The sequence below is a fragment of the Mchenga conophoros genome, linkage group LG11 (assembly GCF_057382185.1).
Source record: "Mchenga conophoros isolate Kocher_MC1m ecotype Shallow Benthic linkage group LG11, M_conophoros_male_GT1.1, whole genome shotgun sequence".
Classification (NCBI taxonomy): domain Eukaryota; kingdom Metazoa; phylum Chordata; class Actinopteri; order Cichliformes; family Cichlidae; genus Mchenga; species Mchenga conophoros.
Genome location: NC_140536.1, coordinates 37,667,946 through 37,803,553, shown reverse-complemented (window position 1 = coordinate 37,803,553; position 135,608 = coordinate 37,667,946). Strand labels below are relative to the sequence as shown.

Here is a 135,608-nt window from a genome sequence, read left to right as displayed (position 1 = left end):
GCGTCAGGTTCTTTTGTAGTACATGCTGCACTGGCAAAAAAGTGCTGAGTTTCAGGTTTGGATTTTCTGATGACTCTCATCATGAGGAGAACGGCGAGGTCACTGGAAATTTTCTCAGCATCAGAAGATGACGCTGATACAGACCTCATCTCTGACATGTCAGAGGAATCCTTGGGTGAGCCTGAAACACTGGCAGAGCGTTTTTGTGGGGAAATGCTCCCAGACTTTGGTGTCTGATCAGTCACCTGATCAGGTGTCTGATACCTGAGCAAAAGTCAAAAGTGGCCTTGCTCTACAAGCCTTCAGTACATAAAACAATATAATAGGAAAATAAGGATACTAAGGATATTGATTTCATGACACCATCTGTCCTTATGGACTAACGTCTCTGAGGAACGTTTCCAGCATCTTACTGAATCTCAGGACTAAGAGAGCTCTGAATGCAAAAAGGGTCCAAGCCAATACTAGCAGGGCATCGCTAATCAAGGGTCCAGTCAATATATCTGCTCTGTGACAGCAGGTAATAAAGTAATGGAGCAATATTCAGCCTGCAGCTTCCTGTGGTTAGCTGTTTACTGACAAATATGGGTCACCAACAGGAAGCGTCAGCCACATGTAGGTTATAACCTTCTCTCTGAGTGGGCACTTTGCATGTGACGACAGCTGAAACAGTACACAGTGCAGACTTAATCACAACACTGCGACTCAACCACTTTGTTATGGAATCTGATTTAGAGCAGAGATTAGAAGCAGGAAATGCCTGCTGAGGTCGGTGTAAACCAGTGGAGGCAGGTTTACACCGACATTAACAGGTGTTAAGTGTTAAAGTTGACTTTAACATGAGTGCAGAGAGAAAATGTGATGTTCCAGCACTCCTTAGAAAGAGAGCGTGTGTGATTCAGTGAGTGATGGTGTTGAACGGGACTCTCAGTTACAGGTCAGTGGTTGATTTTGTCATCATACCATCAGATCTGCAGTTTCTTGGACACACGGGTGAAGAGAGAGAAGCTCAGCTGATCAGCACTTGGTGGTGACTTGAATCAGGTGCTTGGTACCCGACAGACCTGGCGTTTCTAAACATATATGTCCCGGGAGGGTCTTGCAGAGGCCTCTTCCACATGGTGGAAGCATGAGCTGCAGCCTCAACATGGACCAGTGTGGCCCAGGCAGCGGCTGAGAGGAAAATTCAGTAGGAGTTTGGACAGGACATGAAGCAAGACTTTTAGCTGGCCCTGAAATGATTCTAGCAAACTGTAACTTGATTTGAGAGGAGGTAGTGGCCACTCCCACTGCCACGCCTTCCACAGAGAACATCGAATCGAATCCGGGGAAGAGGAGAAGGACTCACCCATCACTGCAGGTGAGGTCATTGTAGTAGTTGTGACAGTGACGGAGCAAATCTCCACGGGGTGAGATGAAATGAGCTGTGGTTGGAGCGTCGCTGGTCTTTGTCTTAGAGACAGGAGGAGCTCTGTCATTTGTCTCTATCACTGGCATCCTGGTCGCTTAACTGACGTCTTCTAGGGATGTCCTACAGGGAGGAGGCTCCAGGGCAGAGCCAGGACACGCTGGAGAGATCTGGCTCTTTGCTTGGCTGATCACCCTGCTCTCCCTGCTGCTTAGACTGCAGATGGATGGAAAATTTCACTTCTTCATGCGAGTTGGAATATGGCCAGATTTCCTAACGCTTTGCAGCAGGTGCAAAGTCAACTTTTAGTGTTAAAAAGCTACAGTTGGGATTTACTAAAGAGGCACAGTGAGAGTTTTGAATCAGAAAGGAGCAGACAGGGCTCATTTTCACCGGACTTACTGAGGAGTTACAGAACACACAAGGTTGTGGGGAGAACCTTTAAATTAAGTTTTATTATTTTGATGGTGGCAGGAGTGTTCATTTATTTTGAAAGAACAAGGAGAACAGAGCAAATGTGAAGAAAAACAGTTTGTGATGATTACGATAAAAAGAGACAGCAGCAGGTATATTACAGGTGATAGTGGCGTTGGCCTCATTCTTCTTCGTTGGTCCTCAGTGACGTCTGGAGGCTGCAACAGAAGAAGAAGACAGCAGCAGACAGGTCGGTGCTGATAAACAGGCTCAAACTCCAAATCATGACAAGTGATGCAAACAGAGAAAACTTTGTGATGATTCAGATAAAAAGAGACTCGGTGTTCAGAGGAAGCATGACGGTCTGACAGAGAAAGCCATCTGTGACCGTTGCTGAGGCTTTTTCTCATCCTCAGCACCGACAGTGTTTGTGTAATTACTCTCACTGCCAGAAGGGGGAGACACAGCTCCAGCCTGCAGGGAGAAACACTGCAGCTCTGGATTTCCAACAAAGGAGTTTATAAATCAGAGTTTTAGTTAAATAAGTTAGCAAACAAATGTAAAAGAAGAAGCACTGCACTGAGTGTTTTATACCTGCGCAATACTGTGACTCACCTGAGCTGCCAGACATCTTCAGCTCTCTGCTGCTGACCTGCTAACAAGATTTCCTGAGCAGAAACAAGAAGAACAGTTTAATTTTCAATAAAAAATAAAAAATATTGTTGAAATGTTTGAAAGTATATTTTACAAGTGTGTTCGGCCATGATTTATCAGTGAAAAGTCCATTTTATTTTCCACTTTATTTTTATAGCATCAGATCACAGCAACAGTCAGCTCAAGACACTTTGAGGGTTAAAACTCTACAACATTAGGAAGTAGGAATGGGTGCAAGAGAACAACGAAGGAAGTAATAACTGAAGTTTGTTCTGAAAGATTGACCTGAGAGGGAGAGTCAAAACAAACACTGAGCGGTTCTTGTAGAGAACCACTTCTACTGTTCCTTAGAATTGTTAGTCTGCTTGTCCATCTATCACCGGTTAACAGTACGTTTAGTCACTGTGCTATCCTAGCCTGGAGGGTTGCGATCTCAGGGATAATAGTAGATCAGCATGGGGTTTTGAGGCTCGTTTTATTTATTTATTTTTTCCCCTTTTTTTTTTCCTCTCCCCCTCTTTCTTTTTGGGGGGGGGGGTTCCAGAGGTTGGGACATATTTTTTCTGCACCTGCATTTTGGTACCTGAATGGCAAGCTCGCAAAGTCATCTGCTCTTCGTTTTATAAGCTGGAATGTTAAAGGTATAAATAATCCGGTTAAACGCACAAGGGCTTTTACTCATTTAAAATCATTGAGATCCGATGTTGTATATCTGCAGGAAACACACCTCCGATCAAGTGAACAAATTCAACTAATTAAACTGTTTCTCTGCTTGTCTGCATTGCCACAAATTGTTCTATTTGGTGATGTATCATAGAACTGTACTATATAGTGTATGTACGTTTCTGTGTTTGCTAGTAACTACCATCAACCTAAGGTCTCAGCTAATTTATCTTTGCAGAGATGTTCATTTGATTGTAACAGCAGTAGGAAAGAGCAGTAACAAGAGTAGGACAGCTAAGCTAATTATGGCTAAACATTTGGAATTTAATGAAAGCAAAAATTGACCTTGCAAAGATGGATAGGTTTATTTAGAAAGTCAGCTATTTACATTTAGTGTTCGTCCCAAGTAGGAGATTTTGAATTGAGTCTAAATTGACCGCAAATTTACTTAACTTGTTAAAATCAACCAGGCTGTTACTGAAGCAGTCGAGGAATTACCTTTGAGGTCTCAGTCATAGGTAGTAATGCAAAATCTAACATTACACTAACCTTATATTTTTGTAAAAGGCAAAATGGACTTTTTTCCAGGGTGGGGGAGTGTTTCATGTCTGTAAGTTAAAATTGTTATTTTTGTTGTTTCCTGATTTCTAAGAATTGGGAGAACAATTACATGCTAACAAAATGATGCATTTTGGTTGCCCATGTTTGGTGTTGCTTTGGGCTTAGGGTGATCACTGACGATGACTTACACCTAAAAGAGCTCAAAATCAGAAAACGTTGCTCTAAAACATGTTGACATGGTAAATGAAAATGAACAATAATCAAAATTGATCATGCAAACTGAAAGACTACTTACTATGTTTCTCTTGTTACTTCATTAGCCTCAGTGTTCTCAGATCATTCTTTACATAAAAGCACCCAGTTGTCTTGCAAAGAATGTGTAGGATTAGTGCAATCACACACATTCGAAGATACTGGTAGTTATTGTTTCAAATGCCTATTTCATGACAACCAGGCTAAATTCATCTAAGGGAGTATGAAAGAGATTATCTGGATGCTGAAATGATTGTTAAAATACATTAGGCCAATAATAGTAGACCTGTGCTACATTTGTCCAGCTAGGCAACACATATTTCTGCATAAGAGATACATGAGACACCCTTTAAATAAGCAAATTTCATGTTTAAAACATGGAAATGCAGCCAAAATGGACCATACAATGGCCTCAGTGAACACATCAGCACATAAGTAGAGATGAGGAAACTCAATCACATTAGACATTAATATGACTATGAGTAAATTATATATATTATATATTCTGTTACATGGTTTAAATAATACAATGTGATAATCACACATGAGAACGCTGTTTCCAGTTATACAAATTTATTTTATTTCACTATTAAAGAAACCAATTATGTGAATAAAAGCTCACCACAAGAACATCTCCCAACCCAGTCTTACAAAGTTGCAGTTACAATAAAAAACTGTTGGTGAGCTAAAAAACAATCCTGGTGCTGATGCTTGTCATTGAACGTTTTGGACAGAGCTCTTGATTGAAATGCCTACCGTTGTGTGTAGGCATTTCGGTCCAGATGTTATGGAGTTCAGTTCAGCTAAGATGTATTTCTAAAGCACCGGATGGCAAAAATAGCCGCTTCTCGGCTGTTTATATTGTAAGGTAAAGACCATACAATATAAGAGAGAAAACCCCCCAACAATCAGATGATCCCCTGTGAGCAAACCCTTGATGACAGTGTCTGTGAAGGTTATCAGTCATCAAGGCCATAGTAGTCTAAGGAGCTTGGAAAGAAAAGCGCCTGGACTTCTTTAAGTTAAAGAAGTCCAGGCGCTTTTCTCCAAGCTCCTTAGACTTGGTGACGGTGGGAAAGAAAAACTCCCTTTTAACAGGAAGAAACTTTCGGCAGAACCAGGCTCAGTGAGGGGCGGCCATCTGCCTCGACCGGTTGGGGGGGGGGCACAGGTGTTATAACCCCTGACGCAGCATAGCTTCTAATTCTGAAAGATACGTAGATACCTTAAACCTGCACTCTATGCAGGACACCAAGCGATGACACGACTTGCAGTACTATAGGAGTCTATGCAGAAACAGTTTTCTCTCTTGAATCTCTGTAATTTTTTTGCTACTGAGTGTCTGGGTGCAGTCACTCATTTTGGGCCAATTAAATCAAATGAACTTCCATTGTCTAAGTTATAGCCCTATTGAACCTGCGTTAACCAGCTTTAATAGGGAGGGCCAAAGTCCTAGTTGTGCTAAATTTCCTCGAATTCTCCTCGGAGATTTTCGAGTAGCTTCCTTTGTTCTTGAAAGTTCTTTTCCATTTGTCTCATCGCTTCCCGTCCATTCCACATCTTTTTGGTAAGGTCACTAACCTTATTTTCTAAGGCCTTATTTTGTTGTTTGAGTATGTCAACTTGGACATCGTAGTTGTTTATCAGATCGTTATGTGCTTCCTGTGAAACTTTGGGAGTCTGAGCTTGGGTTTGCAACGCCATGTCTTCTGTTGTCAAGGCTTCCTGTGAATCATACAGATTTTTCTTGACCTCTTCAAGCTCTCTTTGCATTTCCTCAAATTCATGGCACAACAACTCCTTTTCTCTGTTGGTCACGTTAACATCATGTTGGGAGTCTTTCTCAGTGGCTTTGGAGATCCGTGATTCTCCTTTCGCACCCTCATCGTGTGGTTTCAGTTCTTTTTGAGAATCACCACTCCTTTTGGAAAGCTCCTGGAGGTCCTGTTCAAGAAGTTCGTTATGCCGCCTCAATATGTCAATTTCATGTGCAAAGCATTGGAGTTCCAGGGTCTGTCTGAGCTGTTCACTGTCCGTTGTTTTGTTTTCCTCATTCATGATCCTTTTTCTTTCTTCACTCTCTTGTAACTCTTTAAAGGCTGTGTTTGCCTGATGGAGCTCAGTTTTAACAGCCTGTATTTCCTGTTGCATGTCATCTTTTTCCTTTTCAAAGTCCCTTTTCAGCTCACACATGCGTTTTACCGTCACATCATTTTCCTCTCTTAAAGACTGGTTGTCCTTTTCCATGTCTCCCACTTTTATAACCAAGCCTGTCTTGCTGCTTTGCAACTCTCTGATTTCTGCCTCCATTTCCTGCATCACCTCTTTCTGTTGCTGGATCTCTTTGGTTTTGGAGCTGTTTAAATCCTTTAGAATTTGGTTCCAATATTCCAGCTCTTGAATTTTGAAGTGAATTGTTTCATTCTCTAGTTGCAGGTCTCTTTTCCTCTTGTTTTTAGAGAACCCACTTCGTTTGAAGAGAACTTCAATGTTTTTTTGGAGAATCTTGTTCTCATTTATGAGCTCTCTTTTTTGCTCCTTAAGGTCGGCGTTCTCGACTTTAAGGTCACGTATGGTAGAGTTTTGTTGTTTGAGAGTTTTATTCTCATTTTTCAGCTCTTTGATTTGCTGTTTAAGTTTTTCGTTCTCGGCTCTCATGTTGCATACAACAGGATTTGACAGACTCATATTTCAAATTGAAGTTGATGCTAAATCTCTGTACCAACTAAAAGATTTTTTAAAAATACCGTCAACTGTGTCAGAAACGCAAGTTTCCAGTAGTTTCCTGCCTAGTGAATTCTTCCACTCTCTTTGAAAGACTACCAAGAGTGAGAACCTCTCCCCTATTTATAGGTTTTCGTGTGCTGATGTCATAAAGAAGACCAGAGATCAAAGGGATTCTGGTGAAACGTCACTGTGTCTGGTCTGGGCAGTTCTGAATTGAATAATAACAAAATGACGGGGGGCGTGTCTGGTAGCCATGTGAAGACGTGTTGTACAGGGCTCCTCAATGCAGGGCCGGCCCGTGGCATAGGCCGTATAGGCAAATGCTAAGGGCGCCGTCCATCAGGGGGCGCCACGCCAGTGCCATAAATGTTGAAAAAAAAAAAAAGTTGGTACTATTATTTCTAAATACAAAAAATAATCCCACGTTAATTAAAATGCAAAGTAAAGCTTAGTTAATAGAAACATTATTTGTTACAACATTACGCCCCCCCTCCCCGTACAATGCGCCCCCTCCCTTCCCGTATCATGGTTCCTTTTGGACACAAGATGTCAAAACGGCCAAAACTGTCAGGTGGCCAGGGAAGAAAAAAGAGAGAAGAAGAGGAGGAGAAACGAGAAAAAGACAGAGGTAGGTAACGTTAGCCTACATGAAATTATTTGAATGTGATAGTAACCTAAATTTTTAGCATTAAGCTAATGTTACATGATTCGCTAATTGCTAATCAATAAATAGCTAGTTAACTGTTTTAACGTCAGTTAATATTGTGGAGGGGGCTAAATTGTTATGGAAAATAATAATGTAACGTTAGGTAATTACAGTACTCCCACCTTTCCCACCATTCCTCATTTGTATTCATCTTTTAAGCAGGTGTTTTTTGTTTACATTGTTATTGCCTTCTGGTTAGCTAACGTTTACCCTGCAGGTAATAGTCACTTTTCCACCCCTGTATATATTATAGTTGTAAGCCTAGTTGTTAAAGCGCACATCATTAATGTTAATTAAGCAATATCACATGAGAGGGAATGCTGTTTTTTAATATGAGCACTGCTGTGATTCGGTCAAAGATAATCATAACATAACATTCTCATATGATATTATACTGTTACTTTGCATTCTGCTATTCAGCATTTCACTGTAATGATGACAATAAATTGAATCTAATCTAATTTGCATATCAGTTAACATCATACATATATCTCTTTGGTTTTTCATTTATATTATATCATTTCATTTTATTCCTGGAATCATATGTTTTTATTATTAGACTTTAATACTCAGTGGTGTCACATACTCCTCTCTTCAGATGCACTGTTGAAGTTTCTAAATCCCACCCCTGGGCCATCTACCACATCTACCGCTGCTGCCTCCACTTCAGCAGCACAACCCACCAGTGATGCAGCATCAGCAGCACCAGCAGCACAACCCAGCCATGATGCAGCAGCATCAAGCGGTCTTCCTGCTGCACCAATAGACCCTGCTGACTGGCCTTCTGCTTTAACTGAAAAGGTACGAACAGAGTTAGTTCACAGAGGTCCATTTGTAATTGATAGTGACTTCACATTCCCGAAACAGAAAGACGGGCGAAGGTGTCAGCATGATTATTTTAACAGACTCTTAATCAATGGGGAAAAGGTGAGAAGAACCTGGCTTATGTATTCGAAAAAAGAGGATAGCTTGCACTGCTTCTGCTGCAAAATGTTTTCCAAGAGAGATTACAAACTGAGTAGGGAAGGTCTGAAGGACTGGAAAAATGCAAGCCACTTGCTCAAGGTCCATGAGGATAGCCAGGAGCATAATGCTCACATGGCAACATGGAAGGACTTGGAGGTCCGTTTTGCGAAAGGACTCACAATAGATAAACAAGAGATGGCACTTGCTGAGGCTGAGAGAAAAAGGTGGCGTGAAGTTCTACATCGTTTGGTGGCAATAATTCAGTCCTTAGCTGAAAGAAACATGGCTTTCAGGGGGTCCACAGACACATTAAATAAACCAGACAATGGCAATTTTCTGAAAGAAGTGGAGCTTATGGCCAAATTTGATCCAGTGATGAAGCAGCATGTCAGTAGAGTAGAAAGTGGAGCTGGCAGTCACATACGTTATCTGGGAAAAACAATCCAAAATGAACTGATTGACACCATCAGTTCAAGAATAATAAAATGCATTGTGGAAGATATCAAAGTATTTCTCCATCATTTTAGATTGCACACCTGATCTGAGTCATAAGGAACAGCTCTCTGTCATTGTTGCAGAGGAATCAACTCTCATCCTAAAACGGATAGAGGAGCTTAACATTCCTTTTGAAGACTGCAGAGGACAGTCCTATGACAATGGGGCCAACATGAAGGGAAAAAATAAAGGTGTTCAGGCAAGGTTGCTTCAGCTAAACTCAAGAGCTTTTTTGGTCCCATGTGGTGCCCACACTTTAAATCTGGTAGTAGCTGATGCTGCAAAAAGCTCACCAGATGCCCTTGGCTACTTTGGGCATTTAGCAAAATTATGTTGTGTGTTGTTTTTTGAATCACTGTCGTACCCAAATGGTTTGGTGAGCTGACAGAGTTGATACCACCGGCTCTGATACCAGCGGACTCTGATGGCCTCTCGTGAAACTTCACTCTCATTGAAAGTCAGTGTGAAGGTGCAGGGGAGCGTGGCAGTGGATCCTCTGACAGCACAAGTAGACCAGAGAGGATAGATCACAGTTTGACCCACAGCACCTAAAGACGAGCAAACAGCGATTAGAACGCAGTGACTCAGTTTAGTGATGGACGGTAAAGGGACTGACTCTTCTATAGCGCTTTATACAACATGCCACATTCACCCATTCACACAAACACTGCTTTCTATGCTTGTCAGTGCTTTCATACACCGATGGCTGCATCAGAGGCAACTTAGGGTTAGTATCTTGCCGAAGGATATTTGCCATGCAGACTGGGGCAGCCAGGGATCGTCAGTAAATACAGACTGCGGTGTGAAGCACTAAAACAAAGTTTCAGTTCAAACAACAAGATCTTTGAAAAGTTCAGACTTTTTGATGCAGAATGCAAAGGTAATGTCATCAGATCAACATCAGACACAACCATTCAAACTTCTTTACTGTTCAGATTTTCTTGAGAGAGAATTTTTGATCCATCTGAAACATTCAAGAGATTAAAAAACTCATTTAACTCAATCAAATCTGTTCATTAATAACAGTTTGATGGGAAAACAGAAGCTTTTTGGCCAAAATTATTCCAAACCAAAGTTTGAGAAGCAAATCAAATGATCATCATCATCACAGTCAGTCTTACCTGCCAGCAGGAACAGGAGCCCTCACAGACTGTTTTTGTCCCAAACTGCCATCCTTACGTTTTAATGAGCCGACTGAATGACGACTTCTTTAAACGTGTGGTCAGCAGTGCTGATGAAGACACTGGCTGACACACTGAGGTGGTGGGTTTAATGTCTCTGTGGTCAGTGTTTCACTTCCTTTGATTTTTCAATAAGTTCATTGTAACTGAAACATGTCGTGCAGCCTGGGTGAGGAGGAACTCACAGGTTTGAGTTTCACTGTTAGCTCCTCTGAAATGCACCACAGAGACGTCGTGTTGACGCAGAGACGACCAAATCCAAAAACATAAGGAGAGAAAAAATGATGTGCTGAAACATCGATTTACTGGAGTTAAAACTTTTAACTGTCCTGTTTTTGTTGTTTCTAAATAATAATTTAACTAAATAATTTCTGCTTGTTTTAGTGTTGATAAGTCTCGTGCTTCTTACTCAGGGTTACCGTCATTCTCGCTCTCAGGCTGACCAAGAACCTCCGTCTGAATAAGGGGAAGCTTCATCAGTGTATCTCATCAAAGAAAAGCCTTTCAGGTGATGTCAAAGAAACAACAAACACAATAAACCTCAAAAAATGTGGTTCTCATGTTTGCTGTGTTCAGACCTGTCTGTAAGGCGAATGAAGACACTCGACAATGAACGTAACCTGATTCTGATTTGATTAAATGTTAAGAGCATGAAGTTCTGAGCATGATGCTGCTTTAAGTGTTATGATTAATAATGAACGAGCAGCTGCAGATGAGATTCATGAGGACGTCTTCACAGTTTTTCAGCTCTCAGTCATGAAGAGGTGTGGACTGATCCTGCTGCTGCTCTCAGGTCTGTGAACTCATCTCAGTCGCCTCATTTACAGTTTGAATAAAACTTTTGATGTCAGAAAATCAAAGAAAGCACAAAGTGAACTGCTCCATAGGGATTATTTTAAAGGTGTCTGTAAACGAGCTTCAAGCAGTCACAGGAACACTCGTACAATCTCCAAAGACCTTTGTCATGTCAACTAAACTTCTAAAGGTTTCTTTGGGTCCAGTTAGAAGTTTGATTGACAGTTTAATGGTCGGTAGTTTGTAAGAGTTTGTATAAAGTGAAGTAAAAGAGTAAAGAAAGAAAGGAGGGAAGAGTCAGTGCATGAACGTGGCTGTTTGTGTGCACTGCTGAGAAAAACACGTCTTGATTTTATTTTCTGTGTAGAAATCTGACTGAAAGCCTGAAACGCTGCAAACCCGTCAGCTCGCTGAAAAAGATCCTGACTGCTTTTACCACGTCCGTGTGCACGTTAGAGCAGGGCGATATGACCAAAAATATTTATCATGATATTTCATTTTCTTATTGTTGCCTAACATTGTACCGGTATTACCGTGAACGGTATAATATGGCCCAGCCCTAGTGCACGTGTTGTTCAGCTTTGAGAGCCACTAACACGTCGTTTTCCTTCATTGTGCACACTGAAGAGGAAAAATCGTCCAAATACATGTGCAATAAGGCCAGAGTGAAAAACAAACTTAGCACTGTTAAAGCAGCTTTTTAAGCTGATGTGAGAGTTTCGCCCTGGAGCAGGAAACCAGTGTGTAGGTGTCCACAGGCACCGTAAAACAGCTTTTAACCAGTACACGAGTTACACATCCTTTGAAGGACACATATATTAACATATATTCACGTCTTTAAAGATGTCAACAAAAAGTTTGCGTTGTGGTAGCATGTAAAGAATTTATTCTCCTGATGACTAAAATAGTCGAGCTGAGGTGAGTCTGTGACCGCGCTGACTGACTCGTGTCCTCTCAGGTTACGTGATGGTCTGCCATCTTCAGTCTGATCAGTTAGTCAGACAGCTCCACCTGGTTGACCTGCAGAAGTCCTGGAACGATGCTCAGCAATACTGCAGAGATGAGTACATTGACCTCGCCATCGTTAACAGCTCAGCTCTCATCCAGGAAGCCCAGAAAAGGGCGGGGAGCACCGAGGCGTGGATTGGACTCTCCAAGAGCGGCTGGAAATGGTCTCGCCTCGGTCCAGTTCAGTCATCCTGGTTTAACATGTGGTCACCGGGACAGCCAGGGACCAATGAGTGTGTTACAATATCTAGTGATGGATCATGGTCCACAAGACCGTGCTCAGCTACTTATTACTTTGTCTGCTATGACGGTGAGTGTTTCAGACTTTGGTACCAGGGTTTGACAAACTGAACATTTTAGCTGCAGGTTTGAATCCGTCTGATCTTTTGTTTCAGCTGCGACTAACAAACGCATCCAGGTGAAGAACTTAATGACCTGGTCTGATGCTCAGTCTCACTGCAGACAGACGTACACAGACCTGAGCACCATCACCAACACGCAGGACAACAGCCAGGTCGCTTCTATGTTGTCAGATACTGCTGGTGCCTGGATTGGACTGTACAGAAACTGGACGTGGTCAAACTCGAGCACAGCCTCCAACCTGCCGTGGGGGCCCGGGCAGCCTGATAACAGCGTAAACTGTGCCACAATAGTCGGATCAACAGGCTCCTTCAACAGTCATAACTGTAGTGACCAACGCCCCTTCCTCTGCTCCAGAGGTGAGTCTGTCCTCTGTGTTTCTGCACAGTCTGGTCCTCCTGGGCTCATCCGGACACTCTTGGCACAGCACTGCCGATGCTTTGGGTGGCGCTGTCATTTAGTGTTTGCTCTGTCTGCGGTAGAGTATCACTTCCTGTTCCTGTTTCAACACAGGAACAGGAAGTAGTAGTTGAGTAGCTTATCTGCGTAGCAATTTAATTAAAAACCTTTAGATAACTTCTGTTTTCATAGTATAATCTTCACGTGCACCATGGCTACTTCACCTGTCCCTCCTGCACTTTCTTGCTCATTGTGTCAGATGTTTAGTTACTCCTTTAGCAGTAATGATATCTGTAACAAATGTAGCATATTTGCAGCTCTGGAGGCCAGGATTACTGAATTGGAGACTCGGCTTCGCACCCTTCATTCACCCATAGCTAGCCAGGCCCCTGTAGCTGGTGCAGCCGAAGATAGCGTAGGCCCCGCTAGCTGTTCCCCGGCAGACCCCAAGCAGCTGGGGAAAGAGGGCGGCTGGGTGACGGTGAGGAGGAAGCATAGTCCTAAACAGAAGCCCCAGGTACACCACCAACCCGTTCATGTGTCTAACCGTTTTTCCCCACTCGGCGACACACCCGCCGGGGGTCAAACTCTGGTAATTGGTGATTCTGTTCTCAGACATGTGAAGCTAGAGACACCGGCAGGGGCCAGAGCAGGCGACATTGAAGGAAATTTAAAACTGCTGGCTAAGGGTAAACGTAAATTCAGTAAGATCATAATTCACGTCGGCAGTAATGACACCCGGTTACGCCAATCAGAGGTCACTAAAATCAATATTGAATCGGTGTGCAACTTTGCCAAAACAATGTCGGACTCTGTAGTTTTCTCTGGTCCCCTCCCCAATCAGACCAGGAGTGACATGTTTAGCCGCATGTTCTCCTTAAATTGCTGGCTGTCTGAGTGGTGTCCCAGAAACGATGTGGGCTTCATAGATAATTGGCAAACCTTCTGGAGGAAACCTGGTCTTGTTAGGAGAGACGGCATCCATCCCACTTTGGATGGAGCAGCTCTCATTTCTAGAAATATGGACAAATTTATTAAACCCCCCAAAATATGACTATCCAGAGTTGGGACCAGGAAGCAGAGTTGCAGTCTTACACGCCTCTCTGCAGCTTCTCTCCTCCTGCTACCCCCCCAAAAACCCATCTCCATAGAGACTGTGTCAGCTCCCAAACAGACAAAAAACAAACTAAAACCAGAAACAAACAACTTAAACATAAACAATTACAAAGAAAGAACAATACAGTATCCACATCTGAACCAAAGAGTAACACAGTGAAATGTGGATTATTAAATATTAGGTCTCTCTCCTCCAAGTCTCTGTTAGTACATGACTTAATAATTGATCAACAAATCGATTTACTCTGCCTTACAGAAACCTGGTTGCAGCAGGATGATTATGTTAGTTTAAATGAATCAACACCCCCGAGTCATTCTAACTACCAGAAATCTCGAAGCACAGGCCGAGGGGGAGGTGTGCTGGGCTGGTTCTAGACAGGCATATATGAGGGGGCAGACAGAAATGTAAAGGGGGCACATGGTGGCAGCTGAGGCGAATGTGGGGTGCTCTGAATAACTGTTTTTGTCATGTAATTGGATTGCACTTTGTCAAACCTCTACCCTAAAACCTGACCAACTTGGGTGTCCCCCCTGAAGGCTCAGCTTCTGCAGGTCTAGATCTTAGTGTCACTGAGGCACACAAACCCCCTGACCACGTTAAGGTGGCAATCACTCAGGAGGAAAACTGAAAAACAAAATAAAAAATAATAAAATAAAATATTGCTCATCAGATTCTACCAACTAAAAACATGACATTTACCTTAATTAGATGCCCTATGTTAAATACATTTGAATCCAACCATAGTACTTCTCACTATTGCCAATATTAACAAAACTAAAAAGGGTAGGCCAAGTTATGAAAAAAGGGCACTTCTCCAACTCTTGAAAAATAGAAATAAAAAATACATTAAAATATCCATCCAGTTCTTTAAAACCAACAACATAAAATCTATCTTAATTTGATTGCCTAAGTAAAGTATCAAATCAATTTTATTTATATAGCACTTTTACATTATACATGCTTCCCTTAGGCAGCATCATTAGAAGACATAGCATACATTTACACTGCTATGCAGATGACACCCAGCTCTATCTGTGCATGAAGCCAGATAACACACACCAATGAGTTACACTGCAGGAATGTCTTAAAGACATAAAGACCTGGATGGCCGCTAACTTTCTGCTTCTTAATTCAGATCAAACTGAGGTTATTGTACTCGGCCCTGAAAAGCTTAGAAATATGGTATCTAATCAGATTCTTACTCTGGATGGCATTACCTTGGCCTCCAGTAACACTGTGAGGAACCTTGGAGTCATTTTTGACCAGGACATGTCCTTCAATGCACATATTAAACAAATATGTAAGACTGCGTTCTTCCATTTGCGCCCCTCCCTGAGCTCTGAGTTCTGCTGGAGGTTTCTTCCTGTTAAAAGGGAAAAAGTTTTTCCTTCTGACTGTCGCCAAAGTGCTTATTCATAGGGGGTCATTTGATTGCTTGGTTTTTTCTCTATATGTATTACTATAGGGTCTACCGCACAGTATAAAGCGCCTTGAGGCGACTGTTGTTGTGATTTAGTGATGTATAAATAAAATTGAATTGAATGGCCCTTTTCTTTCTCTGCAGATGTCAAACCTTCAGCCTCGAGGTCAGTGAAGGTTCAGCTGAGGGCGGGATCTGCAGACCTGAACGACCCCACAGTGCAAGAATCCATCCTGCAGCAGGTCAGAGGTCACACGGGCCCCGATACAAGGAACAGACCGCTATAACTACTGTGAAATGATAGAGAGCAGTGAGTCTGTGCAGGTTCAGGGACACGTGACAGCACACAGCTGCAGAGATACGGGGCTCGTTTAATGCAATCCCATCCATTTGTATTATTTAACCTTTTTAACTGGTAACTTGAAGAAGTCACTTAATTTCAGATTACTGTGAGGAGACGACGTGAACCAATGACAGGCAATGAGGCCTAATTCCAGACTTCAGTTTCATCCCCAGCCAGTTCATTTAGTTCATTTCCCCCAGAAACAGCACCAACAACGTTTTCTGCTCACTACAGAAACAACGGCTGATTAATGAGGAGCTTCTGTTAATGTGTGAAAACTGTGTTTCAGGTGAGGGAGAAGCTGGTGGAGCAAGGAGTCACTGAGGAGGTGAAGCTGAGGTGGAGGACGCAGCCTGATGGGAAGGTTTTCCACAGAGAGGAGGAGACAGCCGCTTACAGTGAGAAGGAAGACTGTGGGTCGGTTTAGTCTGAACGTTATTGGCTGATGTTCCTCAGATGATCTGCTGTGTAATTCAACTTATTTCCATCTCTGTACTCTGACTGCTGGACTGTAACAGCGTAGCTTTGCATGACTGACAGTTGGAAATCATCCTTCTTTATCCTAAGCTCAGATCAGACCCCACACACACACGCACACGCACACACACACGCACACACACGCACGCACACACAAAAACACAGAAACACGCACGCACACACGCACACACACGCACGCGCACACGCACACACACACACACGCACGCACACACGCACACACACACACACACACACACACACACTGTGGCTGAAAACCAGTAAAAGCAGCTGTCATATAACTGTGTGATGCTGCCACCTACAGTCTGCAGACTGAACTGCACTTGTAGCCTCCAGTCAGATTCCGGAGTGTTAGAACTTATCTTTGTGCCACTACTCTGAGCGCACGTAAACAGAGTTTTCAGGTGCAAGTGTTGTATTTTGAGGAGAAATTTATTTTGAGTGAACAAACTTCATTGCTGCGTGCAAAAAATGTATTTCAGTGTTTGCTATTATCTCCACACACACACACAACAGCAGCTCCTCTCGCTCAGTTTTTGCACTTATGCAAATATGTGACGTCTTGATGAATCGAGCAGATATTTGAAGTTTACACAGAAACATTCTCGCATGAAAATATCTTAAAAGTTTATTTTGTGACCCAGAAAGAGTAATATTTCAAACTCTGCCACTCTGTGTTCCTCCGCCACTGCCTCCTTTGAGTTTTGGATGAAATGCATTCTGGGATATTGCATTTTGTCATTTCGAGCTGATTGGAGACCAGAACAGCCAATCAGATATTTTTGCATCCAAGTCTGTGATTGGCTGGTTTTGTGGCACAAATATAACGGTGTAGAGAAAGAGTTGAGCGCGCACGGGCATAAACGTTGAGAGCGCGAGCAAGTGCAAAAACTGAGCGAGAGGGTGTGTGTGTGTGTGTGTGTGTGTGTGTGTGTGGATAACAGCAAACATTGAAATACATTTTTTGCACGCAGCAATGAAGTTTGTTCACTCAAATTCAGCTTTTCGTCACTCAAAATAAATTTCTCTTCAAAATGCAACACTTGCACCTGCAAACTTTGTTTCATGCGCTCAGAATAGTGACACAAAGATAACATCATAGAACTGATGGATCAAAGCAGCAAAACATTTTAACACACCGAGACTTGTTGGATTGTAGCTCTGAATATGAACTTGGACTTAAACCAACGTGTGGATGTTCAGCAGGATTGTCTCCATGAAAATCTGTCACATGTGAAGTATTACAAACAGAGCTTTATTATTAAGTACAGTGAGGCCGTGAACGGTGAGTCGAGGGTTCAGCATGCTGAAAAAAATCCAGACTCAAGGCTCAAAATGAAGCGTGTGGCTGTTTTACGTCACGCTGCAGCGCCTCCAGTTTGAGAAAAGTCCACTTTTATTGTTTTGTTGATCCGGTCAGATTGAGGGCGGCAACTCGGAGACTGTCGGAGGCGCTCGTCTCACCTTCTTCTTCTTCTTCTCTTTTACAGGACTTGATTTACACCGGGGTCATCGCTGTGCTGCTCTTCATCTCCTCCTGCATCTTCGCCGCAGACCGCGGCTCTTTGGTTCAGGCAACCGTTGCTGTGGTGAGAAAACGTCCTCGGACTCGCACTACCCTCCTTTCCTACCTCCTGAATCTTCCTTTTCCTTTTCTTCTATATCTCCTCCTTTCCTTTCCTTCCTGGCTGACAGTGTGTGTTATAGGGCTGCCACAAAGGATTATTTTGATAGTCGACTAGTCACCGATTATTTTTGCGATTAGTCGACTAATCAGATCATCATCCATTGGACGTACAGCTTATTGCACCAGCAGCATCTGCTCTTATATAACTATCATTAGCTTACAGCTTTAAGTGTTTCAGGTCTGTGCTAACTAAAAATAAAGACAAGATGATAGTTTATTAAATTTTAATGAAATCTGCAGATTGTTTTGGTGAAGTTTAATAAACTCCTTGCTATCTAAAATATAACAGGACACCGGAGTAAATTCTCCAGCATCTCACACTTCTGATGATCAGCTGTCTGCTTGACGTTTATTCAGCTGTGTAAAAACTATAACTTTAATCTCAGACAAACCGATTTACTCAGGAACAAATAAAATACTAAAAAAAGCCAAACAATAACATTTTAAGTTATCTAAGTGACTCATATATCATGTTTAACCTGAGTAGCGAAAGATGGCGGTGGGTTTGAAAACGATTTGCCGGGAGTCCGGTGTTCTCACGGCTCTAGTGAGCCTAGCCCCCGGCTAGCTATCAAGCTAGTGGGTAACAGACGTCTCCGAAAACGTCGGAGCGCTTTTGAAAATATGCGGTGTCCTGATAAACTGAGCAGATATTTGAGGTTTACACAGCTACATTCTCCATGAAAATATGTTAAACGTGTATTTTGTGACCCAGAAAGAATAATAAGAGTAATATTAAAACTAACTAGCTGCCGCCATTGTTGGAAACTGAGCTGGGCCGTGCTATGAATTCTGGGACACAGCTTCTTCTTCTTCGGCGTTTAACGGCAGCTGGCATCCTTGTACATGCAGTGCTGCCATCTTCTGTTTCAGTCCGTTATTACACTCTTAAATCCTGCTACTTATTCCTGCGTCTTTTGTGATCTTACAAAGCTTCAAACGACACGTCGACTATTAAATCAGTCGTCGACGATTTTGATAGTCGACTAATCGTGGCAGCCCTAGTGTGTTATCAGGTCACCTACAGCAGCGCTCTTCTTCTTCTCTGTCGTCCAGGTCTTTGGGTTCTTGGCGACTGTGGCGTTTTCCATCGACTTCGGCCTGATGGTGAAGAGCAAGGGGCTTCCCTTCCTAAACAAAGACAAGAAGCAGGAGCACACTAACGGCATCCAGACGCCGGCAGAGGAGGAAAGACTCAAAGCCAACGAGACAGTTTAAGCGTCTTTCTGCTCATACGCGTGAGGTCGCTCATTACTTTTCCCAATATTCCTCTAACATGATAGTGAAGGGGTGGAGCTTCCAATGCTGACCTCACGTCCATGTTTTTTTTCTTTTTAAATCCAGTTTGTAGTTCTTTTCCCAGCGCTGAGGGCGCTCTGTTCAGAAATCATCACCCTGTCGCTGTGCAGAGCGCCGAAAACGAGAGACACTAAAACCATCAAACCACTAAATCTTCTGCTGTAGTTTAGATTGTAGGATTTATTTTTACGCAGTTTGTGATAAACGCTTTGCTTTATCGTCCTGTTGTCATAGAAATAATCAGATGGACGAGAAGGAAAATCACAGAAGTGTTTTCGAAGGCGTCGGCACCTCCGATTGGTCCGAGTCTCTCCAGCAGAATCCTGATATTAAAATATATTCTCCTTACTTTTAATTTGAATGAAATGTTGCACACCAAGGAAAATATTCCTGATTGTTGAAGTACCGTCTGTGTCCCTGAACGCCTCACGATGCTCAGGTCGAGACTGAGAGCGTGCTAAAGTTGATTATTCATCAGCCTTACTTGTGTTGAAATGACTCGGAGTGTCCAGCAGGGGGAGACGTCTGCTCGTCAACCATCCAGGGGCTGTTTCATAAACGCTCGTTTAGTTGATGCAGACGAGTTAAAGTTCATTTCATGTTTTTTATCTGGACACTGTGGAAATGCGGTCCTTTGCCAAACGTGCCTTAGTCCTCCTTAAATTCTCCCTGTGGACCAGTCAGGTTTATCCATAGCCTGTATCTAAAAGATGGACCTAGCTGCTGTGACATCACCTGTTGGTTGGTGATGCACGCTTCTTTTTTTTTTTTTTTTTTTTTTTTTTTTGAACGCTTTCACATGAAACGAGCGACAGACTTTGTTTTCCTACCAGAGTGGTCGCCCCCTGCTGGACATTACAGAGCATTAGCTTTCAGGTCTTTTAATGTTTTGTGTCACTCTTGACATTTTAAAAGTGAAATTGTGCCTTTTTTTTAAAACATACTTTTTTACTTCCTGTCTGTGTTTGATATCTTTGATGCCGTGTGGACAAATATGAATATCGGGGGTAATTTAGCAAAATCAGCTCAGAGCTTTTAATGATCTCTTTTAATGCTTTTATTAACTGTTATCACTAATTATGGCCTTGATTTTGGGCTCAAGCTCATCAGATAAGGGAGAGGACTCTTAGTGACTCTTGGTGATTCTAATCGCTGACGTGTGAATGTGTTAAAATGTAACAATGAAAGGGTGAATATCAAAGTGTTTGTTTGAGGTTTTCTTCCGTCTTTGCTCTCTGCTGTTGGCGGCTGAAGCTGACGTAGCTGCAGGTGTGTGAGGGCGCCGTGGAGGGGAAGCCTCCGCAGCATCGTTAAAAAGAGTAACATTAGAGAACTTGAAAAGGATACTGCGTGCCTACAAATGATCTAAAATTGAAATGTAAGAGGAATGGAGCTCTTTGAGTGAGCAGGGATTCTCCTTTTCTTCCTGTTCCTGCAAGTTTTTCCTCCCGTCTGTCACTCGCTGATGGGTTTTCTCTCCAGTACTGTCGGGCACCTCTGTCGTTGTAAATGTGTCCGTGGTTCAGTAATCCGTCCCCCCACACACACCCACACACACACACTCAAACTTCACTAAAGTCACATCAAACTCTAAATTTTATGCCCAGAAAATGAAGCGGACTGCAGTTTAAAGGCAAACGCCATCTGTTTTTGTTTTTGTTTTTTTTACTACAAATGTAATATTTTTAAACGTTTAATTATAAAAAGTGTTTTTCTTTATTTCTGAGGTCTCATATTTTTTTCTTTTTTTTTGTTTTTTAAATTGTGTCCATTTCTCCAAAGTCTCAGGAAATAAAAAGTCACATTAACCATGAAAATGAAATCAGTGAGAAGTTTGAAATTCAGAAACATTTGAGAGCACATGAAGCAGCAGACTAATAAAGGACGGGTTTTTATACAAACTTTTCTACGTTTGTAAAAATGAAAAACACTCTGTGATGACGAGGACATTTGTTAGTAATCACAGTACACTGGACACTTCCGTGTGTGTCGAACAATCCAGAAATCTGAAATCATTTCTATTTGGGACCAAGTAAAGTTGATCTTCGAGACAGAGCCCGTTTGTTTTGTATATAAGTTTCTCTGATGTTTGTCAGCCTGTGTGTGAACGTACGGTTAGGATTTCACTGTCTGTAAGAAATTGCTGCAGTTTCTTTCTGTCAGGTGATAAAGAGATTTTCAATAAATACACGTGTTCGGTTTCTGTTTTCACCCACAAACATGAAAAACTTTGGACTGAAGGTGAGTTCTAGAAAAATCTGACCTCATGTTGAAACAGAAATGGTGTCAAAGCACCCACAGCTTCAGGAGCGTCTCTGAGGAACTCTTCATTAAAATACATCAAACTTATGTCCTAATAAATATATTCCTCGCAATGAGGGAGGAGCTTCAGAGAGGGCGTGGCCATCTGTGAGCCTGTGACCTCCAGTTGGTGGAAGGCTGAAGCACAGAGCAGTGTGACGGTTTTTATCACCACTGGAGCGGATTATTCTCAGTCTTCATTAGTTTTACTGAACGCTTGATAATATTAACGATTTGTGTCAGAATCAGGAGACTTTGTTTCCATTATACATCAAAGTGCAACATGCATAGTAAAACTACATTAATGAAAGAAAAAAGTACTGTGGCTGTGTGATCATGTGTGTATATGCAGATGACAATGAAATCAATAAAGGCTGACATCATCAGTAAGTAGAGAAATTTACATTACACATGCTTCCCTTAGGCAGTATCATCAGAAGACATAACGTCTTGATGCATCTCAATCATCCAGGTAAGTAAATCTCCAGAAGTTGATTCTGTTCATCTGGACGTAGCGTTTTGTGGGAGAAACGTTTCGTCATCATCAGGTGACGTCTTCAGTCTCAGCTGACTGCAGGTCTCAATCTTATAAACAGTTCATTTGCATAATGACTGAAACCAGCCCACTGAAGGAACAATGGGCTGGGAGGTCAGGTCCTTAATCATAATTATGCAAATTCTCATGACCATTGATCAACAACCACTGACCAAAACCCACTGATCAAAGACCATTGACCAACGGCCATGAGTACCATTCGCAGAGGCTGGAAGATCAAGGTGCACCCGGTGGAGGTGGGGTGCAGGGGCTTTGTTGCCAGTACAACAGCAAAGCTGCTTAGAGACTGGGATCAGAGGACAGGCGCAACGGCAGGCTATAAGAGAGCTAGCTAACACTGCTGAGAGGACCAGTCACTGGCTATGGTTAAAAAGGGCTGACATCACTCGGTCAGCTAACCACGAGAGAAAAGAAATTCTCCGCTCTTCTTCCCTTATCTGGGAGGCAGTGGGGAGGAAGAGCGTACAGCCGGATCCGGCGGGGAGGTGTGGGAAGCCAGATCGGGCGCCCCCCTTCCAGCTCTCCTCTCTGCTCTCTCCTATCTTGTCCCTTTTGTCTTACTTCTCTCGATCACCTTTTCTATCCCTTTGAAGAAGTGAGGCTCCATAAATGCTAAACAGGTGAGTATTATTTGTAATAATAATAGATAGAAAATAAACTGTAGGAAACTAAACAGAAGAAAGAAGGAGAGAAATAATAAGTTAACATAAACCACTGACACTCCAGGGCCTGACCAACCCTGGCAGGGCCTCCTTGGATGAGGGATTCTAGTGATAATGGCCGAAACACCCGATGAATCCAAGGTCCAGTGCTGATGATGTGTCCCAAATTTAAAATGATAATCTAGATCAGATCTCTAATCCCTAAACCTAACCAAGGAAGGAAAATGGCAGATTAGCCTGGGTAAAAGACCGGCAGTTGAGGCACACAACGATGCGTGCTGCTGGCAAAGTTTCTGGGCTTTCCTCCTCATAACAGCCGTCCCTCAAGAGTCTCTCCATCTAAACAAGCATTATCAGGGACTGTAACACCTAGTCCTCACTGAATCTCTGTCTCTCTTCCACAGCATGTCTTTATCCTGTCTTCCTTCTCTCACCCCAACCAATCACAGCAGATGGCCCCGCCCCTCCCTGACCATGGTTCTGCCGGAGGTTTCTTCCTGTTAAAAGGGAGTTTTTCCTTCCCACTGTTGCTAAAGCAGTGGGGATCGTATGCAATGTTGCCTGTAATTTTTCATGTGTCTGCGCAAACACACAAACACCCTGAGCGGTGCCTTGGACCACTGTGAGTAACATCAGACGTGTGCAGTTTAATTCTTCTGTTAAAGTATTTCTGTTAGAATACACTGGAACTTATGAATACCCCGTTTCATGAAAAATTCAAGTTATGAAGGCGCTGAACGGCGATATTTCTGCCCGTGTTACGGCAAAATGCCCGCGTAACGAAATCCGCTGGCTCTGATTGGCTGAGCCTCCAATGCCCACAATGTCTTCTGAATCACGTGACAACCCCTTGGCTTCCGTACTTGCGTTTCGCTGTTCCACTTGAACGATTTATTGTTGTTCTAGTTAGCAATTAGCCTACAGCCTATCGTTCAGCATCGCCTCACTCAGAACGCGCGATGGGTGCTTCGACCCTCGGGAACAAATCGGGGTTCCGCTGTAGCTCTAATTAAGTGCATTAGCCCACTTACAGTGAAAAGTGCAAACATCTTGTCCATGACCTGTGCAGTATATTAACACCAAATTGGAAGTGAAAATTACTTAAACCCCAATTTTGAAAACAATATTTTTTCATGCTCTGACTTGTATAACGAGTCTGTGTGAAGCTCCTGCTGTGGTCTGGGAGACAGTCCTGGAACTCTTTGTCTGCAAAATACACTATTTAATTACCAATGTTGGGCAAGTTATTTTGAAAAAGTAATTAATTATAGTTACTAGTTAATTCTTCAAAAAAGAGTTTTGCAAACAACAAAGTTGCAGCTGTTTACCTAAAAATGCAGCCGAGGCAGTTTTTATAACCATTTCAAACTATTTACAGAACAATCAGGTGTTCTGCATCAAATATGAGTCATGCAAATTATTTGTGTCCACTACAAAGGAGAAAATCACAGCCTGATCCCTGCAGGCCTGACAGCAGCAGGTGTAGCACTGCTCCTGCTTCCACCTGCGTTTACACTTTAATCTGCCTTTGGTGGCTTTTTGGCAGAACTGCGACATTCAGCAGCCGCCTCATTGTTCTGACACACAAACTAAAACTATCCACAAAACAACACATTAACTACACACTCCAAACACGCTAAACGTCACAAATCTCTCACATCTAAAACCTCGCTCTCTCTCACCACCGTCACTCCTCAAATGAATTGTTACGTATTGATTTCAATTTGAATGAAGGTTGGATTGTTTGTGCGCGGAGACTGCGTCAGCAGGTTTTGCATGCGCGCAGCTCAGAGGAAACATTTGTGTTTTCTCTGTTGTCTTTGTTAATGCAGGGTCTTCACCTTACAATATGAGCGCCTCGAGGCAACATTTGTTGTGATTTTGCGCTATGTAAATAAAGCTGAATTGAATCGCGTGACGTTGACGTAGAAAAGAAAGAAATATGTGCAACAAAAAAAACCTGTTGCATAAATCAAACATGGCAAAAGCCGGAGTGACGAAATTAGAAGAACGATTGCAGCCTGTTGGCAACCAACTGACAGCAATCACATCCTGACTCCCACATGTCACAACCCGGTGTTTCAGCTAACAGGGCGAGCTGAGGATCCAGCAGACATTCCCAGGAAAGCATCATCAGCGTTCACAGTCTGATGATGGAAAGAGTCGAGGAGGGTCCACGTATCACATGTAGGTTAAAAATAAGAGCACATCACACATGATAACAAACATGCACTTTTCAAGCTTTGTCCAATGAAAGATCAGAAAGCAGGTCAAACATCCAGGGTACCACAGATCCTTTCACAGACTGTTATACTGTGATGCTGATGTTCAGCGTGGTTTTTCACCAGAGCTCAACAGAAGCATCAAATCTGATGTTTACAGTGAAAAACAGCAGATTGGAGAGGGGGAGGTGAGAGGCACATCAGCAGCATTTTTCCACTGTTTGGTCATTTTGATGAAATGTTGCGACAAATAGGAAATTTCAATGTTTTCTATTAAGAGGTAAAAGAAAATGAGGTTCAGAGCTGATCGCAAAGAAATCAAACCCAGTGTGTCAGTCAGTGTCTTCATCAGCACTGCTGACCACACGTTTAAAGAAGTCGTCATTCAGTCGGCTCATTAAAACGTAAGGATGGCAGTTTGGGACAAAAACAGTCTGTGGGCTCCTGTTCCTGCTGGCAGGTAAGACGTGTTTAACATTTTTATGTGTCTTATTGTAGCTGCTTGTGTTTTCACGTCAAACCTTTCTTCCTGGCAGCCCGACTTCTTTACGTTTCGGAAACTTTGTTTTAGAGCTTCACACACAGCAGTCTGTATTTTCTGTCTGTGAACTGAGTCACTGTGTTCGGATCTCAGCTCTGTGTTTGCTCTTCTTTAGGTGCTGTGGGTCAAACTGTGATCTATCCTCTCAGGTCTACCTGTGATGTCAGAGGATCCACTGCCACCCTCCGCTGCACCTTCACACCTCTGAAGTCTTTCAAAGTGAATCAAACAGAAGTTCCACCAAAGATCGTCAGAGTCCTCTGGTGTCAGAACCACCGGTACTGCTACACTAACACTCCGTCTGTGTGTGACAGTGACTCAGCAAACATCGATCCTCGTTATCAATATCTGGGAGACAAGAAGACAAACTTTACAGATCAGAGATGTTCAGCAGAGAGACAACGCAAGCTTTCGCTTCAGGATGGAAGCTGATCATCGTGAAGGACGTTTTACTAACCAGACAGGAGTGACTGTCAGAGTTGATGGTGAGAGAAAAATGTCCTGGTTCTGACACAAATATTAATCTTTAATATTAACGACTGTTTATTAAAACTAATGAACACTTTGATTTTAGATTCGTCTAAAATGAGAATAATCAAAAAGTTGAGCAGAGGTGAAAACGTCACACTGCTCTGCACTTTCCACCAACTGGAGGTCACGTGGTTCAAAGATGGCCACGCCCTCTCAGACACTGACCCCTCCCTCCCTCTCATCCTGACTGCAGAGGACTCTGGGAGCTACACCTGTGCTCTGAAGACCAACATGGAGACTGTCTCTGAGCCGCACAGCCTGCAGGTGGAGGCAGAGGCAGGTTGGTGTGATCAGTTTCTCTCAGATTTTCTTCTCCGTCAAACAGCTGCATGATGTTAAAAGTTTAGGTGGTTAAAATTGAGTCTAACACAAGTGCAGCCTGTTATTGATCCGTTTGCAATCAGGGAGTCTTAAATCAAGCCCACAAAGGTCTGTCAGTGTGTTTGGAGGCACCGTTTCAGCTTCCTTTTGCTTCTTGCTTTAGTTTCAGCTGTGAGAAAACACCCAGTCTGTTTTTATTCAAACACATGGATATATTCTTATTTCTGTGACAGCTTTGATGTTGGTTAAAATGATTCAGTGTTTCTTTGCATTGCTGCGACTCATTAACAGTGTTGGGACTAACGCGTTATTAAGTAACGTTACAGTAACTACGTTATTATTGTGGTAACGAGCACGGTAACTAGTTATTATGCCAAAATCAGGAACGCGTTACTCGTTACTGGGATTTAGATAGGCTCGTTACTCGTTACTTCGTGTGGTGGCATCGCGGAGCTTCCACAGATTCAGTAACATTAGCAAGTGGTGGAGGCAGCAGGTGGAGGAGGGAGGAGAGACCCGAGGCGGCCGCCGGTCCGAGTGTCAGGTGAACTGAACTTCAGGTAAGAAGTTACGACCTGCAGTCCATCCGGGTCAGATATGAACCAAGTTTAGGTGGAGTTTATTTTCGTTATGCTGACTTTTTCGTACTGTGTAGTAGCTAGCATGACGGAGTTTCTATACAGCTGGGTGGTGCTATGTTACTGATGTTGAACTTTATTTTGTTCATAAGGTTAATTATTAGAGTGGGAAGTGGGAAACATCCCGTAAAAAACGGAATCGTCTCGTATTCAGAGAAATTATTATATTATGTAATATTACGCGCTACAATGAAAAAGACACAAAGCTGGAGTTATTCTGTCTTTGCTGCACAGCTGCCTCTTCTTCTTTCATCCTCTCCCCTCCCTCTCCTTTTGCTCTTTCAGTCATGAAACTGATCGATCTGATGTTGGCTGGAGCCACAGCTGTAAAGCTGCTGGTCATGATGTCGGTTGGATGTGTGGTGAGAGGGAAACATGAAGATGAAACCAGCAGATGTCCTTACTGAATCATCAGAGCTGTGATGGAGAAACAGGTTTACCTTTTAGGTGACATGAATGAGTTGAAGTTATGAACTGTTTCTGTGTGTCCTTCGTGGTCCACCATATCCCAGAATTCATAGCGCGGCCCAGCCAAATTTCAGTTTCCAACAATAGCGGCTGCTACTAAGTTTTAAAATTACTCTTATTAATCTTTCTGGGTCACAAAATAAACTTTTAGCATATTTCCAGGCGAGAAAGTAGCTTTGTAAACTTCAAATATCTGCTCGGTTTATCAAGACATCGCATATTTGCAAAAGTGCGCCGACGTTTTCGGAGACGTCTGTTACCCACCAGCTCGATAGCGAGCCGGGGGGTTCAATGGTCACTCCAGCCGGCGAGAGCAGCGGACTCCCGGCTTCATCGTTTTCTGTCGCTACTCAGGTTAAACATGATATTGAAGTCACTCGGAGAACTTTCCTTTTTTCTGTGTTTTATTTGTTCCGGAGTAAATCGTTTGGCTGAGATCAAAGTTATTAGATTATTAGATTAAATAAAACTTTATTAATCCATCAGGTTGGTTCCTCCGGGATTTTCACACAGCTGAATAAACGTCAAACAGAAAACTGATTAAACAGAAGTGTGAGACAGTCGAGAGTTTACTCCAGTGTCCTGTTATATTTTAGACAGCAAGGAGCAGACGGCCGAGTTTATTAAACTCCACCGAGACAGCGCTGACGCTAATCTGAAGGCTAGACCGTCCCATTTCACGGCCTCGCACTTCCGGCCTTCTCGGTCTTCGAAGGACCCGGCCCACGTAGACCGCGAAGGCCGGGTCCTCCGAAGGATGCGGCCGACGTTTTGGGACACAGCTTCTGTGTCTGAGCACATGTGACGGTGCAGAGCCGGGGAAGGCGGGGCTTGTTCCTTCCTAACCAGTAGGGGTGTTAAATAAACTCTTTGGGGTTTTATTTCATATTTATATTATTTATCTGTTATTATTGATTTACTTTAGCTCAACTCAGTGATTAACAGAATAATGAGGAATCACAATTAACAATAACAATGTTGTATTGCATTACTGAGTCATGTAAACTCACTGGGTTACAACATCATTGTGTTCTCTAGTACTTTGCAGGAACGTGAAACCAGGCTTCTACATGTCATTCAGCAAGTGGGAGAATATGGGTTGAACCTTTCTCCCCAAAAGTGCTCCTTTTCCCAAAGTTCAGTGCGATACTTGAGACACATTGTTTCTAGCAAAGTTGTAGAGACTGATCCCGAGAAGCTCAGAGCTCTCAGAACCTGGCCATGACCCCAGACACTCAGTGAGCTCAAGTCTTTTCTAGGCTTTGTAGGGTACTATCGACGGTTTGTGAAGGACTGGCCAAAACCTGTCAAACCCCTGAATGATTTCACCAAAGGCTAACCACCACAGAGGAAGGGCAGAAAGGTAACACCTGGCCCTAGTGGGTATTGAACCCTAAAGTGCTGCTTTCCAACTGTTTTTGAAGTAATCATAGATTTAATTGGAAAGTAAATCTTAAATGAAATTAAATCTCTGCTCCAGCACAGCTGGATTTCATTTCATTGATTTGCACATCATTGCTGATCATGTTGTTTACATTTTCACAATAACTGCTGAATCCAACTGTTACATTTGCAGTTTTAACAAACAGTGAGGAACTATTACTAAATATATGTGTTGGATATGTTTAAAATGACATTTTGAATGAAAGATATCCGCTGGTGTGTGAGCAGTTGAGCTTTTCCGCCCTTTCCAGAATTATAATGGTTACAGCTTCACTCAGATATCACTGAGGCGGTGACGCAGCCATGCAAACACAGTGATCGCATGCAAAACTCTGCTTCACATTCAAATGAAGACACAAACCTGAGACCTGATGCAGCAGACGTGTTCAAGGTTTGATGCTGTGAGAAAAGCTTTATTACACTTACAGACTAAAACTGCAGAAGAAAGTCAGAGAGGATGAATACATGAGCAATGTTTACTGTTTATGACCTCAGTCTGGCTTCATGGTTTCACAGCTCACTCACCATGTGGTGGTTGATGGAGGTCAGTTTGAGTTTGCTTCTCAGATGAATTTGAATAAGGCCGATTTTTGCATTAAGAAAATACTCCTGATATCTTTAAACAAATAAACCTGAATGAACACTTTCAGCCTACGTCTGGCTTTACATGATGTACGAAGCTTTTCTGAGAGAGGATTTAGGAGCAGATGTTTATTATGTGGATGATTTTAACTGTTTCCAGTTCAGCAGACTGGATGCTTCTCTTCCAAATAAAGATGATCATATTTCAGTCCTCACTGTGTTTTTGTTTATGCAAGAAAATGACCAGAGTGAGAGCAAACGAGGCTCCATTTAAACATGTAACTCAGTTACATGTGGAGATGTTAAAAAAACAATAATAAATTGGTTTAAATACATTTTATAATATTTATTATGAAGAGAGAGCTGAGTGTAAAAGCAGATGATGTCACTTCCTGGTGTGCAGACTAAACCGACCCACAGTCTTCCTTCTCACATATCCCAGAATTCATAGCGCGGCCCAGCCAAATTTCAGTTTCCAACAATAGCGGCTGCTACTAAGTTTTAAAATTACTCTTATTAATCTTTCTGGGTCACAAAATAAACTTTTAGCATATTTCCAGGCGAGAAAGTAGCTTTGTAAACTTCAAATATCTGCTCGGTTTATCAAGACATCGCATATTTGCAAAAGTGCGCCGACGTTTTCGGAGACGTCTGTTACCCACCAGCTCGATAGCAAGCCGGGGGGTTCAATGGTCACTCCAGCCGGCGAGAGCAGCGGACTCCCGGCTTCATCGTTTTCTGTCGCTACTCAGGTTAAACATGATATTGAAGTCACTCGGAGAACTTTCCTTTTTTCTGTGTTTTATTTGTTCCGGAGTAAATCGTTTGGCTGAGATCAAAGTTATTAGATTATTAGATTAAATAAAACTTTATTAATCCATCGGGTTGGTTCCTCCGGGATTTTCACACAGCTGAATAAACGTCAAACAGAAAACTGATTAAACAGAAGTGTGAGACAGTCGAGAGTTTACTCCAGTGTCCTGTTATATTTTAGACAGCAAGGAGCAGACGGCCGAGTTTATTAAACTCCACCGAGACAGCGCTGACGCTAATCTGAAGGCTAGACCGTCCCATTTCACGGCCTCGCACTTCCAGCCTTCTCGGTCTTCGAAGGACCCGGCCCACGTAGACCGCGAAGGCCGGGTCCTCCGAAGGATGCGGCCGACGTTTTGGGACACAGCTTCTGTGTCTGAGCACATGTGACGGTGCAGAGCCGGGGAAGGCGGGGCTTGTTCCTTCCTAACCAGTAGGGGTGTTAAATAAACTCTTTGGGGTTTTATTTCATATTTATATTATTTATCTGTTATTATTGATTTACTTTAGCTCAACTCAGTGATTAACAGAATAATGAGGAATCACAATTAACAATAACAATGTTGTATTGCATTACTGAGTCATGTAAACTCACTGGGTTACAACATCATTGTGTTCTCTAGTTCTTTGCAGGAACGTGAAACCAGGCTTCTACATGTCATTCAGCAAGTGGGAGAATATGGGTTGAACCTTTCTCCCCAAAAGTGCTCCTTTTCCCAAAGTTCAGTGCGATACTTGAGACACATTGTTTCTAGCAAAGTTGTAGAGACTGATCCCGAGAAGCTCAGAGCTCTCAGAACCTGGCCATGACCCCAGACACTCAGTGAGCTCAAGTCTTTTCTAGGCTTTGTAGGGTACTATCGACAGTTTGTGAAGGACTGGCCAAAACCTGTCAAACCCCTGAATGATTTCACCAAAGGCTAACCACCACAGAGGAAGGGCAGAAAGGTAACACCTGGCCCTAGTGGGTATTGAACCCTAAAGTGCTGCTTTCCAACTGTTTTTGAAGTAATCATAGATTTAATTGGAAAGTAAATCTTAAATGAAATTAAATCTCTGCTCCAGCACAGCTGGATTTCATTTCATTGATTTGCACATCATTGCTGTTCATGTTTGAAGGAAATTGCCTTCCCGGGTTTCCTCCGTGGCGTGAGCGATAAGCAGAGTTCTGTCCTTTCCTTCTAAGATTCCTAATTATTTAAAGTAACACTCAGGTATGCCATTCAGCTGGGTTAGTTACGACGTCGGGAGCAGCTTGGGAGAACAAGGAAACACAGACTGCTTCAGGTTGTCTTCCCAAATCGACTCAAAGGTTTATTTGATACACAGCAGTTTATATAGAGAAAAAAGGTTCGTGTGTCAGCTTTCCCAGTTCAAACCGGTACAGACTAAATAAGGAAACGTCTTCCTGCCTTGTGAACAAAGAAGTATCCTGTGTGTAGTTTATCAGCTCAGCTACAATTTATGATCATCCCAGCAAAATACACTCCTAGACATAAAATACAGAGTTCTTTCATTAGTGAATTCTGAAACAAACCACCTAGCCTTTAACGAGCCTTTTCCAGGAGATAAAGAAAAAGGGAGGATGGGAGTAAGGAAGTGGTCTCATCTCTGTGGTGTTTTCGACCTTGGGGTACCAGCTTGTGAGTCCTACACATTAATTCTTGGGTCACAGAGAAAGAGAAAAACAACTAGTAGTTGGGCCTTATTGAGTAACAGTTTTCCTGTATAAAACAATATCCTGTAAATGCTACTATGGTATCAAAATACCTAACAGTTCCCCTCTTTTATTATTTTTAAAAATAATAACTCAAATAGAAAGGAAAAATCACAAATGTAATAACATAATATAAAAAGCAAATCATAAAATGTAATAGTTCACAACCTAATGTTCAATATACACATCAGGAACATCATTGGTAACATCTGACACATAATCTGGGTCAATTTGTGCCAATTGCAAATACATTGAAGTAGCTGTACTAGTGGCTATACGGGTTATCATTGAACGTACACAGGGTACCACACAACAGACAATAATCATCAAAAACATGCTGCAACGGTTACAAAGGCTACAATTAGTTCCTTCCATCTTCCAAACGTGTCCTGTAGCCACTTATGTAGCCACTGACCGTGACCTGCATTGGCAATTAGTTCTATCTGCAATGCTTCAAGTTTATTCATAGCTTGTGTGAATGAACCGTTAGGAGCGGTATTATTGGGAATGAAAGTACAGCATACATCAACGGTTACTAGACCACAGGTACCGGTCCAATTAACAGGTAAAGCTAATCTAAGAGTATTATTGCACATCCAATAAGCATGTGGGATTGGTCTGGTCAGGCGCGTGACCATGTGTGATTTAACTAACTCCCCCCAGTCAGTATCATTTAAGACACCGTCTGGGGGAACAACGATCGATTCTCTGCTCGAACTTGAACTGTGTGTGTGTTCCTCCAGATATGATACAACTTCAGCCACAGAGACAGCTAGCCATGTCTCATTACAGCGTGCACCTGGGGAGTCAGAGAAGAATGTATAGTTATCCTTTGTATAATCTATGTGTGTGTCTGGGCCAGTTAACTTTAGTCTGCGCAGACATATCATACTAGTATTAAAATGGAGAGGGATCTGTCCTAAGGGCAGTGAGGGCTTTAACCTATTCTTAGGGCGTTTCATTGGGGCGCAGGTCCCTGCGGTGTCATTAGATAACTTCAATAATTCGCCTAATGGAGTCTCAGGGTTAGTTGGTGTGTGTGTGTGTCTAAGTAGGCAGTCGAGAGGGCTCAGAGTCAACTGTAAAGCGTCTTTAAAGAGAGCATTATTTCCGCCGATTTTCTCTAGTCCCTCAGTGAGGGGGAAACCGGATATGGGGTATCCTACTATTACCTGTTCTGGATCAGCCTTTGAACAGACATAACAGTTACTGTTTCCTAAATCACGAGCGGCTGTTCTGGCATTTTCATACCAGGCGTTAGCTCCTGTTCTAGAGGGCGCATAAGATGGTTTATTAGTGGCGTCTATGTTGCTATTTACTGATTTTAGGGAACGTGAGGAGTGCATTAAGTAGGTGTCTTGCAAAATGGAGCATGAGGTATAGTCAGCAAAATATGACCTGCAGAAATGTGAACATGGTTGCAGTTTACAATACAAAATAGCAAAGAGAAATCCTAAGGTTAATGCGATAGATGTGATAAATAACCTAAATATATAAGAAAGACAGTTCTTCAGTCGTCTTCTGGCCTGGTCCCAGGTTCGAGAGACACAGAATAAGCGTCGTGTGATGACAATGGGCATTTCATTTTCTCCATTATCAGGATGAAATGAGTCTGGCTTTATCAGGTTAGACATCATGTGGTACTTTTGGCTTTCTGTTCCTGCTGGATGTTTGAGTACCTTGTCGTTGTTCTTTCAGACGTTGTGTGTTAATCAGTGATTGCGTGTGTGCACTGGATCCGGGCGCTGGCTCGCCTGAGATGTCATCTACCCGTGTGTGTTTATTTGCTCTAGTTCCGGGCGCTGGCTCGCCGGAGATGTCGTCTGCTGGTTCTTCGTCACTGCCAGTAAAGCCTGGGGCTGGAACACGCGCGGCCTCCCAGAGTGTCCTTGGGTTTAGTGACTTCTCCAACATGCGTCTCCTTGTCTCCACTGGTGGAACTGTGGAGGGGAAAGGCTGAGAGAGACAAACTTTCTGATAGTTATTATTCAGTTTTTCTACCAGGTTGTGAACATCAGTGGACAATGCAATATACATCACCTTCTACTAGCGGTGCCCCTCTTGAAGCTGACCATGGTGTTGGAAATAGTCTTATTTCAAATGGAGATAATTTGGTTACTGCAGATTGAGTCATTCCAATCTCACAGAGGACTTGAGGAAGTAATTTGACCCAGGTCATTAAAGTTTTAGCACACTTTTGAATTACTTCTAATGTGAATGAAGATCCTCTATCACTGTTAATCTGGTGAGGTATTCCGAATCTGGGTATTATTTCATTGCTCAACTTTTGACAGACTACTTCTGCAGTTTCTTTTGAGGTTGGATAAGCTTCTACCCATTTACTAAATTGATCCACTATTACCAGTAAGTACTTGATGCTTCCTTGTGCTGGCATTTGTGTAAAATCAATTTGTAATGTATGAAATGGAAAATCTGGTTGTGGTAAATGCTGATGTTTCGCTTTTGAGCTACCTACATTAGTTCGCGCACATGTTAGACAGGTTGCTAATATGCTTTTTACTGCATGCAATGTTTTCTCAATTACAAATCTTGATTTTATTGCCCCTATTACCCCTCTTTGTCCGACATGACTCACACAGTGAAAATGTCGGGCAAGGACTGGCATCAGGGAATATGGGAGGGCAATCAAACCCTTAAGATTTTGTATAAGCCATCTCTGTCATCTAAGGTACAGTCATTATTCTCCCAATAGGTGTAATCACATGCAGAGGCTTGCTCTTGTATGAATTTTAAATCAACATTTGTTCCTAAATAGTCTGGGAGTTTAACAAGTGGCAGCTGTAGGGGCACAGATAATACTTCCTGCGGAGGTGGGAGCTGTGATGCAGCTGCAGCCTTGGCTGTCACGTCTGCTAAGGCATTACCTGTTGCTTCGTCTGTGTCAGCTGTACTGTGTCCTTTCGTTTTTACAACTGCAACGGCCGATGGCAGCTGTATAGCCTGAAAAAGTCTTTGAACAAAATCACAATTTAGCAATTTATTTTCCATCAGCAGATCTAAATCCTCTCTGTCTCCACAATGTGCCAAAGTCATGCACAACGCCAAATGTATAGCGGCTGTCTGCGCAAATCGTCACATGCTTATCCAAATGTAGCTCACAGGCGCGTATTAAAGCCATGAGCTCTGCTTTTTGTGCTGAGTGAAATGGTAATGAGTGAGCCTCTAGTATGATGTCAGGCAATGTCACCACTGAATAGCCACAAAGAAATGAGTTGTCATTCGGCCTTGAACAGGACCCGTCCACATAAACCGTGGCTGAGTCTGAGATAGGTGTTTGCTCTAAATCTGGACGTGGTGCTGTGGATTCCTGTATACGTGTCATGCAGTCATGAACGTCAAGCCTGTCTGAGCCATCCTGTCGGTCAGAAGAACACAGCATAGGATCAATAAATGTGCTGGCGAATCAGGTGTGCTGCTCGCTTTTATAGTGAGATTTGCATATGTTGTGTAGTTATGTTTGCTAGAATGGTCGTGACCTGGTGATTGGTGTATAGAATAGTGTCATGTGAGAGTGTGAGCTTCTCGCAGTCCCTTATCATGATAGAGCAAGCTGCTACTGCCCTCAGGCAGGCCGGCATTCCTGAACAATTCAGGCAGCACCTTTGAGTGGCGGAGGTCAGCACTCCCTTTAATGCATTGAAAGAGGCAGTCATTTCTGTGGATCACAGTATTCGAGGAGGCTTGTCGTTTTTTACAACAGTCACGCAGAATGTGGTCATGAAAAGAACAGTCTGGTATCCACTGTCTGCAATAGTTCACCATGCCTAAGAAGGACGACATGTCCTTCTGTGTAGTGGGACGAGGGACGGAGGTCACAGCTTTGACCCTGTCTGCAGTCATGGAACGTTTTCCGTGAGACAGTGTGAATCCCAAATATTGAACAGAAGTCTGACAGTACTGCATTTTCTTTGCAGATGCTTTGTGGCCAGTCTTTTGGAGGTGCTGGAGAAGCATGTGTGTAGCAGTTTGACACAGTTTTTTCACTTTCAGCACAGAGGAGGAGGTCATCCACATGTGGATCAGGGTGCAGCCCTGGAGGAGTGGAGCACCATTGAGAAAGCAGCAGAGCTGTCCATCATGCCTTGGGGCAAACGAGTCCAAGTGTACTGCTTATTTCTATGTGTGAATGCAAATAACGGCTGTGTGTCTTCATGAGAAAAAGGAGCGGAGCATAAATCCACCACGGTAAAGTGTGTATGCAATGCATGTCAATATGCTGTGAACATCTGAAACGAGAGGTGGCAGAGGAATGTTGACTGCATTAATTTGCCTTAAGTCTTGTATGAAACGCCATACGCCAGGTTTGTTAGGCTTTGGCACAGGATTGACAGGAGTGTGGGCTTTATTACTCCTGTAGTCAATAAATCTCCTATCATGACATCTAGGACTGCGGCTTTTTCCGTGGAAATGGGATGCTGCTTGACATATACTGCTTGTTGTGTTTTAATAGGTGTACGTGATAAAGTGTACAGTCAATAAATCCTATATCATTCTCACTTTTTGACCATAATGTCATATTCTGGTATTCAGCTGGCAATGTAACTGCAGAAATAGTACAGTCGATAGGGTAGGTTAGATCTATGTGACGACATGGTGTAGTTATATCATAACCTATGTCTGAGTTATGTGACAAAATCACTGTTTGACCTTCACTTGTGTGAACAGTTATCATGTTGTTGAACAGTGTGAGAGAAACAAAAGTGTGGCTCCCAGTCATGGGATTACCTGTTAGTGGCGTCTGTACACGTTTTTTTTTTGGCACAGTGTGTGACATAGAGTACCGGACAAAAAGGATGTTGAGTTCATTCTCTGCTGAGGGTCCAGCTGACACAGAGGATGTTCCTTCTCCATCATGTCGGTACATAGGGCAGAGAAAACATAAGCTGTTATCAGTGTCAGCAAACATTTCACCCTTTATGTTAAATGAAATACACAAATTCATTTTTGCTCTGGGTGTCTGCGGCTGCTGGAAAACTGAGCTAAATTTGCACCTCTAGCTTGTCCAACAGTGCATAAAGCGTTTTATGAATACTAGGATGGATTCATCAGGCTTCTGTTTACACATAGTTACTGCATTTAAGTCAATTTTGTCTCTGGACATTGTTAGCAGGAATTTCTTTAGATTCTTAAAGAAATCGGCGACTTTGTCATTATTTACCCTCCTTTTGTCCATAGCGGTAACATTTGATGTATCACGTCGCGGCATTCTATCATATATTTTCTACAGGACTTTTTAAGCAGACTACTTTTCTTATCACAAATGATATTCAACATTTCTACTGACCTGTTTTCTGGCGATAATCGTTCGGGATAAGGCTCCGAAAAGAAATTAGAATGCATTGAACTTCTTAAGTTGTAAACAAAGTCAGTCACATAAGCACTCCCGCATGTTCTGGATACGTGATCATGGACGTCTTCACCGATTCGTGGACGTAGGTTACACGTAACCGGAAATGGGAGTTATACTGAGCCGTTATTTGAGACTTTATTTTGTATTTTATTAATTTTTGGTTTTACAGGTACTTTAGATTTTTTATCGGACCTGTCTGTGGTCTTTGAATAATTCTGACCCATGTTCAGTGATTTCCAGAGGGGTTTACACGCTAGGAGGATTTATGTTAGTATTTTCGCTGCGGCACAGCTGAGGTCACTTTAAATTTATTGCTAGCAATTTTTGTTTGTGTGAGCAACTCTCACTTAGCGAGCAACTTCTCGCTTAACGAGCAACTTCTCGTAAAACAACAGGCAACTTCCTGTGTCTTTCTGCTTTTAATTTACTGCTTTTAACCCTTGTATGGTAATCGGGTCTGTGAGACCCGTTTTCAGTTTTCTTTCGTTTTTTTTTTTTTAACAAAATTAAATTTAATTATTTACTAGCTTTCTGTGAGTGAGCAACTTCTCACTTTTTAACGTACGTTTCAAGATAACAGGCAACTCCCTGTGTCACTCTTTGGTGAGCAACTTCTCACTTAACGAGAAGTATTTAAGACAACAGGCAACTTTCTGTGTCACTTTTTCTGAGTGAGCAACTTCTCACTTTTTAACGTACGTTTAATTAAACAATTAATTATTATTATTATTTTTTAAACAAAATTAAAATATTCAAGACAACAGGCAACTTCCTGTGTCCACCAACACCACACAAGGGTTAATTTACTTTATTCGGGGACTGAGGAAGTCAGTCAGTGTATCTCTCTGGATCACTAAGTGAAACTTCGTCAGCATATCCCGTTTTTTTATGGATCGATCACTGAGAGAGGTATAATATGGTCTCTATATAAATATGAAAGACGCATATTTACCTTCTGTCAGGAATCCCACTTCTGACACCAAAATTGAAGGAAATTGCCTTCCCGGGTTTCCTCCGTGGCGTGAGCGATAAGCAGAGTTCTGTCCTTTCCTTCTAAGATTCCTAATTATTTAAAGTAACACTCAGGTATGCCATTCAGCTGGGTTAGTTACGACGTCGGGAGCAGCTTGGGAGAACAAGGAAACACAGACTGCTTCAGGTTGTCTTCCCAAATCGACTCAAAGGTTTATTTGATACACAGCAGTTTATATAGAGAAAAAAGGTTCGTGTGTCAGCTTTCCCAGTTCAAACCGGTACAGACTAAATAAGGAAACGTCTTCCTGCCTTGTGAACAAAGAAGTATCCTGTGTGTAGTTTATCAGCTCAGCTACAATTTATGATCATCCCAGCAAAATACACTCCTAGACATAAAATACAGAGTTCTTTCATTAGTGAATTCTGAAACAAACCACCTAGCCTTTAACGAGCCTTTTCCAGGAGATAAAGAAAAAGGGAGGATGGGAGTAAGGAAGTGGTCTCATCTCTGTGGTGTTTTCGACCTTGGGGTACCAGCTTGTGAGTCCTACACATTAATTCTTGGGTCAGAGAGAAAGAGAAAAACAACTAGTAGTTGGGCCTTATTGAGTAACAGTTTTCCTGTATAAAACAATATCCTGTAAATGCTACTATGGTATCAAAATACCTAACAATGTTGTTTACATTTTCACAATAACTGCTGAATCCAACTGTTACATTTGCAGTTTTAACAAACAGTGAGGAACTATTACTAAATATATGTGTTGGATATGTTTAAAATGACATTTTGAATGAAAGATATCCGCTGGTGTGTGAGCAGTTGAGCTTTTCCGCCCTTTCCAGAATTATAATGGTTACAGCTTCACTCAGATATCACTGAGGCGGTGACGCAGCCATGCAAACACAGTGATCGCATGCAAAACTCTGCTTCACATTCAAATGAAGACACAAACCTGAGACCTGATGCAGCAGACATGTTCAAGGTTTGATGCTGTGAGAAAAGCTTTATTACACTTACAGACTAAAACTGCAGAAGAAAGTCAGAGAGGATGAATACATGAGCAATGTTTACTGTTTATGACCTCAGTCTGGCTTCATGGTTTCACAGCTCACTCACCATGTGGTGGTTGATGGAGGTCAGTTTGAGTTTGCTTCTCAGATGAATTTGAATAAGGCCGATTTTTGCATTAAGAAAATACTCCTGATATCTTTAAACAAATAAACCTGAATGAACACTTTCAGCCTACGTCTGGCTTTACATGATGTACGAAGCTTTTCTGAGAGAGGATTTAGGAGCAGATGTTTATTATGTGGATGATTTTAACTGTTTCCAGTTCAGCAGACTGGATGCTTCTCTTCCAAATAAAGATGATCATATTTCAGTCCTCACTGTGTTTTTGTTTATGCAAGAAAATGACCAGAGTGAGAGCAAACGAGGCTCCATTTAAACATGTAACTCAGTTACATGTGGAGATGTTAAAAAAACAATAATAAATTGGTTTAAATACATTTTATAATATTTATTATGAAGAGAGAGCTGAGTGTAAAAGCAGATGATGTCACTTCCTGGTGTGCAGACTAAACCGCCACAGTCTTCCTTCTCACTGTAAGCGGCTGTCTCCTCCTCTCTGTGGAAAACCTTCCCATCAGGCTGCGTCCTCCACCTCAGCTTCACCTCCTCAGTGACTCCTTGCTCCACCAGCTTCTCCCTCACCTGAAACACAGTTTTCACACATTAACAGAAGCTCCTCATTAATCAGTCACTGAGACTGATTATTGACAGTGTAGAGAGAAAGCGTTATAACCTGATAAAGACACAGTGACTGATTTCTAACCAGCACAGGATGATTGAATTTCATTCTTCCCCAGTGATGTATCTCATCAGCAAAGACACACAACTGTCAAACTTGTCTCCACTGATCTCAGTGACATGTTTAACAGTTGTGTATTTGGACATTTTCTTCCCGCTTGTTTGAAATACGACATGTTATCAAAGTCAGAAAGGTCGAGATCCTAAAAAGCCTGTGCCCCAGTTTGGCTGGAAAAGCAACGATGATGATGATTGGTCCACCATCACACAGTCCCCATCTCCTGATTGCAAAGTCAGAGGCAGGAGCTGGACGTCGCTGCCATCGGACCACTCCCAGCTGTTGCTCAAACCAATCCAGGCATATGACAAAGAGGGAATCAGCCATCTATTTCCATTCACTGAATAACTATCATACATGTCTGACGCCAGCAGAGTCACGATCTCCGTGTTGTTCACCACACTGTTGACGGTGCTCAGGTCTGTGTACCTGTCCCTGCAGTAGGACCGAGCGCCATGAAAGCTCCTCGAGTCCTGCACCAGGATGTAACGGCCAGCATCACCTGGAAGAGAAACGAGCAGACAGAGTCAGAGCACAGGCTGGAAATGTTCACCAACAACATTCGCCTTTTTTAAACTACAAACTGATATTTTTAAGAAATGCTGATCATGATATCTTTTCTTCGACTAAATGTGTTTTAGTTGTACATAATAATATAAATATATAAATATATCTATCTATCTGAGAGACTATTGTTCCTTCGTCGTGGTGCTTTAAGGTGCCGATGCCACTCACCGCTGTAACAGATGAAGTGCTTCTCTTCTGAACAGTCTCTGGTCGACCAGAATCCCAATGCAGATACCGTCACACACTTCCCCACACCAGGCTCGCCTGTGCCCCAGTTTGTGACGGTTGATTTACCTGTTCCAGTATAAAACCACTTCCAGGGTAACATTATACCACGGAGTCAGGTACTTCTGATTTGAGACCTTAGTTTTCACAGGAGCTACAGTATCCAGAGTCGTACGCAGTGAGGAGGTAAAATTATTAACAAGATAATCGACCTCTGTTGGGGCAGCATTCAGATAGCTGCTCTGCTCTATGTTGGTACAGGACATTGGAGATGATAACAGTGGGTGGATTATATTCTTAAACTTAGTTACAGCGCTTTCAGAAAGACATCTACTTTGATAAAGTCTACTCTCCTCTGCTGTGTAATCAATTATTGTAAATGTAAATGTTATCAGGAAATGATCAGACAGCAAAGGGTTTTCAGGAAACACTGTTAAATGTTCAGTTTCTATGCCATATGTTAAAACAAGATCTAGAGTGTGATTAAAGTGGTGGGTGGGTTCTTTTAGAGTTTGAGAGAAACCAATTGAGTCTAATAACAGATTAAATGCCATGTTGAGGCTGTCATTTTTTCTACATGGATGTTAAAATCACCCACAATAATTATTTTATCTGAGCTCAGAACTAAATTAGATATAAAGTCTGAGAAATCAGACAGAAACTCTGTGTAAGGCCCAGGTGGACGATAGATGATAACAAGTAAGACTGGTTTCTGAGTTTCACAGCTGGGGTGGACGAGGCGAAGCATCAGGCTTTCAAATGAATTAAAAGTCTGTCTGAGTCTTTGGTTGATTAATAGGCTGGTGTGAAAAATTGCTGCCACACCGATTGTGGGCATATAAATAATGTTTTATTGAACAACTGTGTTGAAAATGTGTTTTGTGAGGCTCAACCGGCTCCTTCATAGAAACTGCCCGGAGCCTAACCAGAGGCTGAGCTGGAGGCCTCAGCTACCTCTGAACCAGTGGGAGTTTTTAAGTCGGACCTGCCACGTCAGCTGGAAAATTGAGGTTTCTCAGTCATCCAGGTCATTGTATTCTAAGGAGTGGGCTTTAAGGTGTCTGGGAAGGGATCTCAAAAATCCTCAGAACTCTATATTGGAGACACCAAAAAGCCATTTCATAAAGGCATGGCACAACATAGAAGAGCCACCTTGGCGGGACAGGACTTGGCTCTCCATCTGCATCTAAAGGACAAAGGTCACTCTTTCAAGGACACTAATGTTCAAAATTTGGACTGAGAAGACAGATGGTTTGAAAGACAAGTGAAGAAGCCATCTATGTCCACAATGAACAACCCTCTTTGAACAGAGGCTTTCGACACCAACTGTCTGCCATCAATAAGCCAGTTTGGTGATCCTTGCTAGACACCTTAATGCCCGCTCACATCATGAACCATTTCAACTCAGGAAATCACATGATAGGGTGGGGCTAAGTTTCACAGTGAGCTCACCCGAAATCTTGGCTGATTGTGACCCACACCCGTTTTCACACCTTGGCCCGTTTGATTAGGTAGAGGATCAATAGCGGGTCCATGACCCCCTTAGGGGACACTCCCATAGAGCTTGAAAATCTGGCACTCACCACCAATTGACCTTAAAACTGAAGAAGCTTCTCGCATGAAACATCTTCAAGAAAATTAAAGAAGATCAGATGCTTTTCTTTCCAAGTTCTTTAGATTATTCAAGGAACATTGAAGTGGTCGGGCAGACGTCAGTTTGTTTGCATCTGTAATAACTTTGAATAAGTCATCTTCAGTTAAACGACTCTGAGCATCTTTAATCAAATGCACTGTAATGAACACTGGGCTGCTTTCTAAAAAACCACTTTTACAAAGTCTCTGATGGACGTGGGAGGAGGAGCGAGGATGACATTTATATCAGATGAAGAGTTCTGACTGTGTCACAGCTGCACAGACGTCTCATCGTGTCGGGTATGTTCTGCATATGTTTGGTTTATTTGATAATCTCACACATTCATTGTCTGGTATTCTAATAAACAAAATGATGATAATTGAAGGAAGACAACATTTTTAAAGTTGAACGTTTCTAATATTAAATATGTTTGATAGTTTTGTTTGAATGATTAGATTAGATAGAAATGGAGTGAATGACAGAGACAGCTGCCTCTTTGTTGATGCTGCTTTAAGTGTTATGATTAATAATGAACGAGCAGCTGCAGATGAGATTCATGAGGACGTCTTCACAGTTTTTCAGCTCTCAGTCATGAAGAGGTGTGGACTGATCCTGCTGCTGCTCTCAGGTCTGTGAACTCATCTCAGTCGCCTCATTTACAGTTTGAATAAAACTTTTGATGTCAGAAAATCAAAGAAAGCACAAAGTGAACTGCTCCATAGGGATTATTTTAAAGGTGTCTGTAAACGAGCTTCAAGCAGTCACAGGAACACTCGTACAATCTCCAAAGACCTTTGTCATGTCAACTAAACTTCTAAAGGTTTCTTTGGGTCCAGTTAGAAGTTTGATTGACAGTTTAATGGTCGGTAGTTTGTAAGAGTTTGTATAAAGTGAAGTAAAAGAGTAAAGAAAGAAAGGAGGGAAGAGTCAGTGCATGAACGTGGCTGTTTGTGTGCACTGCTGAGAAAAACACGTCTTGATTTTATTTTCTGTGTAGAAATCTGACTGAAAGCCTGAAACGCTGCAAACCCGTCAGCTCGCTGAAAAAGATCCTGACTGCTTTTACCACGTCCGTGTGCACGTTAGAGCAGGGCGATATGACCAAAAATATTTATCATGATATTTCATTTTCTTATTGTTGCCTAACATTGTACCGGTATTACCGTGAACGCTATAATATGGCCCAGCCCTAGTGCACGTGTTGTTCAGCTTTGAGCCTCGACCACTAACACGTCGTTTTCCTTCATTGTGCACACTGAAGAGGAAAAATCGTCCAAATACATGTGCAATAAGGCCAGAGTGAAAAACAAACTCTGCACTGTTAAAGCAGCTTTTTAAGCTGATGTGAGAGTTTCGCCCTGGAGCAGGAAACCAGTGTGTAGGTGTCCACAGGCACCGTAAAACAGCTTTTAACCAGTACACGAGTTACACATCCTTTGAAGGACACATATATTAACATATATTCACGTCTTTAAAGATGTCAACAAAAAGTTTGCGTTGTGGTAGCATGTAAAGAATTTATTCTCCTGATGACTAAAATAGTCGAGCTGAGGTGAGTCTGTGACCGCGCTGACTGACTCGTGTCCTCTCAGGTTACGTGATGGTCTGCCATCTTCAGTCTGATCAGTTAGTCAGACAGCTCCACCTGGTTGACCTGCAGAAGTCCTGGAACGATGCTCAGCAATACTGCAGAGATGAGTACATTGACCTCGCCATCGTTAACAGCTCAGCTCTCATCCAGGAAGCCCAGAAAAGGGCGGGGAGCACCGAGGCGTGGATTGGACTCTCCAAGAGCGGCTGGAAATGGTCTCGCCTCGGTCCAGTTCAGTCATCCTGGTTTAACATGTGGTCACCGGGACAGCCAGGGACCAATGAGTGTGTTACAATATCTAGTGATGGATCATGGTCCACAAGACCGTGCTCAGCTACTTATTACTTTGTCTGCTATGACGGTGAGTGTTTCAGACTTTGGTACCAGGGTTTGACAAACTGAACATTTTAGCTGCAGGTTTGAATCCGTCTGATCTTTTGTTTCAGCTGCGACTAACAAACACATCCAGGTGAAGAACTCAATGACCTGGTCTGATGCTCAGTCTTACTGCAGACAGACGTACACAGACCTGAAAACCATCACCAACACGCAGGACAACAGCCGGGTCGCTTCTATGTTGTCAGATACTGCTGGTGCCTGGATTGGACTGTACAGAAACTGGATGTGGTCAAACTCGAGCACAGCCTCCAACCTGCCGTGGGGGCCCGGGCAGCCTGATGACAGCGTAAACTGTGCCACAATAGTCGGATCAACAGGCTCCTTCAACAGTCATAACTGTGATGACCAACGCCCCTTCCTCTGCTCCAGAGGTGAGTCTGTCCTCTGTGTTTCTGCACAGTCTGGTCCTCCTGGGCTCATCCGGACACTCTTGGCACAGCACTGCCGATGCTTTGGGTGGCGCTGTCATTTAGTGTTTGCTCTGTCTGCGGTAGAGTATCACTTCCTGTTCCTGTTTCAACACAGGAACAGGAAGTAGTAGTTGAGTAGCTTATCTGCGTAGCAATTTAATTAAAAACCTTTAGATAACTTCTGTTTTCATAGTATAATCTTCACGTGCACCATGGCTACTTCACCTGTCCCTCCTGCACTTTCTTGCTCATTGTGTCAGATGTTTAGTTACTCCTTTAGCAGTAATGATATCTGTAACAAATGTAGCATATTTGCAGCTCTGGAGGCCAGGATTACTGAATTGGAGACTCGGCTTCGCACCCTTCATTCACCCATAGCTAGCCAGGCCCCTGTAGCTGGTGCAGCCGAAGATAGCGTAGGCCCCGCTAGCTGTTCCCCGGCAGACCCCAAGCAGCTGGGGAAAGAGGGCGGCTGGGTGACGGTGAGGAGGAAGCATAGTCCTAAACAGAAGCCCCAGGTACACCACCAACCCGTTCATGTGTCTAACCGTTTTTCCCCACTCGGCGACACACCCGCCGGGGGTCAAACTCTGGTAATTGGTGATTCTGTTCTCAGACATGTGAAGCTAGAGACACCGGCAGGGGCCAGAGCAGGCGACATTGAAGGAAATTTAAAACTGCTGGCTAAGGGTAAACGTAAATTCAGTAAGATCATAATTCACGTCGGCAGTAATGACACCCGGTTACGCCAATCAGAGGTCACTAAAATCAATATTGAATCGGTGTGCAACTTTGCCAAAACAATGTCGGACTCTGTAGTTTTCTCTGGTCCCCTCCCCAATCAGACCAGGAGTGACATGTTTAGCCGCATGTTCTCCTTAAATTGCTGGCTGTCTGAGTGGTGTCCCAGAAACGATGTGGGCTTCATAGATAATTGGCAAACCTTCTGGAGGAAACCTGGTCTTGTTAGGAGAGACGGCATCCATCCCACTTTGGATGGAGCAGCTCTCATTTCTAGAAATATGGACAAATTTATTAAACCCCCCAAAATATGACTATCCAGAGTTGGGACCAGGAAGCAGAGTTGCAGTCTTACACGCCTCTCTGCAGCTTCTCTCCTCCTGCTACCCCCCCAAAAACCCATCTCCATAGAGACTGTGTCAGCTCCCAAACAGACAAAAAACAAACTAAAACCAGAAACAAACAACTTAAACATAAACAATCACAAAGAAAGAACAATACAGTATCCACATCTGAACCAAAGAGTAACACAGTGAAATGTGGATTATTAAATATTAGGTCTCTCTCCTCCAAGTCTCTGTTAGTACATGACTTAATAATTGATCAACAAATCGATTTACTCTGCCTTACAGAAACCTGGTTGCAGCAGGATGATTATGTTAGTTTAAATGAATCAACACCCCCGAGTCATTCTAACTACCAGAAATCTCGAAGCACAGGCCGAGGGGGAGGTGTGCTGGGCTGGTTCTAGACAGGCATATATGAGGGGGCAGACAGAAATGTAAAGGGGGCACATGGTGGCAGCTGAGGCGAATGTGGGGTGCTCTGAATAACTGTTTTTGTCATGTAATTGGATTGCACTTTGTCAAACCTCTACCCTAAAACCTGACCAACTTGGGTGTCCCCCCTGAAGGCTCAGCTTCTGCAGGTCTAGATCTTAGTGTCACTGAGGCACACAAACCCCCTGACCACGTTAAGGTGGCAATCACTCAGGAGGAAAACTGAAAAACAAAATAAAAAATAATAAAATAAAATATTGCTCATCAGATTCTACCAACTAAAAACATGACATTTACCTTAATTAGATGCCCTATGTTAAATACATTTGAATCCAACCATAGTACTTCTCACTATTGCCAATATTAACAAAACTAAAAAGGGTAGGCCAAGTTATGAAAAAAGGGCACTTCTCCAACTCTTGAAAAATAGAAATAAAAAATACATTAAAATATCCATCCAGTTCTTTAAAACCAACAACATAAAATCTATCTTAATTTGATTGCCTAAGTAAAGTATCAAATCAATTTTATTTATATAGCACTTTTACATTATACATGCTTCCCTTAGGCAGCATCATTAGAAGACATAGCATACATTTACACTGCTATGCAGATGACACCCAGCTCTATCTGTGCATGAAGCCAGATAACACACACCAATGAGTTACACTGCAGGAATGTCTTAAAGACATAAAGACCTGGATGGCCGCTAACTTTCTGCTTCTTAATTCAGATCAAACTGAGGTTATTGTACTCGGCCCTGAAAAGCTTAGAAATATGGTATCTAAGCAGATTCTTACTCTGGATGGCATTACCTTGGCCTCCAGTAACACTGTGAGGAACCTTGGAGTCATTTTTGACCAGGACATGTCCTTCAATGCACATATTAAACAAATATGTAAGACTGCGTTCTTCCATTTGCGCCCCTCCCTGAGCTCTGAGTTCTGCTGGAGGTTTCTTCCTGTTAAAAGGGAAAAAGTTTTTCCTTCTGACTGTCGCCAAAGTGCTTATTCATAGGGGGTCATTTGATTGCTTGGTTTTTTCTCTATATGTATTACTATAGGGTCTACCGCACAGTATAAAGCGCCTTGAGGCGACTGTTGTTGTGATTTAGTGATGTATAAATAAAATTGAATTGAATTGAATGGCCCTTTTCTTTCTCTGCAGATGTCAAACCTTCAGCCTCGAGGTCAGTGAAGGTTCAGCTGAGGGCGGGATCTGCAGACCTGAACGACCCCACAGTGCAAGAATCCATCCTGCAGCAGGTCAGAGGTCACACGGGCCCCGATACAAGGAACAGACCGCTATAACTACTGTGAAATGATAGAGAGCAGTGAGTCTGTGCAGGTTCAGGGACACGTGACAGCACACAGCTGCAGAGATACGGGGCTCGTTTAATGCAATCCCATCCATTTGTATTATTTAACCTTTTTAACTGGTAACTTGAAGAAGTCACTTAATTTCAGATTACTGTGAGGAGACGACGTGAACCAATGACAGGCAATGAGGCCTAATTCCAGACTTCAGTTTCATCCCCAGCCAGTTCATTTAGTTCATTTCCCCCAGAAACAGCACCAACAACGTTTTCTGCTCACTACAGAAACAACGGCTGATTAATGAGGAGCTTCTGTTAATGTGTGAAAACTGTGTTTCAGGTGAGGGAGAAGCTGGTGGAGCAAGGAGTCACTGAGGAGGTGAAGCTGAGGTGGAGGACGCAGCCTGATGGGAAGGTTTTCCACAGAGAGGAGGAGACAGCCGCTTACTGTGAGAAGGAAGACTGTGGGTCGGTTTAGTCTGAACGTTATTGGCTGATGTTCCTCAGATGATCTGCTGTGTAATTCAACTGATTTCCATCTCTGTACTCTGACTGCTGGACTGTAACAGCGTAGCTTTGCATGACTGACAGTTGGAAATCATCCTTCTTTATCCTAAGCTCAGATCAGAGTGTCTGATGAGCTGTTTTATGCCTCTTTGTTTCTTCTGATTGGTGAAGCTAAAGTTTGCAGGTGAGCGGGTGGGCGGACCTTCTGTGTCTCAGATATAAATGTTCATGATATCCTGTCTCTACATATGAAAGTTCAAGAGGAGAAAAAGGTGAAACTGAGTGTTCAGAGCAGCCTGATGTCTGAGCTTTTTGACTTCATACTTTATAGTTCAAATGAGCACCCAGCAATATAACAGTAGATATGCCGTATATGTCAGTGAATCGCGCATTTATGCTCTCTATTATCATATTAAATATACATTTTTCTGTCTCAGAAATGTCTCTGCTGCTGTTTGATTCTGTAAACTACAGTCATGGCTCTGCATCCATCTTCATTGTAAACTCTATTCAATAAAGTCTATTGATATTTTATTGTCCTGTCAGAACTTTCAGTTGCTTCATTTTTATGCTCTTATTTTGAATTTGATGCAGTAACACACATCATAAAGGCTGAGACAACATGAAGTTTAATGCTAAACAATAAGAGTCTCACATACAGTGAAGCTGATTGGCGGGACAGCAGTCACATGACTGGCTATGAAATCCCAGACAGACAATCCAACAGTTTGTGAAACATCTGAATGTAAAATGCTGAAAACTTCTGCTGCTCATCTGTTCACAGAAAAATCTGTGAAAGCGACGAGACGGCTGTGTGACGGTGATTTTCAAAATAAATTCAGATCAAATATTTTCTGTTTTAAAACACAAAGTGTTTCACAGTCTGATAAAACTCCACATTAAGACCAGAGTACCTGTCCACACAGCGGTGCATTCACTGCTGCACACACACGCACACGCGCACGCACACGCGCACGCACACGCGCACGCACGCACATTAGAGGAACAAAAGCCAAAAACAACAGGAAACAGATTAAAGCTCATCTATAAAATGAGTTTCCAGCAGTCGCTGCCCTGACATGGACATGGCTGATGTGTTTACAGATTCTGCACTGTAACAAATGGCAGTGAAATTGACATATAAACCATGTAAAATCCCTACAGAAATGTATAGTAAACCCCAAAACACATTTTTTCTGTTTCAATCACATCGAATTTTTGTAAACTATTAAACAGAATGTTTTTGTTACATTTACAACATCAATGTGTGATTATAATCAAATTTATTTGTTAAAACTACAAATATTGGGAACAAAAACAGTGAAATACTTTAATATTCTAACAAAACAATTATGTTAATTTGACATGCAAATATTGTAAAAACTATAGTTTTAGTCAGTTGTTTTTAAAATACACGAATTATATGTAAGTCACTTTACAAGTTTATACTGTAGGCCTGTAACATGATTTCATGATTCATGAAATTATGCAAATTCAGGTATAGGGCTAATAAAAATGTATTCACAGAAAATATCATTGTGAACCTGAGAGGTTACTTCTCTATTTTTATGCTATACAAAAATATGCAATTATAATGACATTTTTTAATTATTCAGGCTATTTGCAGCCTATTGTACAGTAACCTATAAGAAATTATTATTATCGATATCTTAGGTAAAACTTCTGTTCAGTCGTAATCCTTATATTCTTTATGTTTCTTTTAATTGTAATGTGATACTTAGACTAGACTACTGTTTTTGGGTTAGGTCAGCAATGTATCATATCACAGGCTAAACAACCTAACAGTGCCTTCCATAGGATGTCTATGGTGCCTCCTCTCCACAGAGCTGTAGCTACTGTAGCCTGCACTGTTAGGAGTTGGGTTCTGCTTATATGGTGTTTTTGTCTGTATGTGTTTTTGGTGCCTCCCTTTTTGTATAGGTAGGCGGGGCAGTGAGTCACTGAACCTGGCACACCTGTTACTCATCAGCTGCATTCTTCAGAGGAGCTACCTGACAGAAGACTAGTGTCGGAGTATTGACGTTTTTGGAGAGTCTGTAATTCTGCCCCTGCCTGCTGGAGCCGTTGGATTATTTCTGGTGACTGTAAGAAGTTTTGTTTCCTCCCAAGGATTTCGCCTCGTCTGGAGGTTTTGGCAATAAACAGTACCAAGTAAGCTCTCTGTAAAGTCTACTTTAAGCTTTTCTCAGTTATCGGTTATCATTTTTTTAGATCGAGTGCACCTGTGTACCTGTGTGTGTTTCCATCACCTGCACGTCCTGGCTCCGCGTCCACATTCATACGCTATTGTACATACTTTGTCCTTGTAAAACCTCCCCATCACTGTAAATAAACTGTCTTCACCGCAACTCTGCCTCCGTGCGTTCTGTTCCCTGGGTCCGTCTGCATTTGCCATAACACTGAGTGCGCCTAATTTTGAATGCGCATCTGTAGCTCGTCTCTGATTGGATGAGGGCGGGAGGAGCGGGAGAAGAGCTGCTAGTTCACGGCTACAGCTAACGAACCAGCAGCGTGCACAGTCTGCAGAGTGGAGAGAGAACAGAAAACGTCGAGCTTTTACCAAGGACGTTTTTAGGACAAATCACAAATATGCGATCTGTGGTTCATCTGAAAGTTTGCACGGTAAGTTTAACATCTAGGCTACTTTTTTCGAGACCAAAACATCACTAGCACCAGTTGATATTTAGACTAATACTTGATAACTTAGCGCTAGCATGCTAGTTCAGCTGAAAAGCACTGGCAAACTTTTTAAATACTAAAAATGGTCACCTGCGTCTTTTGTAAAAAGATATTGGTCACATTAAGAGGCTGTGTACAGTGGTCCTTCATGTGGTGTTTCGACAGAAGAACGGAGACGGGCTTGGTTTATCATGGAACGTGTATTCAGCAATAGTTCGCCATCCAAAACATATCACAATACACTTCTCTTCTTCTATCCTTCTATCACTATTAGTCACAGAGCCCCCTACTGGTAACTGAGTATATGTTCATATTCAGTCCCCCTGTAAAGCAACCCTTCACCATCTTAGCAGTGTATGTAAACATAACATCTCTCCTCATTCTCACAGAATTCTACTACCTCAGTATTACTTACTTAGCATGGTAACATTACTATTTGCACATAACATTATCAGTAGTAAACTTTGCAACCAGACAGCATTTCAATACTGCTTGCTGAACCTATTTCACCTATAACACTACTGGGTGTTTGAACTATACCTGTGATCTTAACATACCCATCTTGTTATGGTGCCTAAATCGTCCTTTATAATGAATACTTGTACAGTTAAGGTTACTGTAGTAACTGAACAACCTTAAGTCACAAAACTTCACAAATAAATCATAGTAAATCAATCATCTATTATACTTGGACCTCAGAACTAGCAGTATGGAACTTAACATTAGCATCCAACAGCTCAAGCGTGTTATTTTCCCACTTTTTTTTTTAAACTCATTTCATTACATAATCCTTGGTCCAAGCTGGTAACTGTCTTGGTCTGTTAGGAACAGAAGGTCTTTTAGGAGTTTCTCTTGTGTTGTTTTCAACCTCTTCACCAGCCTGCAACGGCTCAGCATTCTCTGCGCGGCAGAGTGAGAGACGGGCTGCATTCCATCGCTTTCCATCACTCAAGATGAAGGTGCTCAGTCCAGTCTGTTGCTGCACTGGCAGTGGATCAGTGAACTGTCTCTCTCCCTTCCCCACTCGGAAAGGCTTACGTATCCGCACCCTGTCACCGACCACAAGCTGGGGAGGTTTTGCCCCCCTCTTAGCATCAGTGTAGCGTTTATTCCTACGTTGCTGGTGAAAGACTCTGGCCTGCATTGGTCATACTGTCCTGTGTCTTTGGGAAATGGCAGGACATTTAGCTTTGTTCTCATTGGTCTCCCTCTGAGAAGCTGAAACGGAGCTGCTCCAGTCGTTGCATGAGCTGTAGCACGGTAATTCTGTAGCATCTCTGTCACGGCGGGCTTCCACAGCTTCTGGGACACCTGTGCAGCCTGAACACAGTCCTTCAGTACTCTGTTGAATCTTTCAACACACCCGTTCGCTTGAGGGTGATACACACTTGTTCTAATGTGCTTGATGCCCCTTTCAAAGGCAGATGAAGTGAATTGTGGTCCATTATCTGTCGTAAGCTCACAAGGGTTTCCCTCCCGTGCAAAAACTGAAGACAAGAACCTAATAACAGTGTCTGTAGTAGCTGATGAAGTAAAGGCTACTTCTGGCCATTTGCTGAAGTAATCGACCAGCGTGATAGCAAACCTGCAGTCCTGCGACCCACGGTCAAAAGGTCCAACAATGTCAACGGCCACATGCTGAAAGGGACCATCTGGAAACGGAACCGGCTGTAGGGGAGCAGGAGCAGTTTTGGCCGTTTTGTCACACGATTGACAGACTGAGCACGATGACAGAATCACATGGACTTGAGTATCCATGCATGGCCACCAGTAAAGCTCTCTGAAGAGCTGCTTTGTGCGAACTATGCCCTGGTGACCTTCGTGTGCGAGGCATATCACCTTTTCTCGCAGGGACCTTGGGACCACCAGACGTGTCCCCCGGAAAACCAACGGTGATTCCACAGCAAGTTCATGTCGCAACAGGAAATACGGCTGCATCTCAGGTGGGAGAGACCTTTTCACCTTAGGCCAGCCTGAGCGGATAACCTGTCGCAGCAGAGAAGGGTCAGGGCAGTCCTCACATTCAGCTTTAAAATCCGTCAACGGTGTCGCTGTCAAGAGAGGAGAAACTTCAGCTATCTCCAAGAATTACTAATAATAGTTAGTAATTCTTAGTTAGTAATAATAGTTAGTAATAGTTACTAATAAAACACTTCCCTGAAATTTAAGCTCTTTCTTTTTTTTATACAATGATGTGTTCCCTGTTTGTGGGTTTAACAAACTTTAGAGCTTCATAGCCAGTCATTGTTAGTGCAAACCTTTCATTCTTTGGTTTAAACATGATGGACTTTAATCAAGCTATGCTGAACTCATAAGAGCTTTTAGCAGCCAAAACATTGTCCAGTTCATTTCGTAGTTCTGGGTAGGACGTGTATGTCCATGGTAGTTCCAGAAAAGGGCCGCATGTGTGTGCCACAGGTTGTCGTGCCAGTCCATCCACAGGCGTGAACAGTACCTCAACCTTGTCAACACAGATGACATCTGACCCAGTAAGAACCTGAACATCCTTCTGAGCCCTGTATCTTCAAGTCCTCTGATGTACTGGTGCAGAAATCTGAAGCTCTGCTTCTCTGCTTGAGTGGTGGGAGAGGCAGTAAGCAACTTCAAAAGCTTTCTCGTTGTTGGCTTTTTATCTTCATACATTAGTAGGACACGCACTGGAACGGTTTGCAGCCGAGTGTGAAGCAGCAGGAATGAGGATCAGCACCTCCAAATCTGAGGCCATGGTTCTCAGCCGGAAAAGGGTGGCGTGCCCACTCCGGGTCAGGGATGAGTTCCTGCCCCAAGTGGAGGAGTTCAAGTATCTCGGGGTCTTGTTCGCGAGTGATGGGAGAAGGGAGCCGGAGATCGACAGACGGATTGGGGCTGCAGCTGCAGTAATGCAGACGCTGCACCGGTCCGTCGTGGTGAAGAGGGAGCTGAGTGTAAAAGCGAAGCTCTCAATTTACCGGTCGATCTACGTCCCTACCCTCACCTATGGCCACGAGCTGTGGGTAGTGACCGAAAGAACGAGATCGCGGATACAAGCGGCAGAAATGAGCTTCCTCCGAAGGGTGGCTGGCCTCTCCCTTAGAGATAGGGTGAGAAGTTCGGCCATCTGGGAGGGGCTCAGAGTAGAGCCGCTGCTGCTCCACATCGAAAGGAGCCAGCTGAGGTGGTTCACGCATCTGACAAGGATGCCCCCTGGGCGCCTCCTGGGTGAGGTGTTCCAGGCATGTCCCACCGGGAGGAGGCCCCGGGGCAGACCCAGGACACGCTGGAGAGATTAAATCTCTTGGCTGGCCTGGGAACGCCTTGGTGTTCCCCCGGATAAGCTGGAGGAGGTGGCTGGGGAGAGGGAGGTCTGGGCCTCTTTGCTTAGGCTGCTGCCCCCGCGACCCGGCCTCGGATAAAGCGGATGAAGATGGATGGATAGACATTAGTAGGACATCTTGTGGGCTTTGAAAAGTGTCTTTTAGGAAGTGGCTTACAACTAAGGACATTTTCTCTGCGGCATATGCTGGTTTTTGGATTAATTGTTTGTGTGCGACTTTCAGAAGAAGGCCTTTTAAGTTCTCTTTGGTTGGAAGCACTGATACATCCAGGCGATCCATGAGATCCAGCACTTCATCCCTGTCTTCATCTGAAAGATCTTCTTTTAGTGCCCTTGTTATCAGATCCCTATCTGATTGACTTAGGTAAAAGAGAAGACTTTCAAACAGCAGATCATCTGATACGTGATTCTCACCGAAGATGAGTGCCACTGTGAAAACAGGAGCAAGGCAACAAGGGAAATATCCATGGTCTTGAAATCCCTTCAGTAAAATTCTACCCATGGATTTCCACTCTTCTTCCCAGGGCCGTGCAGAGAGGTTTAAAGGGGCGCGGGTGCTTAAAGCTAAAAAGGGGCACATTGAGCCAGGCTGAATAACAACAACACACATTCATCAAGAATCTAATATGGGCAACAAGGCAAAGCAAACGTAGCCGGTGTTTTACCTGATGGGTACAATGTTGCTGTTGAGGGGTTGCTGTGGATAGTGCTGGAGGGCAGGGCTGTGCTGATCTGAGACTGTAGACCAGGGGTGTCAAACTCAAATACACAGTGGGCCAAAATTCAAAACTGGAACAAAGTCGTGGGCTAACATTAATATTTATTGAAAAAAAAATCTTCCTCCAGATATAAGAATGAATATTTTCTTATGGACTCAAATAAGTTTTGCTGGAAACCTGAATATGGAACAAGCAAAGCTTAATACTAAACAATATATATATTAGCTGTATAATACCAGTAGGCCAGCTCTAATAGTGTCATGGTTGGCTGTGTGGCAGGCGGGCAAGCAGGAGTGGTGGATCCAAAATGCAGGACTCAGACACAGAAGTTCAACTTAAAGCGCAGCTTTATTGCTGGAAAACCTCTTACTAACTAAACTCACCAAAAGACAAACAAAAACGCTGGTGGACTAAAACACTGAAGCAGAAATACTGAACTGGAACTAGAGCTGGAAACAAAACACTGGTAACACGGAGGCAAAACACACACAGCTTGTTGAGGGTACGACGCAACACTGACTCAGAGAAACACAGGGACTAAATACACTGGGAAGTAACGAGGAGAATGAGACACAGAAGGAGGGCACAGCTGGGGGAAATTAGAACTGACGAGACAAGCAAAGCAGGACACATTCACATAAGACACGGACCTTCAAAGTAAAACAGGAAGTTTCACACAGAGACACGAACTTGACACAGTGGAGACAGCAACTAAGAACAACAGAGACATAAACCATAAGGCAGAGGACTCTAAGAACCGAGAGGCACAGAGGGGAACTCAAACATGCAGACACAGACTTACACAGAACAGAGGGGACACAGAGAAACATGAAGGGCAAGGGATCGAAACTAGAAACCATAGAAACTCACACCAAGTACAATAATACAAAAATCACAAAGAACTAAAACGCTGGGTCAGGAGACCCAGGACCCTGACAAATAGTAATTTGGTATGGCTTCGCGGGCCAAATGTAATTAGGCTGCGGGCCAAATTTGGCCCGCGGGCCAGAGTTTGACACCTATGCTGTAGACATTAAAAAGTCCACAGGAGAGATGGTAGCTGATTAAACAAGTGTCATGAGATAATAACTAAATGCAAAGATTGGTGACAGCGCTTGGAACCATAAGGCAATAAAAAACTGTGAGAAATAATTTAGGCTCTGCCTGTGAATCACTCTTTGCTTCTCTTCTTCCTTCCATCCCATCATCTCATATATCACTCTCCACTTGCTGTCCATCTGAGAACAAGGCACAACTTGTTATTGCAGTAAACTATAATCTAATTATCCACACCTAACAACTCTTGCACTTAATCTATAATAAAATGATGACAGAAAAATGTTATAGCCCTGCCTTTAGTAGCCTCACACAGCTCCTACTGTTTCCTCCTCATGTCCTTACCAGGCATGTCTGTGTAGCCCAGATGAGAAAAATCATATTTATTCTCTTTATATTAACTGTCTACATCAGCAAAATGTCATATTTCCTATGATCATTGAATGCACCTCACTCAGCGACCAATCAGAGCCTACCCAGGCCGCATTGACCCTGTCAGCCAGGAAGTGAGGTGAAGGTGCATGGTGCTCCCGGGTTTTTTCTCATCTCAGCAAGAGGAGTGGAGGCATCTGCTACTCAAACCGAGAAATCCACAGACAAAAGAGAGGAAAACTCAGGATTGAGAGGAAGGAAAACCAGCCTACTTACCTGCTGGAAGTCCGGAGTCGAGTGGCTGGATGAAGGAGAGAGGCAACGTCGGTAAGACGAGTGTTGTTCTGATGGAAAAAACTTGTAGAGACTTACCGTCGCGATCATGCTAATGCTAGCTCGGTGTCTCACAGGCTAACCACTCACCTTTCATCCGGAGAGCTGCTGCAATTCCAACGCCAGTGTGTGTTGGGCTTTTGTGAAACAGAGCAACGGTGAGCAACATGTTCTTAGCTGCTCTAAAGCTAAATTTTGTCAGTTCACTGTGAGTTTAAAGTAATCTAGAGGGTAATTTTTAGTGCATTTCTCTCTCACGAATAGGCCTATAGCGTGGAGAAATTAAGCACACTGCTTTAATGCCTCTGAACTGAACTCACATGTATATTTTGTTGCTTATTTGCACATAGTTCTGAATTTGTTATGGTGTATTGTATTTTGAGTGCCAATGGTTACTTACCATAAGTATTGTTTAATTAATGTTTACATGAATAGAGAAATATTTGAGCAACTTAGATGTTTAGTTCTCATATTTGATATGCTTGAAAATTGAATGTTGTACAACAGAACTGTGAGATTTGATAAGATTTAAGATGTTGATGCAATGAATATGAGGTGATGCAATATTTTGATTTTGTATTTTAACCTTAAACAATGCATCTGAAACAGACTGATTAGAATGTACATTTTATGACCTGGATTATAGGTCAGGTTTTTTGGAGAGGACGGAAAAGTCCAAGGACCAGGACGACCTTTGAAGTTGGCTATCGCCAGCTTAACTCTAAATTCTTAAAGGGCCCCAACGAGTACTTTTATTTTGTTGAGTGTGCACACTATTTATTTTATTTTATACTTTATCTGTACAAATTGGACAAATACCTGTTATACTTTGTAACAATACAAGAGTGGCTACTCAAAAGTTAACATTGTGTCCAGGTCATTATTGCTGCTCAATACTTTGGCTCCATACGAATTTGGTGTCTTCTGATTCTGGCCAGGGTCTTATTACGAGCCCAAGTAATTATTGCGCTGTAATTCACCTTTATACCTTAAAGTTGGTTACAGAAGTGGCGAGCCAGCCAGGAGCCAATTGATTTGAGCATCAATATTGAGGCAATGACCAGCATGGATTTCATACAAAAGTCTGGTGTCAAAATACCTAATGCGGTTGTTGTCACTGGGATAACACAGGTATCTGAGAAAGATGAACAGGTCATTGACTTTCTGAAACAGTATGGTAAAATCACAAGAGTCCTTTTTGTTGATGAATCACTGTCCAACTTCTACCAAAACCTGATCGTAGAATACTCTAGCAGTTCAACCTTAGAAGGTTTAGAACCTCGTTTACCATACACATACACAGCACAAGCTGATCCCAGCGTTGTCTATGAAATTAAAACACTCAGTAGCATGTACACTACCACGGTTGGGAGTAATGTTACAAAAACCTACTTGGTGGAACTCAAGGAACTAGCCAAGCTGAGTGGCAAAGACTACGGTGAGGTGCTGAAGGAGATGATGTGTCAGATTGGGGAGGATGTTGAAGCCATGCGACCTACCACTGAAGAACCTTCTCCCACGTATGTCGAGACCACTGTTGTATCTCCGCCCGCTTCTAAAGAGCGACAGTGTCACACCTCACATTCAGATGTTACACCAAGTGATACTGGTGCCACTGATGATGTTCCCCTCACTAATGGAAGGAGAGCAGCGTCCCTCTCAGTAAGTGACTTGAACCCACCTGACATTCAGAAGGTTGTGGTAGAGCATATCGTACGAAGGCAAGATGTTGTCCCACACATCCAGTCCCAGGTGAGACTCCGTTCCTTCTCCGGTAAGGTTCCCAGACCTAACAATGAAACTGATTATGACACATGGCGCACACAAATTGAACTGCTCCAAAATGATCCCAGCATGTCCCCCCTGCAAATATCCAGAAAGATCCATGAGAGCCTGCTCCCACCAGCAGCTGATATAGTTAAGAGTTTGCGGCCTGAGTCACCACCTGTGACTTATTTGCAGCTTCTAGATTCAGCCTTTGGCACTGTAGAAGATGGTGAGGAACTTTTCGCTCAATTCCTGAACACCCTTCAAGATCCAGGTGAGAAGTCATCCACTTACCTTCACCGGCTACAGCTAGCATTAAACAGAGCCACGAAGAGGGGGGGAGTCGCATGTGAAGAAGTGGACAAACATCTACTTAAACAGTTCTGCAGGGGATGTTGGGACAACGACCTACTCAGCGCCCTGCAACTTGAGCAAAAGAAGAGCAGCCCACCCCAATTCTCAGACCTGTTGTTAATGATTCGCTCTGAGGAAGATCGACAGCAAGCAAAAACTAACCGTATGAGAAAACACATTGGCACCACAAAGCAGAGAACTCAGTTACAGTTCCAGGGTGCACATGTTTGTGAACCAGAGGAGAAACATGGGAGTAGCATTGCTGCTATTGAGGATCTGCGAAAGCAGGTGGCGAGTCTGCAAAGTCAACTAACTACATTCATGTCACAGAAAAAAACAAAGTTTGCAAACAGCAAGGACCCTGCAGGGAAGCCGCAGAGTAAGATGTCAAAGCCACATGGTGTAGATGGACGTATGCAAAGACAGACTTCAAAGAGGCAAAGGGGCAGACCCAAGCCCTGGTATTGTTTCAACTGCGGTGAAGATGGACATATCGCTCCATGCTGTGTTGACCCCGCTAACCCCAACCTAGTAGCAGAAAAAAAGAAGCAGTTGGAGGAGAAACAACGCCAGTGGGAAGCGCGAGATTGTACAGATTCACCTTTAAACATCTAACAGTTCCTGTTGTGGGACAAACAGGAGCTGAGGAGAGTCAACAACGTCCCTCAGACGTAAACAATGGTGACAAAATCACAGCTGAGGTTAACAAAGTAAGTACCCCAGCAAAGACTGTCAAAGCACAAACATGTTCTGGCTTAAACCATTCAGAGCAGAACCAATCTTTCCAACTCCCTAAACAGTTGATTGGTACCAGAAGTACAGCTCAAGTGACTGTGAGAGGTGAAGAAGTCAACTGTCTTCTTGACTCAGGCTCCCAAGTTACCACTGTTCCTGAGTCATTTTACCAGCAGCACCTTTCAGAGCAAAAGATCAAGCCACTACATGACCTCTTAGAAGTGGAAGGTGCTAATGGCCAGCTAGTGCCTTACTTTGGCTATATAGAAATGACCATAACTTTTCCAAAGGACTTTATAGGTGTTCCAGTAGATGTAAACACACTTGCTTTAATCGTCCCTGACACTTCACAATCCCTCATGCTCATAGGCACAAACACCCTAGATGTACTGTTCGACATCTACTCAGAGACTGACTTAGCCAATCGTCAACCCCTCCCACATGGCTACAAAGTAGTCTTCAAAATCATTGAGTTGAGACGGAAGCAGACAAGTGACACCCATCAGGGGGTAGTGAAGCTACTTGGCAAGATGCCTCGAGTCATTCCAGCTGGTTCAACTGTAGTGGTGGAGGGAGTCGCCCTTGGCGAGGGCCTTCAGGATGAAAAATCAGTTGTAATTGAGTACCCATCATCGTCCCCCTTGCCCGGTGGCCTGCTACTTAAAGCCGGTCTGGTGGACTTTCCCCAGCGGCGGCCCCACAAGTTGCCAGTTGTTATAAGCAACGAGTCTGACCACGACATTGTCATCCCTGCCAAGTGTACTATTGCAGAGGTTAGTGCTTATCAGACCATCCTATTAAAGGAACACAACAAGACCAAACAGTCAGAACTATCCCAGAGAACTCCAGAGACTCCGTCTTTCCAAGAGCCCACCATAACCTTCAATTTTGGTGACTCCCCAGTTCCATTGGAATGGAAACAGCGCATCACTCAGCAGCTCAGCGGCATGCCTGAGGTGTTTGCACAGCACGACCTGGATTTTGGCCGGACGGACCAGGTGCGACATCATATAAAACTTTCGGATGGCACGCCTTTCAAACTACGTGCCCGGCCAATCCACCCACGGGACATTGAGGCTGTCCGGAAGCACATTCAGGAACTCCTTGATGCAGGAGTTATTAGAGAGTCAGAGTCCCCATTTGCGTCACCCATAGTGGTAGAACGGCCAAGTCCGGTTGTGCATCGATTATAGGCGTCTAAACCTTCAGACTATAAAAGATGCGTACAGCCTTCCGAAGCTAGAGGACACATTCTCAGCCCTCAATGGTTCACAGTGGTTCTCTGTTCTTGATCTAAAATCAGGGTACTACCAGATCGAGGTCGAAGAAGCAGACAAACCGAAGACGGCCTTTGTGTGCCCTCTCGGCTTCTGGGAGTTCAACAGAATGCCTCAGGGTGTAACGAACGCCCCCAGCACGTTCCAGCGGTTAATGGAGCGGTGCATGGGGGATATGCATTTGAAGGATGCATTGGTCTTTCTTGATGACGTGATAGTATTCTCCCGAACCCTTGAGGAACACGAAGAAAGACTCATGAAAGTGCTCACTCGTCTAAAAGAGTTTGGGTTAAAGCTGTCACCAGAGAAATGTGTCTTCTTCCAGACTTCAGTCCGTTATCTGGGACATGTGGTCTCCAGAAATGGAGTTCGGACTGACCCTGAGAAGATTTCGGCCCTTAAAACATGGCCTGTCCCACAGACCCTGCGAGAGTTAAAGTCGTTCCTTGGTTTTGCTGGGTATTATAGAAGGTTCGTTAAGGGGTATTCCAGCATTGTGAAACCTCTCCACAACTTAACTTCAGGGTACCCACCTAGCCACAAGAAATCAAAAGTAAACGCAAGACAAAGTGCACATCAGTACCATGACCCAAAAGACCCTTTCGGAGGTCGCTGGACGCCAGCTTGCCAGGAAGCCTTCGAGTCAGTCATCCAAAGTCTCACCACTGCCCCTGTACTTGCCTTCGCTGACCCCCAGAAACCCTATATACTGCACACCGACGCCAGTACCACCGGGCTTGGTGCTGTATTGTATCAGGAGCAAGAGGGACAACTTAGAGTCATAGGCTATGCAAGTAGAGGGCTGTCACGGAGCGAAAATCGCTATCCAGCGCACAAGTTGGAGTTTCTGGCGCTCAAGTGGTCAGTTACAGAAAAGTTCAGCGACTATCTCTACGGCAACCACTTCACTGTTGTAACGGATAGTAATCCGCTGACTTACATTCTGACTTCAGCAAAACTTGACGCAACTAGCTATAGGTGGCTAGCAGCACTGTCCACATTCTCTTTCAAACTCCTCTATCGTCCAGGGAAGCAGAATGGAGATGCGGATGGATTATCACGCAGACCACACGGAGGGCTAGCGGACGACCTGAAATCACAAAAAGAGATTGAACGCATACAACAGTTCACTCAAGATCACCTTTGTGATCCAGACAACATCAATGCTGTAAATCAGTCTGTGGTGAAAGCAATCTGTGAGAGGCAGTTCACCTACAGCGTCAGTCCTGACAATGAAAGAGAGGCAGATGCAGATTGTGTTGCCTTGGTGGAGGTGCTTGCTGTGTCTCCTAGTGCTGTACCTGATAGCTATGGGCAAGAGGAACAGTTTGGAGGTCTGCCAACCATTCCCCATCTAACTGAGGCAGAGCTGGCAGACGAGCAAAGAGCCGATCAGTGTATAAAGCATGTTATTTCTCAGATCGAATATGGGGACACACCACCTCCAACCGTGCGCACACAGCTCCCTGAGCTTCCACTGCTCCTCCGAGAGCTTAACCGTCTTGAGCTCCGCAACAATGTCTTGTACCGGCGACGCCAAGAGAGGTCCCAGAAAACCTACCAGCTTGTACTTCCAGCTGAGCTTCGCAACACAGTTCTCACCAGCCTGCATGACCATATGGGTCACATGGGAGTCGACCGTACACTGGACCTTGTAAGGTCAAGATTTTATTGGCCAAGGATGGCTTTGGACGTGGAAAGGAAAGTGAAGACGTGTGGCAGGTGCGTGCGGAGGAAGGCACGGCCTGAAAGAGCGGCCCCCTTGGTCAACATTAATACGACACGACCTCTTGAACTCTTGTGCATGGACTTCTTGTCCCTGGAAGCTGACAGGAGTGGAACCAAAGATATATTGGTGATCACGGACCACTTCACTAAATTTGCAGTTGCTATCCCAACACCTAATCAAAAGGCCCGCACAGTGGCAAGGTGTCTGTGGGAGAACTTTATGGTACACTATGGCATCCCAGAAAAATTGCATAGTGACCAGGGTCCAGATTTCGAGTCCCGCACAATCAAGGAGCTCTGTCAGGTGGCTGGTATCCACAAGGTGAGGACAACCCCATACCATCCTAGGGGCAATCCTGTGGAACGATTTAATCGTACCTTGCTTGATATGTTGGGAACTCTCCGTGATCAAGATAAGTCCTGTTGGCGTGACCATGTAAGACCCCTGGTCCGTGCTTATAACTGCACCAGGAATGAAGTGACTGGTTTCTCCCCGTACGAACTGATGTTCGGACGCCAACCTCGGTTGCCAGTTGACCTTGCATTCAACCTACCAGTGCAAGAGGAACAACACTCATCTCACTCTGAATATGTGCAAAAACTCAAGTCACGTCTCAAAGAAAGCTACAAGTTAGCTATGGACAAGGCTGCAAAGATGGCTCACAAGAACAAAATGAGGTTTGACAGACATGTAACTGCATCAGACTTGGAAGCTGGAGATCGGGTATTGGTCAGGAATGTCCGTATCCGGGGCAAACATAAGATTTCAGACAAGTGGGAACACACTGTGCATGTAGTGGTGAGAAGGGCAGGCAACCTCCCAGTATATACAGTTAAGCCTGAAAACAAAGATGGTCCCCTAAGAACACTACACCGGGATCTGTTGCTACCATGTGGCTACCTACCTGTGGAGGAAAGCAGTGAGCATGTACAGAAGCCAGTGTCACGCAGGCCAAGAACCCGTGCAAATCCAGCGCTAGAGGAAGAGAACTCCTCAGACGAAGAAGATGATTTGCTCATTCCTGTTTGGTTGAGTTCCCCTGTCCACACAGTGAGTGAGAGTCCTGTAAATGTTCCTGATATTGACAACCCACCTGTTTTGGACAGCCAATCTGATTTTGGCAACATACCTGATATGCCTAACAGTACTACAGATGATACTGAGTACTTATCTACCAATGGAGTCACACCGACCGAACAAGTGGATGAAATAACCTTAACTGAAACTGACTCATCTGTTGATGACCCAGACGTCCAAGAAAGGCAACTTCCATTTCAGGAGGCTGGCACCAGAGGTGCGAATTCTGAGGAGAGAGTGGAGGAGATAGTCCCAGTGGATACAAGGGAAAACATGGATACAAATGATTCTGTAAGGAGATCTGAGAGAAACCGTCGTCCGCCACGACGGCTTGACTATACGGAGCTAGGCAATCCTCTGATCACTGCAGCAAAATCATTCTTGCAAGGACTGTCTTCAGCTTGGGCCGATGTCATCAGTGATGGCGAAGAGCCTGTTTCGCCCTCTTCCTTGACCCGTCAAATAATCATCATTTAACTGTCTACCATGCACAGGGACGTGCATGAGTTCAGGAGGGGAGGGTGTAGCCCAGATGAGAAAAATCATATTTATTCTCTTTATATTAACTGTCTACATCAGCAAAATGTCATATTTCCTATGATCATTGAATGCACCTCACTCAGCGACCAATCAGAGCCTACCCAGGCCGCATTGACCCTGTCAGCCAGGAAGTGAGGTGAAGGTGCATGGTGCTCCCGGGTTTTTTCTCATCTCAGCAAGAGGAGTGGAGGCATCTGCTACTCAAACCGAGAAATCCACAGACAAAAGAGAGGAAAACTCAGGATTGAGAGGAAGGAAAACCAGCCTACTTACCTGCTGGAAGTCCGGAGTCGAGTGGCTGGATGAAGGAGAGAGGCAACGTCGGTAAGACGAGTGTTGTTCTGATGGAAAAAACTTGTAGAGACTTACCGTCGCGATCATGCTAATGCTAGCTCGGTGTCTCACAGGCTAACCACTCACCTTTCATCCGGAGAGCTGCTGCAATTCCAACGCCAGTGTGTGTTGGGCTTTTGTGAAACAGAGCAACGGTGAGCAACATGTTCTTAGCTGCTCTAAAGCTAAATTTTGTCAGTTCACTGTGAGTTTAAAGTAATCTAGAGGGTAATTTTTAGTGCATTTCTCTCTCACGAATAGGCCTATAGCGTGGAGAAATTAAGCACACTGCTTTAATGCCTCTGAACTGAACTCACATGTATATTTTGTTGCTTATTTGCACATAGTTCTGAATTTGTTATGGTGTATTGTATTTTGAGTGTCAATGGTTACTTACCATAAGTATTGTTTAATTAATGTTTACATGAATAGAGAAATATTTGAGCAACTTAGATGCTTAGTTCTCATATTTGATATGCTTGAAAATTGAATGTTGTACAACAGAACTGTGAGATTTGATAAGATTTAAGATGTTGATGCAATGAATATGAGGTGATGCAATATTTTGATTTTGTATTTTAACCTTAAACAATGCATCTGAAACAGACTGATTAGAATGTACATTTTATGACCTGGATTATAGGTCAGGTTTTTTGGAGAGGACGGAAAAGTCCAAGGACCAGGACGATATTCTGGTTGTGATAGATGGCGAGCCAACCACTTTGAGGACGATCTACCCCAAAGAAGATACACACCACACACTCATACATTCCAGTTACATTCACAAGGACCTTTGAAGTTGGCTATCGCCAGCTTAACTCTAAATTCTTAAAGGGCCCCAACGAGTACTTTTATTTTGTTGAGTGTGCACACTATTTATTTTATTTTATACTTTATCTGTACAAATTGGACAAATACCTGTTATACTTTGTAACAATACAAGAGTGGCTACTCAAAAGTTAACATTGTGTCCAGGTCATTATTGCTGCTCAATACTTTGGCTCCATACGAATTTGGTGTCTTCTGATTCTGGCCAGGGTCTTATTACGAGCTCAAGTAATTATTGCGCTGTAATTCACCTTTATACCTTAAAGTTGGTTACATCTGCACAATGTTATATCATGAGTAATATTTTTTTTAAAAAGCCATCTAAATAAAACACACACATGCACGCACACACAGGGACATTTTAGACCTTCTTCAGAATACTGTATATACTATGGGCATCACTGTGCTGATCCAGAATCCTTACATTATTATTTATTACTAGAGCTACAATAATAAAGCAATGAGGAGGGGGAAGTAATAAATATGAAATAATGTATTTATGATGATTCCATTTGTTTCAATATCCACTCTGTGCAGGGCAAAGCTCATTACATGTTTAAACTGTAGAGATACAATCATTTTACTGCTGTAAAATCCAACTTTTGTCTTATTTAAAATATAAATCTAATATAATCTGCTTCTTAATGTATGTTCTTTAAAATACAGTGTGTTTTTAATATATTATAATAATGCATAATTATGTGGACATGCATATTAGATCGTTTTTAGTGAAATATAATCCCTCCAGAAAGGCAGGAAAAGCCCGGAAACTTACTTTAAAACTAAATATGTTCCCTAAATATGTGACACAGCTGCAGACCCATGACAGCCTTACACAGGTAGCCAGCAGCTGTGACCAGCACTACCTGTGCAGTTAATAAAAGGACAGGTAATGTTTGTCGCGCTGTTGCACACACAGCACGCTCGTTTGTTTCAGTTCGTCCGTTGCAACAAGACAGCTTACCAACGTGTACGTAATAAGCTAATACTCCTGGGTGCTACACACTACAGTGTACGCTGTACACCTACTTACTGGTTTTGTCGCATCAGTCTGTGTCTCTGAGTTAACTTGTGTTTCTCCTACAGCTCCGGACCGCTAAAAATGCGCGTGCTCTTTGTGAGCTCGTTCCCGGCTCGTAACCAGCGCGTTCTGCCGTCAAGGGCGATCATTGGTTAAATGTGATCATGTGACTGATGCAAGCCAGATCCTTTTATTTAGCAAAACTGTGATTAATAGTTAAATATTATTGTTGAGGGGCACAGACAGGACTCCGCACGCACGCACACATTAAAATAATAATAATAATAATTTTTTTTTTAAAAGTTGCCTCAACAAAAGGGCACTTTGGGCACCCATCAGGAAAGGGGCGGGTGCTCAAGCCCCTCTAGCCCCCCCCTCTGCACGTGCCTGCTTCTTCCTGCCATTTAGGAGACAGTGATGGCACTCTGAACTCCTCTCCTTCAGCTGTGTTGTCCACAAACTCTGACCAAAATGGAGCATACACATCTCTTGATACGCCATCTGCATCAGCTCCTTTTTCATCGATGTAGGTGTATTTTAGAGGGTGTATGAGGAGTGGTGGATCTTTGAACTGGCTGATCATCTCCTCCAGAATAGTAACCCTGTGAAGTTTGATGGTAACACAGACAACATCATATGATCCTGCAGAGCTTATTGCTTCATTGCTTATAGATGTATCTGGACTACTGACTGCTGTGTTTGTTGGAGGAAGTGTAATGGATGTGATGACCAGATCATCTTCCTCAAACTGCAGGAATGGTTCATCTATTACAGTGTCATCAAGTTGACAAGGCAGAGGCTCTCCAAGGTAGGGTCCAATCATTACCTCAGATGTGTCTAATAATACATCTTCATCAGCATTCCTAGATTCTGATGATGAGATTACAGTGTGAGAAGCTTCTTCATCTCCTTGATGTGAGTCAGTCAGTTGTGTGACATTGTTTACTTGTGCTTTCCCTCTATCATAAACTTCTTCATCATTGGAAAATCTTCTTGTGCACAAGTAAAATCTCAACATTCCCATTTTAAGTGCTGAGTAGAGTTCTCCAACTGTGACATCTTCATCAAATACGGCCTCTTCCTGATAGTCTAATATGTCATGACTGAACACCTCCCATCTTCCAAATTTGCTTTTTCCACTTGGAAAGAAAAGATCTTTAGCATACTGTAATATGTCAGCTTTTCTGGAGTCTTTGGGCACATCAAAGGTCCTTGTTCCTCCTCCTCTGCGCTTTCTCACTTGCTTACCTTCATGGATCCACCCTAACTCAATTTTTCGAGTATTTTTGTCTTGTCCATGAAATCAATCACTGTGACATCAATCTGTAATAACAGAGATATTTATTACTATACAGAAGTACAAGGTATGCCTGCTGCCACACCACTTGAGGTACCTCACTAAAAAAAATGTATGTACATTTCACATGTGTTTTGATAATTATTTTAGTGGCAGCCATCAATATTTAGCATTTATTCTTTTCTTCTCTCTATGCCAGCAACATTAATCAGATTCTCTAACATGTCATTAATTGAAATATTACAGTATATACAACGCACACTTTTGAAAAAGTAAATTAGTATTCACGTGTCTTTCAGTTGCACAGTGCACAAAGGGTTGAACTCGTTTTTTTTTTATTGAAGCCAAATATCAATATAAACACAGTTTAATTCATTTGTTTTTAGATAAACAAGGAAACATTGTGCATCACATAATATAGTGATATATTTAAGAAACCTGGAATCTGCATACGGGTTTATTAGTAACATTTAATAACCGTGGTAATAACAACAACCCAGTTTTATACAGCGGGTTAATTTGTTTTACATTCTCGATTCCATATAGATCCACAACAATGCAGCCTACCGTTAAGTCCTTACGCAGTCAAAGCGAGAGAAGCGAAAACCACTGTGGTTGCTAACTTAGCAATATGTCATATTTTTAGACGCTGTAACTTCGTAAAAAGTGAGTTTTACAAATTTCCCCCTCAAGAGAGCACTTACGCGTTCTTGTAGCATTCGAAAGAGACAGTCCTCAGGTACACCACGATTCCGAAGAAATCTCAGAAGTGGGCTATCAGTGTTTGTGTCCATGTTGAAAGCAGCTTAACATTGAAAGTTAAGTGCCAGTTCTGAAGAGCGTGAGCTCTCCATGCCTACCATGGATTAGGGTTTCCGAACGCAACACGTTTTATGTTCTTACAATAAAAAAATGTTATTCTAATGGTATCTTTTTTTACGTTTGTACAATATATGATCACGTTCGTACAATATATTGTACGAACGTGATAATTATGTATATTGTAATAACGTGATATTATGTTGTTCAAACGTGAAAAGTATCTTGTTAGAACAATAAACTTTTCACGTTATAACGTGATATACTTCTATTTTCTTTTGCCTGGGTGGCAGCTCTACGCTTCCGTAGATTTTAGTGTCATGAACAACATCAGCTAATTGTTATTTACTAACTAATCTTAAATGACTGTTCAGTACAGAAATGAAGCCCAACAATCATGTTTTACAGTCCTGTGGTCTCAGCCTCAGATACTCATTTTTTCTCCTTCATTTCTGTCACACACTGCTGTATGAAACATTTCTCGCGGTTAGTATCATGGTTGCTAGGAAACCTGAACAGCGCAACGAAGGCTAGACCGTCCCATTTCACAACCTCTCACTTCCGCACTTCTCGTACTTATACTATGGTTGTGTCCAAATTCATGGGCTGCATCCTCCTGAGGCCGCATTTGTAGACCGATTACGTTACAGCGACGTGACGAAGGCTGTCCAAATTCGTAGACTCCTCCGAATGCAGCCGACAAATGCGTCTTCCTTTTCCCCGAATTTGAAGGATAGGTCGGGTGTGTCCTTCGTGGCCCACCATATCCCAGAATTCATAGCGCGGCCCAGCCAAACTCTAGTTTCCGGCAATGGAGGCCGCTTCTAAGTTTTAAAATTACTCATACTAATCTTTCTGGGTCACAAAATAAACCTTTAACATATTTTCAGGCGGGAAAGTAGCAGTGTAAACATCAACTATCTGCTCGGTGTATCAAGATATCACATATTTGCAAAAGTGCTTTGACGTTTTCAGAGACGTCTGTTACCCACCAGCTTGATAGCTAGCCGGAAGCTCGATGGTCACTGAAGCCGCCGAGAACGGCACAACTCCCGGCACATCATTTTCAGATCACCGCAGACTTTCGTTACTCGGGTTAAACGTGATATATAAGTCACTTAGACAACCTAAAAATGTTATTGTTGGGCTTTTTTCAGTGTTTTGTTTGTTCATGAGTAAATCGGTTTGGCTGAAATTAAAGTAATCAGATTAGATTAGATAAAATAAAACTTTATTAATCCCCCAGGTGGGTTCCTCCTTGGTTTTCACACAGCTGACTAAACGTCAAACAGAAAACTGATTAAACAGAAGTATGAGACAGTCGAGAATTTACCCCAGTGTCCTGTTATATTTTAGATAGCAAGGAGCAGACAGCCGAGTTTATTAAACTCCACCGAGACAGCGGCGACGCTAATCAGAAGGCTAGACCGTCCAATTTCCCCAGCCGTTTACTTCCGGCCTACCCGACCTTCTGAGGACCCGGCCCACGTAGACCGCGAAGGCCGGGTCCTCAGGAGGATGCAGCCCATGAATTTTGACACGACCTCTTCTTCTCACCTTCCGGTGTTACACTCTCTAGACTCCGGGCGGAACACACAAGTAAATGCAATTCCCATTGCTACATGTCTAAGGTTTATTTCTGGGACTTCGCACGACCCAGGATTCAAATCATGAATACATAATGGGCTTGGATTTACAACATTATGAATGAAATGTGCTCTATTTGGAAGCAGCCAGCCCCCCTCCCCTTTCGACAGGTTGTGTGAGACTTTAAATCATCAAACTATAAAGTATAAATGTTAAATTGTTATTGATCCCTTTACCCCGAGTCCTAAAGTGTATATTTATTTTCTTACTCTTCTTATATTTATTGTTTGCTTACTTGCACTGCTGTAACTGGAGCCTCGTCGTCTCGTCTCTCTATATGCTGGACTGTATGTATGTATGTAATAAAGTTTACTTTGACTTCAGCAGCAAGCAGGCGCACCGAGGGCTCTCGCGCTCACTTTTCGCGTATAGAATTTTGAAAAAACATCGGTGCAAATTATAAGTCTGTATCATGATGTTTGGTGTTTTTGTGTTTGTTGGTTTGTTTTTATTTTGTTTTATTTTGTGGGTTGGCAATTAGATGCTGCTCCAGCCAGCCAGTGAATCCCCCGCCGCCCCGCCCTCTCCTCCCAAGCAGCAGGTGCACCTCGCAAACGGAGGGCGCCCTTACTCCCAGCAAATGGCCGTAAGAACACCGATCGGTGTCTATGTCATCTCCAAAATGCGCTGGCATGATGTCAGGGCAGCATGAGTACGAGTAATTTTTTATTTTTTTTTGCCAATGCCCGTGATGCAACCGCCCGTGTCGCCCGTATCAAAAACCGCTACTGGACATACCCACACCAGTACCATCATCATCATCACCTCAATGCAACACCATCATCATAACCACGCATAACCACCTCCACCTTCACCATAGTCATCATTGTGCAAGATGGCGCCAGTGTGTACGGCAAGCCGTCTCCGCTCCTCCGAGTTCCTTTTGTTGTTAGCTGTTTTATTTTCCTTATGTTTTCTGGATGGAACCACATTAATTGTTTATGACCGTCAAACGCTGCTGGATCTCCGACCTCTGAAACATTTCCGACCTTTGAAACATCAACCAGCATATCCACTTTTGAAATTGGGAAGCGACATTCCGTCTCCCATAGACACGACTACTGGCATATATTGCCTGCCTTTTTTCCCCCCTGCCAAGAAACGGCCCAGACGACGGGGAAAACGGAGCGGCATCCGGATTCGCATCAAAACTTATTTGAAACTACATGGTGTAACCAACTACTACGCCATTTCGGATATCCTCCAACCCCTATCCTCTCTCCATGACCAGCACACCATCAGATTACTCCGCCATCGATGGATCCGACAACTCGGACAACTCGCTAATTCGGAACTACCAATCGTCCACCAACCCACTAGAAGCTGGATACGGGCGCGTGGTGGTGGCGTGAACCACAGCAACCTACGTCCGCTGAGGCGTGCTCCAAATAGCGATGAGATGACTACGATCAAGATGGCTGTGCTGAACATTAGATCGCTGGCGAACAAGTCTTTCGTTCTGAATGATTTTTTTCTTTCCTCCGAGCGAGACTTTCTATTCCTGACAGAAACCTGGATCCGACCTGGTGAGTCTGTCTCCCTATCGGAATTTCTTCCACCAGAATGTACTTTTGTCAGTACTCCTAGGACTTCGGGCAGAGGGGGAGGGCTAGTCACGGCTTTTAAAAACAAATTCCGTGTGCGACAGCTTCCCCCAGCCATATTTTCTAGCTTTGAGGTGCAGTTACTTGAGTTGAACTGCTCCTCCCCGATCCTCTGTGCGGTGGTATATCGCCCACCAAAAGTCAATAAGGATTTTATTCATGAGTTCGCTGACTTTTTAGGAAACCTCTTGGTTAATTATGACTGTACTCTCATTACTGGTGATTTCAATATTCATGTCTGTTGTGAGTTGGACCCACTGGTCAAGGACTTTCTTGCTCTTATAGACTCTTTTAACCTTACTCAGTGGGTCAGTAAACCAACCCATATTAAAGGCCACACGCTTGATTTGGTACTATCCTACGGTTTGGACATTTGCATTACGGACATTTATAATCCTGGGATATCGGACCATTTCCCGGTTTTGTTTAATGTCAATGTGTGCAATATGGAGCTGAAACGTGAGGGTCCTGTGCAAAATATACGCATGATTAACTCAGAGACTATTGCTCAGTTTTCTATGGCTCTGACCAACACTGCCTTCTGCGAAATTAACTGGGATACAGCTACACCGGTTAATGATCTCGCTAACTCCTTCATCGCCACCTGTACTTCTATTTTAGACACTGTGGCTCCCTTAAAGACCAAACGCCTTAAACCATTCCGTCAACCGTGGATGAATGACTATACTCGTACCCTCCGACGTGAATGCCGCCAAGCGGAGAGGAGATGGAAGAAAGACAAACTCCAGATCTCCTTTGACATTCGCCACAATTGTCCGAAGAAATATCAGAAGGCTGTTAAAACTGCAAAAGCCTCCTTCCTTTCGGAGATCATTGCGACTAATAGTCATAAGCCGCAGGTCCTTTTTGGCATTTTTAATTCGTTAATAAATCCACTCTCCACTCAGACCGAGACCTCCCAAGCTTTATGTGAAAAATTCCTAAACTATTTTTCAGATAAAACTATAGCACTAAGATCCACATATCTACCCATTGAGGACACATCTTTAACATCTGAACCCTCGTCGGTACTAGAACAGTTTGAATTTGTTTCCTTTCCGACCCTTAAGGAAATAATAGCTCAAACGAAAAATTCCAATTCCCGTCATGATGTGCTCCCTTCTCGCATTATCAAAAACGCCCTGAATATTGTAGGACCCTGGATTTTACTTATAATGAATTCATCACTACTATCAGGCTGCGTCCCTGCCGTGTTCAAACATGCAGTTATCCAACCTGTAATCAAGAAAAGTAATCTTGATCCTAATGTCCTCTCAAACTATAGGCCGGTATCGAAACTCCCTTTTATGGCTAAAGTCTTAGAGAAAATTGTTCTCAAGCAATTGCAATCTTTCTTAGAGGCAAATGGAATCAATGAAAAATTCCAATCTGGTTTTAAACCTCACCACAGTACCGAGACAGCTTTACTGAGAGTTTTTAACGATCTCCTCGTAACTGTTGATACAGGGCGCCCTGTGGTTTTAGTTCTTTTAGACTTGTCCTCTGCTTTTGATACGGTCGACCATGATATTCTCCTTTCAAGACTTGAACATGTAGTTGGCCTTAAAGGCAAAGTACTCTCATGGTTTAAATCATACCTATCCGAGCGGTTTTTCTCTGTCTCTATGGGAAATCACTCCTCTTCCCCCGCACCCCTTCGTTGCGGTGTTCCCCAGGGGTCTGTGTTAAGTCCCACGTTGTTCTCTCTCTATCTGTTACCCCTGGGAAAAATCTTTAGAAATCACAATATCTCTTTTCACTGCTATGCGGATGATATCCAAATCTATTTCCCTTTGGATTTGGATCTTCAATCCCCGCTATTGCCGTTGCTTAATTGCCTGTGTGACGTCAGAGACTGACTACTGCATAATTCGCTCACCCTCAATGAAAACAAAACAGAAATTATCGTCTTTGGTAGCCACATGCCGTTGAAACAGCTTTCGGAGACTTTAGGTTCCTATGCCAGCCACTTATCGCCCACTGTCAGAAATCTCGGAGTAATGCTGGACAGCTCCCTCAAATTAGATAAGCAAGTGGCTGCAGTGGTAAAAACCAGCTTCTACCAACTACGCCAAATTTCGAAGGCAATGCCTTACCTACGACATAAAGACCTTGAAAGGCTCATTCATGCTTTTATAACCTCTAGACTGGACTACTGTAATTCTCTTTACTTAGGCCTCCAACTCTCTCTTATTCAACGCCTACAATTAGTCCAGAATGCCGCAGCACGCCTTTTAAGCGGCACTAGAAGACAGGATCATATTACTCCCATTCTAGCTGACCTCCACTGGCTTCCTGTCAAATACCGTATTGTTTTTAAAATTCTTTTATATACTTTTAAAATCTTAAATAACTTGGCACCCAGTTATTTGATTGACCTTCTTAATCTATATATCCCTACAAGGGCACTCAGATCCTCTAATCAGGGGCTCCTAATGCAACCAATGTCTCGATTAAAGACGAAGGGGGATCGGGCCTTTGCTTTCGCTGCACCAAAACTCTGGAACAGCCTACCGGTTGATGTCCGTGCGTCGGAAACTATCCAATCTTTTAAATCTCGGTTAAAAACCCATCTGTTTAAGCTCGCTTTTCAAACTACTTAGCTTAATTTTCCCTGATTCATGTCTGTTCCTATATTATTATTTTATAATTTTATTCTTTGTTAACTGTTTTCTCCTGTTGTAAATTGCAAGTATGGTTCGTTTGTGAAGCACTTTGTTGTACTTGTGACTTTTAAATGTGCTATAGAAATAAAATTGAAATTGAAATTGAAATTGAAAGTCACAATTACAGTGGCTTGCAAAAGTATTCGGCCCCCTAGAACTTTCCCACATTTTGTCACATTACAGCCACAAACATGAATCAATGTTATTGGAATTCCACGTGAAAGACCAACACAAAGTGGTGCACACGTGATAAGTGGAACGAAAATCATACATGATTCCAAACATATTTTACAAATAAATAACTGCAAAGTGGGGTGTGCGTAATTATTCAGCCCCCTGAGTCAATACTTTGTAGAGCCACCTTTTGCTGCAGTTCCAGCTGCCAGTCTTTTAGGGTCTGTCTCTACCAGCTTTGCACATCTACAGACTGAAATCTTTGCCCATTCTTCTTTGCAAAACAGCTCCAGCTCAGTCAGATTAGATGGACAGCGTTTGTGAACAGCAGTTTTCAGATCTTGCCACAGATTCTCAATTGGATTTAGACAGGTCAGGGATAAAGTTATTGAGAAATTTAAAGCAGGCTTAGGCTACAAAAATATTTGCCAAGCCTTGAACATCCCACGGAGCACTGTTCAAGCCATCATTCAGAAATGGAAGGAGTATGGCACAACTGTAAACCTACCAAGACAAGGCCGTCCACCTAAACTCACAGGCCGAACAAGGAGAGCGCTGATCAGAAATGCAGCCAAGAGGCCCATGGTGACTCTGGACGAGCTGCAGAGATCTACAGCTCAGGTGGGGGAATCTGTCCATAGGACGACTACTAGTCGTGCACTGCACAAAGTTGGCCTTTATGGAAGAATGGCAAGAAGAAAGCCATTGTTAACAGAAAACCATAGGAAAAATAGACCTGAGTCCAAATTCAACATTCCAAGAGGTGGAGTGATCATCTGAACTTACCATTCACTGATTTAAATAAAACATCTCACACGTTCACTTTGACAGTGTTTTATACAAATAAGTGACAGTGATTGCAAACAGAGATTCATTGACTAAATGTCAGTTGTGGGATATGTTTTATTAATGACCTCGCTTTCAAAACTATAGATCAACATGTTTGATTTTTCACATGTAGGCCTGAACGTGGTTTATAATAGTTTTAATAATAGTGAGGGAGGAATACAGTATGTCTAGATTTGTGTAGTCTTTCAGGACTAAATGAGACAAGCAGCTGACAGTCAACATAAAAATGACAGGATGGGTACACAGTCACAGAAAGAAGTCTTGTAGATGAGCCAGAAGCTTGAAGACCTCACATTGACTCTAGAATACTTTGGTATACAGAGGACTTCATGGTCCAGTAAAAACAAAACCATCTCACACTGCCGGTGTTACAATCGGGTATTTATTGTCATTCAGCTGAAGATAAAACTGAGGGAATAGCACAGTTACACATTTTAATCTTTTAAATTAAAAACACATCAGCTAAACATGCAACTAGGCCTGGGAGAATTTGGACATCCACATCAATTTTGTAATTTTAGGGACCAAATGCATTGGGGTTTAATCATCAGCGATGATTACTAGCAGCTAGTCGAGTGTCTGAGCAGGTTTGAGGTTACACTGATGATATTCTGCCTCCATCAACATCTACTTGGTGAAAAGTATCAGTGGTCTAATGAAGCCGAGCCAAAGCCTAGTTCAGCTGGCACAATCTGAGAGAGGAGTCATAATCCCACACTCTGAACCCAGGGTAAAGAGGCTCTGTGAATTTGGTGAAGAAGGTGTGCAGGTGTGTCAGGGACCTTCCAGGTGAAACTCTGTAGAAGCACAGGATGCCCTCCTCCCAGTCCAGATACACCGCCACCCTGTGGCAGCCTGATGAAGGAACTGGGATGGCTATGCTTTTGATATCGTGATAAGCGGCATAGCCATGAGCTGAACTGTGCAGTCCCCAAGACTTCTCATTGTATCCTATTACGCAGCTGTTTCCAACACCTTTGCGACTGATGCCCTTGTAGGTCACACCGATGCCAGCCCAGTTTCCTTCCCACTCAACCTCCCAGTAACAGCGCCCAGTAAGGCCCTGCTGGAACAGGACTTGGGTCCAGTGGTCAAACCGGTCAGGGTGATCAGGGTATGGCTGCTCCTCCCTGCCTTGGCTGACTTTTCGGTTGCCATCAGATAGGACGAGGAGTTTATGAGCGGTGTTAGGATCCAGTGTCAGCTCACATGCATCTGGAGAAAGGTAATAGGAATTAAATATAATTTTTGAGACAGATTTGATAAATCACACACTAAGATCAAAGTTGGATCGACCAAAAAAGGTAACTTGTGTAGCTCTCATTTGCAGTGAGGGAAATAATTATTAGACCCCCCCTGCTGAATTTGTAAGTTTGCTCACTTACAAAGAAATAAACAATCTCTAATTTCTGTGTAGCTTCATTTTAATAGAGAGAAACAGAATATCAACTAAAAATCCAGAAAAACATAAAGAACACATAAAAGTTCTAAACTGATTTACGTGTCAGAGAGTGAAATAAGATCCTCGAGCAAATGTGACTTACTACTGGGTCGAGAAACTCTTGTAGTTGGTATTTGTGCCCCTACAACCAAGCCAGAATTCTGAATTGAGATTACAATCCATGGGTCACACAGATTTCAATCAGTCAATGAACCAGATACTTCTAATATATCAACACATTATGTATATGGAGCACACCAATTTCCTCCATTCCAACCTCTCCACCACCATGGGTGAGACCGAAGAGCTGCCAAAGAATGCCAGGGACAGGAATGCAGACCTACACAAGGCTGATGGGCTACAAGACCATCAGCAAGAAGCTTGGTGAGATGGTGATCACTGTTGGTGTGATTATTTAGAAAGGGAATAAATATAATATGACCATCAGTCAACCTTCGTCTGGAGGTCCATGCAGGATCCTGCCTCACAGTGTGAAAGGTGCTGGATTAGCCCAGAACTACACAGGACCTTGTTAACGATGGCAGGTAGGACCACATTCACCAAGAAGACCACTGCTATCACACTACGCCATACTGGATTGGACTCTGGCAGCACCTGCAAGGCCCCCCTGCTCAAGAAGTTACATGTACAGGCCTGTCTGTACATGTAACTACATGTTTGGCCTCAATTCGACCCGCCATGTTTGGAGGAAGAGATGCACCTGACACACACCCCTTGCTGGTAATATGGAAACAGATGAACTCTGAAACCGACAGCTGCAGGCTTATCTAAAGACCTTGGGATGACATTATGAAGTTTGTGGACACTTCTTTTGGTCTCGGGCTGAATTTTTTACACACCCAGTCCTGATGAAATTGGGAGCAGTTTGTAAATGATTTTCCTCAAAGTGGATTCAAACTAGAGATGGCACGATACCACTTTTTTATGTCCCATACCGATACAGATATCAAAAATTTGGATATTTGCCGATACTGATACAAATCCGATATAGCGTATTTTATAATCAATAAAAAAAATTTTTTTTAAATATCTTGCTGCATTTTGTATAAGTTCATAGTCAAGTTTAAAAAACTAAACCAAACTAAAGCTATTGTGTTATACCTGTATGCAAAAGATACACTGCACCCAAAATATTTCATAGATCAGCAATACTGATCAATCTAATAACCTTAAACCTGCACCATCCTCCCTATTCTGGTATTTTAAAGAGGACTTAGTGGAAATATTAAGCAACCTAACTATTAGGGTTGCAAACTCCTAGCAGAAAAAAAAAATAATAATAATAGGGAACCACCCCCAACGCTCTGCCTCATTATGCTTAACTGACGTAATCCACTTTAATTTATTAATGCACGTGTAAAAAAAAAAAAAAAAGCACAGAAATCAATAATTTTTCTACAATAACTAAATAGATTCAACATTCCCAAAGGAAAACATATTATAGCTTACTAGGTTATAAATTTAATTAATAGTTCCTATATACAGTAATGGACTTCCATACATTTTACATCAGATGAAAACTTCGGTTGTAAGATTTGGGTAATTATTTATTAAAAACTAGACATTTTAAATGAGAATAAGAAAGAAAAGTAGTACCTTAGTACCCCCCTTTTCCCTGTTAATGCCCTACCTGCCCCCCTGGCTAAACCATGCTAGATCCGCCCCTGCACAGTTACAGCTGTCAGCTGCATAGAAAAAGATCCTGGTGTAGAAAGTAATATTAAATAAATTCTAACAACAGCTTATCAAGCTCAAAGGTGCTGCTGTTGTTCAGCCGCTGGTTTCCTCTTTCAGGCGCAAAGTGGGCCAAAAACAAACAAGAGAGACGATCAGCTGATCATTGATCAGTTTCATGATTGAAGTAGAAACAGGAGAGGGAGGGGGAGAGGCAGTCGCTCCCAGCATTTGCTGGCAATGCTTTACAAACATTCAGAGATGAACTTACACACTTGCTTTACTTGTCTGGGATAACTTTCTCGGAGATGAAATGCCGTTTTGGTAGCGAGGCTCCAAATGCTCAACCAGACCGCCGAGAGGTCTGGCACGCCACAACCGCTCTATCACCTGGTGCATACTCCGACGTGCTACGGTTATGAGTTACGCCATGTCGCACGTTTTGTGAGGTGCTTTTGTGATATGGATCGGATTACATTTTTCTTTTCTCTCCGATATCCGATCCAGTGATTTAGGACAGTATCGGACCGATACGTAATATCAGATCGGTCCATCTCTAATTTAAACCACTTGAAGATCTTTTGAAATCTTTTGCCAAAATGCAAAAAAAGCTTTCTGGAGAAGGCTTCATAAAGTAATGAACAGCAGTACCTCAGTACTGTCAGAGGTTCCCATCATGCACAACTGGTTGTGGCAGATGGCCCCGCCCCTCCCAGAGAGCCTGGTTCCCCTTTCTTCCTGTTAAAAGGGAGTTTCCCTTTTAACAGGAAGATAGATGTGTTTGTGTTTCCTGCTTCACATCACACCTGCTCACACAACAACAAAACTTACATTTTGCCAGTCCAGATTTTAACCAGCATTCTGCATTGTGGTCCACTCTGTGGGGGGAACAGGGCACACATCAGTACAAACTAAATAATAATGTCCAGATAAGTTTAACAAAGCTTACGCTAAATATAATTCTAATATTTTGGCTCCTTTAATCAGTGAGTAATGAGTTCACTGTCCCCCTTGGCCTTTTGAGCTGTTTAGTGTGTGTTCCTCCCTCAGCAGGTGTGTTTCTTACTAGACTCTGTGGGATTTGGTAAATAATATTGTTTACTGTTTAAACTAGTGCTGTCAGCGTTAAAATGACATTAACGCCATAACTGCATTAATGCGACAAATCTCCGTTAACGCGTTAGTGCAGTTAGCTTGTTAATGCATTGACACCGTCCAGCCTCACGCTGACAGCACTAGCTTAAACATATAATGATGGTATTGGACATTTCCCAGTTAAACCAGCAGGCACTGTGCTTCCATTACAGGAGTTTCAACATTAGCGGTTTTGCTAAAATAAGAGGAAGTGCTGCTTCGGAAATTAGTTACCAGTTAAATAAAGCTCAAAATGTAACAAACTTCGTAACAGGGAAGGGCTTTAATCTCCCATTTAAGACATAAACATGTTTGTTTGGTTTGTTTTTACCTGAGTTTAATATTTTCACAGTGTTCTTCCTCCAGAGCTTCAGAGATGAGCTTCACTCCAGACTCACTGAGGTGATTGTATCTCAGGTCCAGCTCTCTCAGGTGGGATGGGTTGGACTTCACTGCTGAAGCCAAGAAACCACAGCCTTTCTCTGTGATGCTGCAGAATGACAGCCTGTGGAGCAACATCATTTAATATCATATTATTCAATTACCAAAGGTCAAAGTTCCTGATGAAGCAGTCAGTGTGAGCTAGTCTTGGTGATCCACCAACTTCAACTGTGAGGATAATCCACGGAGTCATAAAGGGATTGCTGTTAACTACCTAAACAAATTTAAGACTTACTATAAATCAAACTGGGCAAAGTGTCACATGTTGGCTGTGACATATGTATGTGACACAGGGAAAAGTGGCTATATTTACAAATTTCCTGTTTCCCAAAAAGGCCCAACAAGAGCACAGTTGCTGCATGTAAACAGAACACACCTGTTTAAACTTATTTTTGGTATCGAAGGTGTTCAATAAACCCCAAACATCCAACCAATTCAATCTGATAACTTTGCACTCTTCCCGAGCATGCCCTCTACTTCACTATTTTATCCGGTCGTTCAGTCTGACGTCACTAGCCGTGTCTGGACCTAAACTCCGCTGCAGGTCCATATATCAAACGATCACTATGGCATTACTGAGAGTTAAAAACTGTCTAAAGTCTTTCATCTTTAATAAAATGATCAGCGTTCTGCTCTACCAGGTGTAACAATTGAGTTTAACATCCAGGCATCCATGAAAACGGAATTTATGACATTTAACGGAGTTAGAAGTTAGCAGGGAGTTAGCTCGCTAGCTTCTATCTAAATACAATATAGCATGTCCTGACTGCGGGGTTTTGGAAACAAATTCAAACGTACAGCTCTGTTATCACTTCCAACATAAATGAAGACAGAAAACTAAACAGCAGTGACGTTTGTAGGGTTACTGAAGTTGGGCTAGCTGGTATATAATGATGTGCTACGTGATCGCTAGCGACACAGCTATGTTAGCATAATATAAACAAGCTAACTTTTTTTCCACTCGATAAAAGTTAACGTGAGTGTTCTCGGTGGTCAGGAACAAATGTAATCGCATGGCAGGATGCTGTAAAAGGACCAAACTTCAGCCAGGAGAACAACTGAGATAATCCATCCACAATACGAGGTTAGTCATTCATATACTGCTGCATGGGCTGGGCTGTAGTTACATCGTAAGGTTTTAAAAACTGAGCTTAAATGAATGATTAGCGGTAATAAAAGCCGAGGGAGGTCAACAGTGATCACTGACTGTTTTAGGAGCTTTTTGAGATCAAATAGAAGAAAATACATAACATTAAACATGTTAACAACACAAAAGCCATATTAAACGCAGACTACTTTAGGCCCGGAAGTAGGATTCGTCGCGTCATCACTGAACAACCGGATGGGCGTGCCTGCTGATTTGACGTGAATTCCTGAGGCCATAAAATACAAAAAGCCCAATAGGATGCCATTATGAAGCCCCTGTGTAGCGCTGTCCAAGGCTGGACATGTGCTGGACAGTCACGTAGGCCATCCTGTAACCACCAGTTACTAGTGAAAAATGGCTACTCCCTTACCAATTGCTGAGAGGCTGCTGGCAGTTACTAGCCCTCAAACAGGTGCTGCACTGAAAACCTCCTTGTGATGGCTTTGGTCACTAGCAGGTTGCATAGAAGACGCTGATTTGCCTGCAGGCACTTGTCATTTACTCTGTCTTATTTCACCTGGCAACTGTCAGCCAGTGTTGGTCAAGTTACTTGAAAAAAGTTATTAGTAAATAATTACTGATTACTTCTCCAAAATGTAATCCCATTACTTTACTGATTATTTATTTTTAAAAGTAATTAGTTGCTTAGCTACTTGTAAAAACATGATAAAAAACCTGAATATGTAATAAAGCAACAGATCTTTCAGCCCAATTAAATTTTTTCTGCATAATCCATCATATAAAATTGAATCAAATGTAAAAGTCTTTTTTGTTTTATTAGTTTTAATTTTTTAACTTTATGCATCACGCAAAAATTTAATTATATGCAACACTCTTTGACTGGAAGAAATTGTTTAACATTTAAACCTATTTTCTGCACATTCCAGCATATAAAATAAAATAATGCTTTGTGTTTACACTCAGTCTTTCAAATAGATGCAAGTAAAACAGAGCATAAAATAAATAAAATCAAAGACTCAGCGGCTCTTAAATCTATTGTCACCTGTTTAGCAGGAGTGGGGCGGGTGGAGGTTTGCCCACTCAGATTTGAAGTTTAATTTTTCGCTGTAGAAAGAAGTTTTCTACCCATGCAGAGTGTAGAGCGGACGCTGATGTTTGTGTCGCTTTGTACAGAATCAAACTAAAAGTAATGTGAGTACTTCCAAGCTTTAAATGCCATCACTCCATATTATCAATCGTTGATCTGCACACGTCTGTTACCACGGATGTCGCACGCTCGTACGTCATTGTCATGAGACACTCTCACAAACAAAATCACAGTTTAGTAACGCAGTGTGCTTACGGGAAGGTAACAGTAATCCAATTACTTTTTTGCAATAGCAATCCCTTACTTTACTCGTTACTTGAAAAAAGTAATCAGATTACAGTAACGTGTTATTGAAATGCGATACTGCCCATCTGTGCTGCCAGCAACCTCCACAAACTTCCCACCAACTATTCAGGGATTACACATTTTTTTTAGCAACTGAAGGTTGTCAGGAGGTCTGCGACTAGTTTCGAGGCCTCTGGGCTAGTCTCTTATCTTAGGCCTCTTTCACCCAGAGTCAAGAAAGGAAGCTCAGTGTCAGATTTCATCCTGAAAAGTAAACTATCCCCTCCTCCTGCTGATCCTGCCCATGGGCTTCATTAGATAAAACTGGCTTCAGTGGACTCTATTTCTAAGCTATTGGTAGCTGGTCTAGCTCTTTGTTGATGCTGGGAGCAGAAAAAGAAGAGAGGCATCAAGCCACTTGGAGTATAAACATCACATCCTCCAAATTTTAGACACATATTCATCCTGAGTGCGTCCTGAGTGTTTCACCTAGAAATAAGTCCACTGGCTGAGCCAGTGAAGGACTTATTATCTAAGTTACATTAAGACATGAAACATTAAAAACATCTAATATGAGGGAAAAATGTTTTAGCTTTTTTTTTTTCCTTTTAAATATGAGACACTACAAAAACTCAATCTACAAAAAATCAATGTCACTATTTAGGAAAAAATCTAACTTTGGTGAGCAGATCATCTCACTAATAAAGTCACTCCACTATATTTGAAGTCGTTTTACCTTAGTGTTACCAGTTTGCAGCTTACTTTTCCCAGACCAAAACAAAGTAGCTGCACTCCCAGATCTTCAATGTCATTGTCACTCAGATCCAGCTCTTTAAGATGTGATGAGGGACAGCTCAGGACAGAAGCTAGACTCTCACAGACCCTCTTGGTGATATGACATCGGTTCAGCCTGAAAGAGCAGACAGGGTGGCATCAAAGTCATAGCAAAGTCATTAGAACAGAACTTTCAGGGACCAAGGGTGCATGTACAACATATGACTGAGTTATTAAAAGATTCATTTATGTGCAAAATACTTTTTAAAAAAATGCAAAACTCAAAATATTGAATGATTAGTAAAAAAATGTTTAAAACTGAAGACTATAAAGGAAAAAAAAAAGTCTGAATAGAAAAAGAAACACCTTACAAAATTATTTTTACTCTTTAGTATTTAAATCATCTCAAATTCAGAAGTACACACAAATCCAAGACTCGATCACCTCAGTGTCTGCAGCCTGCAGCGTGGGCTCTGGAGTCCGCTGCAGAGTATCTCGACGCCCAAGTCCTGCAAGCTGTTGTCACTTAAATTTAAGTCCAACAGTTCTGAGGATGATGAGGTGAGAGTGGAGGATAGCGCATGACAGCAGTGTGGGGTGAGACTGCAGTCATTTAACCTGAGAAACAGAATGACAAACATGATTGAAACTATACAAAACATTTCAAAATGTACATTTTTAATTGAAATGTTTCCATCTGACACATAATATGAAGGGGTAAACACTCAAAGTTGCCTATACTTTAGCCTGAATTAAAGTTCAACTTTTCACTAAAAATGAAAACTTACATGAGTCCTAACGTGGCCACTCACAGGTATGCTGAATAATGTTAATTGCCTGACTTAATTGCCTTGGAGGTGTCAATTAGACCAGTGGTCCCCAACCTTTTTTTGCACCACGGACGGTTTAATGTCAGACAATATTTTCACGGACCAGCCTTTAAGGTGTGGCGGATAAATACAACAAAATAAAATGATACAACCGAGACAAAAACTGTGGTATTTTGTAAATATAAAAATAAACTCAAATTCACTGTGGAACTGTGTAACTTTAACATTGAGAGTAACATCCTCCTCTCAGCCCCTTAATGCTCTCTGCTCGCTATGGTAACGCGTAAATATTTCTTTCAAAATAAGACACAACTACAACACAGGAAAAGACCCAGGGAAACTGAGTTAATGATAAAAACCCTGAAAATCATAAATTTGACACCCGAGCCTCAACTCTCGGGGCCAGGTACCAAACGACTCACGGACCGATACCAGTCCATTGGCCGTGGGTTGGGGACCGCTATATTAGAAAATAACATTACAATCAATTTGAAGTAGAAAAGTGTAGCCTCCCAAACAGTTTTTCTGTTCTGGTACATGAGACCAAGTTTGTTATTGTCCTTGAAATATCATGAAATTATTTTGAGGCTATTTATCACACAGCCCAGGTGTGAGTGAAATTTAAATTTGAGAGATACTTGCATTGCTGAGCGTGATGCTTTAAGGACTGGAAGGAGCCTCATGAGCCCTTCTTCACTTCTGGAGTATTTCTTAAGTTCAAACAGCTCGAGCTCTTCTTGTGATGTCAGCAACACAAAGACCAGTGTTGCCCACTGAACTGCAGAAAATTTGATCATTGTTGGGTCTTGGCCCGAGTTTAAGTAGTTGTGGATCTCCTCCAACAGACAATGGTAGTTTAACTCATTCAGGCAGTGGAACAGATTTATACACCTGTCAGGATGTGAAGTCTGCCTAATTTTCTCCTTGATGTACTCAATTGTTTCCTCGTGACTTTGGGAGGGTCCGCAAGGTTTTATCTCTATCTTCAGTTCTCTGAGCAGGACCTGATTGGATTCCAGAGACAGTCCCAGGAGGAATCGCAGGAAGAGATCCAGGTGACCGCTGTCACTTTGTAAGGCTTTGTCCACTGCAGCTTTGTGCAGTTTGGATGCTGACTTTGTTCTGGACTGTTCGGGTTTTTCAGTCATCAGGTTTACACCGCTGGTTTTATACATCACATGCACAAATAAAGCTGCCAGAAACTCTTGGACAGAGAGGTGGATGAAGCAGAAGACTTTCTGCTGCATCACAGATTCTTCCCTGAACACCTGAGTGCACACTCCTGAATACACTGAAGCTTCTTTCACATCAATACCACAGTCTCTAAGATCATCCTCATAGAAAATCAGGTTGCCCTTCTCCAACTGCTGGAAGGCCAACTTCCCAAGTGACATGATTACTCGGTTACTCTCCTGGGTGTCCAGTTGTTGCTCCTCAGAGTACTTGGCATACATCTGTTTGGTCTGATGTGTCACAAAGTGGATGTACATCTGAGTCAACGTCTTGGGCATTTTCCCTCCTGCTGCACTGGAACACATCTTTCCAAGGACAATCGAGGAAATCCAGCAAAACACCGGAACATGGCACATGATGTACAGGCTTCTCGTTGACTTGATGTGAGTAACAACTCTCCTAGCTAAGTTTTCATCTTCAATCCTCTTGTGGAAGTACAGTTCCTTCTGAAGGTTGCCAAAGCCTCTTATCTCTGTCACCCGGTCTACATACCATGGAGGGATGCAGCTGGCTGCAGCTGGTCGGGTAGTTATCCACACGCAGGCTTTGGGTAGCAGGTTACCGGCAATGAGGTTTGTCAGCAGAACATCCACTGAAACTGTCAGTGAAGCATCACAACATTTCTCATTGCCGCTGAAATCTAGCTGGAGTCTGCACTCATCCAGACCATCCAAGACAAACAGAACTTTGTAGAGGTTCAGGTCTCTGATTCCAGAATCTTTCAGGTCTGAGGAGAACTCACACAGGAGCTCCATCAAGCTGTAGCTTTGACTTCTGAGCAAATTCAGTTCCCTGAAAGGAAGTGAGAATAGGAGCTGGATGTCCTGATTGGCCTTCTCCTCTGACCAGTCCAGCATGAACTTCTGTGCCAACACAGTTTTACCGATGCCTGCTATGCCCTTGGTGAGCACCGTTCTGATGGGTTTCCCTTGTTTGGATAAGGGCTTGAAGATGTCCCCACACTTGATAGATCCTTGGTCCACAGACCTTGGTCGGTTGGTAGCAATCTCAATTTGCCTCACTTCATGTTCAGTGTTGATTTCGCCCATGTCTCCTTCAAGCACATAGATTTCTGTATAGATTTTGTTGAAAGCAGTGGCATTTCCTTGATTTGGTATCCCTTCAGCCATGTCCTTATATTTCAGCTGCATATGACGCTTAAGTTTGAGCTGGTACATGATGAGTGATCCATAATACTCTGAGAGGATAGAAAATAGTTATAACTTTAAGACATTCGAGATTTTTTTTCATTGTAATGATAAATATTTTGTACTGTCTATTTAAAAAATGAATTAAAACTTGTACACCAAATTCTTAGAAATTACTTTTGTGCAAACACAAAAACAGTTACAGACAAATATAATCTCTTACTTTGCTCAAGGATGTAAACATACTGTTCTTTTTTCATGGTCCTGAAAATGTGGAAGCAAATCTGCCGAAATGCTTCTTTGGCTGAAGCTTCAGACAGAACCAATTCATCATCAACCAGCACCTTCTCTTCCGCCACTTTTTCATGCCCTCCATTTGGGTCAAGATCCGTGAGAATACTTTGTAGATTTGATGTGACAAAATTTAAAACCTCAGTCTGAAATTCCTGAAATAAATACAATTAAAAACAAGTTTTGTTGTTTAAAAATGTGTTTAAAGCATAATGGTAGGGGAAATGGTAGGGGAAAAAACAAAAACAAAAAACCCTACCACAATGTGTACATTTGTGGTTAGATATAGGATGAGTCAACAAGGTGCACAGATGAAATATTTTGCATGAACAGAATGTGTTATGTCCTGAGGGGAAAATCTTTGAAAGACACCTACGTTTAAATCCTGGTTCTCAGTGCTTGAAGTCTGACCACTCAGTTGTGAAAACCTGCATCTATAAAAAAAACATTTTAAAACAACATTAAGATTTCACATTGCCCGGAAATGGGCTACAATTACATTTTCTTTGTCACTTGGCATATTTTATACTTTGTTTTACTGAATGTATTGCAATTTTAAACTGCTATTTTTCATTCCCTTTTCTCTGAGTTTAGCTCTCAGTTCAGATCAAGTCCAACAGATAATAAACCTTGGAACCTGGACAGCATCATCTTCACTTAGCTTCTTTGTGTTGATACATAAATGAATCAAGAGCAGTGAAGCTGCACTTAACAGTATTCTTGCGTATGCATGCAAGAAAGACATCACAAAGAAAGCACTGAAGACACTTTTGGCCAGTAACAACAGTCTGCAGTCACCAGTGTAAAACTATCTGTCTGTCAGTGCTATAAAACACTAATGGCAGTTTTGTAAGTGAGCAGCAGTTTTCTGTAACTGGACTGATTGCATCAGCATTTGTAGGTTTTTAGGAAACAAAGTCCTTTTCCGGACTCGCCTGTTCTTAATGCTGCAGGTGACACCAACTACATTATCAGTCGAGAAGAATGTGCGGGAATTTTGGTCCTAACCCTGCCAACCAGAGCTCAAACCATCCCACTAATTCAATTCAACTCAATTTTATTTATATAGCGCCAAATCACAACAACAGTAGATCGTACAATAATCTACTGTACTGTACTCCCACTAAAATCCTGAAATGTGTAGGAAAGCTTCAGCTCCTGGATTAGACCAGGAAATCCACCCTCGACCTGCCTTCTCCTGAGAATCAGACCATCCAGAACCTCAGTTTCATCTTTTTTTGTCAAGATACATCAGGAACAGCTCGTCATCGCTTCATGTTCATGTGAGGACAAATTAGCAAAAATCACAATGTTTTCAATGTGTGTATTACACAAAAAGTTCACATGCCAAAAATTGGGAATTTCATGTTGTTTTTCACAATGCGCTTGGCATGTGATAGTCTTCAAGCTAAAATGCAGAGACTAATGGGATAGAAATGAAGAGAGATTAAGACATTTACACATTAAAAATTACACAATAAAAAGTGTCTTCAATAACACATTTCTGAAATCTGTAACGTCTGACGCACTGAAGATAAAACATTATTTACTCTTAGATCTTAGCTAGACCAATCCAGAAAACAGTTGCTCCATCTTCAAGGCCTTAAAGGGTCTCAGCTGTTTCAACAAGAGTTCATTCTTATATCAAAGACTCCTTGATTTTTACTGCTACACGTTTCCAAAGAGAAACAACTGCATCAGCCTGGAGCTTGCTTGGTATTTTTTGGTTAGCAGACTACCATCCTTTCTGCTCTGCTTTAACCTGCTTATGTGTGCTGCTCTTTGTACGTGTTGGTCATGGTCACGGAAATGAACTGTCTACGTCCTTATTTAGAAATTAGAGTGCAGTGTATTGGTCACTAGCAGAACTTTTTCCCACTCTAATCTGGACTGCTTACCTTTTACCAGCAGGAGATTCTCCTCCACTCAGCTGTGGAGGAATGTCCATGGACACGTTACTCTTCATGGACAGTTCACTGGGACACAGAGACCCAGCTGTTGCCTGATCCCTGGAACCCAGAACACAATTAAACTGGTTTCTACTACCATTTTAAAGGGCCTGGAAAAAAACATACAGAGACTCATAGCATTTCATTAAATTAGCATTTGTTTCCAGTGCTGCTGCAGTATTAAAGATATAGGCCATAGCTGGACTGGCCATCGGGCATACCGGGCATTTGCCCGGTGGGCCGCTGGCGATTTTTTGCTTTTATGGGCCGATCGATTTTTTTTTTTTGGAAGGGTATAAATAATGTCCAGTCCAGCCCCTCTCTCCTGGAGACTCTGTCTCAGTCTGGAGTTGCCCCTGGTGAGAGGCGGCGGGCTGGGGTGGGTATTCTAATATCCCCTCGGCTTGCTGCCGGTACGTTGGGGTTTTTCCCGGTGGACGAGAGGGTTTGTTCCCTGCGCCTCAGGGTCGGGGAACGGGTCCTGACTGTCATCTGCGCTTATGCGCCGAGTGGCAGTTCAGAGTACCCAGCCTTCTTAGAGTCCCTGGGGGGGGGGGGGGGGGGGGGTGCTGGAAGGTGCTCCACCTGGGGACTCTGTTGTCCTGCTGGGAGACTTCAATGCTCACGTGGGTAACGACAGCGAGACCTGGAGGGGCGTGATTGGGGGGAACGGCCTCCCTGATCTGAACCCGAGCGGTGCTCTGTTATTGGACTTCTGTGCTAATCACAGTTTGGCCATAACGAACACCCTGTTCGAACATAAGAGTGTCCATAAGTGTGCACGTGGCACCAGGACGCTCTAGGCCGTAGGTCGATGATCGATTTTGTAATCGTATCACCAGACCTGCGACCATATGTTCTGGACACTCGGGTAAAGAGAGGGGCTGAGCTGTCAACTGATCACCACCTGGTGGTGAGTTGGATCAGGTGGCGGGGGAGGACGCTGGACAGACCTGGTGCACCTAAACGCGTAGTGAGGGTGTGCTGGGAACGTCTAGCAGAGGCCCCAGTCCGCGAGATCTTCAACGCACACCTCCGGCAGAGCTTCAACAGCATTCCGAGGGAGACTGGGGACATTGAGTCCGAATGGACCATGTTCACCGTCTCCATTGCCGAAGCTGCTGCATTGAGCTGCGGCCGCAAGGTGGTTGGTGCCTGCCGTGGTGGTAATCCCCGAACCAAATGGTGGACACCAGAGGTGAAGGGAGCCACCAGGCTGAAGAAGGAGTCCTATCGGGCTTGGTTAGCCTGTGGGACTCCGGAGGCAGCCGACAGGTATCGACAGGCCAAGCAGAATGCGGCTCGGGCAGTGGCTGAAGCAAAAACTGCGAAGGGTGGCTGGCCTCTCCCTTAGAGATAGGGTGAGAAGTTCGGCCATCCGGGAGGGGCTCAGAGTAGAGCAGCTGCTGCTCCACATCGAAAGGAGCCAGCTGAGGTGGTTCGGGCATCTGACAAGGATGCCCCCTGGGCGCCTCCTGGGTGAGGTGTTCCAGGCATGTCCCACCGGGAGGAGGCCCCGGGGCAGACCCAGGACACGCTGGAGAGATTATATCTCTCGGCCGGCCTGGGAACGCCTTGGTATTCCCCCGGATAAGCTGGAGGAGGTGGCTGGGGAGAGGGAGGTCTGGGCCTCTTTGCTTAGGCTGCTGCCCCCGCGACCCGGCCCCGGATAAAGCGGATGAAGATGGATGGATGGATGGATGGATGGATATATATATATATATACATATATACACACACATATCACTGACTTTCAGCTCTTTGTGTTTGTGGATATATGACTGACTTTAATTATTAAACATTCGCACATAAATAACTGACGTCATATTCAGTACTTCTGACAGTTCACTCTTCGGCCGCTCCGTCTTATTAGGGAAATTCCACATACATAAATGTAAATTTCAAAACTCAACCCCATCATTTAATTTGTTTTTGATTGAAATTGAATATTACTTAAACTCTCTTAAATTAACTTCCAATAAAAAAGGTTTATCATTGATTGAAGTTCATTCAGAAATGTTTAAGGAATGAGCTGTCACAACTTTCAAGTACAAAGTTGTTATGAAGTCTGTCACATTCCCCCCCCCCCTTTTTTTTCTCCTTTATTTATTTATCCTTCTTATTTCATTGTGCTGTATATTGTTACTCTTATTTGCCTTGTATGTCTACTGTACAAAATGAACTGGAATGACTGACTGTTCGCTTTATGATTTCAATAAAGTTTGGAAAAAAAAAAAACCCTCTTCGGCCGCTCCCTTCTGCCGTATTTTGCGGCAAAATTATCCACACCCACTGCCGCGCTATGAATTGTGGGATATATGGGACCACGAAGCGTGCACCGGACCACGCTTGATATTTGGGGAAATCGACGGCGCATTTGGAATTTTTCCCCTGCTCCCACTCTAGCAGTTGAGCTGTCTCACTCTAACCTCCAACATTCCGTCCCATACACAACCATTATAAACTCTGAAACAGGTGAAAAAAAGCATGAAACTTAAACTGGAACTGAAGAAAAAGTATAATAGATATTGAAAAGATGAATACAAGTTCAATGTCTTGGCTTTGTTTTAAAGTTTGAATGGTGGCTCTATGTCAACGTATGATGAAGTAGATAGAGTTGAAAGATGAGTAAGTTGAATGAGAATTTGAAGATTCTCCCATTGAAATACATGGGAAATTTTAGTTGAATAAAGCTGAATAATTTCAAAAATATAAAAGTTAAAAATAAGAAAAATACAAGCAATAATGTCCAAAAGAAGAGGAATCTAACAGTGGTTGAATGTTTTTTCTAAGTTGAATGGTGTTCAAATAGTTAGAGTACAAAAAAACGTACGGAATAGATAATAATATTTATAAAGAAAATAGAATAAAGATTTGGAGAACAATACTGTGGATGCTTAATCAGCATCCACACTAATTATCACATGCTGCAGTGCCGCTGAGGACTAACCCGACTGTAAATAGCTACAACATGTGAACAACAGTGGATAGAACTAAAGCACAACCACACTAGTCCCTCAAAGACCATGTGTGTGTAACTGGTGCAGCATCACCTAAAGGCACCAGCTGTTTGGAGAGTTTTGTTCGAACAGGCTTTATTTGGTGATGAATTTTATATCTGCAAAGACTTGCACATTCACAGGCATGGAAATGCTCAAGGTAGTGTCACAAATTCATTCAGGTTTGTTTTTCCACAAGTTTATTAAGTGCAGCACACCATACAGTCAGTAAATATAACTACACTGGTTGGCCTGATGAAAAAAAGAATAGAAATCAAGAATATTTTGAGGTCTGAAATTTAGTGTGAGACAAAAAAAGAAGATTATTTTTCCTTTTTATTGAGACACATTTTGTCTCTTACCTTCTATGAGTCGGAGATTCTCCTCCACTCAGCTGTGGAGGAATGTCCATGGACACGTTACTCTTCATGGACAGTTCACTGGGACACAGAGACCCAGCTGTTGCCTGATCCCTGGAACCCAGAACACAACACCACCATGTTTAGTAGGGCCTGGAAAAAAGTGCAGGCTTTCACATTCATTAGCACTAACTAACTAACCCCTGATAACATCGTCATGCCTTCTTAAGCTTCACTTTAGCTTCTGTGTCCTGCGTTTGAATTTCTCTATTAGCTGTTCCAAAAAAAGGTTTCTCCTACCATTTTGTAGCAACTTCCACAGTCGTTAGAGGCCAGGGATGGAGCCTGCCTATTTTCCTGACACGCAGTCAACTTTACGCAATAATTCGAGAGGTGGAATTGCTTGCTTGTTTATTAAAGTGCTTTGAGAGTTGACAGAGTAATGTGATTGGCTCCTTTTGACAGAGCCCTCCTCTCTGTCAAAATCAAACCAGTGAATGACAGACTGACAACGCCCTCTTAATGTCACCGCTAGCACCCACGTGACTCCCGTTACACATCACCATAGCAACCAAACAAATGAAAACCCAGTGATCGTCAAAATCCAATACATTCAGTTATGGCTCCTACACTTTTGAAAACTGTTTTAAAGATTTCAGTGACAGTTCACTCACATGCTCGCCTCCACGTGGTGTGGTGTGGACAGATCCTCACTTTTCCTCTTTGAAATTCTTCGGTTCGGTCTGTTTTTTTGTGGAGATTCACGTGTTTGCCTCTAATAAAAAAAAAGAAAGAAAGAAACAAAGCAGAAAGTAAGTAAGTAAGTAAGTAAAATTTATTTATATAGCGCTTTTCACAGATAAAAATCACAAAGTGCTTTACAACACAGAAAATGGGAATATAAAAACAATATAACAGTAAATAAAACAAAGTAAAACAATAAAACAATAAAAACAGCATAAGAAGAAATTAATTAAATGCTTTTCTAAATAAAAATGTCTTCAGCTGTTTCTTAAAAGAATCAATGGAGTCCGTGCAGCGAAGAGACAGTGGGAGAGAATTCCACAACCGTGGTGCCACAGTCTGAAAGGCCCGATCACCACGAGTTTTAAAACGAGTGCGTGGTACCACCAGCAGTCTCTGATCTAATGACCTTAAAGCCCGAGAAGATGTATGTGATTTCAGCAGGTCAGATAAATATTGAGGAGCCTGACCATGCAGGGCCCTAAAGGTTAGAACTAAAATTTTAAACTGAAACCTAAAATTTAGGTGAAAGCACAGCACACTTGTGGGTCATATGAATAAATAAAATTCACTTTGAAACAGGCTTTCCCAAAACCATAGCTTTTTATAGGGCAGCTAGGCCAAAGCCGGTGAGCCCAGGAGATAGGAGAGGCCCATTGAACATGACTATCAGATGGGCCCTTCACATCACATGGAATGCACGTTTTTGCCTTGGTAAATGGTAAATGGCCTGTATTTGTATAGCGCTTTACACTACATTCAGTCATTCACCCATTCACACACACATTCACACACTGGTGATGGGAAGCTACATCACCAGTGTGTAGCCACAGCTGCCCTGGGGCGCACTGACAGAGGGCAGCTGTGGCCTTGTTACATTAAACTTATTTACATTAACATTTAAGCCATGATTCTATTTTATGAACCAAAGCTTAACTTTATTTATTCAGTACACAGTGTGCACATTATACTTATATCAACATTTTACACTTTAATGATTAAATTACACACCTTTTTTGAAATTATGGCAGAGGCGCACGCTGGGAAATATATTACTTACGCTCCGTGTCATTTGTGGAAAATACCTGCAGTACAGTAAACGTGTGTTATATATCAAAGCTAGTCAACTGAAATGTAATACTGAATGAGAAATTCTATAAATTACTGTGTTATACAGTGACCTGTCCAGTCAGTGTGTTTGGACCTGCGCTGAACGGGCTTCGGTCATGAGTACCTTTGATACAGACAACTCAGAAGTTTTGTTACTGTAACAAGGCTCAAAGGTTATTGCAGAAGCTTACAAAAATGTGTCTATTCTCCTGACATTATTTGTGCAATTACAGTGTGTGTGTTTGAGAGAGAATGTGAGATGCAGTGTTTGTTTCAGTACAAAGTGATGATAGCTAAAACAAATGTGTCCTGGAGTTACACCTGGGGGGTTTCCAATGAGTGAACATTTCAAAATATGCATGACTGTACTGCTGAAGGGTGAAGTAAGGAGACGAGCTGAGATTACAGATTACACCAAGTCGTGAAATAGCTGCATCTTTACAAATAAGTTAGCTCAAATTTGACTTGCACTGATACCATCTGAATAACACACAACTTAACTGAACCTGCAACCATAACTAACTGAAGAAAAGTCTGTTAACGCTGTCTGATATGTGGAAAATGTTCTGCCCAGTGACACAGAACAAATCTGGGGAACAGATTTGTCCCAGAACAGGGAGAACTAAAGGGGCACAGACAAGACTCTGGATATGACGGCGGAAAGGCCGAATAGCAGGCTATCATGGTGATCTGAAATCTGAACAGAAATAAAAATGCAATCCTTCTTTAATTACATTAAAGTATACTGTTATACTAAGCTACAAGATTCTCCATGAAACCATCAAACACAGTCAGGCAAATTTCATATTCGGACAAGAAATAACTGAATTGCAGAATATGTAACATCCTTCAAGAAAAGGACGGCCACAATAAGATACACCAAAGACAGTGCACTGACCAGATTTACTCTAGGCTGAAATAAATTAATTAAATGTTTGAATGAAAAACAATGTTTATGGAAATGGCTAGGTGCCATAAAAAGCTGCACAGATCCTAGGAAACTAAACATGGGGCAAAAAGCTGCCCGGTAGTGTAAAATATAAAGAACATGAACATATGGAAACGATGACGTTTATGTGATCAGAATGTAGTTTTCACAAATTCTCACAACAAAAAATAGAAGCAGGGTTTGTTTTTAATGGTCTCATTTATTTACATTTTCTACTTTAATGATAGCTTCATAACTGTTTGTTTCACAAAAAAAAAAAAAACTAGATTCGCTTATTTAAAAAAAAAAAAAAAAAAAAATCGGGATACTGTTTAATAATGCGGGTCAAGAGACCTGAGGTAGGCGTTCCAGTCCCTGACTGACTGTCTCTAATGTCAGGTGTTCCAGATCTACTGGTGTTTAGATCAACTGGCGTTGGTCGAACAGATGTGTGGCAGTCTTGCGTTTCAGGAGCTGCTACCTACAGACCAGCAAAAAAACGCCAAATGTGTCACCTGTGACACTTGTGAGGTTGTCTCAAACACACTCCGTCAGTCTTGATGCTGTTGAACAACAAAATGTTTAAAAATGTGGCGAGTTTACCTGGTGATATCCTCATGGGCGACGCGATCGCGAAAACAGCAAACAAGTAACACCACGCCGATGTTGTTCACGGGACAGCAAGAGTAAACGATCGGGAGACTCTTGTTGTCGTTATCGTTCCCCTCGCACGGTTTATTTCTCCGGTTTCAGCGTTTTTGCTTCACAACTACAGCGAGCAGTTTACTTTGTGCACTAACATGGAGTCGAGTCAACCAGCGCCACCTCTGGCCAAGTGCCACAGCCTACAGCCAGATCAACCTGTGACACACTTTATTTTTTATGAACTTTATTTAGAACAATAACAATGACCATCTCAAAGAGACAAGCGACATATTAAATCAATCAGAACAGAATCACATCTCCTATACACCACAATGAAATCGACAATAACTGAAAGTAAACATACATACACACACACATATATATACATATATATGCATATACACATGCATACATACACATCCATATTCACACATCTACATAATACTAATATAAAAAGATGAATAACCAATACAAAACTAAATAACAATAAAAAAAAGAATGAAAAACAAGGAATAGAAATAAAGAAGACAATGGGGATCATAAAATCTCTAAAAGTGAGGTTCCATAAACAAGACTCATAACTTAAATAAGGGGCTAAGAAAAATCAAACTCTTCTAAAAATCTATGCAATTTGATTGCTTGGAACTTATTTATTAGCTTAAGAGATTTACGGAACAGGGAGAGGTCGTTTTTAAGAGCAGGCCATGAAGGGGGGGATTTAGCATATCGGCATTTATGTATGTAATACTTTGTTATAATAATGAGATTGTTAATTAAAAACTCACTATTTTTGTCCTTTAGGATTACTCCAATTTGAATATTTTGAAAAGACCAAAAATCAATATATCCATACTGGGACAATATTAGGACATGGAGAGATTTCCATAAATTCTGGATTGTCACACATCCATAGAACATGTGCTCTGTTGTTTCCGAAGTTGTTTTACAAATATAACAGTTGTCTAACACAAATTTAAATCTGTCTCTCATAAATTCTTTGGAGGGGTAAATATTTTTGTAGTTCTAAAATGGACTTCTTTAAATTTGGGGGGAATTGGAAATGTTAAATATTTGGTTCTGATCAACGAGATCTCAGATTTGTTATAATCTTTAAAGACGAGTGACTGTTTTGTCCTACCTGGATATAAGGTGTTAACCAAATACCTCCTCAAAAACTGATTATTGCATTTTCCATTAACCAAGTCAAGACCATCTAATTTCATTTTATGTAAATTTGGAGTCTGTATATTTAAAAAATTGTTCTTTACCGTATTTACAAGGACTGTTGGGATATTCTGTGAAACCTTTTTATAGAGCTCGAACGAGCAACTCATGTCATATTTCTCATTAAGCCTGTTTAATTCAAGTATGTCTCCATTTTCATCCATTATATGTGTCACAGACCAAATTAGTTTTGTCATCCATTCTTCCACAAACATAGATTTCCCCCGATTCAACATCACCCTATTGTTCCACAATGGAACATTGTGGGGACTGAAGTTATGTTTAAACATTAATTTCCAATTTAACAAAACTTGTTGATGAAATTTGGAAAGTTTTGTGGATAGTTTAGAAATTTCAAAATCACACACTAAAAGGAATTGGATCCCCCCAACTTTGTTGAAAATAAGAGATGGTATCAAGAACCAGATCTCATTATGATTTTTTAAGAATGATCGGAGCCAATTAATCTTTAAAATGCCATTCATTATTTCAAAATCGATTGCTTTTAAACCCACCTCTTCATAGTCTTTTATCACGTCCCTGTTACTGATATAATGATGTTTATTTTTCCATATGAAATTAAAATTCACCTTATTGATGTCTTTTATAATTCTTGGTGGGATGGCTAGGGAATAAGCTGGATAGATTAATCTGGACAAAGATTCAACCTTGGTCAACATTATCCTGCCGAACAACGTTAAATCTCTCTGTAGCCAATGGTTTAGAGTTTTTTTGCATTTGTCAATTGTATTCTGAATATTCTTTTCTTCACTATCAGCCATGCATTTAGTTATCCAGATTCCAAGATATTTGATTTCATTTTTGACAGGTATATCATACAAAGAAGAGTGAGAACAATTGTGGATACTCATGAGTTCACATTTGTCCAGGTTCAGCCGTAGTCCAGAAGCATCAGAAAAGATCTTTATTGTATCTAAGGCCAATGGAATTTGTTCTTTATTTTTTAGAAAGACTGTTGTATCATCGGCAAGCTGACTTATTATTAATTTGTGATTATTTATGTCTAATCCTTTGATGTTTGAGTTTATGACAGTAATAGCAAGTAATTCAGTGGCTACAATGAATAAAAGAGGTGAGATGCTGCAGCCCTGCCTGATACCTCTCTCCACCCTGAACCTGGGACATGTGCCTTCTAAAAGAGAAACACAACTATTAATATCAGTATATAACATAGTGATCATATCCAGAAATGCATCACCAAACCCAAAATGGAGGTGGGGTGCAGGGGCTTTGTTGCCAGTACAACAGCAAAGCTGCTTAGAGACTGGGATCAGAGGACAGGCGCAACGGCAGGCTATAAGAGAGCTAGCTAACACTGCTGAGAGGACCAGTCACTGGCTATGGTTAAAAAGGGCTGACATCACTCGGTCAGCTAACCACGAGAGAAAAGAAATTCTCCGCTCTTCTTCCCTTATCTGGGAGGCAGTGGGGAGGAAGAGCGTACAGCCGGATCCGGCGGGGAGGTGTGGGAAGCCAGATCGGGCGCCCCCCTTCCAGCTCTCCTCTCTGCTCTCTCCTATCTTGTCCCTTTTGTCTTACTTCTCTCGATCACCTTTTCTATCCCTTTGAAGAAGTGAGGCTCCATAAATGCTAAACAGGTGAGTATTATTTGTAATAATAATAGATAGAAAATAAACTGTAGGAAACTAAACAGAAGAAAGAAGGAGAGAAATAATAAGTTAACATAAACCACTGACACTCCAGGGCCTGACCAACCCTGGCAGGGCCTCCTTGGATGAGGGATTCTAGTGATAATGGCCGAAACACCCGATGAATCCAAGGTCCAGTGCTGATGATGTGTCCCAAATTTAAAATGATAATCTAGATCAGATCTCTAATCCCTAAACCTAACCAAGGAAGGAAAATGGCAGATTAGCCTGGGTAAAAGACCGGCAGTTGAGGCACACAACGATGCGTGCTGCTGACAAAGTTTCTGGGCTTTCCTCCTCATAACAGCCGTCCCTCAAGAGTCTCTCCATCTAAACAAGCATTATCAGGGACTGTAACACCTAGTCCTCACTGAATCTCTGTCTCTCTTCCACAGCATGTCTTTATCCTGTCTTCCTTCTCTCACCCCAACCAATCACAGCAGATGGCCCCGCCCCTCCCTGACCATGGTTCTGCCGGAGGTTTCTTCCTGTTAAAAGGGAGTTTTTCCTTCCCACTGTTGCTAAAGCAGTGGGGATCGTATGCAATGTTGCCTGTAATTTTTCATGTGTCTGCGCAAACACACAAACACCCTGAGCGGTGCCTTGGACCACTGTGAGTAACATCAGACGTGTGCAGTTTAATTCTTCTGTTAAAGTATTTCTGTTAGAATACACTGGAACTTACGAATACCCCGTTTCATGAAAAATTCAAGTTATGAAGGCGCTGAACGGCGATATTTCTGCCCGTGTTACGGCAAAATGCCCGCGTAACGAAATCCGCTGGCTCTGATTGGCTGAGCCTCCAATGCCCACAATGTCTTCTGAATCACGTGACAACCCCTTGGCTTCCGTACTTGCGTTTCGCTGTTCCACTTGAACGATTTATTGTTGTTCTAGTTAGCAATTAGCCTACAGCCTATCGTTCAGCATCGCCTCACTCAGAACGCGCGATGGGTGCTTCGACCCTCGGGAACAAATCGGGGTTCCGCTGTAGCTCTAATTAAGTGCATTAGCCCACTTACAGTGAAAAGTGCAAACATCTTGTCCATGACCTGTGCAGTATATTAACACCAAATTGGAAGTGAAAATTACTTCAACCCCAATTTTGAAAACAATATTTTTTCATGCTCTGACTTGTATAACGAGTCTGTGTGAAGCTCCTGCTGTGGTCTGGGAGACAGTCCTGGAACTCTTTGTCTGCAAAATACACTATTTAATTACCAATGTTGGGCAAGTTATTTTGAAAAAGTAATTAATTATAGTTACTAGTTAATTCTTCAAAAAAGAGTTTTGCAAACAACAAAGTTGCAGCTGTTTACCTAAAAATGCAGCCGAGGCAGTTTTTATAACCATTTCAAACTATTTACAGAACAATCAGGTGTTCTGCATCAAATATGAGTCACGCAAATTATTTGTGTCCACTACAAAGGAGAAAATCACAGCCTGATCCCTGCAGGCCTGACAGCAGCAGGTGTAGCACTGCTCCTGCTTCCACCTGCGTTTACACTTTAATCTGCCTTTGGTGGCTTTTTGGCAGAACTGCGACATTCAGCAGCCGCCTCATTGTTCTGACACACAAACTAAAACTATCCACAAAACAACACATTAACTACACACTCCAAACACGCTAAACGTCACAAATCTCTCACATCTAAAAACTCGCTCTCACCACCGTCACTCCTCAAATGAATTGTTACGTATTGATTTCAATTTGAATGAAGGTTGGATTGTTTGTGCGCGGAGACTGCGTCAGCAGGTTTTGCATGCGCGCAGCTCAGAGGAAACATTTGTGTTTTCTCTGTTGTCTTTGTTAATGCAGGGTCTTCACCTTACAATATGAGCGCCTCGAGGCAACATTTGTTGTGATTTTGCGCTATGTAAATAAAGCTGAATTGAATCGCGTGACGTTGACGTAGAAAAGAAAGAAATATGTGCAACAAAAAAAACCTGTTGCATAAATCAAACATGGCAAAAGCCGGAGTGACGAAATTAGAAGAACGATTGCAGCCTGTTGGCAACAAACTGACAGCAATCACATCCTGACTCCCACATGTCACAACCCGGTGTTTCAGCTAACAGGGCGAGCTGAGGATCCAGCAGACATTCCCAGGAAAGCATCATCAGCGTTCACAGTCTGATGATGGAAAGAGTCGAGGATGGTCCACGTATCACATGTAGGTTAAAAATAAGAGCACATCACACATGATAACAAACATGCACTTTTCAAGCTTTGTCCAATGAAAGATCAGAAAGCAGGTCAAACATCCAGGGTACCACAGATCCTTTCACAGACTGTTATACTGTGATGCTGATGTTCAGCGTGGTTTTTCACCAGAGCTCAACAGAAGCATTAAATCTGATGTTTACAGTGAAAAACAGCAGATTGGAGAGGGGGAGGTGAGAGGCACATCAGCAGCATTTTTCCACTGTTTGGTCATTTTGATGAAATGTTGCGACAAATAGGAAATTTCAATGTTTTCTATTAAGAGGTAAAAGAAAATGAGGTTCAGAGCTGATCGCAAAGAAATCAAACCCAGTGTGTCAGTCAGTGTCTTCATCAGCACTGCTGACCACACGTTTAAAGAAGTCGTCATTCAGTGGGCTCATTAAAACGTAAGGATGGCAGTTTGGGACAAAAACAGTCTGTGGGCTCCTGTTCCTGCTGGCAGGTAAGACGTGTTTAACATTTTTATGTGTCTTATTGTAGCTGCTTGTGTTTTCACGTCAAACCTTTCTTCCTGGCAGCCCGACTTCTTTACGTTTCGGAAACTTTGTTTTAGAGCTTCACACACAGCAGTCTGTATTTTCTGTCTGTGAACTGTGTTCGGATCTCAGCTCTGTGTTTGCTCTTCTTTAGGTGCTGTGGGTCAAACTGTGATCTATCCTCTCAGGTCTACCTGTGCTGTCAGAGGATCCACTGCCACCCTCCGCTGCACCTTCACACCTCTGAAGTCTTTCAAAGTGAATCAAACAGAAGTTCCACCAAAGATCGTCAGAGTCCTCTGGTGTCAGAACCACCGGTACTGCTACACTAACACTCCGTCTGTGTGTGACAGTGACTCAGCAAACATCGATCCTCGTTATCAATATCTGGGAGACAAGAAGACAAACTTTACAGATCAGAGATGTTCAGCAGAGAGACAACGCAAGCTTTCGCTTCAGGATGGAAGCTGATCATCGTGAAGGACGTTTTACTAACCAGACAGGAGTGACTGTCAGAGTTGATGGTGAGAGAAAAATGTCCTGGTTCTGACACAAATATTAATCTTTAATATTAACGACTGTTTATTAAAACTAATGAACACTTTGATTTTAGATTCGTCTAAAATGAGAATAATCAGCTCCAGTGATGATAAAAAGTTGAGCAGAGGTGAAACCGTCACACTGCTCTGCACTTTCCACCAACTGGAGGTCACGTGGTTCAAAGATGGCCACGCCCTCTCAGAAACTGGCCCCTCCCTCCTTCTCATCCTGACTGCAGAGGACTCTGGGAGCTACACCTGTGCTCTGAAGACCAACATGGAGACTGTCTCTGAGCCGCACAGCCTGCAGGTGGAGGCAGAGGCAGGTTGGTGTGATCAGTTTCTCTCAGATTTTCTTCTCCGTCAAACAGCTGCATGATGTTAAAAGTTTAGGTGGTTAAAATTGAGTCTAACACAAGTGCAGCCTGTTATTGATCCGTCTGCAATCAGGGAGTCTTAAATCAAGCCCACAAAGGTCTGTCAGTGTGTTTGGAGGCACCGTTTCAGCTTCCTTTTGCTTCTTGCTTTAGTTTCAGCTGTGAGAAAACACCCAGTCTGTTTTTATTCAAACACATGGATATATTCTTATTTCTGTGACAGCTTTGATGTTGGTTAAAATGATTCAGTGTTTCTTTGCATTGCTGCGACTCATTAACAGTGTTGGGACTAACGCGTTATTAAGTAACGTTACAGTAACTACGTTATTATTGTGGTAACGAGCACGGTAACTAGTTATTATGCCAAAATCAGGAACGCGTTACTCGTTACTGGGATTTAGATAGGCTCGTTACTCGTTACTTCGTGTGGTGGCATCGCGGAGCTTCCACAGATTCAGTAACATTAGCAAGTGGTGGAGGCCAGCAGGTGGAGGAGGGAAAGGGGAGGCAGGAGGAGAGACCCGAGGCGGCCGCCGGTCCGAGTGTCAGGTGAACTGAACTTCAGGTAAGAAGTTACGACCTGCAGTCTCTCTGGGTCAGATATGAACCAAGTTTAGGTGGAGTTTATTTTCGTTATGCTGACTTTTTCGTACTGCGTAGTAGCTAGCATGACGGAGTTTCTATACAGCTGGGTGGTGCTATGTTACTGATGTTGAACTTTATTTTGTTCATAAGGTTAATTATTAGAGTGGGAAGTGGGAAACATCCCGTAAAAAACGGAATCGTCTCATATTCAGAGAAATTATTATATTATGTAATATTACGCGCTACAATGAAAAAGACACAAAGCTGGAGTTATTCTGTCTTTGCTGCACAGCTGCCTCTTCTTCTTTCATCCTCTCCCCTCCCTCTCCTTTTGCTCTTTCAGTCATGAAACTGATCGATCTGATGTTGGCTGGAGCCACAGCTGTAAAGCTGCTGGTCATGATGTCGGTTGGATGTGTGGTGAGAGGGAAACATGAAGATGAAACCAGCAGATGTCCTTACTGAATCATCAGAGCTGTGATGGAGAAACAGGTTTACCTTTTAGGTGACATGAATGAGTTGAAGTTATGAACTGTTTCTGTGTGTCCTTCGTGGCCCACCATATCCCAGAATTCATAGCGCGGCCCAGCCAAATTTCAGTTTCCAACAATAGCGGCTGCTACTAAGTTTTAAAATTACTCTTATTAATCTTTCTGGGTCACAAAATAAACTTTTAGCATATTTCCAGGCGAGAAAGTAGCTTTGTAAACTTCAAATATCTGCTCGGTTTATCAAGACATCGCATATTTGCAAAAGTGCGCCGACGTTTTCGGAGACGTCTGTTACCCACCAGCTCGATAGCGAGCCGGGGGGTTCAATGGTCACTCCAGCCGGCGAGAGCAGCGGACTCCCGGCTTCATCGTTTTCAGACCGCCACTCTGTCACTACTCAGGTTAAACATGATATTGAAGTCACTCGGAGAACTTTCCTTTTTTCTGTGTTTTATTTGTTCCGGAGTAAATCGTTTGGCTGAGATCAAAGTTATTAGATTATTAGATTAAATAAAACTTTATTAATCCATCGGGTTGGTTCCTCCGGGATTTTCACACAGCTGAATAAACGTCAAACAGAAAACTGATTAAACAGAAGTGTGAGACGGTCGAGAGTTTACTCCAGTGTCCTGTTATATTTTAGACAGCAAGGAGCAGACGGCCGAGTTTATTAAACTCCACCGAGACAGCGCTGACGCTAATCTGAAGGCTAGACCGTCCCATTTCACGGCCTCGCACTTCCGGCCTTCTCGGTCTTCGAAGGACCCGGCCCACGTAGACCGCAAAGGCCGGGTCCTCCGAAGGATGCGGCCGACGTTTTGGGACACAGCTTCTGTGTCTGAGCACATGTGACGGTGCAGAGCCGGGGAAGGCGGGGCTTGTTCCTTCCTAACCAGTAGGGGTGTTAAATAAACTCTTTGGGGTTTTATTTCATATTTATATTATTTATCTGTTATTATTGATTTACTTTAGCTCAACTCAGTGATTAACAGAATAATGAGGAATCACAATTAACAATAACAATGTTGTATTGCATTACTGAGTCATGTAAACTCACTGGGTTACAACATCATTGTGTTCTCTAGTTCTTTGCAGGAACGTGAAACCAGGCTTCTACATGTCATTCAGCAAGTGGGAGAATATGGGTTGAACCTTTCTCCCCAAAAGTGCTCCTTTTCCCAAAGTTCAGTGCGATACTTGAGACACATTGTTTCTAGCAAAGTTGTAGAGACTGATCCCGAGAAGCTCAGAGCTCTCAGAACCTGGCCATGACCCCAGACACTCAGTGAGCTCAAGTCTTTTCTAGGCTTTGTAGGGTACTATCAACAGTTTGTGAAGGACTGACCAAAACCTGTCAAACCCCTGAATGATTTCACCAAAGGCTAACCACCACAGAGGAAGGGCAGAAAGGTAACACCTGGCCCTAGTGGGTATTGAACCCTAAAGTGCTGCTTTCCAACTGTTTTTGAAGTAATCATAGATTTAATTGGAAAGTAAATCTTAAATGAAATTAAATCTCTGCTCCAGCACAGCTGGATTTCATTTCATTGATTTGCACATCATTGCTGATCATGTGGTTTACATTTTCACAATAACTGCTGAATCCAACTGTTACATTTGCAGTTTTAACAAACAGTGAGGAACTATTACTAAATATATGTGTTGGATATGTTTAAAATGACATTTTGAATGAAAGATATCTGCTGGTGTGTGAGCAGTTGAGCTTTTCCGCCCTTTCCAGAATTATAATGGTTACAGCTTCACTCAGATATCACTGAGGCGGTGACGCAGCCATGCAAACACAGTGATCGCATGCAAAACTCTGCTTCACATTCAAATGAAGACACAAACCTGAGACCTGATGCAGCAGACGTGTTCAAGGTTTGATGCTGTGAGAAAAGCTTTATTACACTTACAGACTAAAACTGCAGAAGAAAGTCAGAGAGGATGAATACATGAGCAATGTTTACTGTTTATGACCTCAGTCTGGCTTCATGGTTTCACAGCTCACTCACCATGTGGTGGTTGATGGAGGTCAGTTTGAGTTTGCTTCTCAGATGAATTTGAATAAGGCCGATTTTTGCATTAAGAAAATACTCCTGATATCTTTAAACAAATAAACCTGAATGAACACTTTCAGCCTACGTCTGGCTTTACATGATGTACGAAGCTTTTCTGAGAGAGGATTTAGGAGCAGATGTTTATTATGTGGATGATTTTAACTGTTTCCAGTTCAGCAGACTGGATGCTGCTCTTCCAAATAAAGATGATCATATTTCAGTCCTCACTGTGTTTTTGTTTATACAAGAAAATGACCAGAGTGAGAGCAAACGAGGCTCCATTTAAACATGTAACTCAGTTACATGTGGAGATGTTAAAAAAACAATAATAAATTGGTTTAAATACATTTTATAATATTTATTATGAAGAGAGAGCTGAGTGTAAAAGCAGATGATGTCACTTCCTGGTGTGCAGACTAAACCGCCACAGTCTTCCTTCTCACATATCCCAGAATTCATAGCGCGGCCCAGCCAAATTTCAGTTTCCAACAATAGCGGCTGCTACTAAGTTTTAAAATTACTCTTATTAATCTTTCTGGGTCACAAAATAAACTTTTAGCATATTTCCAGGCGAGAAAGTAGCTTTGCAAACTTCAAATATCTGCTCGGTTTATCAAGACATCGCATATTTGCAAAAGTGCGCCGACGTTTTCGGAGACGTCTGTTACCCACCAGCTCGATAGCAAGCCGGGGGGTTCAATGGTCACTCCAGCCGGCGAGAGCAGCGGACTCCCGGCTTCATCGTTTTCAGACCCCCGCTCTGTCGCTACTCAGGTTAAACATGATATTGAAGTCACTCGGAGAACTTTCCTTTTTTCTGTGTTTTATTTGTTCCGGAGTAAATCGTTTGGCTGAGATCAAAGTTATTAGATTATTAGATTAAATAAAACTTTATTAATCCATCGGGTTGGTTCCTCCGGGATTTTCACACAGCTGAATAAACGTCAGCGGGTGTCGGAGTGGAGGATGCCATCCTGTACCTCCTACACAGAGCCCACTCACACCTGGATGGGGGAAAAGGCACGGTCAGGATCCTGTTTCTTGATTTTTCCAGTGCCTTTAATACCATCCGGCCCTGTATGCTTCAAGAAAAACTGAACAGGATGGAGGTGGACCCCTGCCTGGTGGCTTGGATCTCCGACTACCTCACCGACAGACCACAGTACGTCAGGCTGAAGGACATCACGTCTGACACAGTGGTCAGCAGCACAGGAGCACCACAGGGAACTGTGCTGTCCCCTCTTCTCTTCACCCTGTACACCTCTGACTTCTGCTACAACTCTGAATTATGCCATATTCAGAAGTTTGCAGATGACACGGCCATCATGGGGTGTATCTGGGATGATCAGGAAGAGGAGTACAGAAGTCTGGTGAGGAACTTTGTCGCATGGAGTCACACAAACCACCTGCAACTCAACACCTCAAAGACTAAGGAACTGGTTGTGGACTTCGGGAGGTCTAGAGCAGGTCCACTGCCGGTTCAGATAGAGGGGGAGGAGGTGGAGGTGGTCAACAAGTACAAGTACCTCGGGCTGTGGGTGGACAATAAACTGGACTGGTCATGCAACACAGAGCACCTGTATAAAAAAGCCCAAAGCCGACTGTACTTCCTCAGGAGGCTGAGGTCTTTTAACATCTGCAGGAAGCTCCTGAGGATGTTTTACCAGTCGGTGGTTGCTGGAGTACTTTTCTATGCTGTGGTGTGCTGGGGGAGCAGCACAGCAAAGAAGGACTCATCCAGGCTGGAGAAACTGATCAGGAAGGCTGGCTCTGTGGTCGGCATGAAGCTGGACACTCTGGTGACAGTGGCAGAGAAAAGGACATTAAAGAAACTGATGGACATTATGAACAATGCTGGGCATCCTCTGCACACGGCCATAAACAACCAGAAGAGTCTGTTCAGTGACAGGTTGCTTCTCCCCAAGACAAGAACTAACAGACTTAAAAACTCCTTTGTCCCACACGCCATCAGACTGTTTAACTCCTCTCTGGAGGGGAGAGGGAGGGGAAACAGGAGGACAAAGGAGGGGGGAACAACTAAGCTGTAGTGCCTCTTCACCTCACTGTGCAATACCTTTTGTGCAATACTTTTTGTAAATAGTCAACAGTGCAATAGACTCAATACTTGAAATGTGCAATTCACTTGTATTTTTATTTTTATTCCTATTTATTCTATTTATCCCCTTCGTATATTTTATTTATATTGTCTCTGTATTTATATATATATATATATGTGTGTGTGTGTGTGTGTGTATTATATATATATATATATATATATATATATATATATATATATATATATAATATTCTGTAACTCTGTAACTTCTGTCGGTGCTGTGCTTTTTTGGAAATCGAATTTCCCAGAGGAACCCACCCGAGGGATTAATAAAGTTCTATCTAATCTAATCTAAAACAGAAAACTGATTAAACAGAAGTGTGAGACAGTCGAGAGTTTACTCCAGTGTCCTGTTATATTTTAGATAGCAAGGAGCAGACGGCCGAGTTTATTAAACTCCACCCACACAGCGCTGACGCTAATCTGAAGGCTAGACCGTCCCATTTCACGGCCTCGCACTTCCGGCCTTCTCGGTCTTCGAAGGACCCGGCCCACGTAGACCGCGAAGGCCGGGTCCTCCGAAGGATGCGGCCGACGTTTTGGGACACAGCTTCTGTGTCTGAGCACATGTGACGGTGCAGAGCCGGGGAAGGCGGGGCTTGTTCCTTCCTAACCAGTAGGGGTGTTAAATAAACTCTTTGGGGTTTTATTTCATATTTATATTATTTATCTGTTATTATTGATTTACTTTAGCTCAACTCAGTGATTAACAGAATAATGATGAATCACAATTAACAATAACAATGTTGTATTGCATTACTGAGTCGTGTAAACTCACTGGGTTACAACATCATTGTGTTCTCTAGTTCTTTGCAGGAACGTGAAACCAGGCTTCTACATGTCATTCAGCAAGTGGGAGAATATGGGTTGAACCTTTCTCCCCAAAAGTGCTCCTTTTCCCAAAGTTCAGTGCGATACTTGAGACACATTGTTTCTAGCAAAGTTGTAGAGACTGATCCCGAGAAGCTCAGAGCTCTCAGAACCTGGCCATGACCCCAGACACTCAGTGAGCTCAAGTCTTTTCTAGGCTTTGTAGGGTACTATCGACGGTTTGTGAAGGACTGACCAAAACCTGTCAAACCCCTGAATGATTTCACCAAAGGCTAACCACCACAGAGGAAGGGCAGAAAGGTAACACCTGGCCCTAGTGGGTATTGAACCCTAAAGTGCTGCTTTCCAACTGTTTTTGAAGTAATCATAGATTTAATTGGAAAGTAAATCTTAAATGAAATTAAATCTCTGCTCCAGCACAGCTGGATTTCATTTCATTGATTTGCACATCATTGCTGATCATGTGGTTTACATTTTCACAATAACTGCTGAATCCAACTGTTACATTTGCAGTTTTAACAAACAGTGAGGAACTATTACTAAATATATGTGTTGGATATGTTTAAAATGACATTTTGAATGAAAGATATCCGCTGGTGTGTGAGCAGTTGAGCTTTTCCGCCCTTTCCAGAATTATAATGGTTACAGCTTCACTCAGATATCACTGAGGCGGTGACGCAGCCATGCAAACACAGTGATCGCATGCAAAACTCTGCTTCACATTCAAATGAAGACACAAACCTGAGACCTGATGCAGCAGACGTGTTCAAGGTTTGATGCTGTGAGAAAAGCTTTATTACACTTACAGACTAAAACTGCAGAAGAAAGTCAGAGAGGATGAATACATGAGCAATGTTTACTGTTTATGACCTCAGTCTGGCTTCATGGTTTCACAGCTCACTCACCATGTGGTGGTTGATGGAGGTCAGTTTGAGTTTGCTTCTCAGATGAATTTGAATAAGGCCGATTTTTGCATTAAGAAAATACTCCTGATATCTTTAAACAAATAAACCTGAATGAACACTTTCAGCCTACGTCTGGCTTTACATGATGTACGAAGCTTTTCTGAGAGAGGATTTAGGAGCAGATGTTTATTATGTGGATGATTTTAACTGTTTCCAGTTCAGCAGACTGGATGCTTCTCTTCCAAATAAAGATGATCATATTTCAGTCCTCACTGTGTTTTTGTTTATGCAAGAAAATGACCAGAGTGAGAGCAAACGAGGCTCCATTTAAACATGTAACTCAGTTACATGTGGAGATGTTAAAAAAACAATAATAAATTGGTTTAAATACATTTTATAATATTTATTATGAAGAGAGAGCTGAGTGTAAAAGCAGATGATGTCACTTCCTGGTGTGCAGACTAAACCGACCCACAGTCTTCCTTCTCACATATCCCAGAATTCGTAGCGCGGCCCAGCCAAATTTCAGTTTCCAACAATAGCGGCTGCTGCTAAGTTTTAAAATTACTCTTATTAATCTTTCTGGGTCACAAAATAAACTTTTAGCATATTTCCAGGCGAGAAAGTAGCTTTGTAAACTTCAAATATCTGCTCGGTTTATCAAGACATCGCATATTTGCAAAAGTGCGCCGACGTTTTCGGAGACGTCTGTTACCCACCAGCTCGATAGCGAGCCGGGGGGTTCAATGGTCACTCCAGCCGGCGAGAGCAGCGGACTCCCGGCTTCATCGTTTTCAGACCCCCGCTCTGTCACTACTCAGGTTAAACATGATATTGAAGTCACTCGGAGAACTTTCCTTTTTTCTGTGTTTTATTTGTTCCGGAGTAAATCGTTTGGCTGAGATCAAAGTTATTAGATTATTAGATTAAATAAAACTTTATTAATCCATCGGGTGGGTTCCTCCGGGATTTTCACACAGCTGAATAAACGTCAAACAGAAAACTGATTAAACAGAAGTGTGAGACGGTCGAGAGTTTACTCCAGTGTCCTGTTATATTTTAGACAGCAAGGAGCAGACGGCCGAGTTTATTAAACTCCACCCACACAGCGCTGACGCTAATCTGAAGGCTAGACCGTCCCATTTCACGGCCTCGCACTTCCGGCCTTCTCGGTCTTCGAAGGACCCGGCCCACGTAGACCGCGAAGGCCGGGTCCTCCGAAGGATGCGGCCGACGTTTTGGGACACAGCTTCTGTGTCTGAGCACATGTGACGGTGCAGAGCCGGGGAAGGCGGGGCTTGTTCCTTCCTAACCAGTAGGGGTGTTAAATAAACTCTTTGGGGTTTTATTTCATATTTATATTATTTATCTGTTATTATTGATTTACTTTAGCTCAACTCAGTGATTAACAGAATAATGAGGAATCACAATTAACAATAACAATGTTGTATTGCATTACTGAGTCGTGTAAACTCACTGGGTTACAACATCATTGTGTTCTCTAGTACTTTGCAGGAACGTGAAACCAGGCTTCTACATGTCATTCAGCAAGTGGGAGAATATGGGTTGAACCTTTCTCCCCAAAAGTGCTCCTTTTCCCAAAGTTCAGTGCGATACTTGAGACACATTGTTTCTAGCAAAGTTGTAGAGACTGATCCCGAGAAGCTCAGAGCTCTCAGAACCTGGCCATGACCCCAGACACTCAGTGAGCTCAAGTCTTTTCTAGGCTTTGTAGGGTACTATCAACAGTTTGTGAAGGACTGACCAAAACCTGTCAAACCCCTGAATGATTTCACCAAAGGCTAACCACCACAGAGGAAGGGCAGAAAGGTAACACCTGGCCCTAGTGGGTATTGAACCCTAAAGTGCTGCTTTCCAACTGTTTTTGAAGTAATCATAGATTTAATTGGAAAGTAAATCTTAAATGAAATTAAATCTCTGCTCCAGCACAGCTGGATTTCATTTCATTGATTTGCACATCATTGCTGATCATGTGGTTTACATTTTCACAATAACTGCTGAATCCAACTGTTACATTTGCAGTTTTAACAAACAGTGAGGAACTATTACTAAATATATGTGTTGGATATGTTTAAAATGACATTTTGAATGAAAGATATCCGCTGGTGTGTGAGCAGTTGAGCTTTTCCGCCCTTTCCAGAATTATAATGGTTACAGCTTCACTCAGATATCACTGAGGCGGTGACGCAGCCATGCAAACACAGTGATCGCATGCAAAACTCTGCTTCACATTCAAATGAAGACACAAACCTGAGACCTGATGCAGCAGACGTGTTCAAGGTTTGATGCTGTGAGAAAAGCTTTATTACACTTACAGACTAAAACTGCAGAAGAAAGTCAGAGAGGATGAATACATGAGCAATGTTTACTGTTTATGACCTCAGTCTGGCTTCATGGTTTCACAGCTCACTCACCATGTGGTGGTTGATGGAGGTCAGTTTGAGTTTGCTTCTCAGATGAATTTGAATAAGGCCGATTTTTGCATTAAGAAAATACTCCTGATATCTTTAAACAAATAAACCTGAATGAACACTTTCAGCCTACGTCTGGCTTTACATGATGTACGAAGCTTTTCTGAGAGAGGATTTAGGAGCAGATGTTTATTATGTGGATGATTTTAACTGTTTCCAGTTCAGCAGACTGGATGCTTCTCTTCCAAATAAAGATGATCATATTTCAGTCCTCACTGTGTTTTTGTTTATGCAAGAAAATGACCAGAGTGAGAGCAAACGAGGCTCCATTTAAACATGTAACTCAGTTACATGTGGAGATGTTAAAAAAACAATAATAAATTGGTTTAAATACATTTTATAATATTTATTATGAAGAGAGAGCTGAGTGTAAAAGCAGATGATGTCACTTCCTGGTGTGCAGACTAAACCGCCACGTCTTCCTTCTCACATATCCCAGAATTCATAGCGCGGCCCAGCCAAATTTCAGTTTCCAACAATAGCGGCTGCTACTAAGTTTTAAAATTACTCTTATTAATCTTTCTGGGTCACAAAATAAACTTTTAGCATATTTCCAGGCGAGAAAGTAGCTTTGTAAACTTCAAATATCTGCTCGGTTTATCAAGACATCGCATATTTGCAAAAGTGCGCCGACGTTTTCGGAGACGTCTGTTACCCACCAGCTCGATAGCGAGCCGGGGGGTTCAATGGTCACTCCAGCCGGCGAGAGCAGCGGACTCCCGGCTTCATCGTTTTCAGACCGCCACTCTGTCACTACTCAGGTTAAACATGATATTGAAGTCACTCGGAGAATTTAAAAATGTAATTGTTTTCCTTTTTTCTGTGTTTTATTTGTTCCGGAGTAAATCGTTTGGCTGAGATCAAAGTTATTAGATTATTAGATTAAATAAAACTTTATTAATCCATCGGGTTGGTTCCTCCGGGATTTTCACACAGCTGAATAAACGTCAGCGGGTGTCGGAGTGGAGGATGCCATCCTGTACCTCCTACACAGAGCCCACTCACACCTGGATGGGGGAAAAGGCACGGTCAGGATCCTGTTTCTTGATTTTTCCAGTGCCTTTAATACCATCCGGCCCTGTATGCTTCAAGAAAAACTGAACAGGATGGAGGTGGACCCCTGCCTGGTGGCTTGGATCTCCGACTACCTCACCGACAGACCACAGTACGTCAGGCTGAAGGACATCACGTCTGACACTTTGGTCAGCAGCACAGGAGCACCACAGGGAACTGTGCTGTCCCCTCTTCTCTTCACCCTGTACACCTCTGACTTCTGCTACAACTCTGAATTATGCCATATTCAGAAGTTTGCAGACGACACGGCCATCATGGGATGTATCTGGGATGATCAGGAAGAGGAGTACAGAAGTCTGGTGAGGAACTTTGTCGCATGGAGTCACACAAACCACCTGCAACTCAACACCTCAAAGACTAAGGAACTGGTTGTGGACTTCGGGAGGTCTAGAGCAGGTCCACTGCCGGTTCAGATAGAGGGGGAGGAGGTGGAGGTGGTCAACAAGTACAAGTACCTCGGGCTGTGGGTGGACAATAAACTGGACTGGTCATGCAACACAGAGCACCTGTATAAAAAAGCCCAAAGCCGACTGTACTTCCTCAGGAGGCTGAGGTCTTTTAACATCTGCAGGAAGCTCCTGAGGATGTTTTACCAGTCGGTGGTTGCTGGAGTACTTTTCTATGCTGTGGTGTGCTGGGGGAGCAGCACAGCAAAGAAGGACTCATCCAGGCTGGAGAAACTGATCAGGAAGGCTGGCTCTGTGGTCGGCATGAAGCTGGACACTCTGGTGACAGTGGCAGAGAAAAGGACATTAAAGAAACTGCTGGACATTATGGACAATGCTGGGCATCCTCTGCACACGGCCATAAACAACCAGAAGAGTCTGTTCAGTGACAGGTTGCTTCTCCCCAAGACAAGAACCAACAGACTTAAAAACTCCTTTGTCCCACACGCCATCAGACTGTTTAACTCCTCTCTGGAGGGGAGAGGGAGGGGAGACAGGAGGACAAAGGAGGGGGGAACAACTAAGCTGTAGTGCCTCTGCACCTCACTGTGCAATACCTTGTGCAATACTTTTTGTAAATAGTCAACAGTGCAATAGACTCAATACTTGAAATGTGCAACTCACTTGTATTTTTATTTTTATTCCTATTTATTCTATTTATCCCCTTCGTATATTTTATTTATATTGTCTCTGTATTTATATATATATATATATATATGTGTGTGTGTGTGTGTGTGTATTATATATATATATATATATATATATATATATATATAATATTCTGTAACTCTGTAACTTCTGTCGGTGCTGTGCTTTTTTGGAAATCGAATTTCCCAGAGGAACCCACCCGAGGGATTAATAAAGTTCTATCTAATCTAATCTAATCTAATCTAAAACAGAAAACTGATTAAACAGAAGTGTGAGACAGTCGAGAGTTTACTCCAGTGTCCTGTTATATTTTAGATAGCAAGGAGCAGACGGCCGAGTTTATTAAACTCCACCCACACAGCACTGACGCTAATCTGAAGGCTAGACCGTCCCATTTCACGGCCTCGCACTTCCGGCCTTCTCGGTCTTCGAAGGACCCGGCCCACGTAGACCGCGAAGGCCGGGTCCTCCGAAGGATGCGGCCGACGTTTTGGGACACAGCTTCTGTGTCTGAGCACATGTGACGGTGCAGAGCCGGGGAAGGCAGGGCTTGTTCCTTCCTAACCAGTAGGGGTGTTAAATAAACTCTTTGGGGTTTTATTTCATATTTATATTATTTATCTGTTATTATTGATTTACTTTAGCTCAACTCAGTGATTAACAGAATAATGAGGAATCACAATTAACAATAACAATGTTGTATTGCATTACTGAGTCGTGTAAACTCACTGGGTTACAACATCATTGTGTTCTCTAGTTCTTTGCAGGAACGTGAAACCAGGCTTCTACATGTCATTCAGCAAGTGGGAGAATATGGGTTGAACCTTTCTCCCCAAAAGTGCTCCTTTTCCCAAAGTTCAGTGCGATACTTGAGACACATTGTTTCTAGCAAAGTTGTAGAGACTGATCCCGAGAAGCTCAGAGCTCTCAGAACCTGGCCATGACCCCAGACACTCAGTGAGCTCAAGTCTTTTCTAGGCTTTGTAGGGTACTATCGACAGTTTGTGAAGGACTGACCAAAACCTGTCAAACCCCTGAATGATTTCACCAAAGGCTAACCACCACAGAGGAAGGGCAGAAAGGTAACACCTGGCCCTAGTGGGTATTGAACCCTAAAGTGCTGCTTTCCAACTGTTTTTGAAGTAATCATAGATTTAATTGGAAAGTAAATCTTAAATGAAATTAAATCTCTGCTCCAGCACAGCTGGATTTCATTTCATTGATTTGCACATCATTGCTGATCATGTTGTTTACATTTTCACAATAACTGCTGAATCCAACTGTTACATTTGCAGTTTTAACAAACAGTGAGGAACTATTACTAAATATATGTGTTGGATATGTTTAAAATGACATTTTGAATGAAAGATATCTGCTGGTGTGTGAGCAGTTGAGCTTTTCCGCCCTTTCCAGAATTATAATGGTTACAGCTTCACTCAGATATCACTGAGGCGGTGACGCAGCCATGCAAACACAGTGATCGCATGCAAAACTCTGCTTCACATTCAAATGAAGACACAAACCTGAGACCTGATGCAGCAGACGTGTTCAAGGTTTGATGCTGTGAGAAAAGCTTTATTACACTTACAGACTAAAACTGCAGAAGAAAGTCAGAGAGGATGAATACATGAGCAATGTTTACTGTTTATGACCTCAGTCTGGCTTCATGGTTTCACAGCTCACTCACCATGTGGTGGTTGATGGAGGTCAGTTTGAGTTTGCTTCTCAGATGAATTTGAATAAGGCCGATTTTTGCATTAAGAAAATACTCCTGATATCTTTAAACAAATAAACCTGAATGAACACTTTCAGCCTACGTCTGGCTTTACATGATGTACGAAGCTTTTCTGAGAGAGGATTTAGGAGCAGATGTTTATTATGTGGATGATTTTAACTGTTTCCAGTTCAGCAGACTGGATGCTTCTCTTCCAAATAAAGATGATCATATTTCAGTCCTCACTGTGTTTTTGTTTATGCAAGAAAATGACCAGAGTGAGAGCAAACGAGGCTCCATTTAAACATGTAACTCAGTTACATGTGGAGATGTTAAAAAAACAATAATAAATTGGTTTAAATACATTTTATAATATTTATTATGAAGAGAGAGCTGAGTGTAAAAGCAGATGATGTCACTTCCTGGTGTGCAGACTAAACCGCCACAGTCTTCCTTCTCACTGTAAGCGGCTGTCTCCTCCTCTCTGTGGAAAACCTTCCCATCAGGCTGCGTCCTCCACCTCAGCTTCACCTCCTCAGTGACTCCTTGCTCCACCAGCTTCTCCCTCACCTGAAACACAGTTTTCACACATTAACAGAAGCTCCTCATTAATCAATCACTGAGACTGATTATTGACAGTGTAGAGAGAAAGCGTTATAACCTGATAAAGACACAGTGACTGATTTCTAACCAGCACAGGATGATTGAATTTCATTCTTCCCCAGTGATGTATCTCATCAGCAAAGACACACAACTGTCAAACTTGTCTCCACTGATCTCAGTGACATGTTTAACAGTTGTGTATTTGGACATTTTCTTCCTGCTTGTTTGAAATACGACATGTTATCAAAGTCAGAAAGGTCGAGATCCTAAAAAGCCTGTGCCCCAGTTTGTGACGGTTGATTTACCTGTTCCAGTATAAAACCACTTCCAGGGTAACATTATACCACGGAGTCAGGTACTTCTGATTTGAGACCTTAGTTTTCACAGGAGCTACAGTATCCAGAGTCGTACGCAGTGAGGAGGTAAAATTATTAACAAGATAATCGACCTCTGTTGGGGTAGTGTCCAGATAGCTGCTCTGCTCTATGTTGGTACAGGGCATTGGAGATGATAACAGTGGGTGGATTATATTCTTAAACTTAGTTACAGCGCTTTCAGAAAGACATCTACTTTGATAAAGTCTACTCTCCACTGCTGTGTAATCAATTATTGTAAATGTAAATGTTATCAGGAAATGATCAGACAGCAGAGGGTTTTCAGGAAACACTGTTAAATGTTCAGTTTCTATGCCATATGTTAAAACAAGATCTAGAGTGTGATTAAAGTGGTGGGTGGGTTCTTTTAGAGTTTGAGAGAAACCAATTGAGTCTAATAACAGATTAAATGCCATGTTGAGGCTGTCATTGTTAGCATCTACATGGATGTTAAAATCACCCACAATAATTATTTTATCTGAGCTCAGAACTAAATCAGATATAAAGTCTGAGAAATCAGACAGAAACTCTGTAAGGCCCAGGTGGACGATAGATGATAACAAGTAAGACTGGTTTCTGAGTTTTACAGCTGGGGTGGACGAGGCTAAGCATCAGGCTTTCAAATGAATTAAAAGTCTGTCTGGGTCTTTGGTTGATTAATAGGCTGGTGTGAAAAATTGCTGCCACACCGATTGTGGGCATATAAATAATGTTTTATTGAACAACTGTGTTGAAAATGTGTTTTGTGAGGCTCAACCGGCTCCTTCATAGAAACTGCCCGGAGCCTAACCAGAGGCTGAGCTGGAGGCCTCAGCTACCTCTGAACCAGTGGGAGTTTTTAAGTCGGACCTGCCACGTCAGCTGGAAAATTGAGGTTTCTCAGTCATCCAGGTCATTGTATTCTAAGAAGTGGGCTTTAAGGTGTCTGGGAAGGGATCTCAAAAATCCTCAGAACTCTATATTGGAGACACCAAAAAGCCATTTCATAAAGGCATGGCACAACATAGAAGAGCTACCTTGGCGGGACAGGACTTGGCTCTCCATCTGCATCTAAAGGACAAAGGTCACTCTTTCAAGGACACTAATGTTCAAAATTTGGACTGAGAAGACAGATGGTTTGAAAGACAAGTGAAGAAGCCATCTATGTCCACAATGAACAACCCTCTTTGAACAGAGGCTTTCGACACCAACTGTCTGCCATCAATAAGCCAGTTTGGTGATCCTTCCTAGACACCTTAATGCCCGCTCACATCATGAACCATTTCAACTCAGGAAATCACATGATAGGGTGGGGCTAAGTTTCACAGTGAGCTCACCCGAAATCTTGGCTGATTGTGACCCAAACCCGTTTTCACACCTTGGCCCATGTGATTAGGTAGAGGATCAATAGCAGATCCATGACCTCCTTGGGGGACACTCCCATAGAGCTTGGAAATCTGGCACTCACCACCAATCGACCTTAAAACTGAAGAAGCTTCTCGCATGAAACATCTTCAAGAAAATTAAAGAAGATCAGATGCTTTTCTTTCCAAGTTCTTTAGATTATTCAAGGAACATTGAAGTGGTCGGGCAGACGTCAGTCTGTTTGCATCTGTAATAACTTTGAATAAGTCATCTTCAGTTAAACGACTCTGAGCATCTTTAAACAAATGCACTTTAATGAACACTGGGCTGCTTTCTAAAAAACCACTTTTACAAAGTCTCTGATGGACGTGGGAGGAGGAGCGAGGATGACATTTATATCAGATGAAGAGTTCTGACTGTGTCACAGCTGCACAGACGTCTCATCGTGTCGGGTATGTTCTGCATATGTTTGGTTTATTTGATAATCTCACACATTCATTGTCTGGTATTCTAATAAACAAAATGATGATAATTGAAGGAAGACAACATTTTTAAAGTTGAACGTTTCAAATGTTGAATATGTTTGATAGTTTTGTTTGAATGATTAGATTAGATAGAAATGGAGTGAATGACAGAGACAGCTGCCTCTTTGTTGATGCTGCTTTAAGTGTTATGATTAATAATGAACGAGCAGCTGCAGATGAGATTCATGAGGACGTCTTCACAGTTTTTCAGCTCTCAGTCATGAAGAGGTGTGGACTGATCCTGCTGCTGCTCTCAGGTCTGTGAACTCATCTCAGTCGCCTCATTTACAGTTTGAATAAAACTTTTGATGTCAGAAAATCAAAGAAAGCACAAAGTGAACTGCTCCATAGGGATTATTTTAAAGGTGTCTGTAAACGAGCTTCAAGCAGTCACAGGAACACTCGTACAATCTCCAAAGACCTTTGTCATGTCAACTAAACTTCTAAAGGTTTCTTTGGGTCCAGTTAGAAGTTTGATTGACAGTTTAATAGTCGGCAGTTTGTAACAGTCTGTATAAAGTATAAAAGAGTAAAAACAGAAAGAAAGGAGGGAAGAGTCAGTGCATGAACGTGGCTGTTTGTGTGCACTGCTGAGAAAAACACGTCTTGATTTTATTTTCTGTGTAGAAATCTGACTGAAAGCCTGAAACGCTGCAAACCCGTCAGCTCGCTGAAAAAGATCCTGACTGCTTTTACCACGTCCGTGTGCACGTTAGAGCAGGGCGATATGACCAAAAATATTTATCACGATATAGATTAGAAAATTTGCGATAGAACTGACGATATAATTGATGCGAGACAAAATACAACTCCACAACTTTGCTAGCGCACAAAAACCTTCCATTTATTTTCACTTAAACAAGCAGCTGTTTTATGTACATTAAAGCTTTATAAAAATGTAACAGTGCAAATGCAAATTCTTTGCTGAAAGTTTAACCAAAAGGCATTTCCAGTAGAAATGGGCTGACATATCCTGAGCATAACCATGTATAATATCCACCGAAGTTAAAAAGAGGAGCTTTGCAACATTAAACTGCAGTGTGCCAAATAAAAAAGTCAAATATGTATTTTTCAGACCATAAGGTGCACGGGATTATAAGACACATTAAGCGAAACAAAGCAGTCAGATAAATCAAACTTTATTCAACTCATTCTTCTTGCTTCCTCCACTTCTGTACCATTGATTCATTAATGTTGAATTCTCTGGCAGCTGCTCTATTCCCATGTTGTTGCAGTATATTAATGACTAACCTCGTATTGTGGATGGATTATCTCAGTTGTTCTCCTGACGAGTTTGGTCCGTTTACAGCATCCTGCTATGCGACTGCATTTGTCTCTAACCATGAGGAACCTTCACGTTAACTTTTATCGAGTGGAAAAGTGTTAGCGTTCATCCTCCAGCTTCAGTGTTTATGCTATGCTAACATAGCTGTGTTGCTAGCGATCACGTAGCACATCATTATATACCAGCTAGCCCAACTTCAGTAACTTTACAAACATCACAGCTGTTTAGTTTCCTGTCTTCATTTATGTTGGAAGTGATAGCAGAGCAGTAAGTTTGAATTTTTTCAGAAATCTCTCAGTCAGAACAAGCGAAACTAGCGAGCTAACTTCCGCTAGCTTCTAACTCCGTTAAATGTAATAAATTCTGTTTTCATGGATGCTTGGATGTTAAACTTCATAGTTACACCTGGTAAAGCAGCAATGCTGATCGTTTTATTAAAGATGAAAGAATTTACACAGTTTTTAACTCTCAGTGACGCTGCAGTGTTTGTTTGACTTCGGGACCTGAATGATCTGACGGACAAACACCAAACCAGTTCCACATCACTGAAGTTGCACCATTTTTACAAACCTATTCTGGTTCATCCGTTTCACTCAACGATCCGCTTTCCCCCTTCTCATTCTCCGTTGCCGCCATGCTCTTTTGGCCATGTGCGTATGAAAACAAAGGCACTACACATGTGTGTTTTACCCATATTCTATCACGATATTTCATTTTCTTATCGTTGCCTAACATTGTACCGGTATTACCGTGAGCGGTATAATATGGCCCAGCCCTAGTGCACGTGTTGTTCAGTTTTGAGAGCCACTAACACGTCGTTTTCCTTCATTGTGCACACTGAAGAGGAAAAATCGTCCAAATACATGTGCAATAAGGCCAGAGTGAAAAACAAACTTAGCACTGTTAAAGCAGCTTTTTAAGCTGATGTGAGAGTTTCGCCCTGGAGCAGGAAACCAGTGTGTAGGTGTCCACAGGCACCGTAAAACAGCTTTTAACCAGTACACGAGTTACACATCCTTTGAAGGACACATATATTAACATATATTCACGTCTTTAAAGATGTCAACAAAAAGTTTGCGTTGTGGTAGCATGTAAAGAATTTATTCTCCTGATGACTAAAATAGTCGAGCTGAGGTGAGTCTGTGACCGCGCTGACTGACTCGTGTCCTCTCAGGTTACGTGATGGTCTGCCATCTTCAGTCTGATCAGTTAGTCAGACAGCTCCACCTGGTTGACCTGCAGAAGTCCTGGAACGATGCTCAGCAATACTGCAGAGATGAGTACATTGACCTCGCCATTGTTAACAGCTCAGCTCTCATCCAGGAAGCCCAGAAAAGGGCGGGGAGCACCGAGGCGTGGATTGGACTCTCCAAAGACTGGACCTGGTCTCAAACTGGTCCAGTTCAGTCATCCTGGTTTAACATGTGGTCACCGGGACAGCCAGGGACTGATGAGTGTGTGATAATAACTGGATATGGATCATGGTTCACAAGACCGTGCTCAGCTACTTATGACTTTGTCTGCTATGACGGTGAGTGTTTCAGACTTTGGTACCAGGGTTTGACAAACTGAACATTTTAGCTGCAGGTTTGAATCCGTCTGATCTTTTGTTTCAGCTGCGACTAACAAACACATCCAGGTGAAGAACTCAATGACCTGGTCTGATGCTCAGTCTTACTGCAGACAGAACTACACAGACCTGAGCACCATCACCAACACGCAGGACAACAGCCAGGTCGCTTCTATGGTGCCATCTCATTATAAAGACAGGGGTTCTATGTTGTCACTTACTGCTGGTGCCTGGATTGGACTGTACAGAAACTGGACGTGGTCAAATTCGAGCACAGCCTCCAACCTGACATGGGGGCCCGGGCAGCCTAATGTCACTCAAAACTGTGCCAGTATAGATGCATCAACAGGCTCCTTCAACAGTCATAATTGTAGTGACCAACGCCCCTTCCTCTGCTCCAGAGGTGAGTCTGTCCTCTGTGTTTCTGCACAGTCTGGTCCTCCTGGGCTCATCGGGCTTTTCTTTCTCTGCAGATGTCAAACCTTCAGCCTTGAGGTCAGTGAAGGTTCAGCTGAGGGCGGGATCTGCAGACCTGAACGACCCCACAGTGCAAGAATCCATCCTGCAGCAGGTCAGAGGTCACACGGGCCCCGATACAAGGAACAGACCGCTATAACTACTGTGAAATGATAGAGAGCAGTGAGTCTGTGCAGGTTCAGGGACACGTGACAGCACACAGCTGCAGAGATACGGGGCTCGTTTAATGCAATCCCATCCATTTGTATTATTTAACCTTTTTAACTGGTAACTTGAAGAAGTCACTTAATTTCAGATTACTCTGAGGAGACGACGTGAACCAATGACAGGCAATGAGGCCTAATTCCAGACTTCAGTTTCATCCCCAGCCAGTTCATTTAGTTCATTTCCCCCAGAAACAGCACCAACAACGTTTTCTGCTCACTACAGAAACAACGGCTGATTAATGAGGAGCTTCTGTTAATGTGTGAAAACTGTGTTTCAGGTGAGGGAGAAGCTGGTGGAGCAAGGAGTCACTGAGGAGGTGAAGCTGAGGTGGAGGACGCAGCCTGATGGGAAGGTTTTCCACAGAGAGGAGGAGACAGCCGCTTACAGTGAGAAGGAAGACTGTGGCGGTTTAGTCTGAACGTTATTGGCTGATGTTCCTCAGATGATCTGCTGTGTAATTCAACTTATTTCCATCTCTGTACTCTGACTGCTGGACTGTAACAGCGTAGCTTTGCATGACTGACAGTTGGAAATCATCCTTCTTTATCCTAAGCTCAGATCAGAGTGTCTGATGAGCTGTTTTATGCCTCTTTGTTTCTTCTGATTGGTGAAGCTAAAGTTTGCAGGTGAGCGGGTGGGCGGACCTTCTGTGTCTCAGATATAAATGTTCATGATATCCTGTCTCTACATATGAAAGTTCAAGAGGAGAAAAAGGTGAAACTGAGTGTTCAGAGCAGCCTGATGTCTGAGCTTTTTGACTTCATACTTTATAGTTCAAATGAGCACCCAGCAATATAACAGTAGATATGCCATATATGTCAGTGAATCGCGCATTTATGCTCTCTATTATCATATTAAATATACATTTTTCTGTCTCAGAAATGTCTCTGCTGCTGTTTGATTCTGTAAACTACAGTCATGGCTCTGCATCCATCTTCATTGTAAACTCTATTCAATAAAGTCTATTGATATTTTATTGTCCTGTCAGAACTTTCAGTTGCTTCATTTTTATGCTCTTATTTTGAATTTGATGCAGTAACACACATCATAAAGGCTGAGACAACATGAAGTTTAATGCTAAACAATAAGAGTCTCACATACAGTGAAGCTGATTGGCGGGACAGCAGTCACATGACTGGCTATGAAATCCCAGACAGACAATCCAACAGTTTGTGAAACATCTGAATGTAAAATGCTGAAAACTTCTGCTGCTCATCTGTTCACAGAAAAATCTGTGAAAGCGACGAGACGGCTGTGTGACGGTGATTTTCAAAATAAATTCAGATCAAATATTTTCTGTTTTAAAACACAAAGTGTTTCACAGTCTGATAAAACTCCACATTAAGACCAGAGTACCTGTCCACACAGCGGTGCATTCACTGCTGCACACACACACACACACACACACACACACACATTAGAGGAACAAAAGCCAAAAACAACAGGAAACAGATTAAAGCTCATCTATAAAATGAGTTGTCAGCAGTCGCTGCCCTGACATGGACGTGGCTGATGTGTTTACAGATGCATGTCTTTATTTTTCCTTTTCATGATGATCATGTGTTTTGAATAATTGTATTGTTTGTTATTTTCTCTTTTACCGTGGGAGGGGCTTTCGTGAGAATGAGATAAAGTAAATGATGGGCTGAGGAAAGCTGTTCCAAAGTTGGGAGCTGTGACTCTGGGTCGGTTTAGTCTGCCCACCAGGAAGTGACTGATCAGCTGATTTTTAATGGCTGATGTTCACAGGTTGATTTGACTCTTTTTTATCTTTAGAAAAATGCTCGTTTTGTTGGACAATAACATTTTTGTTATTCAGAGATGCTAACAGTAGAAAAGGTCTGAGTGGTAATGATCGAGTTTTCCTTCAGGACTTCATCGTTCTTCCTGAAAATGTGTGACTGACCATTTAAAAGTCCAGCCCTTCACCTCCACAGTAACACTCTAAGGAGTTTAAGACCATGGCGCCATCTGCTGGCCAAACCTTCACATTGCACCACGAGAATAGAATAGAATTCAACTTTATTGTCATTGCACACGTCACAAGTACAAGGCAACAATGAAACGCAGTTTGCATCCATCCAGAAAGTGCTTTAGCCACAATATAGATGTATTACAGAAATGGGTCTGTTACAATGTTCATGGTATGAAGGTATGTCATGAATAAGCTCTAAGTATGTGCAGGCTGTAGTGAGTATACAGGCTATGAACAGGATATCAATATGAACTATGCAAGTTATAAACAGCTGGTTATAACTTGCATGTGGTTTATAGAAGATGGTTGATCTTCTATAAACCGTTTATAGAATTATAATTATTGTATTGTACAGTATGATTGTCTACACGGCGTTTACAGTAGCGCAGTTTAGATCAGTGAGATATGTGGCTAATTTCTACAGAGGCTGTATAAAGTGCTAGTGGTTGTGTGTGTGTGTGTGTGTGTATGTTCAGTCCATGAGTTGATGTGGGTCATGGACATTAGCTTGGAAACGATGTTTGATGATCTCCACATTTTCTTTAACTTTAAACTTCCTCAAAGACAATCTGACCTCAGTCCAGAATAATCCACTTACTTCTCTTTTTGTATTGCCGTGTGTGTGTTAACACTCTTCCTGTCTTGTTATTTTAGAGCTTCTTTCTTATTGGAAACTCCCTGCGTCTACACAAGTTTGACCATCTCATGTCAAACATGAACACTTTTACACTTTATTGAATGTAACAACAACCAAACTGCAGTCTGAAACCATCTTTGTAATAATAAAGAAGCCTCTCATGTCTGTCCTGTGTTTCCTGACCCCGATGCAGAAGTCTGCCTGATCCCAAACCAGAAAAACTATTTCTCCTGCTTTAACAGGCGAATTAAAGAGAAAAGATGACTGAACACGAGCCGAGACTCAGAACGTGTCAACCAGCTTTTATGTGTTTTTACTCAGAGGGTCCAAACTGCTTCAGCTCAGTCCAGAGATCCTCTGAAAACCCACTTCATGCGATTGTCCAGCCTCCTTCACCCAGTTCATGTGAGCTGCTTGTGCATGGTGGGTGTAGCTGAAGCAGACGAGCACTTAAAGGGTCTGCTGTCGGCTCCACCTGTATTTTTGCATTCTCAGTCAGTTTAACCTGAGCTCAAATCTGCATCAGCGTTTGGTCCAAAGTAGAAGCTGAATGCAACACTGCCTCCCAGAGGCCAAATGCACCAACTACAGCTTCATTCAGGCGGATTTACAGCTTGTAATGGATTTCCTTCCATCCATTTTATTTTGCAGGAACTGCTGTATACTGTGTGCAGAAAAACAGTAGACATAAAACTAACTGTACAAATGATATCAGCTTGAAAATGAATAACGCCAACGCAGTGTGGGAAAGCCCCACTCTTAGGGCATACTTCCACACACTGTCTCAATACTTTTAAATCACTACTCAAAACCCATCTGTTTAGAATTGCATACACCTGGTCTGTCTTAGGCCGTTTTTACCTGCTCAGTTTTTATATTTACTTTTATGACTGTTTATGTCTAAATTTTATCTACCATGTTTGCTATATATACATTTTTCTTATGTTTTTCATGGTATTGTTTACGTGCTACTGTGAGGTGACCTTGAGGGTCTGAAAGGCGCCTATAAATAAAAAGTATTATCATTATTATTATTATTATTATTATTATTATTATTATTATCATTATTATTATTATCATTACAAATCAGACAAAAACAGATGCAGCAGGATCACAAACAGACACATGTTGGCTACATGTTGATGCTAAATGACTAAAATCACACGTGCAACACTTTCTACATATTTGACAACAGAAGAAGAACACAAACAAAGTTGGAATGTATTTTTAATTATTTTAAATTTTTATTTTATGCCAAATTAGATATTTTGCATAATCAAGCACCAAATCACAAAGTCTCCTCCCTGTTTGTACTGTAAGGTCAAAACCCTACAGTACTACAGAGAACCCCAACAATCAAACGATCCCCCTCTGAGCAAGCACGAGGCGACTGTGGGGAAGAAAAACTCCCTTTTAACAGGAAGAAACTTCCAACGGAACCGGGCTCAGAAGGGACGGCCATCCGCTGCGACCGGTTGGGGGGGATGGAAATCAAAAAGGAGACGAGATGGCGTGAACTACAGTTGTTAGAATTTGGATTTGGTGCTAAAATTCTGCTTCAAGATGTTAAAAGAAGCAGGGCGGCGGGGAAAAGCCAGGATGGTCATTTCAATCATCTCTGGCTTCAGTGAACCACCTGAAGGGTTTTCGCAGAGTTTTTCCCAACGCTGAAAAAAACCTGGAAATTTTGGACTTTTTGGGAGGACCGGGGATGACTCCGAGGCGCATTTTTAGATGCTTTGTCAGAACCTCATCAAAAGACGCATCCTTTGCCATCGCAGCCTTTAACACAGTGTCTGGGGAGCCAAACTCCTTGATGAGGCATTTGGTCATTTTCTTGATGAACTTTTTCTTGTCCTTCATCAGACTTGTGACGGACTCTGTGCTGCTGAGTTCAGGCTGCATCAGATCTCTCAGACGCTTGAGGATCGCGTCAGGTTCTTTTGTAGTACATGCTGCCCTGGCAAAAAAGTGCTGAGTTTCAGGTTTGGATTTTCTGATGACTCTCATCATGAGGAGAACGGCGAGGTCACTGGAAATTTTCTCAGCATCAGAAGATGACGCTGATACAGACCTCATCTCTGACATGTCAGAGGAATCCTTGGGTGAGCCTGAAACACTGGCAGAGCGTTTTTGTGGGGAAATGCTCCCAGACTTTGGTGTCTGATCAGGTGTCTGATCAGGTGAGTGATCAGACACCTGATCAGGTGTCTGATACCTGAGCAAAAGTCAAAAGTGGCCTTGCTCTACAAGCCTTCAGTACATAAAACAATATAATAGGAAAATAAGGATACTAAGGATATTGATTTCATGACACCATCTGTCCTTATGGACTAACGTCTCTGAGGAACGTTTCCAGCATCTTACTGAATCTCAGGACTAAGAGAGCTCTGAATGCAAAAAGGGTCCAAGCCAATACTAGCAGGGCATCGCTAATCAAGGGTCCAGTCAATATATCTGCTCTGTGACAGCAGGTAATAAAGTAATGGAGCAATATTCAGCCTGCAGCTTCCTGTGGTTAGCTGTTTACTGACAAATATGGGTCACCAACAGGAAGCGTCAGCCACATGTAGGTTATAACCTTCTCTCTGAGTGGGCACTTTGCATGTGACGACAGCTGAAACAGTACACAGTGCAGACTTAATCACAACACTGCGACTCAACCACTTTGTTATGGAATCTGATTTAGAGCAGAGATTAGAAGCAGGAAATGCCTGCTGAGGTCGGTGTAAACCAGTGGAGGCAGGTTTACACCGACATTAACAGGTGTTAAGTGTTAAAGTTGACTTTAACATGAGTGCAGAGAGAAAATGTGATGTTCCAGCACTCCTTAGAAAGAGAGCGTGTGTGATTCAGTGAGTGATGGTGTTGAACGGGACTCTCAGTTACAGGTCAGTGGTTGATTTTGTCATCATACCATCAGATCTGCAGTTTCTTGGACACACGGGTGAAGAGAGAGAAGCTCAGCTGATCAGCACTTGGTGGTGACTTGAATCAGGTGCTTGGTACCCGACAGACCTGGCGTTTCTAAACATATATGTCCCGGGAGGGTCTTGCAGAGGCCTCTTCCACATGGTGGAAGCATGAGCTGCAGCCTCAACATGGACCAGTGTGGCCCAGGCAGCGGCTGAGAGGAAAATTCAGTAGGAGTTTGGACAGGACATGAAGCAAGACTTTTAGCTGGCCCTGAAATGATTCTAGCAAACTGTAACTTGATTTGAGAGGAGGTAGTGGCCACTCCCACTGCCACGCCTTCCACAGAGAACATCGAATCGAATCCGGGGAAGAGGAGAAGGACTCACCCATCACTGCAGGTGAGGTCATTGTAGTAGTTGTGACAGTGACGGAGCAAATCTCCACGGGGTGAGATGAAATGAGCTGTGGTTGGAGCGTCGCTGGTCTTTGTCTTAGAGACAGGAGGAGCTCTGTCATTTGTCTCTATCACTGGCATCCTGGTCGCTTAACTGACGTCTTCTAGGGATGTCCTACAGGGAGGAGGCTCCAGGGCAGAGCCAGGACACGCTGGAGAGATCTGGCTCTTTGCTTGGCTGATCACCCTGCTCTCCCTGCTGCTTAGACTGCAGATGGATGGAAAATTTCACTTCTTCATGCGAGTTGGAATATGGCCAGATTTCCTAACGCTTTGCAGCAGGTGCAAAGTCAACTTTTAGTGTTAAAAAGCTACAGTTGGGATTTACTAAAGAGGCACAGTGAGAGTTTTGAATCAGAAAGGAGCAGACAGGGCTCATTTTCACCGGACTTACTGAGGAGTTACAGAACACACAAGGTTGTGGGGAGAACCTTTAAATTAAGTTTTATTATTTTGATGGTGGCAGGAGTGTTCATTTATTTTGAAAGAACAAGGAGAACAGAGCAAATGTGAAGAAAAACAGTTTGTGATGATTACGATAAAAAGAGACAGCAGCAGGTATATTACAGGTGATAGTGGCGTTGGCCTCATTCTTCTTCGTTGGTCCTCAGTGACGTCTGGAGGCTGCAACAGAAGAAGAAGACAGCAGCAGACAGGTCGGTGCTGATAAACAGGCTCAAACTCCAAATCATGACAAGTGATGCAAACAGAGAAAACTTTGTGATGATTCAGATAAAAAGAGACTCGGTGTTCAGAGGAAGCATGACGGTCTGACAGAGAAAGCCATCTGTGACCGTTGCTGAGGCTTTTTCTCATCCTCAGCACCGACAGTGTTTGTGTAATTACTCTCACTGCCAGAAGGGGGAGACACAGCTCCAGCCTGCAGGGAGAAACACTGCAGCTCTGGATTTCCAACAAAGGAGTTTATAAATCAGAGTTTTAGTTAAATAAGTTAGCAAACAAATGTAAAAGAAGAAGCACTGCACTGAGTGTTTTATACCTGCGCAATACTGTGACTCACCTGAGCTGCCAGACATCTTCAGCTCTCTGCTGCTGACCTGCTAACAAGATTTCCTGAGCAGAAACAAGAAGAACAGTTTAATTTTCAATAAAAAATAAAAAATATTGTTGAAATGTTTGAAAGTATATTTTACAAGTGTGTTCGGCCATGATTTATCAGTGAAAAGTCCATTTTATTTTCCACTTTATTTTTATAGCATCAGATCACAGCAACAGTCAGCTCAAGACACTTTGAGGGTTAAAACTCTACAACATTAGGAAGTAGGAATGGGTGCAAGAGAACAACGAAGGAAGTAATAACTGAAGTTTGTTCTGAAAGATTGACCTGAGAGGGAGAGTCAAAACAAACACTGAGCGGTTCTTGTAGAGAACCACTTCTACTGTTCCTTAGAATTGTTAGTCTGCTTGTCCATCTATCACCGGTTAACAGTACGTTTAGTCACTGTGCTATCCTAGCCTGGAGGGTTGCGATCTCAGGGATAATAGTAGATCAGCATGGGGTTTTGAGGCTCGTTTTATTTATTTATTTTTTCCCCTTTTTTTTTTCCTCTCCCCCTCTTTCTTTTGGGGCGGGGGGGTTCCAGAGGTTGGGACATATTTTTTCTGCACCTGCATTTTGGTACCTGAATGGCAAGCTCGCAAAGTCATCTGCTCTTCGTTTTATAAGCTGGAATGTTAAAGGTATAAATAATCCGGTTAAACGCACAAGGGTTTACTCATTTAAAATCATTGAGATCCGATGTTGTATATCTGCAGGAAACACACCTCCGATCAAGTGAACAAATTCAACGAATTAAACTGTTTCTCTGCTTGTCTGCATTGCCACAAATTGTTCTATTTGGTGATGTATCATAGAACTGTACTATATAGTGTATGTACGTTTCTGTGTTTGCTAGTAACTACCATCAACCTAAGGTCTCAGCTAATTTATCTTTGCAGAGATGTTCATTTGATTGTAACAGCAGTAGGAAAGAGCAGTAACAAGAGTAGGACAGCTAAGCTAATTATGGCTAAACATTTGGAATTTAATGAAAGCAAAAATTGACCTTGCAAAGATGGATAGGTTTATTTAGAAAGTCAGCTATTTACATTTAGTGTTCGTCCCAAGTAGGAGATTTTGAATTGAGTCTAAATTGACCGCAAATTTACTTAACTTGTTAAAATCAACCAGGCTGTTACTGAAGCAGTCGAGGAATTACCTTTGAGGTCTCAGTCATAGGTAGTAATGCAAAATCTAACATTACACTAACCTTATATTTTTGTAAAAGGCAAAATGGACTTTTTTCCAGGGTGGGGGAGTGTTTCATGTCTGTAAGTTAAAATTGTTATTTTTGTTGTTTCCTGATTTCTAAGAATTGGGAGAACAATTACATGCTAACAAAATGATGCATTTTGGTTGCCCATGTTTGGTGTTGCTTTGGGCTTAGGGTGATCACTGACGATGACTTACACCTAAAAGAGCTCAAAATCAGAAAACGTTGCTCTAAAACATGTTGACATGGTAAATGAAAATGAACAATAATCAAAAGTGATCATGCAAACTGAAAGACTACTTACTATGTTTCTCTTGTTACTTCATTAGCCTCAGTGTTCTCAGATCATTCTTTACATAAAAGCACCCAGTTGTCTTGCAAAGAATGTGTAGGATTAGTGCAATCACACACATTCGAAGATACTGGTAGTTATTGTTTCAAATGCCTATTTCATGACAACCAGGCTAAATTCATCTAAGGGAGTATGAAAGAGATTATCTGGATGCTGAAATGATTGTTAAAATACATTAGGCCAATAATAGTAGACCTGTGCTACATTTGTCCAGCTAGGCAACACATATTTCTGCATAAGAGATACATGAGACACCCTTTAAATAAGCAAATTTCATGTTTAAAACATGGAAATGCAGCCAAAATGGACCATACAATGGCCTCAGTGAACACATCAGCACATAAGTAGAGATGAGGAAACTCAATCACATTAGACATTAATATGACTATGAGTAAATTATATATATTATATATTCTGTTACATGGTTTAAAGAATACAATGTGATAATCACACATGAGAACGCTGTTTCCAGTTATACAAATTTATTTTATTTCACTATTAAAGAAACCAATTATGTGAATAAAAGCTCACCACAAGAACATCTCCCAACCCAGTCTTACAAAGTTGCAGTTACAATAAAAAACTGTTGGTGAGCTAAAAAACAATCCTGGTGCTGATGCTTGTCATTGAACGTTTTGGACAGAGCTCTTGATTGAAATGCTTACCGTTGTGTGTAGGCATTTCGGTCCAGATGTTATGGAGTTCAGTTCAGCTAAGATGTATTTCTAAAGCACCGGATCGCAAAAATAGCCGCTTCTCGGCTGTTTATATTGTAAGGTAAAGACCATACAATACAAGAGAGAAAACCCCCCAACAATCAGATGATCCCCTGTGAGCAAACCCTTGATGACAGTGTCTGTGAAGGTTATCAGTCATCAAGGCCATAGTAGTCTAAGGAGCTTGGAAAGAAAAGCGCCTGGACTTCTTTAAGTTAAAGAAGTCCAGGCGCTTTTCTCCAAGCTCCTTAGACTTGGTGACGGTGGGAAAGAAAAACTCCCTTTTAACAGGAAGAAACTTTCGGCAGAACCAGGCTCAGTGAGGGGCGGCCATCTGCCTCGACCGGTTGGGGGGGGGCACAGCTGTTATAACCCCTGACGCAGCATAGCTTCTAATTCTGAAAGATACGTAGATACCTTAAACCTGCACTCTATGCAGGACACCAAGCGATGACACGACTTGCAGTACTATAGGAGTCTATGCAGAAACAGTTTTCTCTCTTGAATCTCTGTAATTTTTTTGCTACTGAGTGTCTGGGTGCAGTCACTCATTTTGGGCCAATTAAATCAAATGAACTTCCATTGTCTAAGTTATAGCCCTATTGAACCTGCGTTAACCAGCTTTAATAGGGAGGGCCAAAGTCGTAGTTGTGCTAAATTTCCTCGAATTCTCCTCGGAGATTTTCGAGTAGCTTCCTTTGTTCTTGAAAGTTCTTTTCCATTTGTCTCATCGCTTCCCGTCCATTCCACATCTTTTTGGTAAGGTCACTAACCTTATTTTCTAAGGCCTTATTTTGTTGTTTGAGTATGTCAACTTGGACATCGTAGTTGTTTATCAGATTGTTATGTTCTTCCTGTGAATCATACAGATTTTTCTTGACCTCTTCAAGCTCTCTTTTCATTTCCTCAAATTCATGGCACAACAACTCCTTTTCTCTGTTGGTCACGTTAAAATCATGTTGGGAGTCTTTCTCAGTGGCTTTGAAGATCCGTGATTCTCCTTTCGCACCCTCATCGTGTGGTTTCAGTTCTTTTTGAGAATCACCACTCCTTTTGGAAAGCTCCTGGAGGTCCTGTTCAAGAAGTTCGTTATGCCGCCTCAATATGTCAATTTCATGTGCAAAGCATTGGCGTTCCAGGGTCTGTCTGAGCTGTTCACTGTCCGTTGTTTTGTTTTCCTCATTCATGATCCTTTTTCTTTCTTCACTCTCTTGTAACTCTTTAAAGGCTGTGTTTGCCTGATGGAGCTCAGTTTTAACAGCCTGTATTTCCTGTTGCATGTCATCTTTTTCCTTTTCAAAGTCCCTTTTCAGCTCACACATGCGTTTTACCGTCACATCATTTTCCTCTCTTAAAGACTGGTTGTCCTTTTCCATGCCTTTCACTTTTATAACATAGCCTGCCTTTTTGCTTTGCAGCTCTCTGATTTCATCCTGCATTTCCTGCATCACCTCTTTGTGTTGCTGAATTTCTTTGCTATTGGAGCTTTGTGAATCCTGTAGAACTGTATTCAAATATTCCAGCTCTTGAATTCTGATGTGAATTGTTTCATTCTCTAGTTGCAGGTCTCTTTTCCTCTTGTTTTTAGAGAACCCACTTCGTTTGAAGAGAACTTCAATGTTTTTTTGGAGAATCTTGTTCTCATTTATGAGCTCTCTTTTTTGCTCCTTAAGGTCGGCGTTCTCGACTTTAAGGTCACGTATGGTAGAGTTTTGTTGTTTGAGAGTTTTATTCTCATTTTTCAGCTCTTTGATTTGCTGTTTAAGTTTTTCGTTCTCGGCTCTCATGTTGCATACAACAGGATTTGACAGACTCATATTTCAAATTGAAGTTGATGCTAAATCTCTGTACCAACTAAAAGATTTTTTTAAAATACCGTCAACTGTGTCAGAAACGCAAGTTTCCAGTAGTTTCCTGCCTAGTGAATTCTTCCACTCTCTTTGAAAGACTGCCAAGAGTGAGAACCTCTCCCCTATTTATAGGTTTTCGTGTGCTGATGTCATAAAGAAGACCAGAGATCAAAGGGATTCTGGTGAAACGTCACTGTGTCTGGTCTGGGCAGTTCTGAATTGAATAATAACAAAATGACGGGGGGCGTGTCTGGTAGCCATGTGAAGACGTGTTGTACAGGGCTCCTCAATGCAGGGCCGGCCCGTGGCATAGGCCGTATAGGCAAATGCTAAGGGCGCCGTCCATCAGGGGGCGCCACGCCAGTGCCATAAATGTTGAAAAAAAAAAAAGTTGGTACTATTATTTCTAAATACAAAAAATAATCCCACGTTAATTAAAATGCAAAGTAAAGCTTAGTTAATAGAAACATTATTTGTTACAACATTACGCCCCCCCTCCCCGTACAATGCGCCCCCTCCCTTCCCGTATCATGGTTCCTTTTGGACACAAGATGTCAAAACGGCCAAAACTGTCAGGTGGCCAGGGAAGAAAAAAGAGAGAAGAAGAGGAGGAGAAACGAGAAAAAGACAGAGGTAGGTAACGTTAGCCTACATGAAATTATTTGAATGTGATAGTAACCTAAATTTTTAGCATTAAGCTAATGTTACATGATTCGCTAATTGCTAATCAATAAATAGCTAGTTAACTGTTTTAACGTCAGTTAATATTGTGGAGGGGGCTAAATTGTTATGGAAAATAATAATGTAACGTTAGGTAATTACAGTACTCCCACCTTTCCCACCATTCCTCATTTGTATTCATCTTTTAAGCAGGTGTTTTTTGTTTACATTGTTATTGCCTTCTGGTTAGCTAACGTTTACCCTGCAGGTAATAGTCACTTTTCCACCCCTGTATATATTATAGTTGTAAGCCTAGTTGTTAAAGCGCACATCATTAATGTTAATTAAGCAATATCACATGAGAGGGAATGCTGTTTTTTAATATGAGCACTGCTGTGATTCGGTCAAAGATAATCATGACATAACATTCTCATATGATATTATACTGTTACTTTGCATTCTGCTATTCAGCATTTCACTGTAATGATGACAATAAATTGAATCTAATCTAATTTGCATATCAGTTAACATCATACATATATCTCTTTGGTTTTTCATTTATATTATATCATTTCATTTTATTCCTGGAATCATATGTTTTTATTATTAGACTTTAATACTCAGTGGTGTCACATACTCCTCTCTTCAGATGCACTGTTGAAGTTTCTAAATCCCACCCCTGGGCCATCTACCACATCTACCGCTGCTGCCTCCACTTCAGCAGCACAACCCACCAGTGATGCAGCATCAGCAGCACCAGCAGCACAACCCAGCCATGATGCAGCAGCATCAAGCGGTCTTCCTGCTGCACCAATAGACCCTGCTGACTGGCCTTCTGCTTTAACTGAAAAGGTACGAACAGAGTTAGTTCACAGAGGTCCATTTGTAATTGATAGTGACTTCACATTCCCGAAACAGAAAGACGGGCGAAGGTGTCAGCATGATTATTTTAACAGACTCTTAATCAATGGGGAAAAGGTGAGAAGAACCTGGCTTATGTATTCGAAAAAAGAGGATAGCTTGCACTGCTTCTGCTGCAAAATGTTTTCCAAGAGAGATTACAAACTGAGTAGGGAAGGTCTGAAGGACTGGAAAAATGCAAGCCACTTGCTCAAGGTCCATGAGGATAGCCAGGAGCATAATGCTCACATGGCAACATGGAAGGACTTGGAGGTCCGTTTTGCGAAAGGACTCACAATAGATAAACAAGAGATGGCACTTGCTGAGGCTGAGAGAAAAAGGTGGCGTGAAGTTCTACATCGTTTGGTGGCAATAATTCAGTCCTTAGCTGAAAGAAACATGGCTTTCAGGGGGTCCACAGACACATTAAATAAACCAGACAATGGCAATTTTCTGAAAGAAGTGGAGCTTATGGCCAAATTTGATCCAGTGATGAAGCAGCATGTCAGTAGAGTAGAAAGTGGAGCTGGCAGTCACATACGTTATCTGGGAAAAACAATCCAAAATGAACTGATTGACACCATCAGTTCAAGAATAATAAAATGCATTGTGGAAGATATTAAAACATCAAAGTATTTCTCCATCATTTTAGATTGCACACCTGATCTGAGTCATAAGGAACAGCTCTCTGTCATTGTTGCAGAGGAATCAACTCTCATCCTAAAACGGATAGAGGAGCTTAACATTCCTTTTGAAGACTGCAGAGGACAGTCCTATGACAATGGGGCCAACATGAAGGGAAAAAATAAAGGTGTTCAGGCAAGGTTGCTTCAGCTAAACTCAAGAGCTTTTTTGGTCCCATGTGGTGCCCACACTTTAAATCTGGTAGTAGCTGATGCTGCAAAAAGCTCACCAGATGCCCTTGGCTACTTTGGGCATTTAGCAAAATTATGTTGTGTGTTGTTTTTTGAATCACTGTCGTACCCAAATGGTTTGGTGAGCTGACAGAGTTGATACCACCGGCTCTGATACCAGCGGACTCTGATGGCCTCTCGTGAAACTTCACTCTCATTGAAAGT

General features: G+C 42.4%; 6 protein-coding genes and 3 pseudogenes across 15 annotated transcripts in view; 7 read left to right on the top strand and 2 right to left on the bottom strand.

The window, feature by feature from the left end:
- Window positions 1-6,553: 6,553 nt before the first annotated feature.
- LOC146565008 (putative C-type lectin domain family 20 member A) lies at window positions 6,554-21,191 on the top strand. Of its 5 annotated transcripts, none has more exons than XR_014894489.1 (10): window positions 6,554-7,307; window positions 7,984-8,186; window positions 10,441-10,820; window positions 11,781-12,140; window positions 12,226-12,549; window positions 15,271-15,368; window positions 15,759-15,867; window positions 17,455-17,553; window positions 18,708-18,894; window positions 18,996-21,191. XR_014894489.1 is itself a non-coding variant. In XM_085292847.1 (10 exons), the coding sequence occupies exons 4-10, from the start codon at window positions 10,784-10,786 to the stop codon at window positions 18,812-18,814; spliced, it is 1,134 nt and encodes a 377-aa protein (XP_085148973.1). In that variant the 5' UTR covers window positions 6,554-7,307; window positions 7,984-8,186; window positions 10,441-10,535; window positions 10,767-10,783; the 3' UTR covers window positions 18,815-21,191. The 5 variants fall into 5 exon arrangements, 3 of the variants coding, with proteins under 3 accessions (XP_085148973.1, XP_085148972.1, XP_085148974.1); XM_085292847.1 differs by having other exon boundaries at window positions 10,441-10,535; window positions 10,767-10,820; window positions 18,708-21,191; XR_014894490.1 differs by lacking the exon at window positions 18,996-21,191 and having other exon boundaries at window positions 15,759-15,886; window positions 18,708-18,729.
- Window positions 21,192-25,101: 3,910 nt separating this feature from the next.
- LOC146565007 (uncharacterized) lies at window positions 25,102-26,096 on the top strand (annotated as a pseudogene).
- A 16,735-nt stretch (window positions 26,097-42,831) lies between these two features.
- On the top strand, window positions 42,832-98,958 carry LOC146565003 (putative C-type lectin domain family 20 member A). 2 transcript variants are annotated; one of them, XM_085292842.1, is made up of 5 exons: window positions 42,832-43,012; window positions 43,977-44,336; window positions 44,422-44,745; window positions 47,472-47,569; window positions 47,960-48,097. In XM_085292842.1, the coding sequence occupies exons 1-5, from the start codon at window positions 42,832-42,834 to the stop codon at window positions 48,095-48,097; spliced, it is 1,101 nt and encodes a 366-aa protein (XP_085148968.1). The 2 variants fall into 2 exon arrangements, with proteins under 2 accessions (XP_085148968.1, XP_085148971.1); XM_085292845.1 differs by lacking the exons at window positions 47,472-47,569; window positions 47,960-48,097 and adding an exon at window positions 98,827-98,958.
- LOC146565005 (uncharacterized) lies at window positions 52,989-70,867 on the bottom strand (annotated as a pseudogene).
- Window positions 57,883-65,394, top strand: LOC146565006 (zinc finger CCHC domain-containing protein 18-like). Of its 4 annotated transcripts, XR_014894488.1 has the most exons (3): window positions 64,149-64,422; window positions 64,506-64,586; window positions 65,075-65,394. XR_014894488.1 is itself a non-coding variant. In XM_085292838.1 (2 exons), the coding sequence occupies exon 1, from the start codon at window positions 57,970-57,972 to the stop codon at window positions 59,353-59,355; it is 1,386 nt and encodes a 461-aa protein (XP_085148964.1). In that variant the 5' UTR covers window positions 57,883-57,969; the 3' UTR covers window positions 59,356-59,450; window positions 65,075-65,394. The 4 variants fall into 4 exon arrangements, 3 of the variants coding, with proteins under 3 accessions (XP_085148964.1, XP_085148965.1, XP_085148963.1); XM_085292838.1 differs by lacking the exons at window positions 64,149-64,422; window positions 64,506-64,586 and adding an exon at window positions 57,883-59,450; XM_085292839.1 differs by lacking the exons at window positions 64,149-64,422; window positions 64,506-64,586; window positions 65,075-65,394 and adding exons at window positions 57,883-59,450; window positions 60,379-60,620.
- Window positions 75,492-92,329, bottom strand: LOC146565004 (NACHT, LRR and PYD domains-containing protein 3-like). The gene is made up of 11 exons (XM_085290631.1): window positions 92,322-92,329; window positions 92,114-92,224; window positions 88,702-88,812; window positions 87,180-87,237; window positions 86,736-86,958; window positions 84,774-86,562; window positions 83,746-83,919; window positions 83,264-83,437; window positions 79,938-80,111; window positions 79,304-79,350; window positions 75,492-76,551 (listed from the first exon to the last, which is right to left on the bottom strand). The coding sequence occupies exons 1-11, from the start codon at window positions 92,327-92,329 to the stop codon at window positions 76,010-76,012; spliced, it is 3,411 nt and encodes a 1,136-aa protein (XP_085146757.1). The 3' UTR covers window positions 75,492-76,009.
- A 2,092-nt stretch (window positions 98,959-101,050) lies between the features above and the next one.
- Window positions 101,051-102,052, top strand: LOC146565002 (uncharacterized; annotated as a pseudogene).
- Window positions 102,053-117,985: 15,933 nt separating this feature from the next.
- On the top strand, window positions 117,986-122,777 carry LOC146565001 (putative C-type lectin domain family 20 member A). 2 transcript variants are annotated; one of them, XM_085292841.1, is made up of 6 exons: window positions 117,986-118,185; window positions 118,461-118,514; window positions 120,717-121,073; window positions 121,159-121,515; window positions 121,586-121,683; window positions 122,074-122,777. In XM_085292841.1, the coding sequence occupies exons 2-6, from the start codon at window positions 118,478-118,480 to the stop codon at window positions 122,212-122,214; spliced, it is 990 nt and encodes a 329-aa protein (XP_085148967.1). In that variant the 5' UTR covers window positions 117,986-118,185; window positions 118,461-118,477; the 3' UTR covers window positions 122,215-122,777. The 2 variants fall into 2 exon arrangements, with proteins under 2 accessions (XP_085148967.1, XP_085148966.1); XM_085292840.1 differs by lacking the exon at window positions 117,986-118,185 and having other exon boundaries at window positions 118,212-118,514.
- Window positions 122,778-132,849: 10,072 nt separating this feature from the next.
- tg (thyroglobulin) overlaps window positions 132,850-135,608 on the top strand; it is a 31,123-nt gene continuing 28,364 nt past the window's right edge. Inside the window, exons 1-2 of the mRNA XM_085292836.1 lie at window positions 132,850-133,602; window positions 134,279-134,481. The gene's annotated coding sequence lies outside the window, so the exon portion shown is untranslated. The remainder of the gene's footprint in view (window positions 133,603-134,278; window positions 134,482-135,608) is intronic.

Coding starts and splice junctions, on each gene's coding strand:
- LOC146565008 (XM_085292846.1), top strand. CDS start 10,712: ATGATTAATAATGAACGAGCAGCTGCAGATGAGATTCATGAGGACGTC. Junction 12,141..12,225: donor TTACTTTGTCTGCTATGACG/GTGAGTGTTTCA, acceptor CTTTTGTTTCAG/CTGCGACTAACAAACGCATC. Junction 17,554..18,707: donor TTCAGGCAACCGTTGCTGTG/GTGAGAAAACGT, acceptor TCTGTCGTCCAG/GTCTTTGGGTTCTTGGCGAC.
- LOC146565003 (XM_085292842.1), top strand. CDS start 42,832: ATGATTAGATTAGATAGAAATGGAGTGAATGACAGAGACAGCTGCCTC. Junction 43,013..43,976: donor GATCCTGCTGCTGCTCTCAG/GTCTGTGAACTC, acceptor GTGTCCTCTCAG/GTTACGTGATGGTCTGCCAT. Junction 47,570..47,959: donor AAGAATCCATCCTGCAGCAG/GTCAGAGGTCAC, acceptor ACTGTGTTTCAG/GTGAGGGAGAAGCTGGTGGA.
- LOC146565006 (XM_085292838.1), top strand. CDS start 57,970: ATGTACACTACCACGGTTGGGAGTAATGTTACAAAAACCTACTTGGTG.
- LOC146565004 (XM_085290631.1), bottom strand. Junction 86,959..87,179: donor CTGAGAACCAGGATTTAAAC/GTAGGTGTCTTT, acceptor TATTTATTTCAG/GAATTTCAGACTGAGGTTTT. Junction 83,920..84,773: donor AAAGCATCACGCTCAGCAAT/GCAAGTATCTCT, acceptor TCTGTTTCTCAG/GTTAAATGACTGCAGTCTCA.
- LOC146565001 (XM_085292840.1), top strand. CDS start 118,334: ATGATTAGATTAGATAGAAATGGAGTGAATGACAGAGACAGCTGCCTC. Junction 121,074..121,158: donor TGACTTTGTCTGCTATGACG/GTGAGTGTTTCA, acceptor CTTTTGTTTCAG/CTGCGACTAACAAACACATC. Junction 121,516..121,585: donor CCCCTTCCTCTGCTCCAGAG/GTGAGTCTGTCC, acceptor CTTTCTCTGCAG/ATGTCAAACCTTCAGCCTTG.